This window comes from Lissotriton vulgaris, chromosome 2_1, assembly GCF_964263255.1.
Source record: "Lissotriton vulgaris chromosome 2_1, aLisVul1.2, whole genome shotgun sequence".
Lineage (NCBI taxonomy): Eukaryota > Metazoa > Chordata > Amphibia > Caudata > Salamandridae > Lissotriton > Lissotriton vulgaris.
The window spans coordinates 63,930,918-64,075,096 of NC_141687.1; the positions used below are offsets into that span (position 1 = coordinate 63,930,918).

The following is a 144,179-nucleotide window of genomic DNA, read 5'->3' on the forward strand; positions in this document are numbered from 1 at the left end:
CATTAAGATGGAACTCATGCAATTTCAGCAAGATTTGTGAGATGTTTTTATATGTCTTCTAAAATTACAAAAAATGTGTTCACAAAAAAAAATCAGGGGTAACAGGTGCTATATAAATACAAAACTTTTTTCCTCCTGCATCCTTCGGGTATCCTTCCAAATCCAGATAACTGATTAACCTATCCACCACTTTAATTACTTTCATATTTCACTATACTAATTCAACACTAATCCTCTTCTATGGATCCCGAAGTAGCGTGCTACTTGCCAAAAAAGCGCTTTGACGCCTCGTCAGGGGTAGTAAGAGCTATATAAATGCAATTACAATACAATACAATCAACTATTTACCAAAGGAGACCAGGCTTGGAGCAGTCCCTAGACATGGCGCTTTGCAGTTTGCATACAGGCCCTTGGTGCTTGCTCATAGCTCACTGAGCTATCTTAGAAGGATTGGAATGTATGAACTGCAAGCAAATAAAATGATCTCTGTGTCAAAATCAGTAGCCCACTTACCTATTTACATAATATAAAAAAAAATGTATCAGTGAGTTACAGGGTGTGTTTCCCAAGAGACACATGAACACTCCATGCTATATTATGAATCAAAACTGAGACTAGACTAAACACAGACGTCTCCAGCTGGTGCATTAACCACCAGAGTTATCTAACCATTATTATTAGTCTGTGTGATATACTGGACGGTAACTACAGAAAATGTTGAATTTAAAATATCGAATTACATTAATATCGAAGTAAAAATATAGAATGGACAAAATATCGAATGGACAGAATATAGGCAACAAAAATATTGAATTTAAGGTAATTTAATATTGTTTTTTATAAATATAGAAAATCAAAATATCGAAGTAGATAGTATAGGTATTCACATATATCGAATTTTTTAAAGTGTTTTATATGTTCGTATATTGTATTGTATATATCTCCTATATAGCGCAACTGCAACCCTACGGGTATCCTGGCACTTTGTGTAAAAAGTGTATATTTTTATTATACTTTATTTTAAGTAATTAATTTTATGTTATTTAATTTTTGCGTAATTTAATTCTGTAGCAGATTGTGGGTTTATAGGGGAATAGGGTGGGAAGTAATTTAATTGTAATTAATTAAATATTTTAATTTATTTATTGGTATTTATTTTTAATTAATTGTTACTTAATTTTTAATGTGTAATTAATTCATTTTTAATTGGTAATTAATTTTTATTCATTGTTTATTTGATAATTATGTTAAATGTATTAATTCATTTTCCATAGCAGGTTGTGGGTTTAAAGGGGAATAGGGTGAGAAGTAATTTAATTGTAATTATTAAATATTTTAATTTATTTATTGGTATTTATTTTGAATTAATTGTTAATTAATTTTTAATTGGTAAATAATTATTTTTTAATTGGTAATTAATTTGTATTCATTGATTAATTGATAATTATGTTAATTGTATTAATTTATTTTCCATAGTGGGTTGTGGGTTTATAGGGGAATAGGTTGGGAAGTAATTTATTTGTAATTAATTAAATATATAATTTATTTATTGGTATTCATTTTGAAATTCATTGTTAATTAATTTCTAATTGGTAATTAACTAATTGGTAATTAATTTTTATTAATAGGTAATGAATTTTAATAATTAATATTTATTTGTATTTTTAATTAATTAATTATTATATTATATTAATTGGTAATTACTTTTAATTAATTTTTATTGGTATTGATATTTAATTTATTTTTATTAATATATTAAATTCACCTGCATCAAGACCCACACCAAACCCACAAACACCAAACAGAGATCCAACACCAACCACCTTAAATGCATCCTTCTCAACACCCGCTCGGTTCACAAACACGCCATCGACCTCTGGAATCTATTCGACACCATTTCCCCGGACATCGCCTACCTAACAGAAACCTGGATGAATGCCTCTTCAGCTCCAGACATCACTATAGCCATTACAAGGTCATCCGTAAGGACCGCACCAGCCAAACAGGTGGAGGCATCGCCATCGTCCACAAGAACACCATCCGCGTCTCAACCAGCCCAGAAGACAACTTCGCTACCGCCGAACACCTTCACTTCCAGATCCACACCGACCCCAAGACCACACTCAGAGGCACCCTCCTCTACAGGCCACCAGGACCCCGTACAAAATTCAGCGAAGACATCACTGATTTTATCACCCCACACTCCCTCCCCTCGGAAGAATACATTCTACTGGAAGACCTCAATTTTCACCTGGAAAAGAGCAACGACAATAACACTACCACCCTTCTGGACAATCTCCCCAATCTCCGACTCAAACAACTTGTCAACACCCCCACACACTAAGCAGGACACACACTCGACCCTATCTTCACTTCCAGCAAGCATATCTCCTTCACTCACACCACCCCCCTCCACTGGACGGACCACAGTTGCATCCACTTCACTTACAATAAGACCACGATCCACAACCACCCTCAACCAACTCTGCAAAGAAATTGGAACAAAATCACCATCGACCAGATCTCCACATCGCTTCTTCAAAAAACCCCTGCCTATTCAACGAACCCTAACCAAGCCGCCATCAACCTCACACAATGGTTAACCCAAACCGCCGACAAACTAGCACCCTTGAAAAAACATCAAATCAAGCAAGGAAGCAAGAACGCCCCCCTGGTTCAACGATGACCTTAAGAAATCCAAGAAGCTCTGTCGTTCCCTTGAGAAAACTTGTAAAAAAGACCCAAACAATATCACCCAAGCCTCCTTCAAAAACGCCACCCGCAAACACCACCAACTAATCCGGACAGCCAAGAAATCAGCACTCAAAGACCGACTAGACAACAACGCCCACAACAGCAAGGAACTTTTCAACATCATCAAAGAATTCACCAACTCCACCGCCAGCTCAAACGACATCACCCCCTCTCAAGCCCTCTGCGACTCCCTCGCCTCATTTTTCCATGACAAAATCGCAGACATTCATAACAGCTATGACAACCAACCCGCAAACCAGTCCACCCCACTCACCTCCGAACATGTACCTTCTCCGAATAACCTTTTCGACTGGAACCCAATCACCACAGAAGACACCATTCGCCTGATGAACTCCATCCACTCAGGATCCCCTACAGACCCATGCCCCCATCACATCTTCAACAAAGCAAACTCCATCATCGCACCCCATCTCCGAGACGTCATCAACTGCTCCCTCAACTCCGATACATTCCCAGAAAGCTGGAAACACGCCCAACTCAGCGCCCTTCTGAAGAAACCCACAGCTGACCCCACCGAACTCAAAAACTACCGCCCCATCTCGCTCCTCCCATTCCCTGCCAAAGTCATTGAAAAAGCCATCAACAATCAGCTCGCTGCCTTCCTCGAAACCAACAAATCTCTCAACTCCTCACAGTCTGGCTTCCGAGCCAAACACAGCACCGAGACCGCCCTCATCGCAGCAACAGACGACATTCGAACACTACTGGACAACGGAGACACAGTCACCCTCATCCTCCTTGACCTCTCTGCAGCCTTCGACACAGTCTGCCACAGCACCCTGATACAACGCCTCAGAAACATCGGAATTCAAGGAAAAGCATTGGACTGGATCATCTCGTTCCTCGCTGGAAGAACTCAAAGAGATTGCCTCCCCCCTTTTAAGTCAGAAGCCACCGAAGTCATCTGCGGCGTCCCGCAAGGATCATCACTCAGCCCCACCCTCTTCAACGTCTACATGAGCCCCCTCGTAACCATCGCACGTCAACACAACCTCAACATCATCTCCTACGCTGATGACACTCAGCTGATCCTCTCACTCACCAAAGACCCAATCACCGCCAAAATCAACCTACATGAAGGGATGAAAGAAGTAGCCGAGTGGATGAAGCACAGCCGTCTGAAACTGAACTCGGACAAAACAGAAGTCCTCATCTTAGGTGCATCCCCTTCCGCCTGGGACGACTCTTGGTGGCCAACGACCCTAGGAAAAGCCCCCATACCGACGGACCATGCACGGAACCTGGGCATCATCCTGGATTCCTCACTCTCGATGACCAGACAAGTCAACGCCGTCTCATCATCATGCTTCAACATCCTCCGCATGCTCACAAAAACATTTCGCTGGATCCCCACCGAAACAAGAAAAACGGTCACCCACGCACTGGTTACAAGCCGTCTGGACTACGGAAACACCCTTTACGCCGGTACCACCGCAAAACTGCAGAAAAAACTCCAACGCATCCAAAATGCTTCAGCCAGACTCATACTAGACATCCCCCGCACAGACCACATTTCCGTTCACCTGAAAGACCTTCACTGGCTCCCCGTCAACAAGAGAATAAGGTTCCGCCTCCTCACCCACGCACACAAAGCCCTATACGAACTTGGACCTGATTGTCTCAACACGCGCCTTTCCTTTTACACCCCCACCCGCCAGCTACGTTCATTCAACCAAGCCCTCGCCGCTGTTCCGCGCATCCACAAAGCCACCATGGGGGGAAGATCCTTCTCCTACTTAGCGGCCAAAACCTGGAATTCCCTTCCCATCCACCTCCGCCTTACTCAAAACCACCTAACCTTCAGAAAACAACTTAAAACCTGGATATTCGATAAGTTAACCCCCCCCCGCCCCCCTTCCTCAAACGCCTTGAGACCCTCTGGGTATGTAGTGCGCTATATAAATTTTGACTTGACTTGACTTGACTTGCACTCTCTGGAGTGGGAACATTAATTTTAACCCCTACGCTATCCATCGCTTTCCCTACTGTTGCACTCTCTGGAGTGGGAATAGTAATTTTTACCCCTACGCAATCCAGCGCTTTCCCTACTGTTGCACACTCTGGAGTGGGAATAGTAATTTTAACCCCCATGCTATCCAACCTTTTCCCTACTGTTGCACTCTCTGGAGTGGGAATAGTAATTTTCACCCCTACGCTATCCAACGCGTTTCCTACTGTTGCACTTTCTGGAGTGGGAATAGTAATTTTTACCCCTACGCTATCCAACGTTTTCCCTACTGTTGCAGTCACTGGAGTGGGAATAGAAAATGTTACCCTCCCGCTATTTATTTACAGGCTTGTATAGCGCTAGAATCGACTCCCGAAGGAGTATCTCTGCGCTCAATTTACCCAGCAGGTAGAAAGCAATGCTCTAAGATCTAATGAAGGAGCTACATTTGAAACAAGAAAGTTTTCAGCAATTTACTAAATGCTAGATGATTAGTACAAAGCCTGAGGGTAACAGGCAGTTTGTTCCAGAGGCAAGGGCCTAAGTAAGAAAGAGCCCTTCCCCCCAGTCTCGCCCTTCTAATAGGGGGAATTTAGAGTAGAGATTTATTACTGGAGCGGAGGGCACGTGTAGGATTGTAGGGAACAAAGGGGAATATTACCAAGCAATAGCGATAATTATCGCTATTGCTTGGTTAGCGGGAAAAATATATCGCCGAGCACCGAGGATTTTTACCGCTGAGATACCTTGATATTATCAAGGTTTATCTCAAAAGCGATAAAAGTCCTGCGAAATGCATGAATATTGCTGAAAAATCAGCGATATTCATGCATTATTGTGACAATGCTCTTAGCCATGTTATCCACCTTCCAATGGATAACATGGCTAAGAACTGCTTTTAGCAGGCGTTAGCTTTTGGAGATATTCGCGCTTAGCGCGAATATTTCTAAAAGTTGTTAATAGGAGTTAGAGATGTTAGCAACTGTTTTCTGTCGCTAACATCTTGGCACGCCCACTTTGCATGTCATTAGCGATAATTATCGCTGACATGCAAATTGGGCCCCTAAATGCCCGCTATCGCCTACCAGCTGTCACTAACTGGTGTTAGCGACAGCTTGGTAATAGGGCGGTAAAATTATCACCGCATTAGCGGGAAAAAGTCCAGCTAATGCGGCGATAATGCCCATGGTAATATGCCTGAAACTTCTCCGCCAAATACATGGGGCCCAAGCTGTGTATACCCTTATGGATGATACAACAAGTTTTGAATTTGACTCGTTGTCGGATTGGTAACCAATGAAGCTTTCCTAGTAGGGGGCGTGAAGGGGATCTAGGTGGGGCATTCAAAACTAACCTTGCGGCGGTGTTTTGAACCACCTGGAGCCTACTAAGTAAACTGTCGATTGCTGATTTCAATAACCCGTTACAACAGTCCAGGCGACGTAGTACCAGGGCCTGAACGAGGGTCTTTCTAGAAGAGTCTGGAAGTAACGGAAACACTCTTCTGAGTAGTCCAATTACATGAAAACAGGACCCAGCTGTTTGATTTACATGTTCTTTTAAGGACAAACATTGGTCCAACCGGACACCCAGGTTTTTCACTACCTGCTTGGGGCTGGGGACGGGGCCCAGATCTAGTGGCCACCAGTCCGGGGCCCACAGCAGTGTGGCCTTCCCAAAGAGCATTGCCTCTGTTTTCCCTACATTACACTGCAGGAAATTCGAGGCCATCCATTGAGATACAGCCCTCATACCCTCTGAGAAGGACTGTTTAACTGCCGTAGTCAGTGTCTGGAAGGGAAAGAGAAGCTGGGTGTCATCAGCGCACGACACGGGGATGAACGCATAAGATCTCATGAGGCCTGCCAGGGGGGCCACATATATGTTAAAAAGTGTGGGGCTCAGACACGAGCCCTGTGGCACCCCCTTGGTAAGCTCCACAGGTATTGAACGAAACGCTCCCATACTAACAATCTGTGTCCGACCAGATAGAAAACTCCTCAACCAGGCCAGTGCCGAATCCCCCACCCCCACCTCCTGTAATCGACTGAGCAAGATGTCATGCGATATTGTGTCGAAAGCTGCGGACAGGTCCAACAGCACCAGAATCATGGAGCTCCCCTTATCCTGTGACATTCTGATGGTGTCGGTCACCGAGAGGAGCGCCGATTCTGTGCTATAGTTGGGCCTGAATCCGGACTGGGAATGATCTAAACCTCCAGTTAGCTAAATAAAATTGAACAGATGGGTGTTAATATGTTTTTCAGTTATCTTGCTCAGGTACTGGAGGAGAGATATGGGTGGGAGATTTGATAAATTAGTCCAAGGGATGGTGGCGTTTTTACGGATGGGTCTCACCAGAGCCTTCTTCCACTCCTGTGGTACCTGACCCTCCGACAGAGAGAGGTTAACCAAGGATTGGATCATAGGACCGAGTGATTTGCTCAAAGAAGGAAAAAACTCTGGCAGGAATAAGGTCAGAGGGGGATCCTGTCTTAATTTGGACAATTAATGTCTCTATATCGCCCAGACTAGCTGCTGTAAAGGCCGTGAGCATGATTGTATGAGTGGCCTTGAGGTTGTGTGGTGATACGAGAGGGTGTCCCTTAGGGTTGCCTGTCTTGATGATTTTATCATAGATCATCACTATTTTGTTAGTAAAGAAGAGAGAGATGTCGTCACATAATTGTTGCGAGGATAGATCAAGACTCTCACAAACCATGGGTTTGGTGAAGGATTGTAGAATCCGGTACAAAACCTCAGAGGAGATGCCCGCCTCCGTTAGTTGTATGGCAATATGGTTTTTCCAAGCCAGTCTGATATTTTTACGATATATGGACAGAGCGGTATAATAGCCATTTTTGTCCTCCTCAAAGTGAGATTTTCTCCAGGCCTTTTCTAACTTTCTGCAGGCCTGTTTATCAGATCGTAGTTGGTCAGTGTACCAGGCCTCTTGACAGAGAGCGGAACGCTGTCTGCATAATTTCATAGGAGCCAAGGAATCCAACACGTTAGAGATGGCAGAATTGTACTTGGATAAGGCCAGCTCGATGTTATCAGAGACAAAAAATCGGGGCTCAACTAGTGCCTCCTGGAAAGTATCAGATGTTACTTTGTACCATTGTTTGCGCAGAAAAGGTGGGGGAGGGAGCCGCTTACTAGGTTTGTCTATGCCAAGTAAGGAAAATTCAATAACAAAATGGTCAGACCAATTCACTTGCATGGGAGGGTCGCATACAATCTTGGAGGAGTTGGAAAAGATCATGTCCAATGTATGGCCAGCTGAGTGAGCGGGACCGTTATTGTGTCGTGTTAGTCCTAGTAGAGATAGATCCGCTAGGAAGGACTGGGTCTCAGGATTATCAGTAAGCTCACCATGCACATAAAAATCCCCTAACAGTAAGAAATCGTTTCCGGATTTAAAGTGCGGGCCAGTACTTCATCTAGAGCGATGGCAAAATTAGCACTTGGGCCCGGTGGGCGGTAGACCAATGCCCCCTTCCAGCAGGCCTTTAAGGGTGTGTTGATCCTAAAAATCATTATTTCCATACTGGCTGTGCTCTTTTGATCCAGTATAGAGACCGTGATCCAGTAGCGTCTGGTGACATTTGAAAGTGGTGAGCCGCAAACTGATTTGCATACTGCACCGTAGCGAGCGAGCCCGAACCCCATAAGAGGGTTTGGGGGGGTTACCCCTCCCAAGAAAACTTTGAAAAAAGAGAAGAAAAATCGTGCATTTTCAAGCAAATTTGAGAAAGCAGGAAGGTTAATAAAGCAATTGTGAAAGTGCAGTTATTACATTAATAGATGGCATAACATAAGTAGCTGCTTATTCAGTATAACCACAGAGCTTCATACATTCCGTCCTATTACGCTCAGGTGCTGAATTCAGACTATAAGACTTTCATGAAAATCTCAGTTCTAAGAGTAGAAGAAGTTGAACAGCAGTTGGGAAACAGCCTTCAAAAAGCATTGGGAACCACGCCTTACCTTTACCACGTTTCCATTAGAACGCATGTGACTTTATCACACATGTCTTTCCACACAGATTATAGTGTTTAGGTGAAACAAAATGTACTTAATATGCCATTTGATCATTAAAATCTGTTTAATTCCCAAATAGGAACAAACATTAGAAAACTTTTAAAAACAGAGATATCAATGCATTTCTGAGTACCTCAATCAGTATTTTTTTTATTCAACAAACAAGTAGCAGCATTCACTTTTTGTAAATGAAATATGCACGTCTCTTTCAGTGTAGCGAACTTGTCAACTACTTTCATGTTGAAGTCCGGTATTTTTTGGACTAGCTTGCTCTCTACAGAGAGCATCGCCATAGCATTGAGTCTTTCCTCTAGCATGGTGTTCCTGAGAAATGTCTTAATGCGCTTTAAGGTTGAAAAACATCGTTCAGCTTCGGCTGTTGTCATTGGTGTGGTAATGACAATTTTTAGTAAACTCACTGTCTCTGTAAGTGACTTTTGCATATTCAGTTTATATATTAAAGTCAGCAAAGTCAAGGCACTTGTGGTCTTCCAGTACACAGGCATTCGGTACAGTACAGTCAATTCAGTTCTTAACTGCTCTTTTTTGAGCATAGGATATGCTTCCACAGCCTGATTCAGAGCACGCTCCGGGAAAGATTCATCATATTGTGCAAACGCTTGACTTTGCAATAATGTGGCACTCACCAAATGTTTAGTGAATGAAAAACGTTCTTGTGCCTGCACAATTACAATGTCACATATCTCCTTTCCAATTCGAACCATAGAGGTGATGTTTTGCCTGCGGTTTGCAAAAGCAGTATGCTCTGGCAGTTTGCTTTCTAAATTGTCAACCTCATCTCTCACTTTCCTTATGCTTTGTACAAATGTAGTGGTAGAGTCTTTCACAAAGACAGTATCTATGTCTTTTCGTTGTAACTGATCGTATAACACATCGACATCACGCATTATTTCATGAAATAAAAACAGTAAGAACTGAAACTCTTTGTCTTGTAGTGTTCTAAGAAAGCCATGGGCTTCATTCTGACTTGTGTGATCAAACTCTTCATTGGCTCCTACAGCGGCAAAACATTTCTCAAGGCCCTCCCTATTTTCAAAGATTAGGTTGGCTGTACGAATGTTAAAGTTCCAATGAGTTGAGGATCCCCTTGGAACGCTTTTGTCCACAATCTCATGAAGGGCTTCTGTTCTTTTGGGGGAACGTGAGAAGAATGCTGCCATGCCTCCTATATCCTGAAAGAAAACTCATGTCTCTCTGATCTTTGATACTGCCTGTTGCATAATAAGATTGAGTTGGTGGGCGTGACAGTGTACAAAATGAGCATTAGGGTACACATCTCGAATTAGTTTCTGTACTCCATTAAGGCTTCCACTCATTATGGATGCACCATCATAGCTTTGTGCGATACGTTTTTGTTTTTGAGGCAGGTCCGGAAAAATTAAGTTCAGTTGACACAGCATAGCTTCAGTAATGGTTGCTGCACTAGAGTCTCTTAAATGTGTGAAACCATAGAAACCATAGCACCTCTCCACAACGTTTCTGTCACTGTCAAGGTACCGAAACACTAACACGGACTGTGTTTTAGTGGCCACATCAGTGGTGTCATCAGCCTGAACCACAAAGTCTGTGTTTCGCTACTCTTGCACAATATGGCTTCTTATAATTTCGAGCATACACTCAAGGAGTTAATTTTGTATTGTTTTAGAGGTGCCCTTAAAGACTGTAGCACGTGCTAAATGTGTTTCCAAATGGACATGGCTTTTGTAGTTCGGACTGGACTGTTCCCATGGGGCACAGGGTCAGAGCTGATTTGCATATCGCCATTGTCTAACCCAGGGTGGTGTGGAGTGCAAAGAAACGATGGATTTGGGCCCAGATCTTTGGACTGGGGTGAGTGTGTGACATTGATCCACATTCGGTCCATCATCTGTTGTGTTTGCTTAAAGACTGTACCACATGCTAAATGTGTTTCCAAATCCTTGTCTATGGTTGCCATTAAATCCACTAGGCCTCGGAAGATCTCCGGTTTTGAGGAAGTTTCTGATTCGTCATGGCCTCGCAATGCCAGTTCGAAAGCACCACAGAAACGAATGCAATCAACGATCTTGGATAGAATTTGTCTGTTCCTATCAACGGCTTCATTGTGTTTTTGTATGGTTTTGCGATATGTATCATTTATCTGCTGCTCAATTGGTGTGTCTTCCCCCATCATTCCCAGTCTTGTCAGGTTTTCCATATGATTTCTTGTGAATGCATGCTTCTTTATTTTTTCAGATAAATGTTTCAAGTCAGTGATTCCTTGGCGTGTCCAAGAAAAGTCACCACCAAACAGCAAGCAGGGGAAGCAGAACAGAGAATTTCTTATAGGGCATCCTGTAAGCCAATCAGCTTTTGTGTACTAGGCATTTGAGAATGTACGTTTTGACATTTTTCCTCTGTCCTGGGAAGTTTTCTGTAGGTTTATTTCAGGCTGATGAGGTCCTAATTGCTTTAAATGTAGTTTTTGTTCCAGTGGCCATGACTGGAATGACCTTGCAATCAGCTCTTGTACTGTATTCATTATGGTGTTGCTGGCCTTACCAATACATATTAAAGAAACCTGTCAATAATCAAAGTACAACGTATAAGGTGCAGTGCAATAATATCAAATTTCAGTATAAATACATATATCTTGTGCAGTATCGTAATACATCTCCAACAGCTCCCCTTTCCACAAAACAACTGCTAAAAATACAGCCTTACTGCCTCCGGCCTCTCTGTGCCACAGTGGTTGCTGGAGGCGCTGAAACAGACACTGCTTGAGGGCCTTGAGAGTGACGACATACAGAGCCCTAACTCCCATGTAAAAAAATATAGCATCAGTTTCCTTACCTTTAACACTGGTGTTTGATGGGTCGTAAACAGCAAACAGAGCAGCAAAGGAGGTTGGGGTCCTCTTGTTGTTTGCCAAAAAAGTGCCCCAAAATGCGGTAAGGTTTCAGGTTGTTAGGCTTTACCAGGTGCTGAAAATGAAAAGATAACAATTTATTTTTGCAACACTAGGGTAATCCAACAAAGACTGTGAGGATAAAAACATAAAGCTCCAATTTTTTCCTTGCAGTTTGCATGCAGCTCTTAAAGGACAGTTAATAGCTTGCTGTTGTATGTTAGGATTTTAACTTTGAAACTGCAAGTAACAAAAGGATCTCTCTGACAAAAGCAGTGACTCACTGACCTATTTACATCATATGCATTTTGTGATCTGCATCAGGTACATGTTCTTTGCAGCAGGCACATTAACCTTCTGCGCTGCCGTCTGCTGCTATTTCACTACTGGGACCACAAACATAGTCTACCAGACTGCCAACGCACCTACATATATAGGCCAACAACTGATGTTTCTATTGTTTGTTTTATATAGCGAACTAGACCTGAGACATCGCGTATCTCTATCAGAGCGCTTTAAATGAGCACCAGTTTCGTTACATTACCAATAAAGCCTAAATAAACCTTAGAATAAAGCTAAAAATCCATGCCAGGGTATTTAGCCCCAACATTGTCAGGAACGTGAAAACCAGAAATCAGATAAAACCAGGCAAGACATTCAATGGCACAGGTATCAAAAGCACATGCTGGGGGCAAGAAAGAGGCAGATGAAAGAGGAAAGTGAACCTCTAAGTCCAAGCATTTATTTAACATTGCTCAGCAGTCTGTCACCAGAGTCAAAGGAAGCAAATATTTTATGTTTGCAGCTGAAAAAAGCTCCAAAACCTGCCAACTTCCTCTTAAAGTAGAATTGCAAACTTAAAAATAGATCTGCTGCAGAGTGCGTACTGCCACTGGTTCGGGCACATAAAACCTGCGCAGCTGCAGACACTAGCAACATCTTCTGAATCTGAACCAAAATGTTAGGTTGGTTGGACACTCTGACAGTGACTCTCACACTACTACTCAATCATCATTACAATCTTGTCTTCGGTTGTATGCAGCACCACTGTGGCCTTACCTGGTGTGGTTGTGGTACTAATAACTACTAGTAGTAGTGTACCGCAGGGCACTTGGTGTGTGCGTGACGGTGACGATACAGCAACACAGTAGTCAGACACAGTCACTGTGACAGCACAGGATTGGAAAAAGTCGTATCGCCAACGGTGATGAGGCGCTTCAATCAAGCAGCGGGAGTAGTCACGATCTGACTGCTGTCTGTCTGCGCACGAGGCGAGTCCCAGGCTAAGCTACACAGATATAGAGGCGAAGAAGCGATCAACCGACGTTACAGCCCTGCGCATGTCCCAAATGGCCAATCACTGCATGACTTCACATGAAGTCACACAGTGATTGGCCATTATGCAGTGTGGCTGAGCAGTGTGCCAGTGCCACCACCACCCACGCGGGGCATCCAATAATGGATTTGCCTGCCCTGCTGCGCGGTGGACCGGCCAATCCTGGCGCTGCATGCAGCGCCAGGATTGGCTAGGGGGGCACACTGACTGCTCGCCCAGTCGCCCTTGTAACGCCGGGGGCTGCGGCCCGGTTAAACCAGCACCCCCCTGGTCGCGCTCTATTGGGAAACTTTATTATGCGCATGCTCGGGCTAGTTTCAGCCCCAAGCTTCACTTGCGCACTAGTCTGCACTGCACTGGTACTGTCTAGACTGCTGCTGCAGCTGAGTGAGTGTGTGGACTGTCACTCAAGCTGCAGCAGTCCAGCCCCCCTGCTCGCAGCGCACCCAGCGCACGCCGGATAAGTCGGGTGCTGTCCGGATGCAGCAGCAAACAATATTTTCATTTTCCAGTGTGCAATATTTTTGCCGCGACTTTGGGTGCATGTGGCTAGTGGGGCTACGCCCCTACGCCCCAATGGACGCACCGCGGCTGCAGTGATCCCATTTTTATAAATAATAGCAATGCCACCTCCAGTCTTAACAGGTCTGTCTACCCTTACCATTTTATATCCATCTGGAATTCCCAGGTTAATTGCAGGGACCGAATGGGGTTTCAACCAAGTCTCTGTCAGGAAGCAGAGCTCAGGCTGAACAGTGGAGATAAGATGCCAAATTTCTGTGTAATGTTTGGGTAAAGATCGAGTGTTACATAGCAAGTTCTTCCACCTGTTCAGCAAGTGTGTATCTTCTGTGTGAGACACTACCGGTTGACTTTCGTAGGAGGCCTGAAACTGACAGTGCCGACACGAGATCGGACCTTCCAGGCAAGGCCAGGTATCAGGTGCACAGCCTTGCAAAGGTGCTGTCTGTAGGCTTAGTAATTTCTGAAAAGAGTAACTAACGCGACAGTCTACTTTATTGTCCCTAGCATACTGGACAGAGTCCATGGCCCCTGGCCCCGTCCGGTCGTGGACGGACGCAGACGGGCTTCTCTTTGGCTTCTCTTCGGCGCGTCTTCGGCGCTCCCCCTGTGCGCGAACGCTGCGCGCTCGTAGATACACGAGGGCTAAATAGCCCTTGACTTCCTGCGACAAGAGCGCTAATCGCTCCAGTGGTAGGGCGGAAGTACCTGGCTCTCCCTGACCCGCCCTCTGTGCAACGGTACTAGCTACCGCGTCGGACCTGGGCGGCAGGAGCAGACACCGAGCCCAGGCTTCCCTATCAAATATTAGGTAAGTGCCAGGCCCCCCTTAAATGTTACCGTATTGCACAGATAGAAGAATAAAATACAATTCGTTTTCACACAAAATACACTTTGTACGTTTCACATTTTAAAATGTAGCATTAGCGAGTGGAGCTCTAAAAATCTACCTGTGGCGATAAGCAGATCGGGAGGGACACTACCACCGTCCTCCCTACCACAGCGCACCCGCAGGTACACTCTGCCTACAGAGCCCTTGACTTCCGGCGACTAGAGCGCTAACCGCTCCAGTGGTAGGGCAGAAGTACCTGGCTCTCCCTGACCCGCCCTCCGCGCAACAGTACTGGCTACCGCGTCGGACCGGGGCAGGCAGGAGTAGACACCGAAACCAGGCTTCCCTATCAAATATTAGGTAAGTGCCAGACTCCCCTTAAATGCTCCCCTATGGCACAGATAGAAGATTGAAATACAATCAGTTTTCACACAAAATACACTTTGTAAATTTCACGTTTTAAAATGTAGCATTAGCGAGTGGAGCTCTAAAAATCTACCTGTGGCGAGAAGCGGATCGGGAGAGACGCTGCCACCGTCCTCCCTACCGCTATCCAACACTTTCCCTACTGTTGCACTCTCTGGAGTGGGAATAGTAATTTTTACCCCTACGCTATCCAACGCTTTCCCTGCTGTTGCACTCACTGGAGTGGGAATATTAATTTTTACCCCTACACTATCCAACGTTTTCCCTACTGTTGCACTCACTGAAGTGGGAATAGTAATTTTAACCCCTACGCTATCTAATGCTTTTCCTACTGCTGCACTCACTGGAGTGGGAATAGTAATTTTTACTCCTACACTATCCAACGCTTTCCCTACTGCTGCACTCACTGGAGTGGGAATAGTAATTTTTACCCCTACGCTATCCAAAGCTTTCCCTACTGTTGCACTCACTGGAGTGGTAATAGTAAATGTTACCCTCCCACTATCCAACGCTTTCCCTACTGTTGCACTCACTGAAGTGGGAATAGTAATTTTTACCCGTACGCTATCTAACGCTTTCCCTACTGTTGCACTCTCTGGAGTGGGAATAGTAATTTTTACCCCAACGCTATCCGAAGCTTTCCCTACTGTTGCACTCACTGGAGTGGGAATAGTAATTTTTACCCCTACGCTATCCAACGCTTTCCCTACTGTTGCACTCACTGAAGTGGGAATAGTAATTTTAACCCCTACGCTATCCAACGCTTTTCCTACTGCTGCACTCACTGGAGTGGGAATAGTCTTTTTACCCCTACGCTATCCAACGCTTTCCCTACTGTTACACTTACTGGAGTGGGAATAGTAATTTTTACCCCTACACTATCCAACGCTTTCCCTACTGCTGCACTCACTGGAGTGGGAATAGTAATTTTTACCCCTACGCTATCCAAAGCTTTCCCTACTGTTGCACTCACTGGAGTGGGAATAGTAAATGTTACCCTCCCACTATCCAACGCTTTCCCTACTGCTGCACTCTCTGGAGTGGGAATAGTAATTTTTACCCCTACGCTATCCAACGCTTTCCCTACTGTTGCACTCACTGGAGTGGGAATAGTAATTTTTACCCCTACGCTATCTAACGCTTTCCCTACTGTTGCACTCACTGGAGTGGGAATAGTAATTTTTACCCCTACGCTATCCAAAGCTTTCCCTACTGTTGCACTCACTGGAGTGGGAATAGTAAATTTTACCCTCCCGCTATCCTACAGTAAGAATATTGTATATTTTTCATTAATATTATGTTAATATTTATATATGTTTCAAAAAATAAAATTGTATGATTTTTTATAACTTACATTAATTATTTAATAATTTTAAGGTTATTTAAGTATTTTTAAGAATATTTTTGTTAATTATTTTTATTTTTTCATTAATTTTAAATTATTATTAAGACATTTAAAAAAAATAGATATTTTGACTATGTTTTTTTAAACGATAATTTTGATTCGATATTTTTGTACTTACCTGTTTGTAGATAGGAATTCGATATTTTTGTATTCGATATTTTATCCTCGATATTTTTGTAATTCTATATTAGTGTAATCGATATTATGTCAGTGATCCGCAGGAGAGCTGAGCACCGCTGGATGTGAATAGAGTGGGGCTCAAGAGTGAGAGAAGGGGAGAGGCAGGGGCGAAGTGGAGGGGGCCGAGGATGGAACACGAGATAAGAGCGTGGACGGAGAGAACGAGACGCAGAAAGGGTGACGGGGCGACGTGCCGCGAAGAGAGAAGATAAGAGAATGTAAGATAGAGAGAGAGAGAGAGAGAGGGTGAGGAGAGAAGCTGGGTCACTGCTGAGAGGGGAGGGCAGGCACGAAGGAAAAGGAAAAGCAAGTGAAAAATAGGAGAGAGGTTGAGGGAAAGAGTGACCCAAGCAAGGGAGAGGAGACAGCTGGGTGGAAGAGAAATGTGTGAGGTGAAGGACAGTAGGAGGAAGGGAGGAAAGAGGGGAGAGAACATGGGAGGGAGTGACACAGAGGGATAGGGGGGCAGAGGGAGGGAGTGACACAGAAGGAGGGGGTGACACAGAGGGAGGGAGTGACACCGAGGGAGGAAGTAACACCGAGGGAGGGAGTGACATGGAGGGAGCGACACAGAGGGAGGGAGTGACACAGAAGGAGGGAGTGACACAGAGGGAGGGGGTGACACAGAGGGGAAGCGACATAGAATGAGGGGTGACACAAAGGGAGGGAGTGGCACAGAAGGAGGGGGTGACACCGATGGAGGGAGTGATACAGAAGGAGGGAGTGACACAGAGGGAGGGAGTGACACAGAAGGAGGGAGTGACACAGAGGGAGGGAGTGACACAGAAGGAGGGGGTGACACAGAGGGAGGGGGTGTCACCGAGGGAGGGAGTAACACAGAGGGAGGGAGGGACACAGAGGGAGGGGGTGACACAGAAGGAGGGGGTGACACAGAGGGGTGGAGTGACACAGAAGGAGGGGGTGACACAGAGGGAGGGGGTGACACAGAATGAGGAGGTGACACCAAGGGAGGGGGTGACACAGAGGGAGGTAGTGACACAGAAGGAGGAGGTGACACCAAGGGAGGGAGTTACACAGAGGGAGGGAGTGACACAGAAGGAGGGGGTGACACCGAGGGAGGGAGTGACACAGAAGGAGGGGTGACACAAAGGGAGGGAGTGACACAGAAGGAGTGGGTGACACAGAACGAGGGGGTGACACAAAGGGAGGGAGTGACACAAAAGGAGGGGGTGACACAAACGGAGGGAGTGACACAGAAGGAGGGGGTGACACAAAGGGAGGGAGTGACACAGAAGGAGGGGGTGACACAGAGTGAGGGGGTGACACAGAGGGAGGGAGTGACACAGAAGTATGGGGTGACACAAAGGGAGGGAGTGACACAGAAGGAGGGGGTATCACAAAGGGAGGGGTCGACACAGAAGGAGGGGGTGACACAAAAGGGGGGAGTGACACAGAAGGAGGGAGTGACACAGAGGGAGGGGGTGACACAAAGGGAGGGAGAAACACAGAAGGAGGGGGAGACACAAAGGGAGGGAGTGACACAGAAGGAGGGGGTGACACAGGGTGAGGGGTTGACACAAAGGGAGGGAGGGACACAGAGGGAGGGGGTGACACAGAGGGAGGGAGTGACACAGAAGGAGGGGTTGACACAAAGGGAGGGAGTGACACAGAAGGAGGGGGTGACACAGAGGGAGGGAGAGACACAGAAGGAGGGGGTGACACCGGGTAAGGGAGTGACACAAAGGTAGGGAGTGACAAAGAAGGAGGGGTGACACAGAGGGAGGGAGTGACACAGAAGGAGGGAGTGACACAAAGGGAGGGAGTGACACAAAAGGAGGGGGTGACACAAAGGGAGGGAGTGACACAGAAGAGGGAGTGACACAGAGGGAGGGAGTGACACAGATGGAGGGGGTGACACAGATGGGGGTGATGACACATAGGGAGGGAGTGACACAGATGGAGAGGGTGACACAGAGGGAGGGGGTGACACAAAGGGAGGGAGTGACGGGAGGTCAGAGGAAGATGGCGGCGGGCTGACGTCGGCCGGGAGGTAGCTCCGTCCTGGCCTGGAAAAGTGGTCGGCAATAATATGCACCTTTGAAGATACAACACCCGATATACAACATAAAGCATAAAGCGGTGAGCATATGCGGGCATTTATGATTATGCACGGAAATCCCCGCTAACCTTTGCTTTGTGCCTTTTCTCCTTTTTTCCTTGTTGCTCTGTTTCGGCTTCGGGAGCGGAGCGGGATAGCTGGTTATGCGGCACTAAGACCTGGGGATCTTCGCACGATGTTTGTAGACGCTGAGTTTCGTGTCAGACTCCGCGACTCAGCTGTTCGAGGAGAGGCTGGTTTGGTGAGTCAGTCCGGAGTCTGGAGAAGGATCGCATCAGCGGCAGCTAGAGTCTACCCCAGAGGACGCAGTTTTACGGCGGTGAGAGGGTGCTTTTCAGTCAGTTCGGGGTTAGGGACGGAATGTAGTCCCTTGAATCCCGTGGGTAGCGCCGTGAGATATCGATATCGAGTTAAAGGATTAAAGGGCTATAAAGATACAAATCCAACTTGGTGCCCTCTTAGGGATAGAACATTGTTTGTTGCTGGCACCGTGAGGAGCGTGAGGAACGTGCTTATAAGCCCAAAGGGGATGGACATAGTGGAGGTCGCCAAAGTTAAGAAATCTGCGGTTTTCACAGGGGCTTTAAAAGAAAGTGTGCTAAATAAGGAGGACAGTAATCCCGAGCCTATTGATCCGCTTAAAGTATCAGAAGAAGTAACGGTTGCTCCCCGTGTCCCTAAGAACAGATATCTCCTTCGCTCTCTGCACCAGAGAGATATACCTACTGAAACTGCATCTACATCTCTAGGTCAAGCTCCTGCATCAGAAAGAAATAAAATAGAAATTGTTCGAAAACAAAAGAAAGCTCAAGCTGTGCCAAAGTCAACACCCTCAGTGAAGGCGTATTTTCGAACAATGGAGAAAACTGTCACCGATTTGGGCACAAAACAGGCGACATCGCAGTCGGGCTTACAGTCGGGCTTACAGGCAGATATCATTTCTGTCTCAATTTCCGATTTTACACCCATTTCTCAACCCAGCATCAGCATGGATGTAAGTACTAGCTCTAATACTAGAGATAGCTCCTCCGTGGGGTCCCAGAATAGATATGGTCCATTGTTATTAGACCCTGAGACTGTTTTGGAGGGGTCTCCTGCTGATACTATATTGGATACTATATTGGAAAAAGCTACCCAAGTAGTTGGTGAAAGCAGGGATCAAGCGAGCCAACAGCTCCATAGAGAGGAAGAGAGAGGTGGAGGGGCAGACGGAAATCTGGAGAGCTTTTTCAGAGCTATGCATGAAGATCTTTTGGCGAAATTGATGCCTAAGTTCGAAATATCTGAAGGAAATCAGAGAGAAATAGCCGAGAAATGTACTAATCTTGAAAATAAACTTGATGACATATGTACTAGAACAGAAGTACTTGAGGTTGAAGTGGCAGTCCTGAATAAAGCGTCAGAGTCACACTCGAAAATAATAGCTGACTTGAAAGCTCAGAATAAGACTTTGCAGCAGGACATGGAGCGTCTTGAAATCCATGCAAGACGTAATAACCTGAAATTCCTTAAAATTCCAGAAGGAGCGGAGAATGGGGACGTAAAGACCTTAGTCTGTCGATTGTTGAGAGAAGGAGTTTTGAAGGATAGACCGGATATTAATTTAGAGAGCGAAATACAGCGTGCACACCGGGATCCTTTTAGACAGCATTCGGGTCGGAGCGCCCCCCGAAAGATACTTGTCAACTTTCTCTCGTACTCAGTTAAAGAACTGATTCTAGGTAGGGCTCTCACTGACTCTTCTCTTCAAATTGACTCTACTAAGTACCTAATTCGCTCCGACGTGGGTAGAGTGACAGCACAGAGGCAGTGGGAGTTGGGGACCCGGATGCAGGAAATCAGAGAGTTGGGGGCACAGGTCATGATGAAGTTCCCTGCTGCTTTACGAGTTGTATGGAAGAATAAAACTTACAACTTTACCTCCCCTCTAGAAGTGGATAGTTTCATCATTTCTTTGAAAGAAGCTCAACACATGGAATAAGTATCAGGACAAGGATAAGGATAAGGTCACAGAACTTGGGTTAGATGAAGGGCCAAACATATAATTCCTATTTTGCTTACTATATTTCTAGATCATTGATGATAAAAAATAAAAAATAAAAAAAGTAAGAGTGAAAAGGGAAGGAAAGAAGAAAGGGAAAAAAAAAGAGGATTAAAAATTTAAAAAAATGCTCATATATAACCTATAAACAACAAAAAAAAACAACAAAAAATATATATATATATATATATTTTCATCACGTATGATTAGTGTTAGTGTTGGTTTAGGTGCACTATATATATATATTTTTTTTGGGAGGCCACAATCCAGGTTAGGGGTAGAGCTGTCGTATGGCGATACAATCGCCAAGGCTGAAATGGGAAGGTTCCTCATGGGGGGTGGGGGGAGGTGGTGGGAGGTGGATGGATAAAAAGAAAAATCATTTTCCTCATATACTTGTATTGGATGAAACTGACTTGTTAAGCAGAGTGAAATGGAGGCAAAAGACTCTTTCCTTGGTCATTACAAAATTGGATGATGGAGAATAAGACAAAGATAATTAGCTGGAATGTCAATGGATTAAGGGAAAATAGGAAATTTAATAGGATTTGTGAATTTTTGAACAAGTCTGGAGCTAACATTATATTCCTAGAAGAAACCCACCTAGAGCAGCAGGAATAGAAGGCAGCTTTTAAAAATCAAAAGTGGGTTCAGGATCTTCTCTGCTCTGAACAGACTGGTAGTACCAAAGGTGTGGCCTTGATTATTAGATCCAACAGTGGGATAAGTGTGGAAAAACATCAAACCGATTATACGGGTAGATGGTTAACAGCATCCTTATTTATAAAAAACACACGGGTGACATGTGCTATATACTATGGACCGAATCAGGACTCTCCAGAAGCACTGGTTAATCTAAAAACTAGTTTTCAAAATTAAATGCTCCTATTATATTAGGGGGCGATTTTAATTTAGTATTTGATCCTAAATTGGATCGTACGTCCAGAGCTATATCTGCCACATCATATAAATCTAAAAGAGAGCTCAGAAACATGATGAGGGATTTTAACTTACTAGACATCTGGAGAGTAAAGAATCCAAATAATAGAGACTATTCGTTCTATAGCCATAGACACAGACACCACTCACGTATAGACTTTTTCCTTATTGATCAAGGGTTACTTCCAAAGACTGTGTCTACCACCTACATTCCTGCTATCTTATCTGACCATTCTATGGTAGAATTAACAGTGGTATTCTCTCAATGTGTCCAGGTAAGACGTTGGACCCTAGATAGGTCCCTCCTATTACAGGAAGGTTTAGAAAATGACCTACTAAAGCGTATAGAGGAGTATTTTGAAATCAATAACACCACTGCGTCAGAACAAACTGTATGGGAAGCATTTAAGTCTTACTTAAGGGGAGTACTTTCTACCATAATGATACAGAGAAATATAAGTAGGAAGAAGATAGAGGAAGACTCGCTGTATAAAATCAAACAAAAGGAGCAAGAGCTTCAAAGAGCCGCACTAGAGCAACAAATTAACTTGCCTTCCATTCAGAAGGAGCTAGAGGACTTAAAAGTCAAATACCAGGCAAATCTTGATAAGACTATCAAAGAGAGGTGGGATGCTAGTAGACTGCAGAACTTTTCCTATGGCGAAAAATGTGGTCGTATTCTGGCTTGGAAGGCCAGGTCCGATCGAACTAGAAACCAGATAACCAGGCTAAAGATACAGAGCTCTGGCGAAATAACATTTAACAATGATGAGCTATTGGAAGAAGTTAAGCTATATATGCAGAACCTATATACAGGTACAGACAATAAAACTTCCAATGAAGAAGCAGCTCTCTGGCTGGAGGAGCTCAACCTCCCATACTTAACTAACGAGGATAGTTTGATGCTAGGCTCTTTGATTAAAGAGGGGGAGGTCCACGATCAGCTCAAAAGAATGGCCAGGGGAAAATCAGCTGGCCCAGATGGGCTTCCAGTTGAAGTCTACCAAATGGGGGCTGCCATAATAGTTCCAATTCTTACATCTCTATTTAATAAGATACATTTCGAGGGACAGCCTATCCCACCGACCTGGCTGGAAGCCACAGTAACGTTAGTTCCTAAGCCTAATAAGGACCCGCTGACAGTTGAGTCATATAGGCCAATCTCTCTGCTAAATATAGATTATAAGATCTTTGCTGGGGTTTTGGCGGCGAGATTGGCCTAAGTAATTAAGTCCTTAATACATGAGGATCAGAGGGGCTTTATGCCAGGCAGGCAGTTAAATGAACTGACATATCAAGCCATTGCTGCAATAGATTATGCTTCAGAGCAAAAAAAACCCTTGACTATTGTGGCAATTGATGCCGCTAAGGCCTTTGACCAGGTCCACTGGTTATATTTATGGGAGGCTCTATCTAAGTTTGGCATTCCAGCTAATTTTATAGCATCCATAAAAGCGCTATATCACAGTCTTAAGGCCAAGTTCCTTGTAAATAATCTGCTAACAGATTGGGTTCATATAACACGGGGTACCAGACAGGGATGCCCCCTGTCTCCTTTATTGTTTAATCTTTATATAGAGCCTTTGGTAAACCAGTTAAGATCTGATACTATGATTAAACCCTTCCAGATTAATGAGTTAGACCTGAGATTCGCACTATATGCTGATGACCTCCTAATGTATACATCTAATCCTGAGATATCCATCCACCGCCTATTTCGTCATGCTGAAAGTTTTGGGGTGATCTCAGGATATAGAATCAATAAAGAAAAAACGGAGGTCATGCAATGGAACTATGTGGATAAACTTCCGGAATCAAAACCCCGGATGAGATACCTTGGAATTCACTTAGTTCAGAACATCGTAGAAACATCCAAGGTGAACATGGACAGAGTTTACAAGGAAATCTGCGGGACTTTACAACGTTGGTCTGGCCTACCACTAAATATTTTTGGAAGGGTTAATTTAATTAAGATGGTTATTTTGCCAAAGGTTACTTTCCTATTTAATTCATTACCCTTATCATTCGATCCTAAAGATATCGCCAAACTACAGGGAAGAATCGGATCCTTTATCTGGAATTGTAAATCGCCCAGAATTTCCTTAAAAAAATTGCGACGGAAATTGAAAGCTGGAGGACTAGCTATGCCAGATATTTTGTATTATTGTCATTCTTTTCACTTTAAAAACTTTAGGTGTATGGCAGACAAAGCCGATACATCCTCTTTAGGACGGCTATTTCAGGCGCTACTACATGGTATCCCTTTAGGGCAAGAATTCTTTTTGTTCAAATTTGGAGATCCAAGATTCTACAAGAAGGTTAGATTAAAGGTGCTAGGAACTGCCCTGAGAAACTGGGTGTTTGTGAGAAAGAAACTGGGTATTCCCTATCACACCCCCCAGGCCCCTATATGGGATTCACCTGGGACGCCAGAATGTCTCAGAGACCAATTATCAATTCCTCTTAAAACAGCCGGTTTTATGCAATGGCAGGATTTTATGGATAATTCCCAGCTATTGGGGTGGGACTCACTCTCCAGGTTGACAAATGGAACTCTCACCAGATTCAAATTCTACCAGTTATCAAGTTGGTGGTCTACCATTCCATGGGAGTTCACAACCAACCCAAAATTTGAATTTGTGATGAGAAAGGGTAGATGGAAAAAGGAGATCTCCTTTTGGTATGAGGCCTTAAATGAGAAGGATGAAATCTCTGAGAATGAACTTAACAAACTCTGGGGGGAGATAGACGACCTGCAATGTGATAACTTGCTAGCATTATGGGGAGACTCTTTTAAATTGTTAAATATAGTGGTGAAATCTGCCCCCTTAAAGCGCAATCATCTGTTCACCTTAAATAGAGTCTATATAACTCCAAAAAAAATGGTTAAAATTACAAAGCTGGAATATAGCTGTCCACGTTGTAAGGCCCCTGCAGCAGATGATATACACATGTTCGCAGAATGTCCAAGTTTGTTACCCTTTTGGACTAAAATTGGAGAGTTCATATCTGACGTACTCGGCATAAATTTTGAGATCTCTTCTAGGATATTTTTTTTTGGGTTAGGGGCAGAATACCAGCTTCAGGATTTGATGACTAAATTCATCTTTTATATAATTATTCTATCAAGGCGTGAAATTTGTAAGGCCTGGAAGTCAGAGAATGCCCCTACATTCACGGAATGCCTGAAATATATTATTTATGTGAGTGAGTCCGATATGGCTTGTGATAGTTCTAGTCAAGATAAGATCTGGGCGGCCCTTGTGGCTTGGCCGAACCGATGACAGTGTTCCTATGATTTCACCTGGGCACTGTTGGTGCTTGTTCTCCTGCCGAAGAAAGGGTCTTCAAGGTCGAAATGGTATGGAGCGGACATAGCAAACAGCCAAGTCTAGAGCGGGGTTTTCGCCCTCCCTCCCTACTAAGGATATAATCCTCTAAGTTTCGTGAATCGCAATGTAGGGAGGAGGAGATGCCCTAACTAGAACACCCAATCTGGTATATGAGGAATACAAAAAAAACAAGCATTTACAATGCAATGGTTTTGCCTTTGTTAAAGTTAGAGCAATTAGCATTGCTCTTGACATTATTTTTATTTATGTTTTTTTTAACATAAATAAATGGCATTGTCATTTACAATGCCACTAGCTTTATCTCTCGCAAATGACACACACAAACACACACAGAGCCACCCCACACACACCCCCACACAGAGCCCCCCACACACAGCCACACAGAGCCCCCCACACACACAGCCACACAGAGCCCCCCACACACACAGCCACACAGAGCCCCCCACACACACAGCCACACAGAGCCGCCCACACACACGACTGAAAGTGTGGGAAAGAAAATCAACTTTGAAAAGGTTGGATTTAAAATCGCATTACCAAAATACAGAGTTTGAAGACATCAAATGCATTGTGTTCATTGCGTTTATGCGTGTGAAACCCTGCGTGTGTGCCGACTTATTCATGAAAGGTACTGCGCCTTCTCCGAGACGGTGTACGTTTCCATTCACAACGCCATTCATTCGGGACTCTGCTAAAATGATCAGTTAAATCACTCTCTTCACCCGCCAAGAGCTTTGTTTACCGGTGTGAAGAGTGGCGTTATTTCAATATGTGCCACCTACAGCATGATAGTGTGTAGTTGTGCAGATGACACGTCAAATCCCTGCAGCTGTGGCGTTCTATGGAGGTGAGGATACTGGGCAGTATAGAATGAGACGCAGATTCCGACCAAGCTCACACCGTGAAAGAGCATTATTCTACTCAACCCGATTTGGGGAACTTTCATCCAAAAGTCACCGTCCTCTCGGCACCCGTCTGTTTGTATGTCGCGCGAGCCCCTCTCCTCTCATCAGAGCCTTCGGTACAAAAACACTTTTTATCAGGGGCGGTCTGTTAGACCTCTCTATCCAATACCACCCCACCACCCGGACTTAAAAGTGAAAAAAGTGGCTTTAACTCCAGCTGTCCCACTCACTCCTGAATAAAAAAAAATGCCTGGCAGGTGCGTCTGTATTCTCTCACTCGAAATAAAAAGCAAAGGTCTGAGGGTCGTCTCAGAGCAAGTAACTGGGAAACCTCCCCTTCACCCTACATCACTGCTCAGGGAGGGGCCCGTCCTGCAGTCGGCATTCAACCCCCTGCGGCCACCCCCCGCCTCCCTCTGTCACCGGTTCCGGCTGTTGTACAGGGGTCCCGTCCTGCCCTCGCGTTAAATGTCGCGAGAAGAAAGAAATAAAAGGCATCTGCCAGTGATCGCGCGGCGTTCAGGGCAGCGGGAACTCGAGGCATTCTGGCTGCGCAGGGGGGAAAGGGAGCAACCCATGCCCTCTGCCGTGCGTGGGTTTAGATGACGAAGGTGTGTATTATAGTGACAGTGTTCAATAGGAAAATGAACAAATAAATATCGCTCTAAAAAAACGCATCCAAGTTCCACGAGTGAGCAGCCTATAAATCTGCCGGTGTGCAACAAGTGAGATAAATAAGCCAGCTGTAGTGCCCTTTCCACGTACAGTCGCCCCGCAATTCCCCTACTCCCCAATACAGAAAGTGCCTGCTCTGACGTCATATTGTAAGAAGACGACAAGGGAATCCTCACCCCAAAATTCTGCGCACCCACAACGTAGCTATTCCAGCAGCGACTATCCGAGAGACTAATGCTCACCCAGCCGAAGGTGGCCGGAAGCACCCACAGCACTCGGACACGAACCTCCTGCCCCAGAACACATGAACCCAGAGACTCACAGCCGTGCCCCCCTCCTCGCCCCCGCACTACACCTAGCCACCGAGTACATACACCCAGGGATACCCTGAGGAGGCAAGAAATCTCCGGTGCCTCAGACTTGTCTGTTGTGGGACAACACACCCACACTCAGAGCACCCACCCATGCTGGCCGGTGAACACCCCGCAGACTCCCACCGTCGCGGCACAATCCGCATTCGCCTTCCGTCTCCTGATTTAACCTTCACCTGTCAGTTAAAGTCCGAGGACTCAGGCGCGTGTGGCGGTTGCTTACTTCCGTGGAGTGTGTATCTGCTCTGCCGCAACCTTGGGACGTGTCGCGGCCCTTGTCACCGGCTGGACTCTCATCCGGGCGGGCCCCCGGCGACCCGTCGAGAGCTGCCGGTCGGTGGCTCCAAGTACGGGACCCTGACACGTGCTGCGCAAGAAGCAGTAGTTCCACGGGAGCTGTCTGTGGTGCTGCAAACTGTGACACTGCGTGAGCAGAGGAGCTCGAAACTACGGGCAGACACGGGCCTGACCTGCTAACACGTGTACATTACGGGAAGTGTGTGTGTGAACGCAGATAGTACCACGGACAAGCCTAATCTGTGAAATGTCAGAACCCAACCGAGTACGCGTTTCTACAACTACACCGTGCATGCCACGCCGGACCAAGCAAATAATCCCTGTGTCCGGAATCACCAAACTGCCAAGGTTTGGAAAAAAATATTAAACAGGAACCGCTTTGTGTGTGGTATATTATTTTACAAGTCGTATCCGATGAGAAAAGGCCCCAATCCCAGCTACAACAATGTTCTATTTAAGCAGCCATTTTAAGCAAACCTGGCCTTGACCCGAGGGCGCTCCTTCCGGGTCACTGATTACCGGGCTCCCGCTTTCAAGCCAACATCTGCGCGGGCTGGTGCGCACAGTAGATGTCTTGTTAGACGGTGACGTTTTCCGTGGTGAGCACAGTGGTGAGAGACCGAGTGCCCTCCCTGGCACCAAGGCACTGCTTAATGCTGGTGACTCACTGTGAGGGGGGCCCTCAAGTAAAGGCCTCTCTCGCGCCGCTCCCCTCCAGGGTGCACCTATCTAAGATGGCTGTATCCGAGGGACTGCCCCGCGCCCCACTTCCGGGCCTGCGGTGGGGACAGAGAGCGGGCGGCCGGTGCTCTGCGTGGCTGGGCGGGGGAAGGGGCGGGAACGGGGACGGGAGCAAGCAGCGACAGGCTGGGCAGCCCAGACAGAGCGGCAGGTTGGAGAGGCACTTCTCCGGTCTCCCCGCGGGCGCCGCCATAGTGCTTGCCGTCTTCCTCTCCTTCTTCCCCGGGCTGCGGGGGGCGGGCACTTCCGGCCGGCCGCGCTAGGATTGGCCGGCCGGCCAGTCACGGGGCAATGCAATCGGGGAGGAGGAGACTGGAGGCCGGCGACGGAGGAGAAGAGACGCAGTAGTGCCGGCAATGCCGGACCAGACACGGGGGCGTTCCCGGCGTCCCGTGACGTCGGCAAAAGCCAAAGAATGTCGGGAACGCCCCCGTGTCTGGTCCGGCATTGACGGACAGGCCCCTCGTCCAATGGCAAGGCTCCGTTTCCGGAGCCAGCCAATCAAGGACGAGGGCCGAACAAAAGCCACACTACAGTTCTCAACAGGATTTCGCCTGCGCGGAAAAGCTGCGCAGAGCGCAGCTTCCGCTAGGCAAAACCTAAAAAGGGAGGGAGTGACACAGAAGGAGGGGGTGACACAAAGGGGGGGGAGTGACACAGAAGGAGGGGGTGACACAGAGGGAGGGGGTGACGCAGAGGGAGGGGGTGACACAGAGGGAGGGAGTGACACAGAAGTAGGGGGTGACACAAAGGGAGGGAGTGACACAGAAGGAGGGGGTGACACCAAGGGAGGGAGTGACACAGAAGGAGGGGGTGACACCGAGGGAGGGAGTGACACAAAGGGAGGGAGTGACAAAGAAGGAGGGGGTGACACAGAGGGAGGGAGTGACACAGATGGAGGGAGTGACACAAGGGGAGGGAGTGACACATAGGGAGGGAGTGACACAGAGGGAGGGAGTAACACAGAGGGAGGGAGTGACACAGAAGAAGGGAGTGACACAAAGGGAGGTAGTGACACAAAAGGAGGGGGTGACACAAAGGGAGGGAGTGACACAGAAGGAGGGGGTGACACAGAGGGAGGGAGTGACACAGGGGGAGGGAGTGACACATAGGGAGGGAGTGACACAGAAGGAGGGGTGACACAAAGGGAGGGAGTGGCACAGAAGGAGGGGTGACACAAAGGGATGGAGTGACACAGATGGAGGGGGTGACACAGAGGGAGGGGTGACACAGAAGGAGGGGTGACACAGAGGGAGGGAGTGACACAGAGGGAGGGAGTGACACAGAAGGAGGGGGTGACACAGAGGGAGGGAGTGACACAGAAGGAGGGAGTGACACAAGGGGTGGGAGTGACACAAAAAGAGGGGGTGACACAAAGGGAGGGAGTGACACAGAAGGAGGGAGTGACACAGAGGGAGGGTGTGACACAGAGGGAGGGGGTGACACAGAAGGAGGGGTGACACAAAGGGAGGGAGTGACACAGAAGGAGGGAGTGACACAGAGGGAGGGAGGGACACAGAGTGAGTGACACAAAGGGAGGGATTGACACAGAAGGAGGGAGTGACACAGAGGGAGGGGGTGACACAGAGGGGGGAGTGACACAGAAGGAGGGGATGACACAGAGGGAGGGAGTGACACAGAAGGAGGGGGTGACACAGAGGGAGGGAGTGACACAGGGGGAGGGAGTGACACAGAGGGAGGGAGTGACACAGAAGGTGGGATGACACAAAGGGAAGGGGTGACACAGAAGGAGGGGTGACACAGAGGGAGGGGGTGACACAGAGGGAGGGAGTGACACAGAAGGAGGGGGTGACACAAAGGGAGGGATTGACACAGAAGGAGGGAGTGACACAGAGGGAGGGAGTGACACCATGGGAGGGAGTGACACAAAAGGAGGGGGTGACACAAAGGGAGGGAGTGACATAGAAGGAGGGGGTGACACATAGGGAGGGGGCGACACAGAGGGAGGGGTTGACACAGAGGGAGGGGTGACACAGAGGGAGGGAGTGACACAGAAGGAGGGGTTGACACAGAGGGATGGGTGACACAGAGGGAGGGAGTGACACAGAGGGAGGGAGTGATACATAGGGAGGGGGTGACACAAAGGGAGGGAGTGACACAAAAGGAGGGGGAGACACAAAGGGAGGGAGTGACATAGAAGGAGGGAGTGACACAGACGGAGGGGGTGACAGAGAAGGAGGGAGTGACACAGCAGGAGGGGGACACAGAGGGAGGGAGTGACAAAGAAGGAGGGGGTGATACAGAGGGAGGGAGTGACACAGAGGGAGGGATTTACACAGAGGGAGAGAGTGATACAGAGGGAGGGGGTGACACAAAGGGAGGGAGTGACACAAAAGGAGGGGTGACACAAAGGGAGGGAGTGACATAGAAGGAGGGAGTGACACAGACGGAGGGGGTGACAGAGAAGGAGGGAGTGACACAGCAGGAGGGGACACAGAGGGAGGGGCAGAGACGAACTGATAAGGAGAGCGTAGGGCTGGGGGAGAAGAAGAAGCGCGGCGCCAAGGAGGGAGCGCGAGAGATGAACCGAGAGGGCGCGGGGCCGCGATGGGAGGGAAGTAAACAGAGGGGGGGGGGGGGGAAGCGTGTGATGGAAGGGGAACAGGATGGAGGGAGAGAGGACCTCAGAGCGCGGACGCTGCCAGTTCCCTGTCGCCCCGTCTCCTGCTCTGACCCTATAGATGCCACACCCTGAAGAGTTAATGACCTTTTAACCCCCGGAGCCGGACGCAGGGCACCTCCGAGAAAGCGAGTAGCTGGCAGGGTGATCTGGGCACCGCTGGCAGCCGAACAAGCAGGAGAGCGCACGGGCAGGAACGGCTCAGCCCCGACTCTACACAGGACGATGAAGAGCGCAGCAGCCCGGCACAGGTGAGTGCCAGAGTAATCATAGCTCCTCACCCCCCGCGACCCGTCCTTCACCCACACAGCGCCTAGAACCGCCCGCCTCTGCTGAGACCGTGCTCTGAACAACTGCCCGAATTCATTGTCGGGTTCGCGGACCCATTTACTCACTGGTTTGGATACCCTCTACTCTACCTTGCCAATACTCACTCCTCCGGGTTACTATCTCAGTCACATATTCACTCGTTCGCTCACTCCCTTCTCTCGCACTCACGCATCCTGAGTAAGAAGCACGCACCAACACAGCCTCAATGAGGGACTCCCCCCTTGCTACGCAGTGTCACTCACATGCTGTGACCCCCCCCCACACACGACCTCACTCACAGCCCCATTCACTCCCTCAGCCAGTACAAAGACAAAGCCCATCCTTCCTGACTCCCTCCTCAAACTGACGACCTAACTCTCGAGTTTTGACTGAGTGACTGCCCAGGGTTTACAGCAGTGAGCAGGGATCGTAGATTTGGGGGCGAAGGCCCCTTCCTCGCACTCACCTCAGCGTGACTGTCCGCACGTTCAGGATTCAGTCTGGAATTTGGCATTTCTAGCTCAGAGGACATATGTTTCCACCTTTAGACAACCCCCTTCGCCTGCCCATGAAATATGAGGGGTTCGCTCCTCCCGCCCCCCCCCCCCCTCCCCCCCCCCTCCTCTCAACAATGAGCCCCTGTCTCAGCCCGGTTCTTGTTTCCGAGACTGGAAGCTGCATGTACAATGTTTGTGAGTGTTGGTGTTCCGACGCCGTGGGTGTTTACGAGATCCGTGCACCGCTGTCCGCTGAGAGATACTCACAGCCTCCCCCCCCCCCCCCCCCCATTTCCTCTCCTCGCGCTAACATGCGGTGAAGTGTGCTAAGGGGGTATTCTTTCTGTTTCCATAAGTGCACTGACGTCTCGACGAGTCTGCGTCTCGACGAGTGCTTTTAAGTAAAGGATTATCCAAGCCCTTGTAATGTTACAAAAACTTTGGGGCATATGTACAAGCCCCTATCGCCACTACAACGTCACTATTACTGTAGTTTTTGTGGCGAAAGGGGCTGGCCCTTATGTAAAAGGTAGCGTTAAGCCACTTCATGTGTTTTAACGCTGCCTTGTAAATAAGGCCTCCTTTCACCCAATGGTTAGCCTGAATAGGGTGGGCAGTGGGTGTTATGGTGGGCGTTTCACCGCAACACCCATTAATTTTGATGCTGCTCCCTATTTACAAGGGTGGCCTAATAGGAGGCAGCGCCAAAATTAAGACCAGGTAAATCCTGGTCTTAAGTTGGCGAAAGAAGGAGAAATGCATTATTTCTCCTTGTTTTTGGGTTTTCCATGTGTGCTGCCTTGTGCAGCAGGCATGGAAAAAGCAAAACGCCATTGGTTGTTTATGTACAGGAAGGTTTCCCTTCCTGTACATAAACAAACCTTTAAAAAAATGCAATTTTGTCACTTTCATGTTTGCTGGATGAAGCAGCACACATGAAAGTGACAGAATGGAATTTCAGAATTGTTTATGTGCAGGAAGGGGCACCTTCCTGCACACAGACAATCCTCCCCTTAACTCAGACACCCTTGCACTATGGAGAAAGGGTGTCTGCGTTGGCGCTAAGTTGCTAAACTTAGCGCAATCACAGGGGGAAACGCAAGGCTGCACCACATCCTTGTAACTATGGTGCAGCCTTGTGTTTCAGAAGTGTTGACCCCTCTATGGGGCAGATTTACAACAAAGTAACGCAGCACGGTGCAGCAAGTCATTTTGCTGCACTATGCTGCGTTAGTTTGGCAGCACAGGGAGGCGACATATTTACAAGAATATGTCGCATCGCTGTCCTTCCCCTGCGCTGGCCGCAGGCACCCTTGCACCGTGGTGCAAGAATGCCTGCGTCGTGGGGAGATTGTTTTTGTGACGGAAGGGGCCCCTTCCTGCACAAAAACAATCACAAGAGGCTTTTTCCTCTTTCAATGCGTGCTGTAGAAAGCACCACGCATCGAAAGAGGAACAAACGAGGAGAAATGAAAACATTTCTCCTCGCTGCGCCTCGCTACGCCACCTCTAGGGTGGCGAAGCATTAACACGCATCTCCAGCTTTACGATTTCTCGTAAATCTGGAGATGTGCCTCGTTCTATGGGTGTTGCCTGGGAACACCCACAGCAACACCCATGGAACGCCCCTTCCACGCACAGTGCTGCGTGTGAAGGGGCCATATTTACAAGGAGAGGAAAAGTCACGCAGGGTGACTTTTCTTCTCCTTGTAAATATGGAGGAGCCCCCTGCGCCACCAGTACGTCACGAAAAGTGACATAGTGGTGGCACAGGGGGCTTGTAAATCTGCCCCTATATGTTTATTTCAGCCTGTTCTCCTGCCCTATGCCGTCTCCTGTCATTCATATTTTCTTCTGCCTATAAAAGCGAGAGGCAGTGAGGTCACCCAACCTTAGCGATTGGCTCCCTTCACTGTGAGTGATGGCTTACTGCCCTTTCACAAGGAGCACATCCACAGGCAAAGTAGTTCCTGGGTGTCCTGACCCATTTTAAGAGCAGTTTGAACAAATTAGGACTTTTGGCCTTTAGGGTAGTACAGTTCGTGTTATGAAAAGGCACAGTTTTTACCCGTTGATTCAGTAACACCGCCGTTAGCCCCCCTCGTGAAGCTAGAAATGGGAGAATAACCCACAGAAGAAAAAACATAATGCATCTCTCTCAGGAGAAGTTGCCGATTTTCCAGAGGGTGTCCCATTGGCGGGGAGTATTGCCCCAATTCTTGAGACAGCACATGACCTCCTGGCACCCACCCTCCCTCAGCTATGGAGACACTACAGCTGCCTCACCCCTTCCCCTCCTGTCTAAAGCACACCCTGCCCTTTGCAGCATGATGAGAATTCAGCACAGATTGTGGGCATCCAGGGATGTTAGCTGAAGGGGCACAGATGCCAATCCTCAGTCTTCAGAATGTACGTGAGGAGGCAGTAAAACCTGAGCTACCTTATATTCGAAGTATTTCTAATTCGAACCCCTTCTTGTAATGTTCGAGCACAACTGCTTTAAATTCTGTCTCGGCCACTGGCGATGTCCAGTGTTGTAGGAAAAATAAAAACACCCAATAAAGCTTGTTTAAAAATATATATGTTTTGGGCACTCATGGCCCAGGTGTGTTTGTGACAGCAGGTGAGGACACTTTCCATATTGTGGTACATATACAAGGGGGTCCCCGCAAGGGAGGTGTATTGTAACCTACATACACTAGAGATATTCTGGACTAACAACCATATAATTAAATAATAAAAGGGATTTTAAGGTATTGTCATTTATTAATCAACACCGAATAATTGCCATTGGCAAATTACAATCACAAATTATTACAAGCCTCAAAGGGGGAAGGAAGGAAAGGGAGGGAGGGGTAGTGCTCGAGGGAGTGTAAGGTCGAGGAAAGTAAACACAGTCCCAAGTAAATACTAATTACAATATTGCAAATAAAGCCGTGACAATTATGATACAAATTTCATGATGTCCTGATGAAGACCCCGACAAAGGACTCAACATAGCCTATAGATAGGGGTCGAAACGTCAACGGTTGTTTCTTTCCTTGGACCTCCGGCACATGCCCCCGATAATTCTGAATGTTGTATGTGACCGTTGAATGTCAATTGTTTAATAAGTTCCAATGTATGCCTTGATTTTGGGCTTTTGTATCATTATTGTCACGACTTTATTTGCAATGTTGTAATTAGTATTTACTTGGGACTGTGTTTACTTTCCTCGACCTTACACTCCCTCGAGCACTACCCCTCCCTCCCTTTCCTTCCTTCCCCCTTTGGGGCTTGTAATAATTTGTGATTGTAATTTGCCAATGGCAATTATTCGGTGTTGATTAATAAATGACAATACCTTAAAATCCCTTTTATTATTTAATTATATGGTTGTTAGTCCAGAATATCTCTAGTGTATGTAGGTTACAATACACCTCCCTTGCGGGGACCCCCTTGTATATGTACCATATAGCGCCCAGGTCCCTGCGGCTGCATGGGTTCAACCCCCCCCTTTTTTGTAACAACTTTCCATATTGTGGGCATCCTTTTCACAGTGATGGTAACCTTTGACACACTGAGGCATCCGTGGTCCCCACCCACACCCCTGCTGTAACTCTGGCCCCTGTATTGTGGTGATAACTCGTGGCACGCTGCGGGCATACATAGCCTGATAGTGCCCGATCTCACATATGGTGACTTTACCAAATGGTGGTCATTCTTGGCATATCTCATCCATGGTGTGATGGTGCCAGGGCATGAATGTAAATCCGTTTCAACACATTAAAGTTCAAGCAGCCTCAGCCTGGGAGGCCAGAGGTCACTGCAGGTGAACACACGTGAGGTGTGCACTAGTGAACATGCTCAGCTAATCCGCTCTCCAAAGCCCACTGCGGATGCATCTTTGCCAATGCTTGGTTTTGGAGAGTGGGTTGAGCAAGGCAAAACCAATTACAATTTGAAATGCTTTATTTACGCAGCGCTTTGTACAAGTGTGAAACCTGTTTCTTGGCGCTTGCACTTTTGTCATAGATAAGAGGACATCACAACGAGACAGAAGGTCCTGGGTGAATGAGAGACAGACCCGAGGGGGCCCCAATGAAGGGGGCTGTGTCCATGTGATGATGCTATCAGTAACTGAGAGAGGGGGCATCCTGTCTGCAGAAGCCAACACTGCGCCTACCCACGCCTCATCTGATGTGTTTAGTTTTAGAAGGGATGATCTTGGGAGCTGGGAAGGGGCAGGAATGGGTAAAGTGCACGGCTGCCGGAGGCGGACGGGCAGGTGCGGCTGCTGAAAAGTTGCCTGGAGAATAGAATTATAGAAGTGAACTTTAAACAGCATTGAGCGTGAAGTTAGGTAATGGGTCATAGGGCCCGGACCCCCCAGCATGCTCCGCGCCCGCCAAGACAGTTGGTACAACCCACCATCAAAAACCCACGTCAGAGAAAGGGTGAGTGTAAAACGGCCATGTTTAATTATCAACATTCATAAACATGACTAAACAATACATATTAAAATTGATAAAATCAGTAACACATTTTTAATATTGACATTCAAAGTTTTCTCAGTTATTCTAGTTACTTTTCCCCCAGCACTAAGGGGCCCTCTGGCTCGCATCTACAAATCTCAGCACCCCACGCAAGGCGCAACCCACCAGCGTCCTTGAGTGATGGGCCCCTGCCCTCTGGTCCTTGTCCGCCATATCCGGGGCCCACCCCTCGACCACCAGGCTGCCCAGGATCCCAGGAGGCTTGTAACCTGGCGCCCTTGCCTCCCCAACCGGTGGCCACATTCTCCCTGCGGAGAGTTTACCGTCTCTCCCCTCTGTCGTGGCCTAGGGAGTACGCAAGGAGGACTTCCGTTCACTCTGTAAGTCCATGTCAATGTTCTATGGCCTCTTTACCGCAAAACGCCCCCCTAAAACTACTGATCTAAGGGGCGGGTGGGTGGGAGTTAAAACCAAAAAGGTGCAGTGTAGGGTCCGCCCGTCCAGCGCAGGAGTGGAAAGAGACCGGGACCACAACTGCCAGAGTCTTAATAGGCTCGAGCCTCCGCCCTCTCCCACACTGGACGTGCATCACCCGTGACCAGGAAGTGAATCCCAGCCAGTCGCCCACAGGGCGAGCAGGCCGCCTACTCTCCCCTGGGCGTGGCGAGAAGCCGGAAGGCCGGGCCCTAAGGGCGCGCTCCTCGAGCCTCGCGCTTGGCAGAGTTGCTACAATTATAACCTTTGATAAATGTGTGAGTGGGCATGCCGAAGGGTGAGACTAGTAAGTCCTGGTTGAGGCATGAGCAGGATGTTGGCAAGAAAAACATGAGGTCAGTCCACAGGTAGGTAGAGACGGATACAGAAGACGGTAGGACGCCCTACCAGAAGAACAGGATGGCAGACCTCTCAGAGTACTGGAAAGTAGAAGGAAAGGGCCACAGAAGGCCTCTCAGAGGACGAGTAGGCAAGTAAGGTTGCAGTAGGCTAATCAGAGGACAAGTAGGCAAGAAGATATGTGTACAGAAGGCCTTTAGGATCACTGGTAGGGAGACAGAAAGCAGGAGGGTCAGCAGGCCTATCCTATGAGAAACCAGTAGGTTGGAAGAAATGGCGAACTGATGTCTATCAGACCTAAAGTTAGGAAGAAATGCATATGGTAAGCGTGTGAGAGGAAGGGCAGGTAGAATGAAAGAGAAACAGTAGGCCCTTCAGAAGACCAGAAGGTAATACAAAACAAGCACAATAAGCCTACCAGAAGAGTGGTAGGTGTGTAGAAGGAGGTATAGTACGTCTATCAGGAGGCTGGTAGATAGGCTTACTGGTGTATGCTGCACCCCACAAAGGACTGAAATGTCAGAGGACATACAAGAGTCCGGCCAGAGAAAGAGTAGATGGGAAGAAACCGATATGGTAAGCCTCTTGGAGGACCGGTAGGTAGTAAGAGACAGACATGGTAAGCTTCTTGCAGGACCGGTGAGTGGGAACAACTGGGTATGGTACGGCTCTGGAGGACCGATAGGTAGGATGAACTGGTTATGGTGAGTGTAGGAACTGGGTTCGCCAGGTCCCCGGGGGTAGCTTGACCGAGCCGGCAGGCACCCGAAGCTTAGGTGTAAAGTGACTACACAACACACTCATCCACTGAGACAATAAGTGCACGCAAGGACTGAGTCCACACCAGAATGCTTGATTCAAATAAATAAGTTTTATCTTGAATTATCTTGAATTAGAATCAGAGCAGTCAAAAATCACAGCGGTATTCACTCATTGCCGTTTCTTTAAAACACAGGTTTCGCATTTCTCAGCAATAAATATGCAAATAAATAAATATTAAATATTAAATAACGGTAGGCCTTGTAACAGCCTTACTCCTAGTCAGCACCTGCAAAAAATTTCCTTCTCAGACTTTTAAATAACATCTCATTGCTCAGCAGCAGTCACTAATGGAGGGTAAACATTTCCTAGCTGCAAAAATAAGCCATTTATCAGCAAATACAGTGCATTTCATCAGGCTGGAATAAAGCAATTCAACACTTATGTTATGTTATGTTAATGGGTGTCTTATATAGCGCACGGTAACTCCTAGGAGTGTCCCGGCGCTTTCTGACCCATAGCTGAAAAAGGAAATGAGGAAACAGAGACATAACAGTTACTGATTGTAGAGCCAAGTTTTCAAAGCCTTTCTAAAGGCAAGCAGATTGGGAGTGCGACGAAGATCAACGGGAAGGGAGTTCCACAGTTTAGGGGCGAGATGTTTAAAAGAACGTCCACCTATCCTGACTTTCCTAATGGGTGGAACCGTTGCCAGGCCAAGACATTCAGATCGGAGAGATCGGGTAGGTTTATAAAGAGAGAGCCGTTTCTGAATGTACGAGGCCCCGACCAGATGGAGTGCCTTATGGGCCAGTGTGAGAGCTTTAAATGTAATCCGCTTCTTGACAGGAAGCCAATGAAGGGAAAGAAGCAACTCCGATGACCTAGCATGACGAGGTAGGCCAAAAATAGCCCTTGCCGCGGAGTTTTGGACTACCTGAAGTTTATGCAGGAGATAATCCGGTAAACCCAGGTAGAGGACATTAGAATAATCAAGCCTGGAACAAATTAAAGCCTGAACTGTCAGCTTCCTGTGAACTAAAGGGAGCAATGGAAGGAATTTGCGCAGCATTTTTAACAGACCAAAACAAGTACTGGTGAGTCCTGTGATCTGAGTTTTCAGCGAAAGGGTGTTATCGATTTTGATCCCAAGGTTTTTAGCAACCAAGGAGGAAGAGGAAGGGGGTGACATGCTAACCGGCCACCATTCCTGCCAAGGCGGGTCTGCCTGACAGCCAAAGAAGAGCACCTACGATTTATCAGGGTTGCACTTGAGGCTGCTTCGCTGAAACCAGTCGAAGACAGCCCCAAGGCAACCACGGATGCTCTTCCCATCGAACTCCATGCCCTTCTTACAGGTGAAGAGAAGCTGGGTGTCGTCAGCGTATGATATGATTTGGGCACACAGGGACTCAGCCAGTACCGCCAGTGGAGTCATGAAGATGTTAAAAAGGGTCGGGCTAAGCACCGACCCTTGTGGGACTCCAACATCCATAGGCGGCACCTCGGCGGAGTACGGAGGGGCCCAGACCACTTGTCGACGACCCGCTAGGTAAGATCTCAACCAGCTCAACACCGTCCCTCTGAGACCAATCTCATGAAGTCTTCTCAAGAGGGCCTCATGAGGGACGGTGTCGAAGGCCGCCGACAGATCCAACATCACCAGCATAGCTCTTCCACCTGAGTCGAGAACTTCCTTAATGGCTTCATTTACTTCCAATAGAGCGGTCTCAGTGCTCAGATTGGAGCGGAAACCAGATTGGGTAGAATGGAGTAACCCCTGGTCTTCAAGGAAGGAGGAAAGCACAGAATTGACGTGCTTCTCGGCGATTTTAGCCAAACTGGGCAGGAGAGATATGGGCCTATAGTTAGCATGTATCTCTGGATCGAGGCCTGGTTTTTTTAAAAGTGGAACAACCATTGCCTTCTTCCAGGCTGGCGGAACAATGCCGCTAGACAAGGATAGGTTCAAAACAGGGTTAATTAAGGAATTTAAAATCTTAGCATTTCTAGCTAGAAAAATCGCCGGACAGGGGTCAAGCAGAGAGCCTGATTTGATCCTGAGTAGGAGATCCAGAGAGATAGATTCCGATAGAGGTGGGAACTCCGATAGAAGGGGGCAGGAATCAGATGGAAAGGACGTTGGATTGCAATCAGTCGGAGATACACTAGGGGCAGCTGGTGGAAAGGATTCTTGGATCAGTTTAATTTTAGTATTGAAGAAAATGGCCAGCTCCTTTACCCAAGGTTCGGAAAACTTATGCTGAACTGTACTAGATTTGGGAGAGACAAACTCCTTGACGATGGTAAATATTTCTTTACAGAAGTTTGATGCTGACTCAATTCTGTTGGCAAAATAGTTCTTTTTAGCCTCCAAGATGTCTGCGTGATAGGACTTGATAGATAATTTGTAGGCGGACTTGGCTTCCTTATCATATTGCTTCCGCCGGAGTCTTTCGGCTAACTTACAGTTACGCCAAGCCTGAGCAAGTGACTTAGAAAACCAAGGGGCCGAACTACGCTTGGTAGATGAACGAGGCGTAGAAAGAGGGGCAAGATCATCAAGCCTCTCGGTCAGCCATTTCTGAAAAACTTCAAGGTCCCTCTCCAGATGGCCGGATAGGGTACAGGGATGTTCCTGATACGCTTGAGCAAGACTCTCGGGGGTAATTTTGTGAAATGGTCTACTGGGGTGCCTAGGATGGTCCGAGTTTATACAGGATGTTTTACTTCTGCCCTGAATTAGAAAACTGATCAAAGAGTGGTCAGACCAGAGAACAGGAGTGGAACGGGTCGTAATAAGGGGAATGGTGGAGAAAACTTGGTCCAGAGTGTGACCCTTGTCATGAGTCGCACTTGAAATGTAAGGAATTAGACCAAGAGGAACGGTGATGTCCTTGATTTTAATAGCTTCACTGTCCAACTCGACATCCATATGGATGTTAAAATCCCCTAACACTATACAGTGTTCGACCTTCAGGCAGAGAGCAGTGATAGCTGATTGAAGCTCATCAAAGAAGGAACCCCGCAGACCCGGAGGTCTATAAAGTAGGAGCCCTGAAAAAGATTGGTGAGGGGAAAAAGTGATGGAAAAGGCGAGGGATTCGCAACCAGAAATAGGCAAGGATGGAAGAGTTGCACAGGCGAAAGATCTTTGAACTACAAGTGCGACACCACCACCTTTACCCAATGCCCTATCCTGTCTGTAAAGTATATAATCTGAAGGAATGGCTGCCGCGATATCAGGGTTAGAAGACTCATTGAGCCAAGTTTCAGTGAGCATAAGACAAAGTGGTTTTTCAGATGTCAGTAACTCAAAGATGTCCAATGCGTGCCTATGCAATGAGCGGGTGTTTAGCAATAGGCACTTAAAGTTGTTAACAGGGAGTGAATGGGGTCCCTCAGAGGCCCGATATATGTTAGGATACCATCCACAGCCTGGACAGCAGCATTTACCGTTATATCGGCCAGGAAAGACATACCAACAAGTCGCAGTATTAGTGTTATATGACAGTAGATCCGCTGCAGAGTAAGTAAGCCTGTGGCCAGAGCCTTCCGCCGCGCCGTCCGCTGCCGTGACGCGGACGGGCGCAGACGGGCAGGACTCTGGCACGACTCCGGCGCAGATCCAGCGCGTCCGCTGTTCGCGTCCGCTGCGCGGAGTCATCCCTGTCTGTTTTTATGACGCTGCAAATCGCGTAACGAGCCCAACCCGACCCAAGATGGCCGCCAAAACCGGAGCCCTGCCCTCGGCGTCAACACTCAGCCGAGAGCAGGTCCGGAGCAAAAGGGGAGGGGGTGAGAAGGGGTCTAAAGCGCTACTAAGCGCAGGGGGTCTCAGCACACCTATTGGTCTCAGGTGTACACAAAGTGCAAAATGCAAGTTAGATATGAGCATTTCTTTTGGTCATAATAGGTAGGACATGACTCTCAGGAGCTAGGTATGACAATTCCCCTAACGATCAGGCCACCCCAGTAGAACAATCTTTCCCCTGCTAAGGGGTTAACGTTTCTTAGGGCTCCTGCCCAGTCGTCAGTATCTCTTGGGGCCAACGGGGCCCAACTATAGTCTCCCGCGGGAAAGGCAGACTTGGCGCCTCCCCGGGGGTTTACCTCACTTCTTCGGCCCCTGTTCGAGCCCTTGCGAGGGGTCAGCACAAGGTAATATGACTCCCGGAGGTGCGCTCTTCCTACCGCGCCCTCCGGTGGTGTTGTAGGCTCCGGGGCTCCCTTTAAGCCCTCCGGTGAAGTTGGGGGTGCCCAGGGGCTCAGGTTGTCTCTGCGAGCCCCCCGCGCAGGTGTCAGGTCCGGTCCCGGTCCTCCCTCAGAGCCTGCAGGGACTGGGGACCAACAGGAGGCCAGGGTGCACAGCGACCGCCAATTGCAGAGCGGCCCGCAGAGCACAATTTCAGGGACCCAATCAGGGCACGGTGAGGGCGTAATTACACCGGCGCTCCTGTCACGTGACGCTAGATCCCGGCTTCAGGCCTAACGAGGCCTACTGCGGCCTGACCAGATTTTACGGCGGCCTTCTCTTGGCTCTGGGGGCTGCCGAGGGGGTGCAGAAGGCAGCACTGGTGTCGCGGAGAAGGCGCCAGGCTGCAAAGATGACAGTAAGGCTCAAAGGCTAAAGCAGAAGTGCAAGATCGCTCGACAGAAGTGTGACCGGGGGGGGGGGGGCCCAGCTGAGAAGCATTAAGTGGCCCAAGTGCTCGGTCCTCGTGGCGCTTTAGGGCAATTTACCATCACGCCTCAGGCAGCACTCTCAGGGCCCACACAGGGTCTCCACGCAGTAGCGCTTCTCAAAAGGGGCACAGCGCTTGCCAGTCATCAGTTCACAGCGCCTCTCAAGGGGAATGCAGCGCTTGCCAGTCAGCAGTTCACAGCGCTTCTCAAGGGGAAGACAGCGCTTGGCAGTTAGCAGTTCACAGCGCTTCTCAAGGAGAATACAGCGCTTGGCAGTTAGCAGTTCCCAGCGCTTCTCAAGAGGAATGCAGCGCTAATACCTGGTTGATTCCCCACCAGTCCTGTGGGCAGTAAGTAGGTCTTCTTGGCGCTAGCTGGATCCTGCGCCCTTGGTAGAAGTTACTTGAAGAGAGGGGGGGGGTGAGTTGAAGGCTTGTCCAGTTTCCTCAGTAAATCACTTCAGGTGGTCCCTGGGTTCCCCTCCCGCTGGGCCAGATCAGTGGGCTAGTTCAGTGTACCTCACACAGCTTGGTGGGCAGCGCCTAAACCCTGTCACCCCTAGTGGCATAGGTTCCTGACTAGGCCCTACCAGCTAAGTCTCCTGCGTAGGTTCCCCCAGGCCAGTGATGCCTGAACTACTCTCTCCGGAAAGTTTCCCTCCCTTTTCTTATATAGCGACAGTTGGCAGTTGGCAGTGGCAGTTGGTGTCACCTCCCCTGTTCTGGAAGGTTCCAGGAGCTTCCCTCATTCTAGCTATGGGCAGGCTGGCATTGCAACATTGTTTAAGGGTTCCAGCCAGCTCCTGGCTACTAGAGTGCGCCTAAGAAGACCACGCTGCAGTAGCAGGGGTCAGTGGCAGCCATCTTAAGGAAAGAGAGCACCTGCACCTTAGCATTGGTAAGCAATGGGAAGGTGCCCAGAGACCTAAGGCCAACAAAAAGTAGGTGAGAACAATTAGGCAAAAGCGAAAAAAATAGGGAAGACAACCGAAGGCTGACAGGTCTAACAGTGAGCCTCTTGTAAAACCGGTAGATAGGAAGAAATAGCCATGGTAGTCCTATAAAAGGAATGCTAGGCAGGTATAAGGAGATACGGCAGGTCTATCAGTGAAGTGGCAGGTATAAGGAGGTACTGTTAAAAAGGGGTTCAAAGACAACCAGTAACCAAAGACCCTTTTATGTTGCCCGGCGGTGTCGCCTCTATGACCCACCAATATTAATCAATGAAGAAGCAGGCGCTGGAGACTGGAAGGCAGGAAACGGGGATTTTATTCTCTCCGGAGGAGAACACATCAATTCAGACAGCAAGTATCGTCACGAGGTGCTCTAACCACATCTCTGAGGCCTGGCCTCTTATACTAGGGTTTATGACCTTTATTGCACGTAACACATTCTCGCAACACTTTGATATTTGAAAGAACATCCTCGGAATCTCCCCTTCAGGCCCGTTCCCACATACATTTACAGTTGAATTCCCCACCCCGGTCACAACAGGTGATGATTGTCGCGCAGCAGGGCATTCCGCTGATTCACGGAATGCGTGGAGTTGATCGGATCTCATAGGGTGGGGGCTTTGATCGGCTCGAGGGTCTTTTGATGGGGAGGGGAAGCTTCCTACTGTACGGGGTAATAAACAGTATCCGCAGGGCCAGGTGGCGGCCTGGGAACAAGGAAGACAAACGGGGACACAGGGAAAGGGGGTTTGCATCAAAAGGGTCCGGGACCATGAAAGGAATGAAGGGAGGTGTCGCGCTGGGAACAGGATGGGATTCTGTGGCGGAGCTGCGCTGAAGAGGGGTTTATGACCCAAGGCATGAGAGAGCGGGGGTTGTCAGCGTGCGGGGGATGCTTGCGAGGTTAGGAGAGAGAGAGAGACGCGCTGGCTATCAGCGAAGGGCAGGGAGGCCATGGTGCTCAAAATGGCTGCCGCTTACGCGCACGAATGGGCTCGAAAGGGGCAAGATGGCGCCGATAATGTTGACGTTTGCAGTCTAATCTTTAACAGTCCTCCCTTTTCAACATATCTTAGCCAACTTGCTTACTCAATGTCAATCTTCATCAAATTCCTAACCTCGGCATCATATATTGCTCTCATATGTTCGTTTCCAAAGTCCACAGTTTTAGGGCAAATACAATTTACGCATAATGTACACAGAGGTGGCAGACATTGAATTCCTAAGCATAAACCGCATATTACAACTACAGGAATCAGGATAATGGTGAATAGTCTCCAGCCCCAGTTCTTAACGGTGCTCCAGAACCAACCACCAAGCGACCATTCTTCTTGTTCTTGGTGGACTTCTGAAGAGAGTCTATGAAGATGTTCGATGGCTTTGTACACTGAGGGTGAGTTGTCCGGTATGTGCGTACAGCAGCTGGACCCAATAATGCGGCATGCTCCACCACGATCCGCAAGAACCACATCTAGGACAAGGCGGTTCTGGAGGGCCACCAAGCGGACCGCTTGAAGTTCAGCGGTGTTGTTAGCAAGGATACCAGCCGTGATGTTCATTGTTGTCTCAACTGCTTGAGTCAGATGTCGGATGGCACGGCTGTTTGCCATCGGGCCCCAGAGGGGGACAAGTCCCTTCATAGCATCGAGGAACTGCGCTCCTGTTGAGTCGGCTTGTTCAATGTCCTTGGCTCGTTTTTGTCTGTGATGATTTGCTGGTGCCACATAAGTCGGAGGAAGGATGAAGGAAATGAAACAAGTGCCCCCCCAGCCTTTGGGGAGCCAGGTGTAAGCCTTCGTGCCGCAGACGAAATACGTGTTTGGAGATGCCACAAAGGAAGGTGGGTCGGTGGAGTCCAGAGTTCTGGAAAACCGGCAAGCACTGTGGCCTACCAGCTGAGTCCCAAGCCCTTCCATGCACATATGGCCGGTGACGTTGATGACTGACAGGGCCACAGTCAGAGTGGCAGCCGTTCGTTTTCGCAGGTAGGAGAAGGTGGTTCTGGTTGGATTATTGAACACTTGCATTTCAATTTGTTCTTTAGCAGGGATGTCCAAGTGGATTGTGTTGTTGGTGGTCTGCGGGCAGAAGTGTGTCTTTGTTCTGTTCCGCCAGACCCCGTGGTAGAAATGCGTTACGGTTTTGCTGGAGGTGGCATTGTCCTTAAAGCTTTCTTGCAGAAGCACCAGCCAAGCAAGACAGGAGCCGTGAACTGAGAAAGGTGAAGGGATGAATGGTATCGAGTGTCCAGTGGCGTGGGGTAGCAACCCACAGATCCAACAGTTGGTGGCATTGGTGGCAAGGTTGTGCTGGTGAAGTAGTTGTACGAAAGAGTTATTCCAAAATTCCTTTCGCCTTTCTCTGAGTTGGGGAGAGAGCGAGATCAGATAATGTTCTTTCATGGTGGTAGGCTGAGCAGTGGTCAGGAATGTTTCGTGAGCAGGTGCATTTTCTTCCACAATCCAGAGTGTGGTCATGAGGAGAAAGCAGAAAAGGATTGTGATGAAGAGTGCAATTGTCTTTGAGCTGTGGAGCCTGTCTGCCTTTGGGTTTCTGTAGTGGGTATTTCCTGTTGCCTCCATCATCTTCTTATTTGGCGCTTCCATCATCTTCTTATCTGGCGCTTCCATCATCTTCAAGGTGCTCGGTAGCGGGCAGAACCACAGACTTTGTTTTGCTTCTCTCCGGGTAACCCTTGGTAGTGTTTAGGTCTCCGTTCTGAGATTTAACTCAGTCCGTGGTCTACTTAGCCGAAGCTCCCTCCTTTCGACGCAGGAAATACCCTTCTCTCGATGGCACAGTGGGATCAGAGAATTTTGAAAGTTCAAGTGTCTCGGTATCAGGATAGCAGGTTAGTGACGGTCGGTCCTTGTTCAGGAGCTCTTCTTGGTTGTCGATGTTTTCGGTCGAGGTCAGGGTCGAGGAGACCTTCTTACAGTGGTGTGCATGCAGCCAGTTGCGTTTTCCCTCCACACGAAGTGCTGTTCGGGTGGTGATGAGGACTTGCCAGGGGCCCGTCCACCGGGGTTCCAGACTCTTGGCACGCTGGAAGTTCCGGATCAGGACGAAATCCCCAGGCTGGATGGTGTGTCCGGGACCCCTGGAAGTGTCAGGGATGGCATGCAGCACCTGTTGATGGATAACAGACAGTGTTTTAGTCAACTGGCATAAGTAGTCAGACATTAGGACGTCCGGGACGTCATGAATGGAAGTTGGTTTCGGTGCAGACCAGACATTCATAGGCCGGCCGAATACAACCTCGTATGGTGTCAAGTGGTGTTTGGTAGGGGTGGAACGCATTGAGAGCAATGCCAGGGGGAGTGCGTCTGGCCATTTCAGTCCTGTGGTAGCCACTATTTTGGCCAATTTTAGTTTCAGTGTGGCGTTATGTCGTTCAACTAGTCCAGCAGATTGGGGGTGGAAGACTGCGTGGAACTTTTGTTTTACACCCAACCCCTTCAAAATGAGTTGGATAACTTCGGCTACGAAGTGGGGGCCATTGTCGCTCCACAAAATTCGACAAAAGCCGTATCGGGGGAAAAACTCCTTTAACAGTACTTTTGCTGTGGCCATAGCAGTGTTGTCACGGGTTGGGTATGCTTCCACCCATTTGCTAAATGCGCATACCACAACAAGTACATATTTCAGGCCTTGACATCTGTCTAGTTGGATGTAGTCCATCTGCAGGACTTCAAACGGGTGATTTGGGACCCCAAACCCTCCCCGGGGTACTACAGTTCCTTTCCCGGGGTTGTGTTGCAGGCATATCAGGCATTGTTGGACCAGACGCTTGGCGGACTCTGTGATCTTATCATTGTGCCAAACTCTGGAGACAAGTTCAATCATGGGGGCTGATCCTATGTGGGCAGGGGAGTGTGCCATAGTCAGTATGGGAATCAGATACGAGTCAGGTAGCAACCATTTGTTTGTGTCTTTTGTCCGCCAGCAGCCTTCGTCATCTTTCAATCCCACCCGTGTCCATTCAGTCAGTTCGTGTTGTGTGCGAGCCATTTGAATGTCTCTAATAGTGTCCCTAGCGTCAGACCATTTTTCTGCTTGTGACCTGGTCACGTACATGCGTGTTGTCGTCCTATTTTCAGCTGTCGTTCGGGCAGTGATGTCGGCTAGCGCATTTCCCTGTCCAATAATGTCTGTCACCTTTTTGTGTGCCTGGCATTTGATGACTGCAAGCTTTTTAGGGAGAAGGACGGCTTCGATCAAGGCGGAGACTAGATCCCCGTGCAAGATGGGGGTGCCGTGTGAGGTCAAGAATCCCCTCTCCCTCCAAAGGAGCCCAAAATGGTGAACCACCCCAAAGGCATACTGGCTGTCGGTGTAAATGTTTGCTGTGGTTCCTGCTGCTAGAATACAGGCTCGTGTCAGGGCAATCAGTTCCGCTGCCTGGGCAGATCGTTGCGTTATGCGGGCTGTCTCGACCACAGTTCGAGCCGTGGTGACTGCATAGGCAGCTGAAGTGGTGCCATCGGGGAGTTTGATGCAAGAACCGTCCACCCACAGCTCTCCGTCGGGGTCGGGAAAGGCCGTGTCTCTGAGGTCAACCCTACTTCTGGTCTGTTCGTCTGTGAGGGTCACACAGTCGTGTACAGGGTGCACATTGGGATCATTTTCTGGTAAGGGCAGCAGGGTTGCTGGGTTCAGTGTGGTGCATCTCTTCAGAGTGATGTGGGGTGCGAGCAGCGTCAGTTCGTATCCAGTCAGTCGTGCACTCGTCAGGTGTTGCGTTTTGGTTTGGTTTAGGAGGGTATCAACTGCATGGGGTACCAGTACTGTAAGGGAATTCGAGAGCACGATCCCCTCACTCTGTCGGATAGAGATCGCAGCAGCAGCTACGGCTCGAAGGCAAGCAGGCAGGGCTCTGGCTACAGGATCAAGAGTGGCTGAGAAGTAAGCGCATGGTCGTTGCTTTGAGCCGATGGACTGAGTCAGGACAGATAAAGCGCACCCCTCCCTTTCGTGAGTGTAAAGGGAGAAGGGCTTTGTGTAATCGGGGGTACCCAACACAGGGGCCGAGCAAAGGGCATCTCGTAGTTGCATGAAGGAAGCCTGACACTCAGGGGTCCAAGGGAGTGGGAAAGGGATATCCTTAGCTAGCAGTGAAAGCAGTGGTTTTACTACGAGGCTAAAGTTGGGTAACCACTGTCGGCAGAAGGAGGTGAGGCCTAGTAGGGAGCGGACCTGTTTCTGGGTCCTAGGGATGGGGGTGTCGAGAATGGTTTGGATCCGGTCAGGAGTCAGTTTCCTTCCGTCTTTGGACAAAAGGTGGCCTAGGTAAGTGACCTGGGGTTGGCAGAATTGCAACTTCTTCTTAGAGACCTTGTGGCCATTTTCTGCAAGGAAGTGCAGGAGTTGAATGGTGGCTGTGACAGCTAGTGGAGTGGTGTCGGCTGCCAAGAGGATGTCATCGACATATTGCACTAACACCACTCCATCGGGTAACTGGACTTGATCCAGTTGTCTCTTGAGGGCCTGGCTGTAGATGCTAGGGCTTTCTGTGTAGCCCTGGGGTGCTCGGCAGAACCTATATGAGCGGGCTTTTAGGGTGAAACCGAAGAGATATCGGCTGTCTGGGTGGATGGGGATGGAAAAGAATGCGTTTTTGAGGTCAATGACAGTGAAGGTGGTGGCAGTGGAGGGAATCAAAGTCAGGATGGTGGTGATGTCCGAGACCACAGGGTACTGGGGTACCACCACTTTGTTGATCTCTCGAAGGTCAATGATGAAGCAGTATGCTTTCTCATCTCCTTCTCCCTGTTTCTTAATGATGGGCAAGATTGGGCTGTTGCAAACGTTGCTAACCACTTCCTCTACCACTCCTGCGTCTATCAGTGATTGGATGATTTCTACCAGTGCCTTCTCGCCCTCGGCCGATATCCGATATTGTGGAAGTTTTGGGAGTGTTGCATCTGGTCGAACAGTAATGTGCACTGGGTCGATCATCATGCGCCCTACATCCGAATCCGTTTTGGCCCACAGATACGGAGGCAGAGTGTCAAGCAGGGAAGTGTCAGTGTCGGTGATGGAAAACATGTGTCTGGGGGGGCAATGCCTAAGCAGAACGGGATTGTCGTAAAGGAAAACTCGGACTCCATCTTGGGAACATCTAATCGTTGCTCGAAAGTGTTTCAATAAGTCAAGTCCCATAATTGCGTCAGGGCTATTGGAGGAAAGCAAAAACGTGGTGCCAGTGGTGTTGTTTTCTAAGTCAAAGAGGATCGGGGCGGACAAAGGGTTAGTGGAGGGCGTTCCATCGAAACCTGTCGATGTTATTAGTGAGCCAGACAAGGGTGCCCTTGGAATCAGTCGTTTAGATAATGCACTACGTGTTGAGCCAGTGTCTACCAGGAATGGTGACTTTGTACCCAAGACCTTAGCAGTGACATAAGGGCCTTGCTGGTCAACATGGAGCTCGACTGGATCCCTCCCTTGCCCTAGGCAGTCCTATGCAAAGTCATGAACATCATCGTAGTCAGATTGCTGGCATTGGTTCTGTCGGGGTCGGTCAAATGTGTTTGGCCTACCTGATCTATCATTAGTTGCGTTGTTTGGGGGCCCTCGCTGTGGTCCCCTATTTCTTGGTTCACTTGCTGTATCCCTAGGATCTCTATTTCTGATGAGTTCCAAAAGAACTGGGCACTGAGATTTCCAGTGGCCCGTTCCTTTACAGAAAGCACACTGGTCCTCTCTAATGTCTGTACGTCCAATGTGGGGAGTCGAAGTACGGTCCTTGGGAGGTGCAGTTTTAGGGACGTTCATCTGGTGGTTTCCACCGTATTGGTCTCGTCCCATAGTCACCCCCTGCAGTTGAGCCATCATCACCCTTTCCTTTAAGTCTTTCTTCTTTCTCTCTGTTGTTCTATCGTTTTCGTTTTTCTGATGTTCATAATATTGGGCCATCTGGAGGATAGCCGTAGGTTTGGAGGCTGCCCAACTACATTCGCTGGCCTGCAGTTTCTGCGAGACCTCCGGTGATAAACCCTTAACGTAATTCTGGACAAACAGATGGTGTCCGGTTGCAGTGGTCAGGTCTTGGCCGCTGTAATCGGAGAACACCGTTTCAAACCGGGAGAAGTATTCCGATACATCCTCCTGAGGTTTCTGGCGACAGGCCGTTACTATCGACCAGTCCACTTTCTTTTCTGGGATCAGGGTTTTTAATTTCTGTACGATTTTATCCGGGAGGTCTAAAATGGCTTTCAAAGGCTTTTGTCCGGGTTCTCGTTGTCTGTCTATGCCATCGAGTTGTGACCAGTTATGTCCAAACAGCTCAGAGTGGTCGACTTTCCGGATTTGCTTCCACACATCAGCTGGTAGACATAACCCGAAAAACAAGTCGATGTCAGCCAGAGTCATGATCGTCGATCCTAGGGCTGTACCCAACTCAGTATAGAAGGCAGTGGGGTTTTTACGTAGGTCAGGCAGAGATTTCCGGAAGGTCAGAATCTCTTGCCGGTCCCATGGTTGGTAGACCCAATTGTACACTACCCTTCCCTTTGCATCTTTGTTGTTTGCATCATCGTGAGTCCCTTCACCTCGTGGAGGAACCCAGTAAGGGGCAGCCTCTCGTATCGGCATCATGGTGTTAGATCGTTCAGTTTGTGGTTCGGTTGCTACGGATGTTGTGGATTCGATTTTCGGCTTTTGTTCAGTGAGGTGGCGGAAAACCTCAAGCGTACGCGTAAGGAGGTCCGTCACATCACTCTCACTCTCATCCCCGATATCGACCTTCCGGTACAGAGTCGTTAGGCTCTGGGGACCTTTTTCTTGATATCGGTCCTCGTATGCGTTTAAGACGTGGTAACACAGTTGTACAGTAAAGTGTCGTTTGTGACTCCCTGTATAAGAATTAAACACATCCGTGACGGACTCTTCATCTTCCCTCTTCTCTACCAGTATCTTTGCTATCTTGTCGACCCCTGCTCGCTCATTTTTGCTTAGTCTGTATGTTCTTGCAGGACCAACCCTTCGGGCCTCTGGGTCGCCCAACGTTGTCGTTTGCGCAGCATCTAATACAAGGAGTTCAGCCGGCACAGGGGCCATGGGGGCTGAAGCCGTGGTGCTACTCTCGTTTGTACCTGGGGGTAGTGGATGCTGTGCTAAGGGTTGGGAAGGGGCATATGGAGGGGGCATGTGGATGATCGGAGGACCTAGCAGCAGATCATCGTTGGTTCGCTGTTTCGAGTGTAATTCAGGGTAGAGCGTGGAGGGTGTTCTAACCAGGCACTGGCTTGATGTTTCTATTTCTAGCTTCTGTTTGGTATCCTCTCTTTCTTTTATCTCTTTCTCTAGTTTCTGGGCCGCTAGGTGGGCTGCTTTCCGCAGCTCTTTTCCCAACCTACTCTCAGTTCTCTTTTTACGTTGTTCGGCTTCTTTTCGCCACATGCCGAAGCTGTCAAGCATAGTGGGCGTCGTCTTGTTTTTACCAAGGGCTGTTTCTAGTGCGTTTATTTTATCGTCTTCAAAGGATCCTACCAGTGGCCACTGACTTTCTCGATCCTTTTTCGTATATTTATGCCACAGCTGGCTATAGGCTATAGCGATTAATCCATGCTTCATGAACATGTCCTTATTAGGGGTGCCTTCCAGCGGAGCCGGATGGTTCATCTCTAATAAGCGGTCCGGGCTAAACAGGCTACTAACCAGTGGGGAGAAGACAGGCATGACGGATCACAATGGGATAATAGTCAGCACTACCTATCTTATCACTGCGTGCAAAGACTAGACAGAATATTTCTATTCTACGTTGTTTGCAGGTAGTGAATACCTCATGAACCAATCTCGAGCAATCAATGTTAGGTCAAAAATAAAAAATCAATATGGTCAATGGGGAGAATAAGTAGGCTCGCAAAGGTTCGCGTCACCTACCCTTTCACTATCTGCAAAGAGGGGACCTATTTTTCCCTGTTTGCAGACAGAGAATCTCCAGAAAACAATCTATAACAGTTAATCAATGGGGGAGGGGCAATTGTTCAGTGGGGGAGAAAGATAGGTCCGACGGATGCGTACCTATCCTTCACTGTTTATAAAGGGAGAGCCTGTTGTTTCTCCGTTTGCAGACAGCGAATCTCCAAATAAATTAACAAAAAGTAATACTAGTATTTTCTCATCAATTATCAATCATTTTCAATTATCAATCACTTTCGCAATTCGTCGTGTTTACACGACCTTACCCGGACCGCATGGACAGTTTCTTGTCTTCCGAATCCAGCGCCCGATCGTCCTCTTCTCTTCGTACTCCTTGTGGCACTCCTGATGGTTCCCAGTCAGGACCGCAGATCACTCGAGAGAGGTCTGTTCGGAACCAGTGAAGTTCGGATGATCGGCTGTCAGACGAGGGTCTATCGGACAGGGTACCTTCCGATCGTTGCAGTCGTTCACTCTGTCGTCAGGACCTCTCCCACTGGATCCACGAGTCACTGATGGGCCCCACGTTTGGGACGCCAATTGTTAAAAAGGGGTTCAAAGACAACCAGTAACCAAAGACCCTTTTATGTTGCCCGGCGGTGTCGCCTCTATGACCCACCAATATTAATCAATGAAGAAGCAGGCGCTGGAGACTGGAAGGCAGGAAACGGGGATTTTATTCTCTCCGGAGGAGAACACATCAATTCAGACAGCAAGTATCGTCACGAGGTGCTCTAACCACATCTCTGAGGCCTGGCCTCTTATACTAGGGTTTATGACCTTTATTGCACGTAACACATTCTCGCAACACTTTGATATTTGAAAGAACATCCTCGGAATCTCCCCTTCAGGCCCGTTCCCACATACATTTACAGTTGAATTCCCCACCCCGGTCACAACAGGTGATGATTGTCGCGCAGCAGGGCATTCCGCCGATTCACGGAATGCGTGGAGTTGATCGGATCTCATAGGGTGGGGGCTTTGATCGGCTCGAGGGTCTTTTGATGGGGAGGGGAAGCTTCCTACTGTACGGGGTAATAAACAGTATCCGCAGGGCCAGGTGGCGGCCTGGGAACAAGGAAGACAAACGGGGACACAAGGAAAGGGGGTTTGCATCAAAAGGGTCCGGGACCATGAAAGGAATGAAGGGAGGTGTCGCGCTGGGAACAGGATGGGATTCTGTGGCGGAGCTGCGCTGAAGAGGGGTTTATGACCCAAGGCATGAGAGAGCGGGGGTTGTCAGCGTGCGGGGGATGCTTGCGAGGTTAGGAGAGAGAGAGAGACGCGCTGGCTATCAGCGAAGGGCAGGGAGGCCATGGTGCTCAAAATGGCTGCCGCTTACGCGCACGAATGGGCTCGAAAGGGGCAAGATGGCGCCGATAATGTTGACGTTTGCAGTCTAATCTTTAACAGTACGGCAGGTCTATCAGAGATGGGGCAGGTATAAGGAGGTGCTGTAGGTCTATCAGAGGAGTAGCAGGTATAAGGAGGTACAGTAGGTATATCAGAGGAGTGGCAGGTATAAGGAGGTCCGGCAGGTATATCAGTGGAGTGGCAGGTATAAGGAGGTACAGTAGGTATATCAGTGGAGTGGCAGGTATAAGGAGGTATGGTAGGTCTATCAGAGGAGTAGGAGGTATTAGGAGGTACAGTAGATCTATTAGTGGAGTGGCAGGTCTATCAGAGGAGTGGCAGGTATAAGGAGGTATGGCAGGTCTATCAGAGGAGTGGCAGGTATAAGGAGGTACTTTAGGTCTATCAGAAGAGTAGCAGGTATAAGGAGGTACAGTAGGTCTATCAGAGGAGTGGCAGGTATAAGGAGGTACGGCAGGTCTATCAGTGGAGTGGCAGGTATAAGGAAGTATGGCAGGTCTATCAGAGGAGTGGCAGGTATAAGGAGGTATGGCACATCTATCAGAGGAGTGGCAGGTATTAGGAGGTACGGAAGGTCTATCAGAGGAGTGGTAGTTATAAGGAGGTACGGTAGGTCTATCAGAGGAGTGGCAGGTATAAGAAGGTACGGCAGGTCTATCAGAGGAGTGGCAGGTATAAGGCTTTACGGTAGGTCTATCAGAGGAGTGGCAGGTATAAGGAGGTACGGAGGTCTATCAGAGGAGTGGCAGCTATAAGGAGGTACGGCAGGTCTATCAGAGGAGTGGCAGGTATAAGGAGGTACAGCAGGTCTATCAGAGGAGTGGCAGGTATAAGGAGGTACGGTAGGTCTATCAGAGGAGTAGCAGGTATAAGGAGGTACGGTAGGTCTATCAGAGGAGTGGCAGGTATAAGGAGGTACGGTAGGTCTATCAGAGGAGTGGCAGGTATAAGGAGGTACGGTAGGTCTATCAGAGGAGTGGCAGGTATAAGGAGGTACGGCAGGTCTATCAGAGGAGTAGCAGGTATAAGGAGGTACGGTAGGTCTATCAGAGGAGTGGCAGGTATAAGGAGGTACGGTAGGTCTATCAGAGGAGTGGCAGGTATAAGGAGGTACGGCAGGTCTATCAGAGGAGTGGCAGGTATAAGGAGGTACAGCAGGTCTATCAGAGGAGTGGCAGGTATAAGGAGGTACGGCAGGTCTATCAGAGGAGTAGCAGGTATAAGGAGGTACGGTAGGTCTATCAGAGGAGTGGCAGGTATAAGGAGGTACGGTAGGTCTATCAGAGGAGTGGCAGGTATAAGGAGGTACGGCAGGTCTATCAGAGGAGTGGCAGGTATAAGGAGGTACAGCAGGTCTATCAGAGGAGTGGCAGGTATAAGGAGGTACAGCAGGTCTATCAGAGGAGTGGCAGGTATAAGGAGGTACGGCAGGTCTATCAGAGGAGTGGCAGGTATAAGGAGGTACAGCAGGTCTATCAGAGGAGTGGCAGGTATAAGGAGGTACGGCAGGTCTATCAGAGGAGTTGTAGGCCCAGGCAGCACCTTTTGCCAAGTGGTGAAGCTGGCATCAGAACTCCGGTCTTCTTGTTCCTCAGCTGACAGTTTTGTCTGCAGTCCCTGTCTCCTCAGCACCACTTTGATTTTAATCTGTTACCTTAGAACTACCACAGTCCAGCCGCTGCCGCCTTTGAGTGCTCAGTTCCACTCTGACGCCTTGGTGCAGGGCTGCCCGGCTCTCCAGGCTCTAGGACTTTGTGTAGGAGAACAATGTCCAGGAAACTGTACTCGGAGTTGCAACTGTGGCACAATAAATAATGCAACAAAATTATTTGACAAGTTCGGAAACAGGAAAAGGATGTTATGACAAAATGTGCCTTTATGACAATGCATGACCCTTTGCCAGAGAGACAGAGGAGATAATAAGAAAAAAGGGAAGCAGCCTGCTGGTGAAACACTGTGAATGTCTTGGGTTGATCAGAGCAGCAAGTGAAGACTCTTGTCAGCAGTGCTGCCATCAGTGAGGCGATGCATCAGCTCCAAGACGCGCACACAAACATTTCTAGGCACTTGTGTGAGATTCTGTATGGCCAGAGCGCTCTGTGCTTGCTGCAGCGATCATTTCACATATTGGCCAACAGGGTGCCTCTGATGCTGTCTTGGGGCCAGATTTCACTCCCATTCTATCTTGGGCCTCTCTGCTGAGGCTGGCAACAAAGGGGAATATTTGCAATAAAATATCGGAGCACTGTGTTATTCCAAAATTAGTAACGCTCTGCTCCGACATTTGTTAAAGGCAAGGATGTGTTGTATTTAAAAGAATGAGGCGCGCCCCTGTGTTTCCCCTATTACAGGTGCTAAAAAAGCTGCCTGGCACCAGCGCAGACATCCCTGCACCATGTTGCAGGGGGTGCCTGCACTGCAGGCAGGGCCTGCTCTAGGGCGGTGCGATGGGTGCCACCGCACCGGGTACTGACTTGAAGTGAGGGGATGTAATTTGTGCAAGTATTTTGCCATTTAAAAAGCACCTGCTGCAGGGGAGTTCCAGCAATTATCAGACGTCAATTAAAATGCCAAGATAACTCCAGTGATTAATATGTTCCTGGAAAGAGACAGAGTTTTGACTCATCCAAAGATAGTGCAGTGGGTTAAAATGACTGCTGCTAAAAATTGAGCCAGTATCTGTCAAACAGCTGTGTGTAAACTGCTAGTATTATGTTAGTTCCATATGTTTTTTACCCAGTCTTTCATCATCCTAATCTTGCCAAAAGGGCAATTTGGGTACATGTTAAATTCTGAATTTATAGAAGGACTCTTAACCTATATTGCCAACCAGTATCTATGACATGTCACTCCTACACTACACCTTGTAGTCCTGTCGGATGTTACATTTCCCATACATGATTTACATACCTATGATTGTCTCTGTCCAATGTGTGTGTGATGTAAAGTGCTCTGACACCTTACAATATCAGGAGTACTATTAAACTAAATGAATCCCAGAGACAGTAATTCTGGAGACGTGAGGGGCACTGTTAAAGGGTGGTGGTGAGGGAATACGTGGCAGAGGTGGTCATTGGGGGGGGCCTTAACAAACATTGTCGCACAAGGCGCCACCAGTGCTAAAGCAGGCCCTGACTGATTGTTGATGTACAGGAAGGGACACATAAACAATCTTGCAACGCACTCACAGAAAGAGCAAAATAGGCGGAGGAATTAATAATTTCTTCTCGTATCGCCATCCTGAGACCTGGTTTTCCCTGGCCTTAGTTTTTGGTGCTGCACCATACTTGTAAATATGGAGCAGCACCAAAAATCAATGGGTGTTGTAGTGGAATCCCACTGCAACACCCATTGCACGCCCCTTTCACGCTAAGTGAAGCGTGAAAAGGGGCCTAATATACAAGGCCGTGTTAAGCCGCATTAAGTGGCTTAACGCTTCTTTGTAAATAAGGAGAAGGGGATATCACCACCAGACCGTCGCTAAAAGTGACGTTCTGATGGTGATATCCCCTTGTAAATATGCCCCAAAGTTTCTTATCAGTTCCAAAAGACACAGGGACGTATTTACAAGCACCTTGCGCCAGTGGTACGTCACTTTTTTCCCATGTTATGTACCGGCGGTGCAAGGGGCATGTAAATATTTCCCACCATAGTGAAGGCCACGGATCAGAGACCGCATTGCTGATGGCCACCGAGGAGCTCAGGAGTGTTCTGGATGCTGGGGGAAAGGCCGCCCTGATGTTGTTAGATCTCTCGGCGGCCTTTGACACGTTAAACCATGACACTCTACTTAACCGGCTCGATGAGGCTGGACTACATAGGACAGCTCAGGCCCTGCTAGCATCCTTCTTATCCAACAGGTCTTTTACGGTGGAACTGAGAGAAGCCAAATCTAAAGCCTTTAGATCCCCATGTGGGGTACCCCAGGGGCCGTCACTAAGCCCCACCCTTTTTAATCTTTATGTGGCCCCCCTGGCGGCTATTATTAGAAACTGTGGCTTTCTCCCAGTTTCATACGCAGACGACATACAAATAGTGGTCTCGATCTCTAACTAAACACAAGAGACAGCGATTAGATTTAAACACTGTATGGAACAGATCACCTGCTGGATGCAGACTAACTGCCTCAAGCTAAATGGTGACAAAAGCGAAGTGATGCTGCTAGGCTCAGACAGGCTGTCCTGGTCCCAGGACTGGTGGCCAGACAATCGAGGGCAATGCCCTGTGCCAGTACACAAGGTAAAGAACTTAGGGATACTCCTAGACAACAAACTGTCCTATGAAGCACAAACCAACAAACTATCATCATCGATATGGTTCACCCTGAAGAGGATCAGGAAGCTGCTACCTTTCATCCCACTGACATCATGCAAAACAGTAGTAACAATGCTAGCGTTATCAAGATTAAACTACTGCAATGCGCTGTATGCGGGGATGCAGTCTCAACACCTCATGAAACTTCAACGATTACAGAATGCAGCAGCGCGACTAGTGTTGAACATACCCAAACACGAGTCCATAGCCCATGGATTGAGAGCTCTACACTGGTTACCTATGAAAAATAGAATAAAAGTCAAATCCTTGTGTCTGGCATATAAGGTGCAGGCTCGCAGTCTCTAAAAACCCACCTGGTAAGGTACCAGCCGAACAGGTCCTTGAGATCAGCAACCTCAATCTGACCCAGGTCCCTAGATATAAACAACTCAGATGGGGAGGGAGAAGCTTCCTGCTTTATGCAGCGAAGGCGTGGAACCAGCTCCCAATTTCAATCAAGAACTGCCCCTCGCTACTTTCCTTTCGGAAAGAGATAAATACTTGGTTATTCAGTTTGGGACAGTCGTGCTCCGGCCTGGGCAGTTTGGCCAAGTACTCTTTTTAGCGCCAAGACGCCCATGGGCATTCGCTGTGCTTTACAAATCCATAATCAAATCAAATCATAGTAGCTGACAGTGCTTTGGCCAACCTTCCAAAGACCACTGCATGCCCTATGCCAGGGGTCTTCAAACTGGGGTGCTGGGCCCCCTAATGGGGCGTAAAGTGATCTCAGGGGGGTGCCAGGCTCCGGCCAGAAGATGCATTGTTCTGATAACAGCGCTTTGTTTTCAGCAGAAAAAAATGAGCGCAGTCAGTCGCTCTGTAATGGGCCATCACTAATGACTTTTGTCATTTAAATCTTGGCTGGGAGAAGGTGTCAAAAGGGAAGCGACCCCAAAGATTCTTCAAAACCCCAACCCCATTTCTAATAATTACACTGTGGATACTTTTACACGTTAGTATGGCCTGCCTGACCAGAATAGCATGTTTGATTGCATTTGTAAAACGGTCACGGAAATTAACTGCAATGTTTAAACAAGTCTAGACATATTTAAACATTGTCAGTTTAATAGAATAATTGAGAAAAATTGAGGGAGGGCCCAGATGATTTTTTCCCCACTGAGGGGGCGCAGCATTAAAAGGTTTGAAGACCCCTGCCGACACCCATGCGGTAGCTGCTGACACTGCAGCCTCTGTTCCTCAACTGGTTGCTGGTTGTGTTAGAACCTGGTTGTAGTCCTTGCTTGTTGAAGGAACGACTGCCTCGTGCCCTGGTCCTCTCTCGCTGGCCTCTCACCGATGGAGTCCGCGGAGGAGCTCTACGTCTCATTGACACCCACCAGCGGAGCGCCAGGTTCTGGTGGCGAGGGGTGAGCCCACAGTGCATCCCACTGATAGACTGGGTAGCTATAGGCCCCCACACCAGGCTGTGAGGAGGGGCACGCCAGGCAGCTGACTCGGGCTTCAGGGCGCTGCCTCCATGCATACCCTTGGATGATAGAAAGGGGCTGATTGTAGCTGTCTCTCGGCCCAGGGGTGCAGACCTCTTTACCTATACACAGGGCCGCCTTTAGCGCTGATGGAGACCGGTGAGACAATCTTTTCTGGCGCCCCCCCTCCCATGACCTCCTTTTCAGATTCATACACTACCACCTGCACAAGTTCCCTCATCTCTCCATAGCTCCTCTCTCACATACCATTCATTTGTTTTAAAGCGCCGGTAAAGGCTGGCTTTACTAATGCTATCCACATACAATACAGATCAGTTATTTGCAGCAGGCACATTAACCCTCTGCGCTACTTCCTGGTGAGTCAAAACTGCCACTAGACACAACTTCAATCTCTCTCTCTCTCTAGCAGGAACATTTGTCACAAAAGTTTTGACATTTTTCTTCCTGCCTGAAAGCTGGGCGCACAAGGACCTCTGCGGCAGGTGCTTTTAGCCCCCACCTTATTGCCATACACAGCGCCCACTCTGAGCTCAGTGCTCCCCTCCAGTTAGTGCCCAGTGCAGCTGCACCAGTCGCACTGCCCTAAAGCTGGCCCTGTCTATACCACTGGTTGGGAGAAAGGGACTGATTGTAGCTGTCTAGAAGTTCAGGGGCGCAGACCCCTTTACCTATACCACTGGTTGGGAGAAGGGGGTGACGACAGCTAACTTGAGGTTCAAGGGTGAATCCTTCTTTACCTATACCATTGGGTGAGAGAATGGGGGTGATGGCAGCGCAAATTTGAGGTTCAGGGGCGTAGCCTTGAGAAGAGGATGACGGCAGCTGACTCGAGGTCCAGGGGCGCAGCCTTTTGTACCTATACCTCTGGTTAGAGAAGTGGGGTGAATCCAGCTGACTTAAGGTTCTAGGGCGCAGCCTTCTTTACCTATACCTCTGGGTGGGAGCAGGAGTTGACGGCAGCTGACTCGAGGGTCAGGGCGCAGCCTTCTTTACCTATACCTCTGGGTGGGAGCAGGAGTTGACGGCAGCTGACTCGAGGGTCAGGGCGCAGCCTTCTTTACCTATACCTCTGGGTGGGAGCAGGAGTTGACGGCAGCTGACTCGAGGGTCAGGGGCGCAGCCTTCTTTACCTATACCTCTGGGTGGGTGAAGTGAAGTGACGCAGCTGACCTCTCCCTGACGCCACAGCCAAGCCCCGGGCTATGCTCCCTGTGACTTGTGACCTGCCCTAGTTGATGAATCTTCTTTGTCTGATGCTGGGTGAGATGCAGCCCCTGTGAGGTTCGAGACTTAAAATTATACCTTTGGTGGATTCCGATGCGAATACCCAAGACTGCACCCCTACAGAGTGATGCGGTTCAGGGTGACGGGAGCGCAAAGCACAAGATCTCGGTTGAGGGAACATGGAGGGAATGGTTAGAGAGACATTGGCGGTGTCTTCCGTCGTTCTATTCCAGATGTGCATGCACTGGGGATTCTTCAGACTCGCATCCACTTGCATACACCCTTCCAGTGCTGCCTAGATGAAGGACAGATCCTGTAGAGTGCATGCCTAGATTTCAAATGTGCTGAGCATGATTTGAAAAATGCAAAAAACACAGTTGATGGACAGAATGTAGAACAATGTCATACATTCACCCCAGTACAAGGATCTGGGCCTAAATCCATCGTTTTTTTGCACTCCACACCACCCTGGGTTAGACACTGGCTATATGCAAATCAGCTCTGACCCTGTGCCTCATGGGAACAGTCCAGTCCGAACTACCAAGCCATGTATTTCCCAGACCGGAATCAAGCATCCAAGGACCGGTTTCTGGCAATCAGCCTACATCAGCCTGGATAGCTTGACTCCAGTGGTGTGGAGAGCCTGAGACTCACGTCTGAGTGATTTGCATATAGCCAGTGTCTAACCCAGGGTGGTGTGGAGTGCAAAAAAACGATGGATTTAGGCCCAGATTCTTGTACTGGGGTGAATGTATGACATTGTTCTACATTCTGTCCATCAACTGTGTGTTTTGAGCATGATCTGAAAGCTTGCCTTAATCTTTCCATTTCAAGGTCTGGAGCAACACAGAGGTTTTCTTCTTTCACACTAGGCCTTAAAGTTGTGTCCTGGTGCAGGTGACTGGCCGCCCTCAGTCAGCCACTGGAACCATCTTTGTAGCTCCTACACTTGTGGTAATTTTAATGTTTACAGCTGGGTCCTAACTCTAAATCCCACATTCCCAGTTCTGCATGGCAACTGGTGAGTCCAGTGGGTGCCCTCACTAACAAAGATATTACCTTACACCAGCTAATCTGTTGGAGAAATTAAAGACTACTTCTACTCCAGCACCACTGAATCTTCAAACCCAACAAAATAATTGTTCTCCATCCTTGAAAAGCTGGGGGTCTCAAACCTCTCCGCTTGTATGCCAGCCGCATCGACATATCGCTGTGAAAATCCTATTGATTTTGTTCCTTCCTGCATAACCATACATATGAGGTCGTAGTGGACTCATCCTTGCCAAGTACAGCCAGCATCATATGTAGTGGTACCATGACCCCCTGCTGACATCGTTGACGCTTTAAAGGTAGGCTATCGCAGGTACGTAGATGACACCCACCTATGCAACAAAAAGAGGGGGACACTGGAAAGGTTTTCGCTCCATCTCATTGCCTTAGGTTCACCACCTGTTGAAGATTAACTGGCTCTGCCTAAACAGTGAAAAACTGAGGGGAATGTTATCAAGAATGGGGTTAAAAATTACCGCCAGTTTAGAGGCAGAAAACGGTTGCTAAAGCAGCGATAATGGGCTCGATAATATGCCCTGGAGAATTCCAAAAGAAGCCCATGTTGACACCAGAACATGGACTTCTTTTGGAATTCCCCAGGGCCTATTATCAAGCCCATTATCGCCGCTTTAGCGGCTGTTTTGTGCCGCTAAACCGGCGATATTTTTTAACCCTGTTCTTGATAATATTCCCCCACATCCTGGTCGTGGGTTCTGTTAATCCAGTGAAACTCAAAGTGCGCCTGGAGCTGCATGCGGCCCTCCTGATCAGCAGCAGCACTGCGGTACTGTTTATGTGACTTAGCACTAACATTAAAAGATGTTAAATAAACAGACAAGAATGTATTTAAAGGTTAATTGATGTCAAAGAAATGATGTAACTAGGGAGTCCGGTGCCAGGTACACCTTCATTTTGTTTGTTTTTATTTTCTTTTTTGTACATTGTATTGATTGTACTTTAAATGTGCTTATAAGATATCTCTGCATATCGAATAAAAGCTTATGACTGGCCTTCATTTTTAAAGAAATCTTGCAGCAAAAGTGTAAAATTACGATAAAGTCTGTTCAAAATTCATAAAGTGTGTTTCATTACCATGCAGGACCATTTCACCTTAGTACATCAGATTATATCAGCATTGAGAAATCTTTCTTAAAAGTTATGAAGTTCAAACATGAACTTAGAAACATTAAATATTCCCCCTACCCTAGCAACAATCGCAATAGCTAACTAAGAGGCAAGTGAGTTATTATACGCACTCTCTGGGTGGCCCAGGTTCCTATTATACATGAACAACATTATAGTTTATTAAATCAAACACAGGAGAACGCGTTTTACAGACACATCCTGAAGTCATGTCTTACAAAGTCCTGCTTTATGTGATGAAGGAAAGTGAAATAAAACAAATGCCCAGGATCACACAATGTGGTAAAATGGGTAAGCCGGGATTAATCCCAGGTTTTTTGGTTTCTCAGTGTGCGATTCAGCCACTAGATGTATATGCTGTGCTTCCCCTACAACCACCTCACCGTGAACCCAGGCCCAAGGAGGAGAGGGTCCAACTCTGATTTGACCCCAGTTAATTTGCTGCTTGCTCAAAACGAGTTTGAGAGCACCTACATGGGCTCCACTATGGGTTACTCGCCCTTGGGGGAAGCATGGACAGGTCAGATACTTTGCTGATGTTTGGAGGGAGAGAGACGGGTGATGCTACAGCAGAAGCTCCATGCGTTGAACAGATGGCTGCTCTTCAAGGGATGAACTGAACTGTGATTGGATCACTGCAGCGTCAGGCATCGACTAATAACATAACATGTCTGTGTATTTGTAAAGTGCACGTTCACCCGTAGGTCTCTTGGAGCTGAATAACAGATGTTTATTGTTACCCAACTCAATGGTACTCATTTTATCGACCTCAGATGGATGAAAGGCTGAGTGGCCCTACTGTGATTTGAACCTGTGACCATGAGGTCGAACACAGGTCCCTGCAATGGACGCATTAGTCCACTCAGTCTGCTCAAACATGTTTGAGTGTGCCAGAGCCGAAGACCCCTCCAGCCTGTACTGCACGTTCACCTCTGATAACTGCTAGCTGATCAATGCTCCCTGGACTGAGGGAAGATCAGCGCTTACTTTGAGCCGGTGGTTTCCGGTGCTCGACCCCAGCACTTAATTTTCAACACCGGCACTTATGACAGCTGCCACATGGTGGTGTTTGCATAATTTAGAGATGAGCAGAACAACAGTTGTTTATTAATGACATTACGTTAAAAACAACTAATGCCTGTCACCCAAGCCATACTTATAGCTTTGGGCGCCATGAACAGTCTGAAATGTCACACTTGTAGGAGTGTGATAGTTAGTAGTTTTGTGGGTACTGTCAGTGGCAGGCTGGCAGTGGCAATGGGCGTCGTAAGCTGGGGTGGCCTCCTGACGAGGGTCCTGGGTTTTAATTTGAGCAAAATTGTACTGTTGATAGTAAATACAAATGCCTCCACTAACAAACTATTTATTCTATATTTTTTTAAGTAAAGCAACCACTACAAACTTCACTAATTGTAGGCAGTCCTAATCAGTGAGAAACAGCAGTTTGCCCAGGATTACACAATTTAGTGAAGCGGGAATGCAGGCATTCAAGCACAAGTCTCCGATTGCTGCACTTGGTTACTAAAGTGCCATCGCACCCTATCAGCACGCCTCCATGACGCCGGAATTCAAGAGAAGGCCCTGGCCTGGACCACATCCTTCCTCTCCGGCAGAACCCAGAGCGTCCGCCTCCCACCCTTCCGCTCGAAATCCACCGCGATCATATGCGGCCTCCCACAGGGATCCTCCCTCAGCCCGACGCTGTTCAATATCTACATGGCACCGCTCGCCCACATCGCACGACAACATAACCTCAACATCATCTCCTACGCCGACGACACCCAGCTGATCATATCCCTCACTAAGTGTGAGCGGGAAATCCGTTACGCTCGCGGATTTTGCAGATTTTTGGGACATCCGCAATCCGCGAATTTGGGGATTTCCCGCAAAATCCGCAAAAAAAAATCTGCGAACGTAACGGGTTCAAAAGTTGAACCCCCACTCATGCAACTATTTTACAATGGCGCCAGCAAGCTGCCAGCGCCGTTGTAAAATAGTTACAAAGTTAGCTTGCACAGGAACCACTAGATAAAACGAAGCAGGTGCTGCTTTATTTTATCTAAGTGCTTCCTGTGCAAGCTAACTTTGTAACTATTTTACAACGGCGCTGGCAGCTTGCTGGCGCCATTGTAAAATAGTTGCATGGCTGGGCACAGGTCTGCAGCTCACTCAAGGGACCCCTGCGCCCTTCGGGGCGATTGCATAGTAACACACACATGGTCGCTCGAGCTAGTTGATGCTCAAATTCAGTGACTCATTCATAGCCCAAAAACAATCGTGAGCGTCGTCGAGGCTGGACAGGTGTGCCTTCTTCCCAAATCTACCGTGGAAAATCAGCTGTGATGCTGGATAGGCTTTGCATCCTTGACTTTCACGAGCGCAATACCCGTGCTGTTCCTGTGACCAGGAGCTTCTTTCTCTTCATCTGCTGAACTGATCTTGCTCTGACCTTTTATTCACACAAGAGGCACATACCCTACTGGGCACATTGTGTTCGCATGGGTTTCTGCAAGTTCGCACGAGTTTTGTACAATTTCGCAATTTGCGAAATTGTACAAAACCCGCGCGAACTTGCAGAAACCCGTGCGAACAAAAAAAAAAAAATCCGCAAATTCGCGGGAATTCGCGGATTTTGCGGATTGCGAGTTCGCAAATCCGCAAAATTCGCGAACACGAGATTCGCAAAATTCGCCCATACTTATCCCTCACCAAAGACCCCCCCAACGCCAAAGCCAACCTCCACAGAGAAATGAAGGCCATAGCCGACTGGATGAAGGACAGCAAACTGAAGCTGAACTCAGACAAGACGGAGGTCCTCATTCTCGGACCCACTCCTTCAGCCTGGGACGACTCTTGGTGGCCCACATTGCTAGGCACAGCCCTGTAACCCACAGACCACGCATGCAACCTGGGGGTCATCCTCAAATCCACCCTTTCCATGACCAGGCAAGTCAATGCCGTCTCCGCGTCCTGCTTCATCACCCTCTGCATGCTCCACAGGATCTTCAAATGGATCTATCCCGCCACGAGAAAAACCGTCACCCAGGCCCACATCACCAGCAGACTCGACTACAGGAACACCCTCTACTCAGGAACAACAACCAAGCTCCTGAGACGACTCCAACGAATCCAGAACGCCTCGGCACGACTGATCCTCGACGTCCCCCGACGCAGCCACATCACACCCCACCTGAGAGGCCTACACTGGCTCCCCGTCAACAAGAGGATCACCTTCTAACTCCTCATCCACACACACAAAGCCCTACAGAACACCGGACCCACATACCTCAACAACCGTCTCAGCTTCCACACCCCCACCCAAAACCTCTGCTCAGCCAAACTCGCCCTCGCCACAGTTCCTCATATCCAGAAAACCACCGCCGGCGGCAGATCCTTCTCCTACCTCGCCGCCAAGACCTGGAACGCTCTCCCCACCAGCCTACGACAGACTCAGGACCTGCTGGCCTTCAGAAAACTCCTCAAGACCTGGCTCTTCGAACAGTAGCGGCTCCCCTCCCCCCCAGCGCCTTGAGACCCTCACAGGTATGTAGCGCGCTTTATAAATGCAGTGATTGATTGATTGATTGATTAAAGTGAAGATGAACAACATATTGTCTGAAGTGCTTGGTATCTTCCTGTGGACTTAAACACTGGTTTGGCCAGTTGTCTGTTCACAGATAGAGTCTGCCACCAAGATATCACTTTGTGCTGCTTTGCATTCCTCCACCATGACACTGGCCACCTGGCTGCACTTTCAGATGTGAACCTGAGTGCTTCACAGAGGTGGTGGACCAGTGTTTGTGAGTCTCTGTAAAGCCTGTGCGTAGCTTGAATGAACCTCATTCATCTCACAGACAGTAGCTGCCACCTTTGGTATTCTACACTTAGCTATGGTCAGCGTGAAGCCATATTGCGTGAGACATGTGGAACTGAGGCTGCTAGTTTTCACAAACAATCGTCCTATGAACTGTTTTTATTAGTTAAAAGGCTAAATAGTGACACAATATTTTTTAAAGTAATATCCTGGATTGAGCGTTGACTGTTATTCCTGTGATAATGTATGTTATTGTGTATTTAATGCCATCCCTCACAGCCCCTCCCTTGTTCTTGTTAACTTGCCCATCCCCCTCTGGATAGTCAAGTAAACCATAGTCGTGGCTAACATCTGCACAGCTGGTGTCCTGAGCTGAAGCCACTGGGGGGAACATTCAGCCTTAGCGCTGGCACTGCCAGGTGGGGCCTGAAACCAGCAGAAACGGGGGGAAGCGGCCCCTGTCTCCCCTGCAGGGTGCTGTGGTTGAGTTGCTCTGTCAGACCTGCACCTTTGCTTTACCAAAGCTTCCTCTGCCTTTGCTTTCTAAAATATGTTGTTATTGGAAACTCTGTAGCTTAGGAAAGCTTTCAGTACCTGTCCTGCAGATGTGGCTTAGGTGAGAGTGCTCTCTCTGTCCTAAACTGATGACAGAGAAGCTTACTGCACCTGTCCTGCAGCCGCGGCTTAGGTGAGAGTGCTCTCTCTGTCCTAAACCAATGACAGAGAAGCTTACTGCACCTGTCCTGCAGATGTGGCTTAGGTGAGAGTGCTCTCTCTGTCCTAAACTGATGACAGAGAAGCTTACTGCACCTGTCCTGCAGATGTGGCTTAGGTGAGAGTGCTCTCTCTGTCCTAAACTGATGACAGAGAAGCTTACTGCACCTGTCCTGCAGCCGCGGCTTAGGTGAGAGTGCTCTCTCTGTCCTAAACCAATGACAGAGAAGCTTACTGCACCTGTCCTGCAGATGTGGCTTAGGTGAGAGTGCTCTCTCTGTCCTAAACCAATGACAGAGAAGCTTACTGCACCTGTCCTGCAGATGTGGCTTAGGTGAGAGTGCTCTCTCTGTCCTAAACTGATGACAGAGAAGCTTACTGCACCTGTCCTGCAGACGTGGCTTAGGTGAGAGTGCTCTCTCTGTCCTAAACTGATGACAGAGAAGCTTACTGCACCTGTCCTGCAGCCGCGGCTTAGGTGAGAGTGCTCTCTCTGTCCTAAACCAATGACAGAGAAGCTTACTGCACCTGTCCTGCAGATGTGGCTTAGGTGAGAGTGCTCTCTCTGTCCTAAACTGATGACAGAGAAGCTTACTGCACCTGTCCTGCAGATGTGGCTTAGGTGAGAGTGCTCTCTCTGTCCTAAACTGATGACAGAGAACCTTACTGCACCTGTCCTGCAGATGTGGCTTAGGTGAGAGTGCTCTCTCTGTCCTAAAGGATGACAGAGAACCTTACTGCACCTGTCCTGCAGCCGCGGCTTAGGTGAGAGTGCTCTCTCTGTCCTAAACCAATGACAGAGAAGCTTACTGCACCTGTCCTGCAGATGTGGCTTAGGTGAGAGTGCTCTCTCTGTCCTAAACTGATGACAGAGAAGCTTACTGCACCTGTCCTGCAGCCGCGGCTTAGGTGAGAGTGCTCTCTCTGTCCTAAACTGATGACAGAGAAGCTTACTGCACCTGTCCTGCAGCCGCGGCTTAGGTGAGAGTGCTCTCTCTGTCCTAAACCAATGACAGAGAAGCTTACTGCACCTGTCCTGCAGATGTGGCTTAGGTGAGAGTGCTCTCTCTGTCCTAAACTGATGACAGAGAAGCTTACTGCACCTGTCCTGCAGATGTGGCTTAGGTGAGAGTGCTCTCTCTGTCCTAAACTGATGACAGAGAAGCTTACTGCACCTGTCCTGCAGCCGCGGCTTAGGTGAGAGTGCTCTCTCTGTCCTAAACCAATGACAGAGAAGCTTACTGCACCTGTCCTGCAGATGTGGCTTAGGTGAGAGTGCTCTCTCTGTCCTAAACTGATGACAGAGAAGCTTACTGCACCTGTCCTGCAGATGTGGCTTAGGTGAGAGTGCTCTCTCTGTCCTAAACTGATGACAGAGAACCTTACTGCACCTGTCCTGCAGATGTGGCTTAGGTGAGAGTGCTCTCTCTGTCCTAAAGGATGACAGAGAAGCATGCTGCACCTGTCCTGCAGATGTGGCTTAGGTGAGAGTGCTCTCTCTGTCCTAAACTGATGACAGAGAAGCTTACTGCACCTGTCCTGCAGATGTGGCTTAGGTGAGAGTGCTCTCTCTGTCCTAAACTGATGACAGAGAACCTTACTGCACCTGTCCTGCAGATGTGGCTTAGGTTAGAGTGCTCTCTCTGTCCTAAAGGATGACAGAGAAGCATGCTGCACCTGTCCTGCAGATGTGGCTTAGGTGAGAGTGCTCTCTCTGTCCTAAACTGATGACAGAGAAGCTTGCTGCACCTGTCCTGCAGATGTGGCTTAGGAAAGAGTGCTCTCTCTCCTAAACTGATGACACAGAGAAGCTTGCTGCACCTGTCCTGCAGCCGTGGCTTAGGTAAGAGTTCTCTCGCTGTCCTAAACCGATGACAGAGAAGCATGCTGCACCTGTCCTGCAGCCGTGGCTTAGGTAAGAAAGCTCTCTCTGTCCTAAACCGATGACAGAGAAGCATGCTGCACCTGTCCTGCAGATGGGGCGTAGGTGAGAGTGCTCTCTCTGTCCTAAACCGATGACAGAGAAGCTTGCTGCACCTGTCCTGCAGATGTGGCTTAGGTGAGAGTGCTCTCTCTGTCCTAAACCAGTGACAGAGAAGCTTACTGCACCTGTCCTGCAGATGTGGCTTAGGTAAGGGAGCTCTCTCTGTCCTAAAGGATGACAGAGAAGCATGCTGCACCTGTCCTGCAGACGCGGCTTAGGTAAGAGTGCTCTCTCTGTCCTAAAGGATGACAGAGAAGCATGCTGCACCTGTCCTGCAGATGTGGCTTAGGTGAGAGTGCTCTCTCTGTCCTAAACTGATGACAGAGAAGCTTGCTGCACCTGTCCTGGAGACATCACTTAGGTACGATTGCTCTCTCTGTCTTAAACTGATGACAGAGGAGCCTGCTGCACCTGTCCTGCAGCTTACGTGAGAGTGCTCTCTCTGTCCTAAACTGATGACAGAGAAGCTTGCTGCACCTGTCCTGCAGACGCGGCTAAGGAAAGAGTGCTCTCTGTCCTAAACTGATGACACAGAGAAGCTTGCTGCACCTGTCCTGCAGACGCGGCTAAGGAAAGAGTGCTCTCTGTCCTAAACTGATGACACAGATAAGCTTGCTGCACCTGTCCTGTAGACACGGCTAAGGAATGAGTGCTCTCTGTCCTAAACTGATAACACAGAGAAGCTTGCTGCACCTGTCCTGCAGACGCGGCTAAGGAAAGAGTGCTCTCTGTCCTAAACTGATGACACAGATAAGCTTGCTGCACCTGTCCTGTAGACACGGCTAAGGAATGAGTGCTCTCTGTCCTAAACTGATAACACAGAGAAGCTTACTGCACCTGTCCTGCAGACGCGCTTAGGTAAGAGTGCTCTCTCTGTCCTAAACCAATGACATACAGAAGCTTGCTGCACTGTCCTGCAGACGCGGCTAAGGAAAGAGTGCTCTCTGTCCTAAACTGATAACACAGAGAAGCTTACTGCACCTGTCCTGCAGACGCGACTAAGGAAAGAGTGCTCTCTGTCCTAAACTGATGACACAGAGAAGCTAGCTGCACCTGTCCTGCAGCCGCGACTTAGGTAAGAGTGCTCTCTCTGTCCTAAACCGATGACAGAGAAGGTTGCTGCACCTGTCCTGCAGACGTGGCTTAGGAAAGAGTGCTCTCTGTCCTAACTGATGACACAGAGAAGCTTGCTGCAACTGTGCTGCAGACGCGGCTTAGGTAAGAGTGCTCTCTCTGTCCTAAACCAATGACATACAGAAGCTTGCTGCACCTGTCCTGCAGCCGCGACTTAGGTAAGAGTGCTCTCTCTGTCCTAAACCGATGACAGAGAAGGTTGCTGCACGTGTCCTGCAGACGCGGCTAAGGAAAGAGTGCTCTCTGTCCTAAACTGATGACACAGATAAGCTTGCTGCACCTGTCCTGCAGACGCGCTTAGGTAAGAGTGCTCTCTGTCCTAAACTGATGAAACAGGAGCTTGCTTTACTCGCCCTAGAGCTCGGGGAATCCTGTTGGTCTGTCCTGCACATTGGGTAAAGTGCGCCTCTATTCTGTGCTTGTCATTGAGGCCCTCCTGCCCTGCCTGCTTTATGAGTAAGGTAGGTGTCTGATCCCTGGCTGACAGCCGCATCACAGGCAGTAACAGTGTGTCTTGGCAGGCATGGCACGCAGACTGCAGTCGGGGCTGTAAACCATCATGTTTACTATCACTGTGAGAGATATGGATGCTGGCTGTCCCCTGCTCACTGTGCCTCAGCTCTCCTGCTCAGAGGGGGCCAGGCCTTCCAGTTCATGCTGGCTGTCCCCTGCTCACTGTGCCTCAGCACTCCTGCTCAGAGGGGGCCAGGCCTTCCAGTTCATGCTGGCTGTGCCCTGCTCACTGTTCCTCAGCCCTCCTGCTCAGAGGGGGCAGGCCTGCCAGTTCATGCTGGCTGTCCCCTGCTCACTGTGCCCCAGCCCTCCTGCTCAAAGGGGGCCAGGCCTGCCAGTTCATGCTGGCTGTCCCCTGCTCACTGTTCCTCAGCCCTCCTGCTCAGAGGGGGCAGGCCTGCCAGTTCATGCTGACTGTCCCCTGCTCACTGTGCCTCAGTACTCCTGCTCAGAGGGGGCCAGGCCTTCCAGTTCATGCTGGCTGGCCCCTGCTCACTGTGCCCCAGCTCTCCTGCTCAAAGGGGGCCAGGCCTTCCAGTTCATGCTGACTGTCCCCTGCTCACTGTGCCTCAGTACTCCTGCTCAAAGGGGGACAGGCCTTCCAGTTCATGTTGTGCTGTTTAATTTGGGGCAGGGCCAAGGCTGCTTTGCATCCCGAGGGTCTCCTCTGGGATGGCACTGGGTGAGAAATGATGGACCTGGAACGCAGCCCTGTGCGATTGTCAGTGGCTGAGACTTTACTAGCATTCATCCCATTTTCTCCGTATTGTCCTCAGTGCAATACCCAAGTCCTCCCTCCCCCTCTCTGCCCCCCCCCCCACAACCCCCCTAGCCCCAGTGCCTTGAGACCCTCAAAGGTGCTTACTTAGTAGCGCTTTATAAGATTACTGATTGACTGCTCGATCGAAGTGCGAATGGTATGCCCAGACATGGGTGCTGGGCCCACCATGCCACGTTCCTTCAAATATGACTCACTGAAGGGATTCAAGTCGGTCACACCCCCCTGGAGTTGCTTATCTTCCGGTTCAGCGGTTCTGACCGCGCAGTTCAGGCTGGGCTTTTCCTATTGGAGCAGGAGCAGTGTTGATTTGCATACAGATACAAGCCAATCTCTCACTGGCCCTGTCCTCCGTTAATCTCATTGTATCTCATCCTGCTTTCTTCCCTGTGAGTATAACTCAAAGCTCCCACAGTCTTCTTCCGGCTATGAAGGTACAGCAGGTAGAAGCCGTATCCTGGCGCTCTGATGAACTGGCAGTGAATGGGCAGAGGAGGACAGGCCTAAATGAGAAACACACAGTTTCATGACATGCCAAAAGTGCTGGCATGGTAGATGAAAAGCCAGTTACATGACCGTCCGCGCGAGCATCCTGTCTGCAAGTTTTCATTTTACGGCTTCGGTAGTGCTGTTGCAGCAGGGGCCGTATTACAGATGACTGCGCCAGTGCTAATTGTTGCTCTGCGCCTGAGTATGCGCCCGACGGCAATACAGAGGATCGGTCTGTAATGTTGCCATAATGTTGGCGCCGACTTTGAACTCTGGGGCAGATTTACAAGCCCCTTGCACCACTTTTGCGTCATTTTTAACATGGGAAAAATAATGTAAGGGTGGCGCAAGTGTCTTGTAAATAAGCCCCTCTGTGTTAACCCCTTCCGTGCTGATGACATAACGGTTCCGTCATCAGCTACGGGTGAGCTGTGCTGATGACGGAACCGTTCCGTCATGACTCCGCCCGCGCAAGGCGGAGTCAGCACAGGCGGAAAATACGCCCCGCACGGAAGGGGTTAATGTACGTTTGCGTCTGTGTGCATATTGTATTAGCACACAGATGCAAATACACATAAAGGTGGGGGGTGCACATGGGGGGGTACCTATGGTACCCCCCTTCATTTGCATATACAAAGCGGCAGGCACCGTGCACTGCCTGCCGCTTTGTATATGCAAATGCTGACATGCATTTCTAGCATTGTGGCGGGCGGTGCTGAGCGCTCCGCCCGCCACAATGCTAGAAATGCAGGATGTGCCCGCCACAGTAGCGGTCACATCCTAATGCCACCCCCGGGACCCCCGCCCTTATGGCGGGTGGTCCCATTCCCCGCTAGGATGACGGGCGGATAAAGTCCGCCCGTCATCCTAATAGGCCCCGTAGCGTCTCCATTGTCATTGGTAAATAGACAAGTAGCGTCTCCGTTGACATTGGTAAATAGACAAGTAGCGTCTCCATTGTCATTGGTAAATAGACAAGTAGAATCTCCATTGACTTTTATGTTTAGGACAAATACCAAGCCTGGGTGATAATGAGTCCGTGATGTTGTAGATACAGGTAGATCTTGCCTTATTAACAGCAGTATTACTCCATTTAAGGAGATGAGGCCATAAGGTAGGTCCAGACACCCTTCTATTATGAGATGTCTGAGTGATAGAACAGAATGTAAGTTATATTTCACAAAAAAGATATACAGCCTGATTCATGAAGCAAAATTGCGCTCGCAATAGCTGCGATTATGCTATTGCGAGCGCGGTGGACCATCCGTGCCCCTTGATAGGCGATTTAGAACAGGACGTCGAGTCCCTGCAGGGATGGCTGGTGGAGAGGCTGAATGACCTGGCCCCCCAATGGCCCTGCGGGAGACGGTTAAGAGGGCTTCGGCTCCGTGGTTCACTGAGGCATTGCGGGCTACCCGCAGCCAGTGTAAGGTTGCGGAGAGGGCATGGCGTCTCAATTATGATCTTGAGGCCAGATTGGCCTATAAGTCTATGGTGAAATCTTACCACCGGGATATTCTCCGGGAGAAAAGAGACTACCTGGCGAGGAGGATTGAGGCCGCCTCCAACTCCTCTAAAGAGATTTTCACGGTGGTCAGGGAGTTTACGGCCCCAAGATCTAACCTCCCCCAAGGTGCGCCATCGGAGCTGTGGGTCTGTGACTTGGCCAAATTCTTCACGGATAAGAACAAAACCATCCAGGACTCGTTCATAGTGGAGTGTGCAGGGGAGGGTGCAAGTGGGGGGACAGGACCAGCACGGTTGTCCGTGCCGGCTGTGGTTCTCGCAGAGTTTCCTGCTATTTCCATCGATGCCTCCCTAGCGCTCTTGGCCAATCTGAAATCGGGTTCGCCTCTGGATCCCTGTCCGGCCAAATTCTTGGCGAGGATGGCTACCGTGGTTAACCCACTGGTCAATCCACTTGTGAATCTGTCTCTCAGTGTGGGGAAGGTCCCGTCGCCCTGGAAAAGGGCCATGGTGATCCCCCTCCTCAAGAAGGCCGGTTCGGACCCAGAGGTTTTGGCCAATTACAGGCCGATCTCCCTCCTCCCAGCGTTGGCTAAGATCACGGAGAAGCAGGTCCAGGGCATCCTCTCCAGCTATCTGGAGTCCAATGATCTGCTCCACCCTTCACAGTCCGGTTTCCGCCCTAATTTAAGCACGGAGACGGCACTGTTGGAGGTGTCGGAGATCATCAGGGAGACTCTGCATGCTGGAGGTAGGGCCATGTTGGTCATGCTTGACCTGTCGGCGGCCTTTGACACCGTCCCCCATGAGGTTCTCCTCGCCAGACTATATGACATCGGTCTGAGGGGGACGGTGTTCAACTGGTTTTCATCTTTTCTTGAGGGTCGCCGACAAACGGTCTGGGCCTCTCCGAGCTCCGCCGAGATGCCGCCATTGGTAGTCGGGGTCCCTCAGGGCTCTGTGTTGAGCCCGACTCTCTTCAACATCTTTATGACACCTTTGGCGGCACTGGTAGAGTCTTTTGGGGCCCGGATCGTGTCCTACGCGGATGACACGCAACTGCTTTTTGCGTGTGGGAAGGATCAGGCCTTTGACGGTGAGAACATCCGGGGCTGTCTGGAGCTGGTCTTTAACTGGTTTCAGCGGAACGGCCTCAAGGCCAACTCTAGCAAATCGGAGGTACTGTTCTTCGGCTGCCCCCTTGACCCTGACTGGCGGGCGTGGTGGCCTATGGATATGTGTCCCCCTGCCCAGGCATCGTCAGTTGCAAAAAATCTGGGAGTAAAGTTGGACAATAGCCTGACGCTGATTCCACATATTCAGGGTCTGACAGGCACCTGCTATGGGATACTCAAAATGCTCCGGAAGTTCCTACCCTTGCTCACGGAAGAGCATAGGAAGATTACCGTGCAAGCCTTAGTGGGCTCAAGACTAGATTATGCAAATGCCCTTTTTATAGGTCTCCCGGACGATCTTGCTCAGCGGCTGCAGGTTGTGCAGAACTCTGCGGCCCGCGCGATTTTCGGCCTTCATAGGCGAGCGAGAGCATCCGGATTGGTGCAGTTGCTCCATTGGCTGCCCATCCGAAAGCGGGTCATGTTCAAGGTTTTGACCTTGGCACATAAAGCGCTCTTCGGTGAGGGAGGAAAGTATCTACAACGCAGGATGACCTTTTACCGTCCGACTAGATCACTGCGGTCAGAGTCTTTGTTTCTGGCCATGGTGCCTCGTATTAGAAAGGCACGCACGGGGGGTCGCTCCTTTAGCCTGAGAGCCCCTCAGTTGTGGAATACTCTGCCTCTGGCGCTACGTTCCTCTTCGAATTTGCTCCTGTTCAGGAAAGGCCTGAAGACGTGGCTTTTTAATCTTTAGGACTCCTATTTCTATTTTTCTGTACTTAGTGTGTTGTCTGTGTTGCTGTTATGTTGTTTTATTCTGAGCCGCCTCAATAAAGCGCCGGGACACTCCTCGGAGTAGCCGTGCGCTATAGAAATAAATTTATAACATAACATAACATAACATAACAATTTACAAAATCGGTATTCACCACGAAAATTGCGAAATCGCAAACACAGAATAGCGAAATCGCTAAAAGATTCGCAGAATCCCGGCAGTAGACCATTAGCGAATCGGAATTTGCGATAAACCACGGATTCTGCGAATAAAATAGCGATTTCGCAATACAATCGCAATCGGTCATCATGAAAAATCGCAAATTGCGAAAAACCCCAAAATCGCTGTTTGCAAGGCGCAATTTAAGGACAACCCAAAGCAGGTGGTAACCATCAAAGCCATTGAAAAATGTTTTTGAAAATCCGTTGCCCAATCAGTAACAGGTGCAGGCCTGACCAAACACACTTAAGGAGATGCAGCATCAGCATAAGGAGTCTCACAATGCCAGGACTCTACATGGTGGTCAGGCGGCGAAGGCTACAGCGAGCAGCACGGAGGAGACGCAGAATCCAGGACAGGATATTCCGCCAGCGGGTCACCCTGCTGGGCCAAACCAGAGAGCAAATATACGCCAAGTACCGCCTGAATGGGCCAATGATCATCAAGCTAATTCAGGACCTTGACCCCCTGATGCAGCACCCAACAAGGCGGACCAATGCCGTGCCCACACATGTCCAGGTATTGTGTAGCCTGCACCTCCTGGCCTCCGGGAGCTTCCAGGGGATAGTTGCGGCTGCTGGGGGGATATCCCAGCCCACCATGTCCCGCTGCCTAGGGAGTTTCCTTGACGCAATGCTGACCCAGCTGCACCACCACATCAAATTTCCCACCAGCCGACAGGATTTGGATGAGACCAAGCATCAATTCTACAATGTTGCGCATTTCCCACATGTGACAGGATGCATTGACTGTACCCACATCCACATCTGCCCACCAGCTGCAACGGAGTACATGTACCGCAATCGCAAGTCCTACCACTCCCTCAACATCCAGATGGTCTGCAATGCTAAGACATACATCTCGGACATAGTGGCACAGTACCCGGGGAGTACACATGACTCCTTCATATTCCGGCACTGCGGCCTCCACACACAACTGGCCAGGGGAGACTTTGGTGAAGGACACCTACTTGGTAAGTACACTTTGCCCACAATGTTACACTGCGATGAAGTAGCTGCTCTGCACAGGCACTCACCCTCTGCTCCTCTCATTCAGGTGACAGTGGCTACGCCGTCCGTGAATACCTCCTCACCCCTTACCTCAACCCTGCTACACCACAGCAACGGCGTTACAATGTAGCACACATACGCACAAGGAATTGCATTGAGAGGACATTTGGGCTACTGAAGAGCAGATTCCGCATACTGCACAAGACTGGTGGGGCCATGTACTACAGTCCTGATGTGTGCTGCCGCATTGTGGCTGTGTGTGCAATACTACACAACATTGCTACCAAGCGCCGGATACCTGTAGAGATCTCTGGCAGTGAGTCGGAAGGGGACGACCGGCCACCTGCACATGTGCGTCATGCACGCTGGGAGAACCCAGCTGAAGGACACAGACGCCACAACCACATCACAATGAACAGTTTCTAGTGCACCCACTCCCCTCACCCAACAAATCACATTTGCATGCCAATGGAAATAATGACAGGAGGCCGATGTATGATGCTAGATTAAATATTATTGTTGAGGCACAATAATGATGTTATGTTTCTATTATTCAAATGCAAGCAGTATTGCGCCATACTGCTCCTAACAAAACACAGGACATGCTTTTATCATCAGCATGTCCCAGCCAATGTACATAAAACTCAAGTGCGCCTCCGGCGCGCAGCACCCAATCGCCTCTCTGGCTCTTCCTCTGGGACGGCACGTTTCCCTGCAGTGGGCCTGGTGCTGCGGCGTAACACGCCAACCTGTGAGGCAGACAGGCTGCTGACACTGGAGGTGCCCTCACTGGTGTCGTCCCCCTCGACATTGCCTGGCCCAGTAGGATGGAGTGCCAGTACGGCAGTGGTGACCTGCTCCAACACTCTCGCAACATCCTCGCAGCATTGGATCATCTGCTGCTGCTGCGCCAGGGACCGTCGTGAGAGCTGGGAGGTGGCATTCCCAACTATATAGTTTGAGCGGGTGTATGCTGACAGCCGCGTAAGTAGCTGCCGGTGGCGGCGGCGGGCGGTGTTGCGCTGCGATATGAGCGCAGCAGTGTTGGCCTCCATGTCTGTCGTCATGCGCTCAATCCCGTCGGCCACATTAGCCACATTGCGGCCAATGTTGTGGAGCTGCAGTTGGATCGCCCCGTGCCGTCGTGCCTGCAGTTGGTGGATGCGTAGCATCCGGCGCTCAATGCTCAGGCCCGGCACGCGCACAGCCATCCCCCTCCTGCCGCTGCGTGCTGTGTTCTGCTGGCGAGCCCTGCCATGCCTGCTCTGCTGGCTGGCCACAGTGGGTGTGCGCACTGTCACCGCAGTAGCTGCACCAGATGTAGAGGGTCCAGCTGGTGGTGGAGTTGTGGTTGTCAAAGGTGCAGCGCCTGATGGTGGTGGCGCAGATGGTCTTGCCCTGGCTGCGGGGATAGGTGCTGCACTTGATGGTGGTTGCACAGATGGTGTTGCCCTGGCTGCGGGGATAGGTGCTGCGCCTGATGGTGGTGGCGTAGATGGTGTTGCCCTGGCTGCGGGGATAGGTGCAGCGCCTGTTGGTGCAGGATCTGTCGCTGTTTGCACCTCCTCGGCACCCTCTGGTGGCTCGTCAATGAGCAGCCTGTCGCAGTCGCTGCTGTTGTTAGTGCCACCTGTGAGGGGAAGTGGACGTACATTAGTTGCATGTATCTGTCACACGTGCAGTTGCTACATGCATGCTGGATGACATTCCCTGACTGGCTGTGGCATTGCGTACTTTGGGACATGTCTGGCTGCATTGGGGTTCTTGTACATTGTGGGCAGACCACAATGCTTTTGGGCATGACCTAATGTGCATGGATTGCATGACTTTGGATGATTATGGGAGGCTATAGGGTCATGGCCATTGATAGGGGACATGGTCGCAGTCGCATGCCACTTACCTTGGCTCTCTTGGGTGGGGCCGGATGAGTCCAGATTGATGACCCCAATGCACGCCTCTGGCTCACGAGTGTCCTCCACGCGGTCCTCCAAGGGGGTGTTGGGAGGGACTGTTCGTCAGTTCCTCCAGCGACCTGTGTGCCACGCCCACAGAGTTGACTTTTGCCGCTATCCCAAGCCAGATTCGGCGTTTCTCCACCTCAGGCACCCTCCTGGAGTCTTTTCCAAAAAGTTTTGGGTGGTTATCAACCACCCCATCAATCAGGTGCTCCAACTCCTGCTCAGAGAATTTGAGCTTCCACTTGCGCCCGGTGTCGCTGGGCCCTGGTACAGCTTCCTCTGCCATTGCTGCAGTAAGATGAGTTAAGGATTTGCAAGTTTGCAGGTGTCCTGGAAGGAGCTCAGTGAGATGCAGCCTCGAGATCAGCCTCACTGTTCTGAATGGGGGTGGGAACTGGCTGCTTCCTGCTTGTGATGTCATCACTGTGCTCGAAATGCGTCTTCCTGTTTTTCCGATCTTGCGATTTTGCGAGATCGCATTTAGCGATCTCGCAATTAGCGATATCGCAATTAGCGATATCGCAATTCCTACTCGGATGTTGGCGGAAATAGCGATTATTCTGCGATTTTAGAAAATCGCAAACGCTTTTTGCGGCCGCGTGCGAATCGCTTTATTTTCTCGGTAATTTTGATGAATGCCGATCTGCGATTTCTAAATTGCGATTCGCTGTAAATCGCAATTTAAAAATCGCAGAATTCGGTTTTCATGAATCAGGCTGTATGTGACTTTTAGAGGCTATGAAATCCAGGTCACTAATCGCAATTGTATGTTCCTACAGAGAGATTGTGGTACAGGAACTTGAGAGCAACAATCTTGACAACAAAATTATCATCAAAATGAAGTATAAACTGTTAAGCTTAGACTTACTATTTTTATCTCCACCTCTACCTACCTCGAAGGTTACAGTGGCAGAAGCAACATGTACTTATAGTTAATATTTTGAGACATATACATTCCTCAGATATGTGCTTGCTGATAACTTTGTCACCATTTGATGAATGTCCAGGAAACTTTGCAAACATATTCTTTTTTCAACATTGGCTGATGATGCAAAGTTTCATGGTGAGTAAAAAGAGGTGGGGGGGATGCAAAGTAAAAAGGGGGTCCCGAAACATGTTTGCTTATTTTTCCGCCAATGCATTTTTTTTTTTTTTTCAGAGTTTAAAGAACGTTTTTATTGTGTTCTAGATGCTGAGATCACAGATCTCTATAAATTATATCTCAAGAGTAATCCAAACGATGAGACGAGACGCTCGGGTGAGGATTTCCTCAGACATTGTACCCAATCAAACTTCCTTTGCCAATGATTTCACCAATGTAAAACCACATCAGGACCTCTGTAGCGACCAATCCATTCCTCAGGGCCTCCTTGACTGTGAGCTGCGAAAGTTTGCCCGACTGGAAGGACTTCACCATCGCCTTCATGCTGTCAATCGCCTTGGGAATCTCCGCTGGAGAAGGTGGTGTCAGCTCCACTTTTGCATAGTACCAGAAGGTGGCCAATCTGGGTTTGGAGTAAGTAACAGCAGCGCCCACCAGCTGTGGTCCACGAGTAGTCACGGTCTTGACAAAATGGCTGAACGGATTTTCATTAAATTTGCAGAAATATCGATTATGGTGTGGAAAGGGTCTTCTTTATTTGATCTGATTTTGTTCAGTTCTTTTGAAGTAATAAGGGACAAAACCGGAGTAATATATGGGCCGCAGTATACCGCTGTACTTTTGCGTATATCGCTGTACATGGCGATGATGAAACACATTATTGGTTTATCATAGACGCTGTAAAATAAAAAGACAGCTATGTTTTTTAGACAACACTTTATGTTTCTTTTAACAACAATCATTGCTTAGTACTCTTTTTGTAATGTATAGGAAGTAATGAGGCAGTTTAGAAAAGTCTGTAGTGTTAGGGAAAAAGCATGGTCATTGATGTATATATATTTAAAAAAGTTTATACTGTACCGCAGTACTTTCTTGAAAGTACTGCAGTAGTTATTGAAATCCATAAAAAAGCAAAACTTCCAGAAACCAAAATAAGGTAAAAAAATAAACTAATCAGCAGCAATGCCATTTTTAGTAAGGCATTTGAACCCACATTTCTGATCCCATGACAATGAAAACGAATAGAAAACTAGATAAGAAATACAATTAAGAAGTAAAGCATTATGTGATTAATAACATAAAATAGCATACGAACACAAACCAGTACTACTAAATATCACCAACAGCCATGGGTATTCTGCTGACTGTTGGACACCAAAACAACTCAATTTCCTCTACAAGACACAACAGACTAATTGAAAATTATACCTCATCGCCTCCATCTATATTTCTACATAAAACAGGTACATTTCTACATGGATCTGTGTGGCTGTTCCAGGAAATAGTACTTGGGTGACCTGGCAGGAGTGGTGGCATTTGTAGAAATCTACTCTAAGTATTGTTGTCTTCTATTCTTTCACATATATCGAATTGCCTTTTTAGATGTATATTTACAGTTGAACATACACAACATCTATGGGGATTTTTCACAATCAAATCGATTTGTTTATCACCAGTGTTTCATGATGACTCCCACCACATGATTATCTTGAATTGTAAATGTTCTAAATGATGACATAGCAGCGTGACAGAAATGCTGATTTTGTCTGAAAACAAATAACAAGGAAAACAATGATGGAATGACTTTGTGTTATGTTCATTAAATACAATCAGATGCCAATGCAGTATTGTATTATTAATTTACCATCAACTATGAAGACAACTTAATGTACATGTTTACCTTCCACTAACCATTATTCTCTGTATCATTTAAAATATTTCTGATACCTGGAAAACACATATGGTTAATATTGGTAAAAGCCTTTCTCTTTTGAGACATTTGGTTAGGTCTGAATACATATATTTTTCTTGTTTTCTTACTTTGGATTTTTTTTTAACACGGTCATCATAACCAACCAAAACAATTATCTCTACAGGAACAGGAGGATAACAAAGGCAAAACAACCCTGATGCTTTTGAAAGGACACTGGTGCAGTGGCGGTTGGTGGATTATGGAAGTGGTGAGGTCCAAAAAACACTATCCAGCCCTCCGCCTTGGGCCTTGCCAACCCCAGGCCACACTTTAAGATTGCGATCGACCAGACATACATGCACACACAGTTGCAGGCATGCATACCAAGACATTCACACATACCTCCACTTGCACTCCCAGCACACAGACTTTCAAACACAAAAACATATCTGAGGCAGGTTCACAATTTCCAACTCCTCTATCTCCAGCAGCCAGAGGCAGACCCATGAGCTTCCACCCAATCAGAAGCTGGAATCCCTATTCTAGCTTTTGATAGGACCAGAGGGTCTGTGATTGACAAGCCTTGACGCTCCATTATCTGACATGCTGTACTCCGTGATGCTACTTCAGCATGTCAGATATGCATTGTGCATATGTGAGGCCGGGCTGTAACAGCCCTGCTTAACACATGCACAATTCAGGGAGTGGAGCCCTCTCCTGCAGGCAAGGCAATATTACAGCTTTTACATGCAAACAAACAATTTGTGAGGTTGTTTGTTTTCATATGGAAACTGTAATATGCCGAGCAGAAGTGGCAGAGAGAGGCAGTGGGTTGACACCCTGTCACCCCCTAGGGGCAGCCGCTACTGCACTGGTGAGCCATGGCCAGGTGACGATTGATGGTCATATTTCTCTCTCCCATGCAACAATGAAAGTATGGCAGAGGAGACGGTATATCACTGTACTGCCATACAGCTCTATTATATTTCGATTCTGCCTAAAAAGATGTATTGGCTCCAGGAGCAATTGTTGGAGGGACAGATGCGCTGGGTGTTGGTGGAGGTGCTGATGGAGCAGAAGAATTAGAAGGTGCTACTGGAGGCAGAGGTGTAGTGAACCCCCCCCCCGCCCCCAGCAGCATAAGCGGGGGCTGACCCTGTGCACATTGGTTGGTGAACTTCGAATCAGGCAAAAAATAATTACTTGTTTATGGGCCTTTTCTGTCTGCAAACAAAATGCTCATAAATAAAAGTTTGTGGAATACCGAGGGATGTAGGGCTTCGACTGCCGTGCACAAAGACACAAAAAGAGGAAAAATTAAACTGTGAAACACGGAGAGGAATCAATAGAATAAGTAAGCATGGGAGATTAAGGAAGAAAATAAGAATGGGGGAAAAAAGGGGTAAGAAAGAAAAGTAGGAGAAAGGAAGGATGAGAGGAAGTAAACAGTGAAAAGTAAAAAGATGAACAATAGAACAGTGAAAGAATAAATGTATGTAAATGTAAAAAGTTAAAAAAGATAGAACGATGAAAGGGTGGATAGAAGAAAGAAACGATAAAAAGATGAAAGGGTGAATTGCTGTAAGAATGAGAACTATGAAATTATGGTTGGAAGAATACACAGATAGTTGGAAACTTACATGGATGGATGGAATTGGTAGATGGATGGATGGAAAGGTGAAGGAATGGACAAGTGGATGGGTAAATAGATGGAACGGTGAATAGGTGGATATATAGATGGTTGGAAAGGAGATGAAAGGACCTCTTATAAGGAGGGTCTGGTATGCTTGCTTTGCGTGCTTGGTGCTAATAGAGGTATATTTCAAGTGAGGGGTGTTACAGTTTTCTGGCTACTCCCTTGACTGGAAGGACAGATGCAGAAGGTGGTAGTGGAAGTGTTCGAAGGTGTTGCATTAACCGATGAAGTGGCCACTGCCGATCTTCCTACTACGTTCTCCTTCTGACACCTTCTTTCTGCATACGCCAACCTCGTGGTATAAACTGTGTACAGGAGTTTTCTCATTCCTGTGCTGATGGAGTATTGTTTAATGTTCCCACTTGAAAAAACTTTGCTACATAGTTTCATGTAACAAGTTTGAATTCACTTTTTTCTCTGCAAGTGGCAAAGAAAAAACATTTCACACAATTAAGTCCTTCAATTTCTTCTTCCATGCCACCACTACTTCGCTACAAATTTTAAAAGAAAAAAACACACCAATTCAATGAAAAAACAAAATGTTTAAAAATTAGAGTTAGGAAAACTTACTTCATTATATATATACAAAACCAACTTAAATTACACAAACATTAGAAATTAAAAAGTTATAGTTATAACTTAAATTTATAATTTGCGCCCCCTTCCAAAACTTACTATACCTCGCACACCTCTGTACAGAGTATTGTCAACTCGGTAACTAGACTAAATAAACTATAACTCAATCTTCCAGCATGCACACTTTTCCCATACATTATATCATTTAAGATGTCATGAGTGTTGTTATGAATACTATGGGCCCGATTCACAGAATGAACTTAAGACTCAATCCTAAAGTTAATACTATTTTGGTATTCACAGAATGCACTTACTACTTTTGGCATTCACAGAATGAATTTACTACTTTTGGTATTCACAGAAGTTAGGATTTTGTCTTAAGTTTTCCTTAAGACAAACTTAAGACAGACTTAAGACAGACTTAAGACAAAATCCTAACTTCTGTGAATACCAAAAGTAGTAAGTTCATTTTGTGAATGCCAAAAGTAGTAAGTGCATTCTGTGAATAGGAAAATAGTAGTAAGTTTATGATTCAGTCTTAAGTTCATTCTGTGAATCGGGCCCTATGATTTAACATACTATAAGTGATGTAATATGATAGGGTATAAACAGTACATGTAGACCATGACATTGCTTTCTTCCAAATTTGGTGTAATTCCATTCAACATTTTTGCAATATCGGGAAAACGCTTTTTGGGACCCCCTTCTTTCTCAGCCCCCGCTTGATGGACCACTCTGAGACTTTCCAGGAAGGAGCTTAGGTGGATGAGTCTTTTTTTAGGAAAGTTTTTTGAAGATTTGACAAATTGCGCCAAAGTTATTAGCAAACTCATAAAACCAATTACCTATGTAAAGAGAATCCTAACTGCAACTACCCAATGGCAACTGCCACTGGTTACTTTATATTGTCATGGTATCTATCTGTCTATATATATATATCGTGGTCCAGCCTGGTGTCGTCAAATTGAGATGCACTCGCAGATCGGCGGAGGGCTCCAAGCCTCAGCCCTCGTAAAACAGTATGGAATAACTCTTTCTTCCTCAGAGGCTGGTGGTATCCCTTCCACACGCACCGTGTGGAAGGGATTCGAAAGGGAGAACATCCTATTTTGATCGTACTGGTATGCAGTTTTTCAGACCAGATGAAATAATTGCATTACACTTTTTAACTCACCTGACTGCTTTCAAGACTTTGTAAGAACAGTAGTGCTTGTGCTAAAAAGTTTCCACTATGGTGATGTTATACGAGGACTGCCATACATTACAGTGTTGATTTAAAAGCACTATGGGACTTGTATTTCACAACATGCAGTCACGTGATGTTTTACTCTTTTAAAGCACGCATGAGCGCACTTTGAAAAATGATTCCCACCTGTGAGCAAGGCCATCCCAGGCCGAAATATTAGAAGGGGAAGCACGCTGTGTTTGCCTGGATACTGAATAAATCGTCATTTCCAGTAATGAGCCTCAAATTGTTTTTTGGTGTTTATGGACGGGCTGCTTACCGGGGAGGGTAAACACCCATTGTTCCGCAACTTTCTTTCCGCATACCATCACTCCGCATACTTTCATTACGAAAGTACCATGACTCCGCAATGCCATTATAACGCATGGCATTAATTTTACATGCTTTTACCACGCATACATTTACAACGAAATTCGTTGTAAATGCATGAATGGTAAAAGCATGTTTTTTTTTATGTTTGGATAAGGTAAGTATGGGTATAGGGGTATATGTTTTGGGGTACTGAGGTATATGTTTTGGGGTGTTTGGGTATTTTAAGGGTTCAGATATAGTTCTGGGTTATGGGGTGCAGGGATAGTTTTAGGGTTTAGGGCTAGGTATGGGTTTTCGGGTACAGGGGTATTTTTAGGGTTCAGGGCCAGGTTTGGGTTTTGATGTTTAGGGGTATTTTTAGGGTTCAGGGGTAGGTTTGGGTTTTGGGGTACACTGGTATTTTAAGGGTTCAGGGCTAGGTTTGGGGTACAGGGGTATTTTTTGGGTTCAGGGCTAGGTTAGGGTTTTGGGGTACAGGGGTATTTTAGGGTTCAGGGGTAGGTTTGTGTTTTGGGGTACAGGGTTATTTTTAGGTTTCAGGGCTAGGTTTTGGTTTTGGGGTACAGGGGTATTTTTAGGGTTCAGGGGTAGGTTTGGGTTTTGGGGTACAGGGGTATTTTAAGGGTTCAGGGCTAGGTTTGGGTTTCGGGGTACATGGGTATTTTTAGGGTTCAGGGGTAGGTTTGGGGTTTGGGGTACAGGGGTATTTTAAGGGTTCAGGGCTAGGTTTGGGTTTTGGGGTACAGGGGTATTTTTAGGGTTCAGGGCTAGGTTTGGGTTTTGGGGTACAGGGGTATTTTAGGGTTCAGGGGTAGGTTTGGGTTTTGGGGTACAGAGTTATTTTTAGGTTTCAGGGCTAGGTTTGGGTTTTGGGGTACAGGGGTATTTTTAGGGTTCAGGGGTAGGTTTGGGTTTGGGGTACAGGGGTATTTTAAGGGTTCAGGGCTAGGTTTGGGTTTTGGGGTACAGGGGTATGTTTAGGGTTCAGGGGTAGGTTTGGGTTTTGAGGTACAGGGGTATTTATAGGGTTCAGGGCTAGGTTTGGGTTTTGGGGTACAGGGGTATTTTTAGGGTTTAGGGATAGGTTTGGGTTTTGGGGTACAGGGTATATTTATAGGGTTAAGATGGGTTAGTGTTTAAGGGTGTTGGGGTATTTTAAGGAGTAAGGGTGGGTTATGATTATGGGGTGCAGGGGTATTTAAAAGGAGCAGGGTGGGATTAGCACACAATATGAGACATGGCATAAAGGGCGGAACGTACCACACACCCCCAGCGTTTGTCACACCCACAGCACAACACAGACACGCCCACAAGGGACTACTTTGCTGGCACAGTTCTTTTACCTTTTAAATGTATATGGTGGGCGTCTGCATAGCCTATGTCCTTCTGCTGCAACTGCCCTTTCCAACGCTGTCTTGGGTGTTGTGATTGGTGCTGTGGTTCCTGAGATTATCCGCCTCAAAGGTTTGGGCTCTCTCTTTATTATATTAGTATGGATATATATAAGTATAACACACCAATACTTACCTGTTTCTTTTTTCCCTGCAAGATTGATCAAGTACCAACATGGAAAGTGGGTTGGAGTTAGAGAAACAACACGGATAGCGAGTGGGTGCAAGCAACAACACAGACAGTGAGAGGGTGCAAACAACAGCATGGACAGCAGAAGGGGACAGGCAACAACAAGGGTAGGGTGGGGGAAGTAGCACAGGGGGGGATGCAACATGGGAGGGTGTGTGGCGGCCCGAAGCAACACAGAGGAAAAGTGCACAAATGAAACTGCTAGAAAAGACAAGCACTCTAGTCGAGTGATTTGACAAAAAGAAAAAAGTAGTACCCAATTAAGGGGGCAGTGGAAGGACACAAGTACCTGGCCCATGCCTTCAGGGAAGAAACAAAGACAAGAAGCGGAAGACAAGTTGGCACAACCCAACTTATGAAAAGCAAGCAAATGAGAGTGACAATGAAGATAACCAATGGGCTCAGATAAGACCAAAAAAGTGAGCAATATAGAAGCAAACAGTCATAAATTGTCAATAGCATGAGAAAAGACGGCTTCTGACAAGATGAAAGGGAACCAAAATTCAGGAGTAACATATTTGCTGCTGCTTTTCCAGCACACCGATAGACGGGCTGCTGGGGAACTCGGAAAGCTTCAGAAGTGGGGTTAGTGAGTGTAGTGGGGTAAGTGGGTGTATCTCGGGGACATCACCAGCTTGAGCTGTTTACGAAGATGCTGGGTCTTGTTCTACAGAATAACATGAAACCGTGCTATTGCAGCAGGGCTGGTGTTTGAGATCTACATGGGTAGGATGGTAGGTGTGGCCCGGCGGTGGTAGGCTGTTAAGGACACATGTCAGAGTTAAGCATCTTTGTGTACTGCTTTCTCCACACTCATGCAAAGCCTTGATATCTAATTACACATGAATTGAAATACAGACCTCTCTGTTGTCCATTGTTCATCTTGAGAACTCTGCCCGAGTACAGCAAGAAATGTCGAGACCTCATACCATTTAGAAAGGCCTTAAAGTCTCCCTTGTACCTGTCCTTTCTTATGGTTGCTAAGGGTTGACTGTGGGTTATAATGCTATACAAGCTACTGATTGACTTGACTTGAGTGCCATGATGAGGAACTAAGCCACTCAAGGGAGCTCCTGATCTCCTGTTAGTAATTAATACAGTTAAGCCTCATTTGGGGTCACCATGACAAATCAGGCCCCTGACCCTATAAAGGAGAGACTAATCATCCATGTGGGTGTATGAAATGATTGCAGAAAGGTGGACCTCTGTACTTACTGAGTATGAGGAGACTTCCTTATAAGAAAGTTCTTCTTGGTAGGCTAATAGGCTATGACCTTTTACCTTTTACCATAGACGACTCTAGCTATTAAGACCTCATGTGAGATTGACTCCCGAAAGCAGAGTTGGTGCTTTTCCTGTTTGCCCACCTCTTGCTTCCTGCATCTCATTGAGAGTGCAGGGAATGGTGGTTTTTCTGTTGAAATCTCCTCGGTAGGGCACCACCAACCCACCCCCAACCCGGGTGGACATAATGTTGGGAGGGTGGATCTATTGAGGGCGGCACTTCCGATGACATACCTGACAAAGTTGTTTACTGTCCGGTACTGCCATGGACACCACGACCCTTGCACAAAGGAAAAATGTTCAAATGTTCCCCACACATTTCAGGCATGAGGCGATTTGGCAAACATAAAACACTGACATGGAGGGAATTCTTAAATTTGGCGTGCTATTATTGTCTAGGCCAGTAGAGGCGATACCAGCCAGCCGATCAGACTTTAAAATAAGGCACGAAGGCTGAAAAACTGTAGATTCTGAATATCGACTGTGAACACATATCATACACAAGTGGTTTGTAACCTCTTGTGAGTCTGCGAAGCCTACTCAGGGGATCCGCAACTGTTTAGAAAATTAAATAATAACAGGTTGATAAAGTGGAATTAAATAAGGAAACAAATGTATCATTGAATATTTTTAAAGGTTCTGTAAATGTGAAGAAATTTGAAATTGGAGGCTAAAAATTAGGTTGGTATCCTCAGAATCATTTGTGATCCTGTGCAAGTGCATCAAACCGAATATAGTATGGACGATGGTTTCACCTAATTGAAGTTAGAAAAGCTCTAACCTTCCCATTAAAATTAAAATTGTGACTCTTTTTATATTTGTTTGTGAATTAAATAACATAATTCATCATTTATGTATGATTTTGTGGTTCAAATCATCGAAATTGCTGAGTCCCAGGCTTTGAGTATTGACTCAGTGGAAGGTCCCCAGATTTCATTAGTTATTCAGCGATGGTCCTCAGATTCCAGAAATGATTAAGTAGAGGCCCACAGGAGTCAGAGGCTAAAGAACTTCGTCCCTACACAGCTGGACCTGTTTTAAATCTCAACATAAAGAAATGAGTAATTGATTGGGTAGTGCTGCTCTCCTCCTTAGTTGAAGGTGAACGTGTGTCGATCCATCTCTTTAAATGTCTAAGGGCCTTATTATGAGTTTGTTGATGCAGGAGGTGGACCGCACTGCCAAACCCATGTTTGTACCCTCCCACCGGATTAGGAGTTTCTCCTGACTGGCGGACTGTTCTTTGGCGTTCCCACGGTGGTGCTTATGAAATAGGTGCCACAATGGGAACGTTAAAATCAGTACCTGCATGGGCTGGACTGCTGCAGTCCTTGCCGTGCAGGTACTGGGGTGCATGCACACAGGGGGGCACAACATGTGCCCCATGGAGCAGAGGCACATTGGGGACTTTTAGGACCCTCTTTGTTTCTCTCTGTCAATTTTCATGGTGGTCGCATTGCCATGAATAGTATGGCTGTGAGGAAACTAGTAATATGCTGCGGCCCGCCAAGCATATTGCGGCCTCAAGACCGCCACACCACGGCCAGGGATATGTGATCCCAGGCGGTTGTGTTGGTCCCAGGGCAGCTCGACCGCCCGGCTCATAATAGGGCTGTCGGAAGACTGTCACTGCTGCGCCCCCATGAGTCTCACAGTCCTTGGACCGCCAGACTCATAATAAGCCCCTATATAATGATTTGGACAAAATGTATTTTAAGGACTGTTATTTACTTTTCATTATTTTAAGTGCTTCAGTTGTTTGCATGTAAGTGTTATTATTTCAAATTTATAGTTTTTGCTTCTTTATTTGTAGTTCACGCTTTTATTATAGAAATATTTTACACACAGCCAATATTACAAACATAAATACATTCCTTTTTGCCCTGGGCATTTATTTGCCCTGGGCAACAATAAACACTTCATCATTTGAGGAAGATCTTTTAAGCATCATATGTCCTTAATTTCCTTGAAATGAATATTTGAGGCTTAAAACCTACCTTTATAGGGCATACGCATCAAAGCACAAAATCAGAGTCCCATGCTTAGTACACAGTTAGGAAAGAAATGTTTGTGCATGCAGTTATTCGCTCAGGGACAAAAAGGTCGGAAAGAGGTAAAATGTGGGGTTGCCAACCGGCGAAACCGACACTGCAACTTTTACCCCATTTGAACTTCGAAAACGTTGGGTTGGGATCAAGAGGTGCCCCTTTCTGGAAATGCTATTTCCCAATGCCTTTTTTGCACCCACATACTTTGCAGGATTCAGATCGAGGGGCTCAGAAGTGTTAGATTGATAAAGAGGAGCTGAGGCTTTGCAGAGGAGGTCTATGAATATGGATGGGATAGGGGACAGAGGGCCACAGTTTCCCATAGACACAGAACGGGTAAAACCCTTTGATACATCTGGCCCTTAGTTTGCTGGAACCAGGGTCTGTGCCCCTGGATTATCAGACCCTACAGGCGTGTCCCAGCTCAGCATAGCTAGGTGAGCGAGGCATCGCAGGGCTGCACACGGGTGTCTGCCTGAGCGAGCGAGCAAGTGAGACTGACCCTGCTACCACGCTCGCCTATTACAACGTCTTCGTGTATTAGCGGGTGCTGATGGCAGATGCTGCACGCGCCCACGGCATAGGGTGAGTTTCTTGATCGGCAGATAGCCACAGAACACTTCTCCGCTCTCTGTTGCTTGTGGCTGCTTGTTGGGGGCGGCCTGGAGGCAGAGCAGAGAGTTGAGAGCGGAAGTAGCACTCAGTGCGTGATAAAACGATTGCCGGGGATAAATTGATTTAAACTTTAAATACTTTGAAAAAGACTTGGAAAACACTAAGCAGCGGATGCTGCGATTAAGTGGGACTCGAGTTTGGTTGGTAATACCACGAATGAAGCTGCTGCCGCTGCTGTACCTGCTGTTCTGATCTCGTATTCTGCTTTTAAAACTATTTGTACCAGGCTGCTTTGCAAATTTTGCACATAACAGATCGGAGGATAACAGCGAGTTAGGCTGCTCCTCATTTCCTTCATCCCTCAGTTTTTGTTTGTGTTTTTATAGTAACGTCACCCGATTTTAACAGCTGTTCAGCGCTCTTGCTCACTGCACTTTACCCCGAGGACAACAGCGAGTTAGGCTGCTCCTCTTATCCCCAGCTCTTCGGTCGCCGAATCCCGAGCTCCGGTCCACCACGGCTGTGTGCCGATTGTGCGGAGAGCCATTGGGAGGCAGGAGGACCAACCAGTGTGATCCCTGTAAGCCGGAGGGCGGAGCCAGGAGCCCGCACTTCCTGCTACATTAACTGTGGTTTTGACGGCGGCGCAGCTTACCACGAATGAAGCTGCTGCCGCCGCTGTACCTGCTGTTCTGATCTCGTATTCTGCTTTTAAAACTATTTGTTACCAGGCTGCTTTGCGAATTTTGCACATAACAGATCGGAGGATAACAGCGAGTTAGGCTGCTCCTCATTTCCTTCATCCCTCAGTTTTTAGGTTTTGCCTGGGGCACGGACTTTAGCTCCGCCGCCAGGAGAAATCTTTAGTTTTCAGTATGGGTGCCTTGAATACGCCCTCTGTTCCATTGGCTAGCTCCATAAATGGAGGCTAGCTATTGGAACAGAGATCTGTCCGTCAAGGCCGGACCAGATTCGGGGGCGTTCCCGAGATTTTTTCCCTCTCCACCCTTTTTGCCTCGTCATCGGGCGGTGGGTGGGTTTTTTTTTTTTTTTGTCCGTGTTTGTTTTGGCCATTCTGCGGCCGGAGGAAGTCCAGGTGAGTGCTGGTTTTATCAAGGCTTTCCTTACTGGACACGAGAACTACGAATCGGAGTCCAGGTGAGTGCATTGTTTTTTTCTTGTTTCTTGTTCTTGCCTTATGTCTTCCCGCCCCCCTCCCGCTCTCCGTGCCTGTCCGTGTGTCTGTTCCGGCTCCCCCTCCCCCCACCCAAGGTCCTGCGAGGCGCCCGTGTCGCGGTGGAGCCCCGCCTGCTTGGAAGGCTGCAGGGAGAAGAAGCGGCCGAGGAGAGGAGCGAAGTCCTCGAAGAGAACGCCTGGTGAGTGATATGTGCTGGGGGGAGCTCTGGTGACGCTGTGGGGCCTGCGAGAGGCACAGTGTTGGCAGGCAAGGTGAGCGGCACCGTCTGGTCAGAGGGCCGCTCCCACAGGAGGCCCCTTTTCTTCCTGAGTTCCCCGAGCGGGACTCCATCGTAACGGCAGCAGACGAGCGGCCCTGTGGAAGCGGGCCGCCCGCTCCGCCAACGTGGGGCATTGTTTGTTTTAAGAGCCTAGTGACAGGCTCCGGGGGCATTTTCATTTACAGAGAGCCCAGAGGGGCTCAGCGGGCACCTTGGTGATGTCGAGCCCCCAGAGGGGGGGCTCCAACGACGGCCGCATTTTTGTTAAGAGCCTGCTTTGACTTGTAACTGGGGTGATTGTTTGGGTTCTAGTGCTACAGATCACGGTGGGCCTGATTCCCGTGCTTGCCGTGTGGATGATTACCTGGCTGGTTCTGCAGCTTGCTATTAGGATGTTTGCTAGGTGGGTCCTTAAAGGGAATTTAGGTGGATTCTCTGCATTGAATGTGGTTTTATGACGATGGCTTGGCTGGGTTCTAGATTTTGACCTTATGATTACTTTGCAGGATATGGTACATGTCCTTAACATGATTTATTAACTAAGTGTCCTGTTTTGCAATGATTTCACTGATGGGTCTGGTGTTGTCCTCTGCTTTGTGTCCATCTCATTGTGTGTCCTTCTAAGGTATTCTGGAATGTGAAGTGTGGTGTCAGGTGTGTCTGTGCCGTTCTGCCCTCCGTTACAATCATCCCCCCCCCCTCGATTTTGGGTCCTTCAGCCCTCCGTCTGCCTAGTGTTTTGTGCCGTTCTGCCTACCCTTAGAATCATCCCCCCCTCGTTTTTGTGTCTGTCTGCCTCGTGATTTGTGCCGTTCTGCCCTCCGTTAGAATCAGCCCCCCCCTCGTTTTTGTGTCCTCCTTCCCTCTGTCTGTTTTGTGCCAATCTGCCCTCAGTTATAATTGTTTCCCCTCGTTTTTGTGCAGTTCTGCCCTCCGTTAGAATCATCCCCCCTCTTTTTTGTGTCCCTTCTTCCCTCTGTCTGCCTGGTGTTTTGTGCCGCTCTGCCCTCTGTTACAATCACCCCCCCTCTTTTTTGTGTCCTTCTGCCCTCTGTCTGCCTGGTGATTTGTGCCGTTCTGCCCTCCGTTACAATCACACCCCCTCGTTTTTATGTCCTTCTTCCCTCTGTCTGCCTAGTTTTTTGTGCCAATCTGCCCTCAGTTATAATTGTTTCCCCTCGTTTTTGTGTCCTTCTGCCCTCTGTCTGCCTGGTGTTTTGTGCCGTTCCTCCACCTGAACTGATCCCCTTAAAATAAGGCCATGCTCCAAAAAGTACCGCAGCCCCCTGCCCTGAACCATAAAAAACTGCCCCCTACCTCCGTGAAGTACTCTGACTCTGCTCCCTACCCTCCCTTGGCGCCTAAAACTGTCCCCTGCCATGCACCCTACAAAGCCTCAACGTAGTAAACTGTCCCTTCTCTGTGTGCTTCGAGGCCGTAAAATGTAAGCCTAGGCACAAATGGATGGTTGGATTTGTAGGGTAAAGTTTTATTTAATGTGATTTTATGTAGCGCAAACTTTACCCGAAGGTGTCGGAGCGCTTTACATAAGAACCAGTTGCCAAACCTAAGGAGTTTGATTTACATGCGTTAAGTAAAAGATACAAACAGGAAAACAATTGAAATGTACTAGATGTAGTCACACAAAGAAGAGACTGTTGATTCTCGTTATATTTCTATATACATATGGAAAGGATATGAATAGATGTACTGCAAGAGTCACATAGGAATGTTAGAGTAGAAAGGTCTACTGCATATACTAGTGAATACAGTCATCTCTATATACAGAAAAAATGAGTTATATTTAGAGGGGTCGGAGTGGGACGCAGTGGGTGGATGGATGCATGATGGATGGATGTATGCATGATGCATGGATGTATGGGTGGATGCATGGATGGGTTGTTGGTTGGATGGGTTGATGGATTGCATAAATTGTTGAGGGATTGGCTGTATATATGCATCTATCCATCCACCCATCCATGCATCTATCCATACACCCATCCATACACCCATCCATGCATGCACCCATCCATGCATCCACCAACTCCTCCATGCAAGCATTACAACAAGAGCCCGCAGCTCTCCTTCGTCTCTCCTCGCCCCCCCCTTCCCTGAGCCCGCAGCTCTCCTTCATCTCTCCTCGCCCCCCCTTCCCTGAGCCCGCAGCTCTCCTTCGTCTCTCCTCGCCCCCCCTTCCCTGTGCCCTGCCCTGCTATTGTAAATGACAATGCCATTTATTTATGTTAAAAAAAAAAAAAATAATGTCAAGAGCAATGCCAATAGCTCTAACTTTAACAAAGGCAAAACCATTGCATTGTAAATGCTTGTTGTTTGTGTTTTTATAGTAACGTCACCCGATTTTAACAGCTGTTCAGTGCTCTTGCTCACTGCACTTTACCCCGAGGACAACAGCGAGTTAGGCTGCTCCTCTTATCCCCAGCTCTTCGGTCGCCGAATCCCGGGCTCCGGTCCACCACGGCTGTGTGCCGATTGTGCTGAGAGCCATTGGGAGGCAGGCGGACCAACCAGTGTGATCCCTGTAAGCCGGAGGGCGGAGCCAGGAGACCGCACTTCCTGCTACATTAACTGTGGTTTTGACGGCGGCGCAGCTTACCACGAATGAAGCTGCTGCCGCCGCTGTACCTGCTGTTCTGATCTCGTATTCTGCTTTTAAAACTATTTGTTATCAGGCTGCTTTGCAAATTTTGCACATAATAGATCGGAGGATAACAGCGAGTTAGGCTGCTCCTCATTTCCTTCATCCCTCAGTTTTTGTTTGTGTTTTTATAGTCACACACAACAAGCAAATGGGGAAGGGTCTGAGGGCGGGTTTACCGACCAACCAGGTATGTGCCCCAAACACAATATTATAACAACAAATAATACCTGGGGGTCAAGAAAGTGATAGTAAGTCAGACAGAATGGATCACGAAACCAAAACTACGCAAAAAACACCAGTGAGAATATTCATGCAAGCTAGTGACTACAGGCCTAGTCAAGGCTCAAGAGCAAATGGAGAAAATAGTTCCCATCAGAAGCCACACTGTACCGCCCTCTTTCTCATCATTTGGGTTCTCCTTACCCAGGAGACAAAACGGCCGGTCAGATGTTACCGTGACCGATAAATGTGGCAAGTGGGTAGTGTGTTATGTACAAGAACTAATAGTGGCTACTGAGAAAAGCAGTGTATGGTGATGAGGGTGAAAAGTGAGGGGTATTAATAAAATTAGGTGAATTGGGTAGAAGAACAGAATTTATTAATATCTCCCAATCCCTAAGATTAAAAAAGCAAGTGCAAGTGTTTTTATAGTAACGTCACCCGATTTTAACAGCTGCTCAGCGCTCCCGCACACTGTACTTTACCCCGAGGACAACAGCGAGTTAGGCTGCTCCTCTTATCCCCAGCTCTTCGGTCGCCGAATCCCGGGCTCCGGTCCACCATGGCTGTGTGCCGATTGTGTGGAGAGCCATTGGGAGGCAGGCGGACCAACCAGTGTGTTCCCTGTAAGCCGGAGGGCGGAGCAAGGTGCCCGCGCTTCCTGCTACATTAACTGTGGTTTTGACGGCCGCGCAGCATACCACGAATGAAGCTGCTGCCGCCGCTGTACCTGCTATTCTGATCTCGTATTCTGCTTTTAAAACTATTTGTTACCAGGCTGCTTTGCGAATTTTGCACATAACAGATCGGAGGATAACAGCGAGTGAGGCTGCTCCTCATTTCCTTCACCCCCCAGTTTTTGTTTGTGTTTTTATAGTAACGTCACCCGATTTTAACAGCTGTTCAGCGCTCTTGCACACTGCACTTTACCCCGAGGACAACAGCGAGTTAGGCTGCTCCTCTTATCCCCAGCTCTTCGGTCGCCGAATCCCGAGCTCTGGTCCACCACGGCTGTGTGCCGATTGTGTGGAGAGCCATTGGGAGGCAGGCGGACCAACCAGTGTGATCCTTGTAAGCCAGAGGGCGGAGCCAGGAGCCCGCGCTTCCTGCCACCCCTCCACTTTAAACAATGTGTTGGCCGACGTGCAGCGGACGGGCGCAGCAGGCGCACCATTGGCGCGCCGAAGGTGCGCCTAAGGTAAGCCCGTTTGCGCCCGGTCGCGACCGGCCGGGACCAGGCGTCATACCCCCTGCTGGTGTCGTTCGAAACCTGCCCACCCATATTCGTTATTCCCGCAGTGAGCTCCTATCCTTTGCTGATAAAGGGGGTTATAACGAGGAGCCCTGCATTCAGATCGACCCTGGCATGGTTCATGGACCCATTTCATGCCGCTCTTTTAAATGGTCTAGCATGGGGCAACTTCAACTCGGTCATCAGTCCATGTGTAACGACACCAATCTCCTTTGCCTATATCTCAACGCAAGATCCCTACCCAGGCATTCTCTGGATATTTGAGACCTACTCAATTCGAAAAATCCTGACCTGCTCTTTATTACCGAGACCTGGCTATCTGACAATAATGCTCCAGACATAGCAAATGGGGTCCCCATGAATTAGAAAATCATTAGACAGGACAGATCTGGAAGTCGGGGAGAGGGGGTCGCTGTTGTTTTCAGAGATCACCTGACCTGCCTTTCGGAGCCGATAACAGTTTATGACGAACATCAAACCCTATCTTTTCAAGTACTCCTCGAAGGCCATACCATCCTAGCCGGAGCGATAATTTATAACCCTCCAGGACAACAAGCTAATATAGGTGCTAAACTGCTTACTCAACTGCTACCTCACTATCTAAAACACAAAAATTATTTAATAGTTGGAGACTTCAACATTCATTATGAGAAAAAGGAGACCCCAGTGATTACTCAATTGGAGTACGACATGGAGATTCTCAATCTCAAACAAAGGGTAACGGGCCCTACTCATATAGCGGGCCACACATTAGACCTACTGTTTACCAACATTGATACCACTACTGTTCTGGAGGTCTTGCCATTACTTTGGTCAGATCACTTTCTCATAACTTTTATGTTAAGTCTACCAACCAAATCACCAAAATCCAGGGTAGCTCACGTGATCTCAAAGCGAGCTTAGAGATTAATTACTGAGGCTAGCTTTGTATGCACTTCCAAGAGGTTAACATCGAGCTCTGTGATGACTCATCGGTATGCTCAGACGCAGTATCACTAGATTCTGGAATACTCCAAACATTAAACAAATTAGCCCCCATGAGGAAATCCAGGACACGACTAAACTTGGAAAAATGGTACACCCCCCTAATTAAAAAATCTTAAAAGAGAATGCCAAAAACTTGAGCATTTATGGAGACAGTCCAAGGATATTGCAGCTAAGCTAAGTTATATGCTCAAGCGGAAACTCTACAACCTTACTGTAAAAAATGCGAAAAGGAACCACTTTTCACAACGCATTTATGATAATTGTAACTCAGCTAAGGATCTTTTTAAAATAGTGAAGGAGCTTAGCGAACCCGGTAGCACCTCCCAAACACTTGTCCCCTCGGTAGAGCCGTGCGAACGAATAAACACCATCTTCACCGAAAAAATAGGGAAAATTTACTCGACCTTCACCCCCCAACACCACCAAAGTAACATTGGAATGCTCCCTGATACAGTGACCATATCTAAAACTGCACCAGACCCCCCAGACTCAGAACCTACACCAACCATAGACAGTTTTGAGTCATTTACAACAGATGAGGTCCTAAAAACTATGCGCACAGTTAAATCCGGCTCTCCACTGAATCCATGCCCCCATTTTGTGTTCTCAAAAATTGCCCCCACACTTTGTCCCCTGATTACACAACTATTTCATAAATCCCTAAAAACTGAAACCTTTCCGGACATTTGGAAACACGCGTCAGTGGTACCCCTCCTAAAGAAGGCTGGATCGGACATCTCAAATCCCGAAAACTACCGATCCATCTCCCAGCTTCCCTACCTTTCTAAAGTTCTAGAGAAGCTGGTCAATGTACAACTAGATACCTAGAAACAAACCTTCTCCTAGACCCTTCACAGACAGGTTTCAGGGCCAATAATAGTACGGAGGCAATGCTGCTGGCAGTGTCGGACAGTATCAGATCTTCCACCGACCAAGGTGGGGCGGTGGCACTGATACTGCTTGACCTGTCAGCGGCGTTTGACGCGGTCTCCCATACCTGCCTTCTGAACATTCTTCGCAGCAAGGGAGTCAAATCCATTGCATTAAACTGGTTACATTCTTTTCTGAGCAACCGTACCCAGGCATTACACATGGGACAATTCCACTTCAAATCAAGCCCTATCAGTTGCGGAGTCCCCCAAGGCGCCTCATTAAGCCCCACTCTCTTCAATGTTTATATGTCATCTCTTGCCGACATTGGGAGGAAGTGGGGCATTGGCATCTGCTCTTACGCAGACGACACGCAACTGATGGTGGCTCTGGATGAAAAACCAGAGACTATTAAATCTAAATTGCACAACTGTCTCTCAGAAATGGCCCAGTGGATGCATTCACACTGCCTAAAACTGAATGCCGGGAAATCCGAGATTCTACTGTTCGGCGGAGCCAAACGTGTGTGGGACATCACGTGGTCCCACCCCGAAACAACACATCAGGAACTTAGGCGTCATCATGGATGATGCCCTACCTATGAAAGAGCATGTGCGAGTTCTCTGCGGGAAAGGTTTCGCAATCCTGAAACTTTTAGCCAGACTGTTTCCTTGGATCCCCCTGGACTGCAGGCGTGCTGTCACACAGGCTTTGCTGGTCAGTCGCCTGGACTATGGTAATGCGCTCTTCGTGGGGATGAATGAGCACCTGTTTACACGTCTGCAAGTTCTGCAAAACTCTGCAGCTAAACTCATATGCAATAAAGGCAAGCTCGATTCCGCCTCGGACTGCCTGAGAGAACTTCACTGGTTACCTATGCGCCAAAGGTTTGTTTTTAAGTTGCTCTGCCATGCCCACAGGACCCTCCACAAAATCGGCCCCATCATCCTCCAGGGAAAGATTGAATTCTACGTCCCCACTAGGAACTACGCTCTCTCCAGTCCGCCCTAGCAAGAACTAAGCGCATATATAAAGCCAGGACTGGTGGACGCTCATTCTCCCATCTGGCTGCAAAGAAATGGAATGAGCTCCCCCCTGACTTAAGGCTTACCACTAACTATCTCCTGTTTCGAAAGAAATTAAAGACCCATCTCTTCCCCAAACTCTAATGTTCACCTTAGTAAAGCTTGCAGTAGTCTCAGTACTGGTATAAGTGCCTTGAAATCCCCTGGGATGAGTGTTGCGCTCTACAAATACCAAAAAAACAAACAAACAAACCTTTGCAGATGACCACCACTAACTACAAGCTAGACGCAAACTGTTCTCACTACCTCCTGGATATGAACCCCAAGCCTGGCTGTGACTGCAGGAGCTACATACTTCCAACCTTTCCCAGCCCCTGTGTGTATCATATGCGGGGCAGCCCCGGAGCGCATCTAGATCTGTCCTGCTTACGCTTGGAGGAGTGTTGTTGTCATTCATGTCCTCACCTGTACAGGTGAAGATCTCTCTGTAGTTCATCTTTTACCCAAACGTCCATTTTTGTTTTTCAGAACGAGGAGAGCCTTCCAGAGTGGGACTGGCCTATGGGGCAGTCAGGCAGTGCCTGAAGGGCTGTTCTGAAAGTCAGTGTGTGGGTTACATTTTTTTGGCTGTTTATGGGTCTGTTTTATAGTTTGTTGGATAATGCAATTTTTTCTGCTATTCAAACGAGCATTGCCTGCAGCAAGCTCAAATCTAAGCAGTCTTCTAATACATGAAAAACACTTTGGGGACCTGGGCCTGTCTTCTGTCCCTGTCTGACCCTGAAGCCTTGATGTTAAATTCCCAAATATTTTTGTGAATGTGTATCTTAAGTGCACAAGTGCACAATTCTATGTTCACAACTTCAACAAATACTAATTCACAAAAGTAGATGTGTAGCGTTTTACCTTTCATGGTGGATTTTCCACCATTTTATATTTAAAAAATTTCTTCTACCCACTACGGCTGGGGCAGTGGGAATGTCCACATCCTCCATGGAGTGTGAGTGACAGAATTCTGCCTTTTCCCTAACGGAAAACGCACACACAGACACGCACGCATGCACAAGCGCGCACACACACACAACACAAAACCTGCCTTTCAGAAAGAGAATACACACACAAAGCACTACCCATTAGTGCAAGGGGGTACTATACCAATGGGGGCTTTTGAGATCATTTATTTTGTTTTTTAGCCTTTTGCCTTAGCTTGACTAGTGCCCAGCAGCTTCCTCAACAATAACATTTTGCAAAAATCACAACAAAGAAGACCAAGGATCAATGAACCCACAGGACTGGTGCCTAATGGGCCACATATTGGTTATCAATGGTTTCCTAATAAGCTGCCGAGGTCCTAGGATAGGACCAGGTGGGACAACAACAGAAACTCAACAAATCTCCTAAATTGCATGCATTTTCTGTTCCTGCCGCTGATTTCATGTTGATGAGACCAGCTAGCAGCTGGTACCTGGAGCTACTGCTGTTGACCTACGAATATCTGTCCATTTTTTTCCAACTCTGTAAACTAACATAGCATCACTTCTACGAAAGTAAGTTCATTTCCAGGGTGCAACAAATCTTTTGGTACAGGAGGGTTCTGACTGGCACTCTGTATTTTGCTCCAGTTTGGCTTTCCCATCTGGAAGGAGACACCGCATTGGGGAGCGTACACAGTGCGATTGTTACAACTCATTAGACCACCTCGACTGTAATTCATTACGATGCCTGGATATTGTTTATAGTGCTTATCAGCCCTCCATTACTTCTGGTATGATTCTGGATTTAACAGTATCATCTGATAGCCTTGAGAAAGTCTGAGTACTAACATTTAGGGGCATATTATCAAAGGGATTTATCTCCGCTTTTTTGGCTTTAAAAGCCAAGAAAGCGGAGATAAAATTATCTCCCTATTACCTAGCTGTCGCTAACACCAGTTAGCGACAGCTAGTAGGAGATAGCGACCATCTTGGGCCCCGCTTTGCATGTCAGAAAAATGTATCATTAATGACATGCAAAGTGGGCGTGCCAAGATGTCAGCGACTGGAAACAGTCGCTAACATCGCTATCTCCTATTACCAACTTTTGGAGATATTCGCGCTAAGCGCCGAATATCTCCAAAAGCTAACACCTGCCCTGAGCAGTTCTTAGCCATGTTATCCAATGGGAGGTAGATAACATGGCTAAAAGCATTAGCTCGGTAATGCCTGAATATCGCTGATTTTTCAGCGATATTCATGCATTATTGCCGATTTTTATCGCATTTGCAATAAACCTTGGTAATACCAAGGTTTATCTGCGATAAAAATCGCCGCAGCTCGGCGATAATTTTTTCTCACTAACCAAGCAATAGCAATAATTATCTCTATTACTTGGTAATATGCCCCTTTATTTTTTATGGGGGCTTTGGGAGGATTTTAAGTGGGGTGTCACTCCTCCGCTCCAACGGAGGAGCCCCCTGATACCTCAACAAGATTTCTTTCCCATTATAAAAAAATGTGCATGAGTACATTTTGTGACATTTGAGTATTCCTGTAAAGCTACAGCCGGACAATATTTAGAAGATGTTTTCCTGGAATCTATGCGGACATGAGCCCGGTAACGCAGGCGTGTGCGCGATACTGCGCTGACTCACGCGGACAGACAGGTGCTCGCTTATGCCTGTTTGCAATTACCTGTCTCTAATGAGATAATTGAATCCAGTTTTAGTGGAACAGACAATAAACTCTGACTGGCATTGAGCCAGTCCCTACTGACATCGCTGCAGGATGCGGGCACTGTCCTTCCTTTTGCAAAGCTCTGAATATATTTTATATTTTAATTGGTAGCTTTCGGACTTGGCGTCGCCACTTGCTGTAGCACTACCCTCATAATGCTCCCGCTCAGAAACCCATTCAGAACCAATGTGCCAGGTAGTTTCAGGGTTACAAACTCTCTAAACAAAACGTTTGGCTCAAGGAAACACTTTGGACCGAATTTACTAACACTTTGCGCCTGGTTTGCATCGCAAATTTCACATAAAACTGCGCAAAGTGTTGTTTTGGCTATGCACAACTTTATGTTACTTTTCATGAAAGGGGTGCTCCAGAGGTGTTGCCAGGCAACCACTCAAGGGTCTTGACATTACTCCCTATCAACTTAGAAAGGTACACTTGCATCGAAAAGTATGCCTCCTCATGATAGGCATAAGGTTGGAAAAACATTTTCTTTCCTCAAAACTTTTACAACTCTGCAGGTGTGCTAGACTGCACAGCATACAAACAAACTTCTAAAAGCATAAACGATCTCAAATCATAGTATTTTGTCCCTGAAGGGTCGACTTACAGGAAAAACCCTATGCAAGGCACCATGCACACACCCTGGCACTATTGTGCAAGTGTGTGTATGTGGAACAAGGCAGTCAAAAGTGTTCAGAGCAGGATAAGAGAGGAGCAGCACCCTATCCTAGTAGATACAGCGCTGGTCTGCACTCTCCGTTTGACGCAACGCAGGGCAGCAACATTGGTGGACACGCTGAATTGCATCACTTCTTTGTAAATTTGCCCCTTGGTCCTTGCATTGCAGAATGTCTTTGGCCTCCCAATCCTAATATTTGCGAGGCGATATTCCAGTCTGATGGAGGAAACAAGAATCAGATGGACACAGCAAAGCAGCCTGCGTCTACAAGTTTCCATTAATTTCGCAAATAACCACTTTAACAGGTAGATTCATCAAAGACCCGTTTTCCGAGTCTTTAATAGCGATTCATAAGGAATCGCTATTACAGACTCACAAAACGGGATTCATGTAGGAATCGCAAAATAAATTGCGATTCCTACACATTCCTTATTTGCGATTAGCAAATTGCTAATCGCAATTAAGGAATAACTCCCCATTCATTGCTATGGGCCTAAAGGCCCATAGCAATGAATGGGGAGTATTCCTTATTTGCGATTAGCAATTAGCTAATCACAAATAAGATAGCGATTTCAAGGGTGCCAGGGGTGTCCAAGGACACCCTGTAGCACCCCTGAAATGCTAATTTACACAGGTGTTGCGCACACACATGTCCAAAGGACATGTGTGTGTGTAACATGCAACAGAGAAAAATGCACTAAAGTGCTTTTTTCTACTTTTTTGCTATTTACCACGAAGTCAGACTTTGTGGTAAATAGCGACCAAATATTGCGAATTCACAATTTAAAATTGGTTCATGACTTGCATTTAAGGAATCTCTTAAGGAATCTCTAATAGAGATTCCTTAAATCCAATTCTTCGCAAATATGCGACATCGCAAATAGCGATTTTTGCATTTGGGATGATGAATCATGGCCCTTTGCGAGCGCTAATTAGCTTCATGAATCGGGCTGTAAGTCTGCACTCTGACAGCACAGCTCTCAAATTGAACTGTTGCTTATAAAATGTAAATATTGATGTGCTTCGAGGCCTCCAGTAGGCGCTGAACACTGTATTATAAATCCCCTAAACATAAACATAAACATAGAGCAGACTTTGGGTCCACTCTTTTAAATCACTTGTGCGAATCAACCAACCTCTTTCAGCCATCAGGGTCAGACTGGCTATCGGGTGTTTCGGTGGTCTTACAGGGTGGGGGCAGGTTACCCTGCAGTGGGAGCAAGTTTTGTTGCAAGGGTTCTGCCGGCCACGTTCCTATTTGCAGCACTTATAAATAAACAATGCAAAGACCAATGGTTTCAAGCGTACTTTAAAACCACTTGCATTGCTTTGGTTATTTAGAAGAGGTGCAAGAAGAAATGTGGCTGGCAGATCCCCACCAACAAACCAGGCCCCACCAGCAGAGAAACTGGCACACACCCAGGCAGCCCGCCAACATGCCTGGTGCATGATAGGCTAGTTCAGCCCTGTCAGCCATTGATTTGCGACTTTGTCAATCTCGTTGTGGCTCTTAATGTTATTATGTGTTTGTTGTAACCTTCCACCTCCAGTCGATTGCTCGCAATGAACTGAATTAGGGACTACTTTGAAACTATGGCCTTCTGGCTTCCTCATGTGTGGCTTGATCTACTTTGTTAACACAAGGACATGATGGACGGAGAGCTGAAACATTTCAGACACCCACCCCCAGTCACAGATCTGGGTTGAATCAATCATCGTTCTTTAGCTCACTCTGCCACCCCAGTTCAGACCCATCTATATGAAAATCAGTCTGACCCTGTGCCTCATGGGAACAGTCCAGCCACAAACTGCCAAGCCAGGTCTTTCCTGGACCGGAAACAAGCATCCTCTTAGGATAGATAGGTAGATAGATAGATGGATGGATGGATGGATGGATGGATGGATGGATGGATGGGCAGACGGACAGACGGACGGACGGACGGACAGACAGACATAAAAAAGAAAGAAGGGTAGTTGGACATAAAGACATGTGGGTAAGTAGACACAGTGGGGCGCGGTTGGGGATATCTGGGTAGATCCACAATAAGCTAGTAAGGAAGCGGGGAGATCGGTTGATTAAAGATCTATAGGTTGATGGATTCTGTTTCATTTGTCGCTTTGGTACAGCCCTGTTTGAGCCTGATGGCTGCTTCAGTGCGCTTTGGAGGTAGCAAGGAACGGTCAATGGTATTCAGTATGTAAAGGAAAAGCGGGGCAAAGGTGCCCTCTACAGTGAGCACAAAGCACTGCAGGTAGACAAATGATTCCTGTCATTCCTGGATGTTCAATTCTGTGTAGATGTTGATAGGAGAGAGCATCTGAGGAGGATCTGTGAGCATGGAAGGATCTGCAGCAGTCTGTTTGGGAAAGGATTTCTGAGATCTTGTCAACTAGTTTGGAGAGAGAAATGTGGCGAGGTCGGATGGTGGTTGACCTTGCAGGACCTTGGAAACAAAGCATAGAGTCTGGAGCTCAGGGCCATATTTATTACATTTGTGGTGTAGGGCATTGCAGCAAGTCACCTTATTGCGCTGCCCTGCATCACAGGGAAAGGACAGGAATGCGCTGTATTGATCTAATATGACAAATTCCCGTTCTTTCCCCCTGTGCTGGTGCCATTTAGGCTGCCTAGTGCCAATGCAGACACCCTTGCACCATGGCCCAAGGGTGCCTGTGTTGTAGGCAGGACTGTTATTATGAAGCAAGCAACACTTTCCTGCACAAAAACAATCCTGAGAGGCTTGCCCCTCTTTCTATGTGTGCCTCACAATGCAGCACACATAGAAAGAGGAGACAACGAGGAGAAATAAACACATTTCTCTTCGTTATCCCTCTCCGAGGGAGGCGTATCCTTTTGGTGCTTTCCTAGGTTTACAGGTGCTTGTAAATCCAGGAATGCGTCAAAAACCATGAGAGTTGAGTAGGAAACACCCACCGTAACACCCATGGAACGCCTCCCTTGCGCAGAGTAAAGCTACGCAGTAATTTGCACTCCGTTGCCATACTCCAGATTTTTTACGCCATGCAAAGTGGCATTGTGTGGCTTCATACATATGACTTAGAGGTTTGCGCCACGCATGTACCACATTGCATGGTGCAAGCATGAAGCAAAGCTCTAATAAACGTGCCCCTATGTCTTCTGCTCAGCGTGGAGCTAATGCGGAGACAACAGTGCAGGCCTTGTGGTCTGTGTACATCTGACCAAGGATGGGTGGGCATTATCAGGTTGTAGTTTTTAGGGTTTGGCAATAGAGTTGGCCAGAATGCCACCAAATATTGCGTTGCAGCATTCAATTCTAGCAGTCGATTCTGGAGATCACTAGCGAGCACGAGAGTAATCCATTCGGATACTTTCAACAGGGGAGGACTGCTTGAAGGACATGCAGATGATGAAATACATTTTGGGACTTTTATACCTGGAAAACGTTGAAATATTAGCATTTAGATCAACACCCAATATGAAGACATGTTGGTGGCCCAGGAATAGAGTCCAGTGGAATGGCAAAAGGAGGAAGGGTTGCCTTGTTACAATCGTATTATCTCAGTTCTGGAGACTTTAAAATAGATTCAGCAGTGGTAAATCACAAGCCATCTTATAATTTTCAGACAATCCCCCATTCATTGTAGATTTTGATGTGAATGAGTCTCATCAACATACGTATGGTAGCTGTTGGACTTGGCACTCTCAGCAGGGTCATCCCCAAACTTTTTTGCTGTCACCCACCTGATTTCTGAACACTTTTGTGTTCGCCTTTAGGACTCTGTACACTTTACCACTGCTAACCAGTGCTAAAATGCTTGTGCTCTCCTTAAAACATGGTAGAATTAGCATCCAATCGCATATTTAATTAACTTGTAATCTAAGAACTAGAAAATGTATCACGTGTGGGACACACTGACTGAAGTCGAATAAGCATGAGACAGGCTTGAGCTGGTGAGACTTATTTGACAGACACTTATAGGGATGAAGACAAGGAGGGTTTTCTAAACAGAGAAACACAGATGAAGAAGGAGCACAATGGTGAAGGACAGTTTGATAGACAGACTGGAGGAGGATGAAAGGCAGCAATTAATCAGAACTGAAGCACAAGTTTCAAAAGTTAAGGGGACCGGGAATTTGCAGAGAAAGTTTTCTATGATCAGACCGACAGATGGAGCAAGGACGGATAGACAGACACACTTTTACTTTGAGCACATCCACAGATATTCACATTCAGTAGGTGTTTAGGGACAAGTGTGAAGCTGATTTCAGACACTGTTAATCTTCATTTGGAGCTCTAAGATATGAGTGTGTTCCCTGTATAAGTTACTCGGCTGACATGTATATTTTGGTTAAGAAACTGTGTTGTCTATTAGGCTTGTCTATAAGATCATGCTGGTCCAGGTACTTCCTGTGCAGGTCTCCGGTACCTGCCAATGAGTGTGATGTGCACTATTGCAAAACAAAAGCTTTTAAGATAGATTGGTAGGTGACTGGATGAAAACACCATGCTCCCACTATTTAGTATCTGCCACTGACCTGCAGATCACCAGTGTGAATGGAAGCTACTGTCTCTTCCACTTTTAGATCTGTAGTTTTGCTTTTCATGCAGGCCCCAGGCCCAGCTCTCCCTGGGCTGTTGCACCGTTCTGCTTCCTCCTGAGCTCTTTCTCCTGCTTTTGCCTAGTTTTCACTGCTTTCTCCTTCCTCTCCCCTTTTACTGAGTGCTCTCAGTTGCCTTTGCCTCGCTTTACTGATTTCTCCTTCCTTTCCCCCTGTTTCATTGAGTGCTTTCTCCTGCTTTTGCCTCGTTTTCTACTGCTTTCTCCTTTCTTTCTCCCATTTTGCTATTTCTCCTGCTTCTTTTTCATTTTAAACTGCTTTCTCCTTCCTTTGCCCTTTTCACCTGCTTGTGTCGCATTTTTTTACCGCTTTATCCTTTCTCTCCTCCCATTTTTCTCAGTGCTTTCTCCAGCTTTTCCCTGCTTTTCCTTGTTTTTTTTTCATTTGCAGTTCCCGCCTGCTGCCTGTTTTCCTGCCTTTCCGTCTTGCCCCGCCCACTACCTGCCAGTGCCCCTCCGTCCTCCCAGGACCTACTTAATGGAGGCGGCAGAGCAACCCCAGGCCCAGCTCTCCTGTGCTGCTGCACTGCTCTGCTACTTCCCAGTTTCTCTTTTCTTGCTTTTGCCTAGTTTTACTGCTTTCTCCTTCCTTTCCCCAGTTTTTCTGAGTGTTTTCTCCTGCTTGTGCCTCATTTTCTACTGTGTTCTCCTTCCTTTTCCCTGTTTTTCTGATTGCTTTCTCCTGCTTCTCTCTTGCTTTCTCCTTCCTTTACACACTTTTCTGAGTGCTCTCTCCTGCTTCTCCTTCATTCTTTACCACTTTCCCCCCATTTTCAGACTGATTTCTCCTACTTTTCCATCGTCATCATTGCTCCATGGCTGTTCCAAATGAACAGAGAACCGCAAAGCAGTTAGCAACTCCAGCGCCTTGAGACCCTCACAGGCGATTTGCCACGCTTATTTTGATTGATGCGACTGATACAGGAATTCATGGCTTCTATCTCCCATAGTACTGAGAATGTAGAGTTCGGCGTGGTCTGAGTCACATCAGTGACCTCCCTTCTGGAGCCTCAGCTCAGGGCAGGTGCTGTACATGAAAAGTGACCGATGAATGTCAACATCAACCCTCCCGAGGAAGAATATTGTTTAGCAAAAGATGGACTCTACGCAAATTCCAGCTGAACTACTTTGTCTAAATTTAATATTTAAGATGCAAAAAGTGTTCAAATACATCACAAAATTATTGGTTCACTAAGACCATAACTTATTGGAATGTGTTTCCAACTCCTGAAAGTAATTCAATTGTACCTTCTCTTATAGAATGCCAGGTCAGAGAATCCAGTTTCTTCGACAAGTACCCGCTGCCGTCTGAATCGTGTCAAGCGTCTTGTGCAGCAATGCTCACATCCCTTGAAAAGATGACTATGCATACATCACTCCAGAATGGGTCTCCATGGCTGAATACAGAGAAAGAAGAGACCAAGGTTTAGGCCTCTGAGATGGACAACTTTGAACAGAACCTCATCTTCTGGATGACTACTCCCTTGGGTACCTTCATCATCCTGGCCAATCTCTTCATCATCGTGGGTATCGTCTTTAATCGCAAGCTCTACAGCACCAGCAACTACTTCTTCCTCAGCCTGCTCTCAGCTGATTTCTTCACTGGTGTGGCCCTGCCTGTCATCCCCCGGATGAGCTCTGACAAAGACCTGGGATTTCATGGATGTCTGCTGCTGTACATCTTGCCCAACTTCTTCTTCCTTACGTTCCTGGCCAACCTCCTAATGGTGCATTATGAGAAATACGTCTGCATTGTATATCCCTTGCACTACCAGAACCTCTGGGTCCACCGCTGTGTACCACTCGCCCTGCTCTTGGTGTGGACTTTGCCTTTGATCTATGCCTCTTTGCCAATGGTTGGGTGGAATAACTGGAATGCGAATGCCACTTGCGGGTCCCGATATGTCTTTCAGAAAGCCTACCTTTACTTGGAGATATACGGGTTCCTCATCCCTGCCATTTTGGCGACATTATTCATCACCGTCAAAGTCCTCATTGTGGCCAGACGGCATCATAAAGACATCAAGAAACTCCACCGCTCAGTGCAGCGAGGTGGGTGCTCTGAGCTGGAGCAGCAAATGGACCTCAGGTATGCCAAGTGCATTGCCAGCGTGTCACTGACCTTCTTGGTGTGTTGGGTACCGTACATCGCCTGCCTCCATGTCTCACTGCTGGCCATGGAGCGGTACCACATCAGCTGGCTAACGCTGGTCATCCTCACGTGTGTGGGCAGCGGCAGCACCGCCGTCATCCCCATTATCCTGGGGCTGAGCAACAGGCAGTACACAGAGCTGTGGAGGAAAGCTTGCGACAGGTGCTGCCTGGTGTGGCGCAAGCCCCCACAGAACCCAGCTGCCATTACAGAGGCGGAACCTGGAAAAACAGCAGATCTGTTGACCCAACAAGCCAGCACAACCTGATAGGCCTGGCCATGGCTTTGATGGAGGAATCAGGGCTTTGCACAAAGTGCATATGATTTTGAGAAGGTGAAACCAGGGAAGTGCATAGTCTCAGTGGACATGCCATGACTGTTGTTCACACCACGTTCCAAAAATTCTGGGCTGTGAAGGTCTGTGTCCTTGTCCATCTACAACCAGCTTGCACAGCTGTTAGGCTTGCACCATTGCTTCTTATGTACTTTTTGACCAAACATTGTGCAATCATTGCACGAGCGCAGTGCACTAGAGACACTGAGTGGGCGGCCGGGGTGAATGCTAAGGCTTTTTGCTGCACCTGTAGAGGTATTGAAGTGTACAGGTAGTTGTGCAAAGTACCACTGAAGTGGAAGTTCAGTGACAATTGGGCTGAGGCTCGGTTTCAATGTAAGATTGTCCCATGGCCAACGTCAGGTTGTTACATGACCAACGTAAGGCTGCCACATGTTGTCTGTGTCATATCATGCTGCTTGACCTGTTCAGACACAAAGACACTCTAGACGTCAATGGGGCAAGGGTGATGGGCTTGGCCATGATTGAACAAAGGGAAATGTAGGGTCTTTTCTTGGCTATGCTGAGGGGCTCTCCCTACATACATTGTTGCAGTAATCTGTCCTGAGATCGCTGTAAAAGTGAGCAATCCCAGCCCACTTACAAAGTAGAAGTACTGTCTATTCCTGCCTACACTTCTGGGTAACTCTTGTTTCTTATCAAATAGTAGGTGTGAGTGATCTGTCTGCAGCTGTACTTAGAGATTTGACTCGTCTGTCACCAATAATCTTTTATTGTGGGAGGCAGGATATTGATCTTTGATTACACTATGGGGGTGGGTAATCTGTCCCTGACTGTACAGTGTCAGTGGATGAGGTCTGTTTATGATTACTGAGTGTGCCTTGAGGAGTCTGACCCTGATAACAAAGTGTGAGGTGGTGAGGGGTCAGCCACTGTTTACAGTGTGAGGTGAGGGGTCAGCCACTGTTTACAGTGTGAGGTGAGGGGTCTGGCCTTGATTACAGTGTTTAGAGGTGAGGGGTCTGCTCCTGATTTCACTGTGTGAGGTGAAGGGTCTGCTCCTGATTTCACTGTGTGAGGTGAAGGGTCTGCTCCTGATTTCACTGTGTGAGGTGAAGGGTCTCTCCCAGATTACACAGTTTGAGGTGAGTGGTTTGCCTCAGTGTGAGTTGAGACATCTGTCTCTAAGTGCATTGTAGGAGCCGAGGAGCCTGTCCCTATTCATGCTCCAAGAGGTGGTGAGGATTTCTCTCTGTACATACTGTGAGCACTGGGTGGTCTCTTCCTGGCTTCTCTGACAACAAGCGTTGTCAAAACCAATAGGACATGTCTTGGCAAAGTATGCATTTTATTTATTCTGTTATTTTTTGACAACATATGCACTAGGCCTTTAAAGGTTTACAAGTAAACATCTGATCATCTAAAGGCGATACATTTGCGAAAATAAAAAAAAGAGCCATCACAAAAATAAAAAAGCATGATATTAGAGCAGAAATGAAAGTGATGCGTATCTTTCCAACCCTGGTACTGACGCGAACTACCTTTTAGGTGAATGTCATTTGCGTACAAGGAAAATGCTGTCACTCATAGTGAAGAGAGCCAATGGCTGCAGTGAACTGATCTAGTGCCCCAGCTGTGAGCTGTAGTTGGAGGAAGGAACATGTGATAGACATTTAAACATAGCAATGGAGGAGGAGGGCAAGCAAAGGCTTCTGTATGGAGTCGTGCTAGGGTTAGATCAGGTTTAATAGGGATGGGGAGACTAGGGTCGGAATAATGAAGGAATTGGGGATGGAATGAGGCTAGGGTCAAAGTAAATGCAATGTTTAGGTAGAGGTCGGGTAAGGATAGGGGTGCAAAGGTTATCTAGGGATATGGTAAGACATGGGTAGGGTGATGCTAGGATCAGAGGAAGGGTGGATGTTAGATAGGGGTGGGTGAGGCTAGGGTCACTATAAGGGTGGAGGTTAGATAGGGGTTTGGTAAGCAAGGGACACAATAAGGGTGGAGGTTAGCTAGGGGTAGAGTGAGGCAAGGGTCAGAATAGGGGTGGGGGTTAGATAGGGGGTGAGTCTAGGGTCACTGTAAGGGTGGGGGTTAGATAGGGGTGGGTTGAGGCAAGGGTCACAATAAGGGTGGAGGTTATATAAGGGTGAGGTGAGGCAAGGTCAGAATAAGGGTCGAGGTTAGAAGGGGTGGGTTAAGGCAAGGGTCGGGATAATGGTGGATGTAAATAGGGGTGGGGTAAGCATCGGGTCAGAATAATGGTTAGATAGGGGTAGGGTGAGGCAAGTGTCAGAGTAATGGTGGAGTTAGATAGAGACGTGGTGAGGCTAGGGTTACAATAAGGGTGGAGTTTAGATAGGGGTATGGTAAGCAAGGGACACAATAAGGGTGGAGGTTAGATATAGGCATAGGGTTACCATAAGGGTGGAGTTTAGATAGCGGTGGGGGGAGGCTAGGGTCAGAATAAGGGTGGAGTTTAGATAGGGGTGGGGTGAGGCTAGAGTCACAATAAGGGTGGAGTTTAGATAGGGGTGGGGTGAGGCTAGAGTCACAATAAGGGTGGATGTTAGATGGGGTGGGGTGAGGTGAGGCAAGGGTCAGAATAAGGGAGGAGGTTAGATAGGTATATGGTGAGACTAGGGTTAGGTTAATGGAGGAGTTAGGGATGGGATGCGGCTAGGGTCAGAGTAAGTGTAAAGTTTAGGTAGAGTAAGGGAGTAAGGGTGAGGTAGGAGTACAGAGGTTAGTTAGGGAGGGCTGAGACTAGAGTCAGAATAAGGGTAACTGTTAGGATTTGGGCTAGGATCACGTTGGAGTTTTTAATGAGGGAAAACATTCAGGGTAATGAGCAGTAACAAGTAAGGTAGGTCATGGTTTGGGTCAGAATCAGGTTAGTCTTAGAATGATGCTCAGCATCAGGGTTAGGCTCGGGTGAATGTTGGTTAGGGGAGAACAGTCTCCGTTCATATGTGTCTTCTGGTCCCTCTGTCCCAGAAGAAATTGGTACCCTCCTGCACTGTTAGCGTTCAATATGACGGGTGGAAACCCATTCCTATCTATCTTTCATACTTAATCTGGCCTTAGCCTCCCCTTCGCTCTACCTGAAGTTTACACAACTCTTGCCATGGCCTCACCCCACCTCTACCTAACCTTTACCTTTCTCCTTTCCCGAATGCTATTTAAAACCAGGTTACGTGTAAAGTGTAGTTAGGTAAGTGTATTGGTCAGAGTAAATGGCACGGAAAGGGTTTTGACCAGACTCGGAACATGTTTCAATAACAACAAAAACAACAACAACAACAAGCATTGGCAATGCCAATAGGTCTGGCTTTAAATGACTGTTATATGGTAATGTGAAGAATTACAAGTAAATATCATGGGAATGGATAAACATTTGTGTGGAAGTAAAGAACTGTAGAATAATATTAGTGTAGGTTAAAAGGTCATGTGACAATTGTCAAGTCATACCTAAAAATCCATGTAGGTTAATGACTGAACCTCAACCCACTTGTGTTGCCGTCAGCGAAAAACACCATAAAGTATGTAGTTATCTAAGATAATATAATAGCATTGCAATGTCATGTGTGCGCCTCTGAAAACGAGCACAGCTGTGTGGACAGCTAGCACTTTTTTTGTGGAAGCACATACCTTCTGCCCAATCAAAACATGTAATCCTGGCTCCCAACATGTGGGCGGGGCCAAAGCCCTGCTCTGTTGATGCTCACATAATTGTTTTGGTGACAGCAGTGCTGTCTAGCCAGACCATAAAAATCAAGGCTCAGGCTAGGATAGAATGAGGGCAGTGGATTAGGGTGGGTTTTAGAATATTGGTCAACATCAACATTGGGTTTGGGTTAGCGTTTGTGCTATTTTAGGGTCATGATAACAATAAGGGCAAGGGTTAGACATAGAGTTAAGCTCTAGGTTAGAATTATGTAAAGGTCAACGTTTAAAGTGGGGGGGGTGTATGTTAGAATTGGGCTTGGATGAGTACACAGGAACAAGGTTAGGCCGAAGGCTGGGTTTCATCAATTTGGAGGAAGCTGTCGGCAATTTTAACAGCCCTTCAACGGTTTGTTCTGCAAGTAGAAGCGAAATTGGTAATAGTCCGTATGGAGAATCAGCTAGCCCGGAGCTATGTAAATCAGCAGTGAGTTCCGATAGTCAGAATCCTAGAGAATGTAGGCTGTTCCCTTTGCTCATAGGCAGAATTCACTTGATATCCCTAGAAGCAATGCGTACCCAAGGACAGAGAATTTTCAGGAACCTCCCGTCTTTAGTGTCCCCTCACCTAACTAAGGAGGAGTATTAGCAGATCACCGAGCTCTTTGGTGAGCCTTGGCTGGCTCTGTTTCTATGCCCCTCCAATACTTTTCTTTCTTATTTCTGCTGCCAGGGGGAATGAGTGATGGTTGCTCTTGCAGTTCCATGGCACATTCCCTTTCTTCTCAAGGTGCTTCAGAAGATTCAGGAGGAGAATGTTGCAGTGATACTCATAGCTCCATTTTGGCCATGTCAGCCGTGGTTTCCACCCTGATGCAGTTAACAGTATGTTCACCTAGCACTATGCCCATCCACTCTCAGTGTTTCCATTTACGACACCAAAAAGCCTGCTTCATCTTTGCCTCATGGCGTGAAAGTTGAGTGGCTTTGTCTCCAACCCTTAGGGAGCTCCAGGAAGTGGCTCTATGTAATTAGGCTGCCTGAATATACTCTACATTTAAGTTCCTCACAAAGCATTGACAAAATGTTGAGGTTTGGTGCAAAAATAAAGTTTTTTTGCTAAAATCTTGGAATTTTAAGATTGTACATCTAACCTTTAGATTACTTAAGGGTTTTGACCTTAGAAAAATCTATAGTTTCCAATCGCCTTCCTCTTTGAGTTCAGCCTACAGTCCCAAGAGAGCCTCAGTGTTCACAGTTTGAATTATTTCAACAACTTGATTAGCATGATAGTCAGCAAAGGTAGTTTTTTTCTGGTGCCAATCCCCTCAGCCGGTAGACTGGAGGAACTGGGAACTTTAGTAGTTACTTTTCCTTATTAAGTTTCTTCCAGAGTAGTACTGCTTCCAAATCCCACCTTTGGACCAAACAATCAATCTCAGATTCATATGTCTCAAGAAATTGTATTACAAGTTTTTGACTCAGGTGCAGGCAATATTGTGTCTTTGTCATTAGATAAAAATGGCCCTTTTGATTAATTTATAAATAGCAAAAGACTTTTGTCCTTCAGATTCTTTGTTTATATCTTATGGCTCTGATAATGAGGGAAAACAAGCTTCAACTGCAACTCTCAGTAGGTGGGTGTGGCAAGCTATTTCTCAAGCCTCTTTGTCTGATGGGGAGGCTAGTCCAGGACATCTCCAAGGTTCGTCTGCCAGGGGAGCAGATACAACATGGGCAGAAACAAATGGAGTTCTCCATGAGGAAATATGTAGAGCTGCTACATGGTCAAATTCCCATACTTTTGATAAGCTTTATCACTGGGATATTGGTTAAAAAAAAAGACAACATTGTTTTTGGTTTTGATGTGATAAAGGCTGCTGTGGATGTTAATTTAAGAAATTATACATTAATAAATCTTGACATATCATATTGAATCTTGCCTCTTGTTTCAGTGCTGACAGAAAATAGGAGTTTTGTTACATCCTCCATGATAAAGACTGGGATGAGGAAGACGAAAGGGTAATGCTCCTGTTACTTAGCAGTGATCATCAATACTAGTAATTTCTTCTTTTTCTATACTTTTCAAAACGATCTGTCTGGGGGTGGGCCTATGTCACGTGATAGGACGGATGTGATGGGGAAGACTAGGACTCAGGATAATGAGGATTTGCGATAAGAGATCGGACCAATCCCAACGCTCCAGCCTGCACATTCCACCTTTCATTGTAAGTGCATGACAGCGAGGTGGGCATCTGGAACATTGCACAAGAAAATGTATTCCCTCTGCATGCACATCATATTTTTTGATTTTATTTTTCTACTGGCTTATAAAACCTTTAATGAGTAGTGTCACCATTTCTGTAAAACCACATACAGAAATAAATTAAGATATTTTCCAACCAAAGTAAGCTACTGGGCCATTTAGACAGGCTTAGCTTATACTTAAAAAAAAGAAAATCCATGTATTATAAGTTACCTGATTTCTTCGAGTAAAAAATAACATATGCCATTTTCATGTCATAGGAAATATCACACAATGTTAGCAACTGTTTTAAATGATCAGAGGGAAAAATACCAGGGGGCAGATTTATGAAGGACTTGCGCCGCCGGTGCGTCACTTTTTCCCATGGTAAAAATGACGCACCGGCGGCGCAAGGCCTTCATAAATCTGCCCCCAGGTACTTCACGCAGTCCCTCCGTGGTTTCAACTACTCTGTCGAGTTGACGGAGTTCAGCTGATGTATTTAGATGTGTAATTGCTTTGTTGCTCCGTCGCCATCTGGCCTGCGGTATTGCGCCAAGCGTATTTTGATGTCCCAGTTGTGCTGGTGCTGTCCTAGCAGCGGTTTGCTGATGGAGTGAGACCCTGGTGGAATGGAGACCGGTAAGAACCACTTATTTTTGTGTCAATACACATATATGTTGTGTTTACCTTAAAAACATATGTAGGTAATGTGTCATGCCCTTCTCTATTACATATTGCATGCCACAAAAACAACATAAACACACTACTGAATGCACACTCATACGCACCACAAGCACAACACCCCCAAGCACCACAAAAACATTATATTTTTAAGTGTCAATACAGGTGTGTTCATTTTACCTTGATAGTTCGGGAAATTAACACTACTGTATCACACATAAGGATAAATTGTATGTAGGAGCAATGCAAAATACACGAGTTTTCAGTAATTGTCAACACACGATTCATTGTAAGACAATTATAAAAGATGCTCACCTTAGGTCCCGGGACAACGGAGTCGCTTGGCATTGTGATGGAGACGGAGCAGCAAAGAAGTGACGTAGGCTGTGGGTTTCAATATGGAAAAGGAAGTGGATAACAGTACAAAAGTTAAGTTTTACCTTATTTCTTTTGATTCCACCAAATCAAAGGGGAGGTATTCCCACCACAGTTTCCTCGACAGAAAAGCAAATTGTGATTAGCTCGGTGTTCATCTTGGCTGGACTCATGCTGAAAGTCGCTTTTGCCTATGACGCCATTGACACGTTGAGAATTCCTGGAGGAGTTGATAGGAATCTGGTGGTCTTTCTTCCATGGACCCGTCAACATCTAAATGGAAAGGGCGGACCTTCAAGTAGGCGGGCGGTGAACCCGTCGAAAAAGTGATGGCGGTTCCATTACCGCCAATATTTATATCAGGCCCAGAGTAAAAGAAAATGGGTTAAAGTTATAGAACCAATACTACAGGGTGCACATACTATGCTCTGAAGCAGCATGCACTTTCATTTAATAATTCTATCCAGAGCAGTGGTGTAGCAATGGTACCATGGGCCTCGAAACTGGGGAACTGGGTTTGAGTCTTGGCAACGACGCTCAACATCCTGTGATTGTGGGCAAATCACTTAATCTCCCTGTGCTTCGCAAAAATGAATGTGTCCATCTGTAACGAAACTGGTGCTCATGTAAAGTGCTCTGATACCTGATATCCTCGGGTCTAGTTCGCACTGTATAAAACTCTATAAAAAAATGGCAATTGCCCATGGGCCAGGCAGTAAAGCACAGCCATAATTTGGGAACACAAAGGCCCCAATACACCAGGGCCCTTGTGTCACTGCACTTGCTGAACAGTTGATATCCACACCTATGATCCAGAGTCGCAATGTGCTGTGAAAGCTTGTGACTGTAACACGAGGGGGCACATGCATCATTGTAGGAATTTGCATTTCCTAAATTGTGAAATTTAAGGAATCCCAATTTAGGAATTGCAAAATCCTATGCATCAAGAAATCCTACATTTTTTTAGGATTTCTTAATTTTCGGAATTTGCGATTCCTTAATTGCGAAATACAATTAAGGAATGGCATTACATTGATTCCTATGGGCCTAGAGGCCCATAGGAATCAATGCCGTTTTGCATTTCTTTTTTTTGGAATTCGCAATTTGTTGATGCATTGCAAGGGTGCAGAGGGGGGTCCAAAGGACCCCCCCCCCCTGCACCCCTGAAATGTATTTTAAAGTGCATGTTTCACACACACATGTCCTAAGGACATGTGTGTCTGTAACATGACACTTTCCAAAATGCATTTTTGTGCTTTTTTTAAGAATTTCACAAATTAACACGAGGGTCAACCTCGTGTTAATTTGCACTTCCTATTTCATAATTCGCATTTTTTTAAAAATTGATGCATTGCATTTAAGGAATCGCACAAATGCGATTCCTTAAATGCATTCGCATTTTTAGGAAATGCAAAAAAAAGCGAATTTTGAAAAATTGTTTCATGCATCCCAAAAACGTATTTAGGAAGTGCAAACGGCCGAATTTACCGATTCGCACCGTTTGCACTTTCTAAATAGGTTGATGCATGTGCCCCATCTAACAATATAACCAATAAAAGGATTCAGATTGTAAACTCACTTGTCAACGTTGAGAAATGCTAGAAATAAAACACAGCAAGCTGTCAAGTCAAAAGTCTAGCGTTTACTGTCCTTGTGCTAGAAAAAGGTCATTTGGAACAGAATCCTAAAATACATAAACTATTAGACTTATAGAAAACTTTAAAGGTATGTCCCTTGTGCACCAATAGTGATAAAATACACAAACCAAGTGTCCAGCCATATTACAACCTATACATGTTCTGATGAGGCCATGGGTCAAACTTGCAATAGATATAATAGGTTTGATGGATGTTATTGGGCCCATAATGCATGTATTATCGTAATTGCTGGCTATTATTCGAAATGGTTTGCACCAGAATTATATAGTTTTTCTATAGTGTTCTGTGTAGTCAGTTAGAGTTACCTCTGGCATTGCTGAAACAAATGTAGCTGTTATTGAGGTACTATTTGATGTTCTTTCCGTATATGCAAGGGTCTTAGTAGGGTTTAGATAAGGCATTCCTTGTGCTGCACATTGCGGCATATTATGTCCACGTAAATAGAGGTGTAATGGACCCACACGTATGTCCATTTTGCAACTGGTTTGATATTTGAGAGGGATGTGAATTTTAAAACTATATGTTTGATTGATGTGCGTGCTAAGATGTAGTGCACCGGAAACGGTTCAGTTGAGTATTGTGTGGTGAATGTGTGGCAGAGGTGCGTGCAGCTCACCAGGGTGAGAAGGTATTGTGAGGGTAGAAATTTGTTGAAATGTTGACAGCGACAGGCATGGAGGAGCGGACTTTGTGCGGATGGTGGTTGCTGAGACAGACCCTTTGGCCAGGTAAAGGATGCAAGACTGTGTGTCCGCTCTTGTCCTGCTGCAGGCAAGAGTGTGAAGTCCCTTGCTAGTGGTGGCTGCAGCTGAGCTCATTACAGAGTTGACGCAACTGTGGCTGCATAGAGTTGGGCATGCATTAAAATAGCTTGTTTTTTTAGGGAGGTGGAGGGGAATAATGGTATTATGGATGTTGTTGTGCATTTACCATCTGCATGTATGAAAGGAGGAGTAGGCGAACTGGATTGATGACATGCGCATGGTGCCTTGTTCTTTCTGTCCATAGGGAAGTGTATAGCACATGAGTTTATAGCACATTCCATCTATGTTTGTAAAGATGCTTTTCAACTCCAGTGCTTATGGCACAAAATGTTGTACAGGAAACAGTTGTAATGTTGAGATTCAGTCAGGGCGAGCACGGAATTGACATTTGTTATTGGTTGGGTGTCCATAATCAACATAATAAAAATAAACCTGGAACCTGTACCTATTTCAAAAGACAGAGGAGACAGTGGAAACTTCCTAAATTTAGCACCTAACACAAATCACCCCCCAAATTTTGAATTGCCCCTGGTGGTTTGTATGGGCGAAGTGTGTGCACACTGGTTAACACCCACTGTCACAATGATAGTTTATCCAAGAACTCATGAATGCAGGCAACTGAAGGAGGATGCAGGGAACTTAGGACTTTACCAAGAGTCATCCCTGATGCAACAATCGCTTTTCTATCCATCCTCCTTTGAATACTAATCTATATAGTAAAAAAAGAGGACTGTTTATAGACGTATTGCTAAAAAATTCTCGAAGACGACTCACACTCTGACTACTTGTTCGCATGTACAGATAATCCTATGGCTTCCTAATACTACTAACTAAGAGATCACTTGAAATGCTCTTCTACAAAGAACTTCCTGTCCATTACGACGATTGTATATACTCAAAACAATTTGCCCTGAAGAAGTCCCTTGAGGACGAAACGCGTCGGCTGCGAACACCCGTGTTTTGCCTGTACACTTTTTTTGGAATAAAAGAAAATCACGACTAAGAAAACCTATGTCTGTGTTCATTAATATTGTAGTTCTGCAATTGTGTGGTGCACCTTTGCATTTATGTATGGAACCTGTACCTAGTTAATATGTAGAATTATAGATGAGTGACAGTGATTTATGATTATGTTTTTCACTGAGTGATATCAAATACACAAGATTGTGACACAGGTGTACTAATGATGTCATACAGAACATCCCAGCGATTCACTTTTTATCCATGTGTCATTTTATCTTATCTATGGCCATGGACATCATTTAGGCTTTACCTGGGGTCACATTTGCGACCCCTGGCACTGTCTTTGAGACCCCTTTCCTCACAATTGCAAAATCAGTGCCAAGAACACAGGGGCAGCTTGTTCTTATGGATGTTAGTTGGTGGCTCTACTCTCCTTGTTTTATGTCAATTTCTGTATTACACTAATAGCGAACTATATTACAATATTCACTATTACTGTAATAAAAAATGCAGTACAATTAGCTGGAATAAGGCATTCCCTAGCAGCTGAGGTAAGTAAACAAAATATTTTATATGTATGTTGTGTGTGTGCTTGCGGGTGAGAGTGTTTTTATGTGAGAGACTGTGTTTGTATGTCTGAATGTGTGTATGTGTCAGTATGTGGGAGTGAAAGTGAAGGTCAAAGGGTGTGTGATGTCACATCCATTGCCCCACGCATTTGGGTGGATTGACATCCATTTCTATGGCCCCCAATACAATCTTCCCTTGCTTTCATCTGCTGCACAGGAGCATAGGAGTAAAGGGGGATCCATACATAACATGGTCTCTCCTCCTGTCCCAAACAAAACAAAACATGGCCTCCTGCCACCCACTCCCATTGCCTCCAGAGGCTGTGCTCCTGCTTTCCAGTGCTGCTATGATAGGAGCTCAGAGTGCCCAGTGAAAGCAGCCTGGAAATCCTTTGACGTAGAAGCAGTAGGAATGAGTTCTGATACTCACTGTTGCTTTCTCATAGCAGGATTTAGAATCACGCCAATCTCACTAATGGTTCACTATGAGCCATGCATACATATAGAATTACAGATGAGTAACAGCGAATAACAGATGATTTTCACAGAGGTGTCCCTAATGACATCAGAGAGAAAAGCATGGCCTCCTTCCCCTCCTCGTCGGATGTGCTCTCTCCTTTGCCGGTGCTGCACTGATAGGATTTGTGAACACTCTGCCAGAGCAGCCTGGAATTCCGTTATGATGTTGGAAAAGGTGGTAGCTGGTTATGTTACCTACTTTTGCAGCACCAATGCAATGAATTACAAGATTTAGAACCCAGCATTCACTCTGTTGGAGGTCGGTGACAACCATGTATAACATGTATAATTATAAATGGGTTTCAGTGAGTTATGGGATTTTTTTTTCATTGAGTGGTTCTGAGTGATAGACAGCGTTATCAAACCTTGAGTTGTCTTTGATGTCACCTGAAAACCCAGAGGTGAATGTATCCCAGTAAACTACATTTTACACATCTGTAATTGTATATTATGTATGACCTTCAAAGTCATCTGCCTCTGCTTTCAGCTGATACACGAGGGCAGGGGAGTAATAGGGGAGCCATGCATAACATGGACTCACCTCAACACCGTGTCCCAAACTGTAAAAAAAAAAAACAGAGCTCCTGCTATCCACCCCCTCTTGTATGTATGTATTGCGATTTATATAGCGCACGTATCACCCGAAGGCATCAAGGCGCTTGCCTTGGGAACCCGTCCTGGTATTCCCCTGTGAGATAACCCCAGCAGGGTATCCACAAGGTGAATGCCAGGCATCCCGCCGCAAGGGGCCGTAGTGGAGATTAAGCAAGCTATTATTGCCCAGAGTCGCAGAGTGTGAACCCGTGAGTCGAATAGGCACCGGAACTAGAATTATCGAGTCCGTGGAATTTTTGAGCCCAAGACCCGCCGAGGCGGGGAATTGAACCCTAGTCCAGGACCGATCTCAGCTTCCAGGTCTGCCGCCTCTAACCCCTGAGCCACACTTCTCCACTACTCTCTGTGTCTTCCCTTCCCTGTCCTCGGGAAGCTGGGCCCACTGGTCTCCAGCGCTTCTCTTACAGACTCTCTAAGAGCTCAGCCTGAGCAGCCTGGAATTCCTTTAAACTCACCATTGCTACCTCACAGCAATTCATTTCGGGATTTAGAATTATGATTCTTATAGATTAAATGAATAAAGAATTGAGATCTTATTAAAGACAAGGAGGCTTACAGTATGGTTTAACCTTTATTTACTCCTGACCAGCAAACCATTAAAAGCTTCTCTAATAGAACCTAGTCTCGTTGTCTTTAATAAAATCTTGATTCTTTATTCAGTAAACCTGTAAGAATCGACAATTTATGTTAAGAAACGATGCTAGCAATATGCATGTTCAACATCATTCAAAACACATTTTGAAACATGTTCCCCCACTCTAAAATAACATTTTCTAAATGTGTCTGCAGATGAACAATCGGCTGCTTTCAAAATATCTTCCAATCGATCACCCATCTTACAAGCATTACTTGCCATAGCCTCTCTGACCATTGAGCTGTAAACTTAGACACATCCACCACTGCTTCCTTCATAGTCGCCTTTCCCAAACTTGCAATCGTAGCGTTTGACACTGCCTTAAATGGTTTCACATACAAAACCAACAGCTGATGAACTCCTAAGCTTTTCCTATCCAACATTCTTGCTTCATACTCTTTCAAACACCATACTAAACATAAGCTAGGAGAATCATCAAATCTTAGATAAAAAACAAAACCAGACATTGAAATCTTTAAACAAAATAATGAAAAATATATATTTTTTATTATTTTGTTTAAAGATTTCTTTATAGTTAAAAGGCACACAATTTGATGTCTCCTCTATATATGTGACATTTGATCTACATATAGTTGTTGTAACATCTAGCCATGTTTTTAGATTGCAAATGATCAGCACCACCTCTATAGTCTTCAAATTGTGAAACGTCATAAACTGTATTGAAAATTAGAAATGAACCAAACAGTTTAGCATATGATATATGTAGATCAAATGTCACATATATAGAGGAGACATCAAATTGTGTGCCTTTTAACTATAAAGAAATCTTTAAACAAAATAATGAAAAATATATATTTTTGTACCATGCATGGTGTTTAACCAGATTTATTACTGTCTGATGTCAGGTTTTGTCCATTCACTAAATATTGTTCCTAATTACCTGTTTTTTCAAACTTATCTGCATATCCCGAATTAGGAACTCTAGTCAGGGGTACCCCCTCCTTTTTGTGCATACACAACAGTAACTGACTTGCCATAGAGTCCACCACGAAACCTAAAAACTCCATTGACTGAGACGGGCCCTTACTGACTTGTCCATATTTATGACAAACTCCAGACTCTGTAGTAAACCTACAACCACATCCAACTGCTTCTGCAACTCCCTCAGCTCCAGACTCATTATCAGTCTATTGTCTAAATAGACTATAATTTTTATTCGTCTTTCTCTCAAGAATCTTACTACTGGAAGCATCACTTTCATGAAGCACCAAAGAGCTGCTGACAACCTGAATGGGAGAGTTAGGAACTGATACAATTGATATTTCAATCAGAACTGTGAATAACCCTGGCTTTCTTTTGCTATTGGTACGGTGAAATAAGCATCTTTCTGGTCTATTTTCACCATCCAATCTAAATCCTTTAGTAAATCCCTCAATAAATGAATTTCTTCCATTTTAAAATGCTGATACGTCAAGTACCAATTCAAATTTCGTAAGTTTATTACAGGTCTTCAGCCCTTGCCTTTTGTCTCCAGTAGAAACAAAGTATTTACAAACCCGGTTTCCTCCTCCACAACCTTCCGAATAGCATACTTGTCTAACATTTGTCTGACCTGTTCCTGAACCACATTTTCTAAATCTCTCTGAAACACCACCTTATTCGATTCCTACAGTTGTCATGGTTCAGAATCAAACTCTATTTGATGAGCCTCTATAGCTTGCAATACCCATGGATCCTGTTATTGACTCCCACTGAGTCTTGAAAAACCTCAACCTTCCTCCAACACTTGAAAGGATAAAACTAAAAACTGTCCTCATACTCACCTTATCCTTGACTCTGATTAGGAAGCGTTCCCCTTCCTCGATTACCTCTTCTTTCCTGATTTCTGCCCCTCTCTGGCTAAAAATGTCCACCTCTAGGATTTCCTCTGTATGTTCCAAAACATTTGTATGTTGTTTTGTGACATTCGACTCTAAAACCTACCCGGCAAGTTGGGAGCCCTCCCCTACCAGCCCAGCCATAAAAACTACCACTTGAGAAAAGTCTGCGCATGGAGTTTTGCGCTTTGTCCAGGCTCGTGAAGGTCTTATTATATTTTGTAAAAGACCTCACCAGACCATCTCCAAAAAGTAAACCTTTAGCATCCTCTAATGATTCCCTTTTTGAATACTCACTAAGTTTTAGGTGAATCCACATGAGAAAGGTTTTATGTATTTCTGCAAACAGACCCGCATTCGCGTTACCTAGAAAACAGATCGTCTTCTGACACCATCCTCTTAATAGTGTTACATCAGCATCACTGCCCTTAGAGAAGGCCTCTTCCACAGAATCAAAAATCTTCGCCAGGGGCCCTAGGACATCCAACATTTTGCACTGACAGATCTTAAGTAATTTCTCGAATCCCTTCATGGGATCCTTCCCCAATTGGAAAAAAAAAGTTAAAAAATCAGGATCCGTGTTCGGTGTCAGGGTCACCTTTTCTTCTATGATGGGCCTTGATCACTCAGTCCTCATGATATTGCAGTCCTTCTTCTCTAAGAATCTTCGCAATCTTGCCCTTAGGGGACTCTGTGACAGGATCCGAGGGCCATTATTCCTTGCCATTGAAATGTCTTATTTCCCGAGGGTTAAACAATTTTCCTCTAAATGCATCTACCACTGTCACTGTATTCTTATTCCTAGGCTTACTGCTCACCTCGCTTTCCTCATCCAATCCGTCCTTATATTCTAAATCAAGAACATATTCATCTATTTCTTCATTTACCCAGTGTCCTTGATTTCTAAGTCATCCCCGAATCCTCCATCTCTCTCTGTGTTACACTGACCTCCCTGTGTGCTGCATGGGACACCAGTTCTTTGCGAGCTGCTCGGACCCCCTCTATTTTTGGATGAATCATCCATAAGACATTTGCCGCCAGGACTTCTATCCATTCCATCTTCATTCGACACTGAGAAAATCTCTTGTTCGTCAAAAATTTTACGCTCTCTTTTCCATGAAACCTGATTTAGCCACATGTATTTCTCCTTCACTGAACTCTAACAATTAAAAGCTAAAAAAGGTTTTCATACTGAATAACCTAATAAAACACTTTTTCATCACCCAAACAAGCAAAAACCCTCGCGTTGGGTAAAGTCACTCAATTCAAACGAAATTCAAAGACATCAATTTATACTTCCTAAATTCTCTATATACTTATCTGCTCAGAAGCAGCAAACAAAAGAGGAGGAAGATGGAAGATACGCAGTATATTTTGGGATTGAACATTATTTTTCACATTGAGATATTTTAAGGTTCTATTTGAGAAGCATTTAATGGGTTGCTGCTCAGAAGGAGTAAATAAACGTTAATGCATAATGCCAGCCTCCTGTCTTGACACAAAATCTAGTTAATCACGCTAATGGCTCCCTATGACAGGCAAATGTAGCAAAGAAAATATTTTTCACTGCAAACCTTCGAGAGAACATCAATGTCAGTTGCTACACAGCTGCCACAAAATGCTTGCTGCTTCCAACGGCAGCGTGACAGGTAATAACTAGAAACAACTATGGCACACCCACCCGCCTGTGCCTGTTTACGTAGGAAGGAGACACTTCGACAAACCCATTAAACTTTAGGGGCCTTTTGAAGTCCATTCTCTTTGCTGTTCGTTGTTTGCAGACCACGTTTTACGAGCCACCAGCAGAGTCCTAATGGGCTCGTTGTGCAGGTACAGGGCCATCATCGTAAGCAGGTAGCAAGGTGGGGACTTTGTAACGCGCCCGCCATCAGCTTGAGAAAAACAGCAACAGGTGCGTCCATACCAAGCTATACCCTTCCCACCTCTGCCCCGTGTAGGTACGTCGGTGGACTGACCATATGGAAAACTGGAAGAAGCCCTCTAGGGTAAGGGGGGCTGGACTACTTTCTGTATGAGTTGAGGGATTTTCTCCCAAGAATATAGCCCTGCGTTTGCGGCACACAATGTTCTTACGTATGAATACCTGCTGCTGAGAAATTATTTTTCTGAGCACTATGACAAGTCCTGAAGTACTGGAAAATTTCATGAGTTTCTCTTTAGGTCTGCCTGTAAACCTATAATGTCAGCCACGCTCTATGCACTTTATGCCTGTCTTAAAAATGAGAAAGAAACAAGGAAGGAAGAGATAAAGGAAGGGAGGAGAGAAGGGAAAGAAGGAAAGACACAGAAAGGGAGGGAGGGTTAGGAAAGGGAGGTCGAAGGAAAAGAAACATGGAAGGGGTAACAGAATGAATAAACAAATCTTAGAAGCACACACAATCTTGAATGGTGTCCTGCGTCTAGCACAGGACCACAGACAGGCAAGCATGAAAGCTTAAATCACAAGCGATAAAAATAACCACACTCTTAGCTGCTTCCTAAGTGGCTGGTGATGAGGTGTATGCCAAAAAGAGGGAGAGCCTTCCTAGACTTGCCGCTTAGAGAGGAAACAACTCTACCGCCAGGACGCGAGTGCCCTTTATGAGGAACAATAAGTAGCAACGCTGAAGGAAACCTACAACTTCTGGACAACTTTGTGGAGGACAGGGAGATATTTAAAGAAATCAAGCAAAGTGAGCTCCTGATTGAGCCATGTTTCTATCCAACCAATCACTGGGGCTAGTTTTAATATATCTGAGATATAGCCCAAACCTAACTCTATATGTAATGCGAAGGTCGGAGTTGATTGGGGGACAGAGAGCAAAGATCTCAAAAATTTATTTTCTACAATCTGTATTTTAGCTGGGCTGGTATATCCCCAGATTACCGAGCCATACTGGGCAACTGACAGGCACTTGGATTTATAAACTTTAATGATGCTTTCCATGGGGCGGGCACCTAGCTTTTTGGCAAACCCCAGCAGCCCTGCGGCCGCTCTAGCGATAGCGCTGCTTTTGACCAAAAGCTGAGGGCCCCAAGTTCCCCTATCGTCGAAAGTGACTCCTAAATATGGAAAGGAGGAAACTCTCTTAACCTCCTTTCCTGCACAGTAAAAAGTTGGTAACTTTCTTTTCCTTCCTGCGGGTCCAGCGATCATTACATGTGATTTGTCTGTATTAATTTTCATGTCCAAAGATGACATAAAAGCCCCGAAGGATGCAAGGAGTTTGTTTAACGCAACTCCGGAGCGTGCCAAAAGGACAGCATCGTCCGCATACAGGAGTACAGGAATCTTTGTCTCCCCTGCACGCGGAATATCGCTGTGGGCTGTTATCATTACTGCCTCTAGGTCATTGATGTATAAAGTGAAGAGGAGGGGGGCAAGTATACACCCTTGCCTGACCCCCCTCTCTGACTTAAAGTGACAAGTGCATCTTCCTTCCCGAGTAACTCTGACTGAGGTCATAAGATCCTTATGTAGCTCAGCCAGGTATTCGACCAAAGGGGGGGTCGAGACCCATGGCCAAAAGGATCCTCCACAGCTTTGCCCTGTTGACCAGGTCAAAAGCTGATGACAGGTCCATAAAGGCCATGTATAAAGACCCCTCCTTGGCGATTACATACTTGTTTAAAATTAATTCTAAATTTAGGCACTGATCTAAAGTTCCTCTTTTGGATCTAAAACCATATTGTGCATTAGATAAAATGCCCTTACTTTCTAAAATAAGGGTCAGTCTTGATAGTAGGACTCTCCCCATAATTTTTACACTCGAGTCAATAAGAGAAATTGGCCTATAACAAGCCGGGTCTGTCCTCTGTCCCTTCTTAAAAATTGACACTATGGTTGAGTTTGCCCAGCTAGAGGGGAAGATAAATTCCCGTGTAGCATTAAAAACATTAGTTAAGATTTTTGAGCTAAAATCAGGGGCACTCTTGAAACAGTCTGCCGGAACCCCATCTGGTCCTGGTGCCTTTTTACAGAGTGTATCATTGATAGCTTTTTTTACCTCTTCCTGAGTGAAAGGAGAGATAGAATTTGGCATAAGAGAAAGAGGAAGTGCACGTTCTATAATCGTATCATTGTGACGATAAATATTGCTAAAATGTGACACCCATTGCTCATCTGGAATGATGCAATCCGCTCTTTGATGGTCTAACCCTACAAAATACGGATGATTTATCACTGCCCAGAATTTAGCACTATCTTTCTGTATCTCAGGCAGTAACAGATTATTCCAGGCTTCATCTTTTATCTCGGATTTCCTCTTTCTAATAGCCAAATTATATTTTTTTCTTAGGGATGCTACCAATGCTCTGTTTCTGGGTTTGTTCTTTAAGGCTTTAAGTAGGGTTGAATGAGCCTTAGAACAATTTGTGTCGAACCATTTTGGGCCCATTGTCTTATTTGATTTTACCTTCACGGTCAGATCTGAGTTGACTTGTTTACAAATAGCACTAAAGGCCTCAACCACAATAGCGCTGGAATTTTTGTTGTCTAAACAGATGGCAACTTCTCCTTCGACCTTGGCCAGTGTGTCTTGTAAGAAGGTTATAGGGGTAACTTTGTCCCATTTAAGCCTTCGATTTTGGTCTCTCAGCACAAGGTCTGTTGCACAAAAATTATCAGACGTCCTATTTCCCAAAACTCCCTGAGCTAAAACCTCTAAAATCACGGGATTGTGGACGCTAAAAACAGAAGTTAAGACTTTACAAACAAAAACGTCAGATAAAACTCTAAGAGATACAAAAATGTAATCAATAATTGTGCCTCGATCCTTGCCCTCATAAGTCGGCAACCGTAAATCATTTGAACAAGTACAAAATTCATGGAGGTTAAAAGTAGCCAAAAACAGTTCCAGAGCCTCGCCACTAGGCGTATGTTCGAAATGCGGCGTGGAAGAATATAGAAATGATTCCTCTGTTTCTCTTTGGCAACCCGCCTGGCAAGGATGAATATTAAAATCTCCCATGAGAATCACCTCGTACCCATAAGAACTGTTTACATTATAAGTCGATAAGAGGTCCTCTAGGGATGCTAAATGCTCGGTAGGAAATTGACTGGCTGGAGAATTATAAAAATTTATGAGTAAAATAGGATGGGAGTTTGATGAGCTCAATTCAACCATTAAACAGTTTTTATTGTTAGACTTAATGTGCCTCGCTTTTCCTTTAACATCAAGTGAAATATATATGACCAACCCACCCCTTGCTCTTCCTGCTTTGCTGGGATCTGCAGGTACATAAAAATGAGAGTAACCATCTATAGCCAGACAATCTGATGATTCCCAAGTTTCCTGGAATGCAAGAATATCGTAATTTCTAATTAGGTCCAGCCAGTTCTTATCTTTAAATTTGGCTCTAAGCCCGGCGATGTTCCAGCTCATAATTCTTCGGACCTCAACACTTACTGAAGAATGAGCTAAAGGACCAGGAGCAGGCTGTGAACCCTCTGATTTATTTTCTCCGGCTGGCAAAAGTCAATCATTTTGGTCCATAAATGAAAGTGGCGCAAAACGGTTAAAGAGTTCGAGTGGCTGTGTAACAGGGTTAAACATTGGGGGTTGATGACAATGAACTGAGGCGTTGTTCCTTAAGTCTTGTCCCCATCTAAAGTGAGAATCCCAGTTGGTGTCCCACCCTGGGGCGGGGGTCCTTGGGAAAGAGACATTCTGCTGTTCTCCATAAAAAAAATTCAAAGTGAGGGGAACCACAGTGCCTCTTCTTCGTTGAGGAGGAAGAATATTTGCAAGAATATTGGGAAGAACGTCTGGGTTTGAAAAGCTCACTGCCACACAGTCCCCTTTAAATTTTTTTGGCCGGTTTCCCAGCCAAGGAACCCTGGTTGCAGATTTAATCACGCTTGCTAGATGGTGTTTCCCCCCTGGTGCTAGTCGCATATTGCTAGTTAACCAGTGTAGGGCTTTACTGCAAAGTGAAGTTGAAGTTTCAGCTATGCCCCCTTCTAAAGGGGGTACGTTTGCGAGGACCAAGACCACGGGTGTGGCCTCAACGATAAATTGCAATGGATCCGTGGTTTGAGCTTGCACTTGCACTTGTATTTGTGCGGGAGGAATATTAAGCGAAGGAGTTGGGTCTGATGTGGAGCATGCTGGTATGGAGCCCTCAAGTGCTACTGATGGTGTTTGTTGCGTTGGGTTCGCCCCAAGCAGATCCATTCCATCCCCATCAACCGTATCGCTTCCTACTTCAGCTCCTCTAGGATTGTTATCCAAGTGAGTAATTAACGTAGTGACTTTCTCAATACCACTTGCAACTGTATTTTGGAGTGCACCCAACTTCTTGACCTCTGCTTGCAGTTTATCGATCTTGGATATAAGAGGTTTAACCATGATATTGATTTTCATCTCAATGAGATCAGCGATTTTGTCAAGTAGGGCTTCCTCGGGGGAACTGATAAGGTGTTCCTCAGCAAGAGTCACTTGTTTATGCTTTGGGGTGGTTGCCCTCTTCCGCTTAGTCCCTGAGCGTAAACCCCCCCGCTTGGAGGGATTCTTTGTACATTGACGTTTAGGTCTGCCAGTATGTCCAGTAAGGGATTGATCCAGGACGGAGACCTGTGACTGTGTGTCTTGCTCTGGGTCATGATCAATATCAGTATCTATATTAAGATCAGTAGGCAAGCCTTCGAGGGCCGGAATTGCGTTCTCCGGTGATCCGGGTATAACTTGGGGTGTAATATCAGCTGTGGAGTCTACAATATGAATGTCCTGTGTTATTGTTCCCTCAAACAGGATGGAAGCGGATGTAGGTGGTGATGGGCATAGCAAGTCAGGCGATTGGCTCAACCCCAATGACTCCCTCCTTTGCATGTTAATTTTCTGAACAGTCTGTACCATGTAGTTATTTATCTTGTTTTGTTGCACTGCTGCAGGTTTTTTAGACATTGCTCAGACTGTATAATATATATGGATAGCGTGCACTAGACTTACTTGAGGGAAGAGCGAAGTCAGGACACTTGCAGAGTTTCTGGCCCTGCCCCTGCCTCCTCCTGCCGATGAGGGCCGTAGAGGGCCCGCCCTTTGCCCGGGCTTCGCCCCGGGCGTCCCGCTCGCGTCCCGCGACGCGGGGGTGCTCCTCCTTTTCTGCGTCTCAGTTTGCGCTCACAGGGCACTGCCGCGTCACTCAGACGCGCCGCCGCGGTGCCTGCCGGGATTTGAAGTCTCCCGGAGCGGCGGCGCGGAGTCCGGTGTTCCTTGACTCTTGGCGGTGGCGGCGATGTGGGCAATGTCCTCTGCCTTCCTCAATGGCCGTGAGAGGTAAGTGAAACTGACTCTCGGCGGTGGCGGCGGATTTGTTCTGGTCTCCCCATGTGGGTAAGTAGACACAGTGGGGGCGGATGAGGATAGCTGGGTAGATCCACAATAAGCTAGTAAGGAAGCGGGGAGATCGGTTGATTAAAGATCTATAGGTTGATGGATTCTGTTTCATTTGTCGCTTTGGTACAGCCCTGTTTGAGCCTGATGGCTGCTTCAGTGCGCTTTGGAGGTAGCAAGGAACGGTCAATGGTATTCAGTATGTAAAGGAAAAGCGGGGCAAAGGTGCCCTCTACAGTGAGCCCAAAGCACTGCAGGTAGACAAGTGATTCCTGTCATTCCTGGATGTTCAATTCTGTGTAGATGTTGATAGGAGAGAGCATCTGAGGAGGATCTGTGAGCATGGCAGGATCTGCAGCAGTCTGTTTGGGAAAGGATTTCTGAGATCCTGTCAACTAGTTTGGAGGCAGCAATGTGGCGAGGTCGGATGGTGGTTGACCTTGCAGGACCTTGGAAACAAACTATAAAGACTGGAACTCAGGGCCATATTTATTACATTTGTGGCGCAGGGCCTCGCCGCAAGTCACCTTATTGCGCTGCCCTGCATCACAGGGAAAGGACAGGAATGCGCTGTATTGATCTAATATGACAAATTCTTGTTCTTTCCCCCTGTGCTGGCGCCATTTTGGCTGCCTAGTGCCAATGCAGGCTCCCTTGCACCATGGCCCAAGGGTGCTTGTGTTGTAGGCAGGACTGTTATTGTTAACGGAAGCGACACCTTCCTGCACAAAAACAATCATGAGAGGCTTGCCCCTCTTTCTATGTGTGCCGCACAATGCGGCAGACATAGAAAGAGGAGACAACGAGGAGAAATAAACACATTTCTCTTCGTTATCCCTCTCCGAGGGAGGCGTATCCTTTTGGGTCATTCCTAGGTTTACAAGTGCTTGTAAATCCAGGAATGCGTAAAAAACCATGAGAGTTGAGTAGGAAACACCCACCGTAACACCCATGGAGCGCCTCCCTCGCGCAGAGTAAAGCTACGCAGCAATTTGCGCTCCGTTGCCATACTCCAGATTTTTTACGCCATGCAAAGTGGCCTTGTGTGGCTTCATAAATATGACCTAGAGGTTTGCGCCACGCATGTTCCACATTGCGTGGTGCAAGCATGAAGCAAAGCTCTAATAAACATGCCCCTATGTCTTCTGCTCAGCGTAGAGCTAATGCGGAGACAACAGTGCAGGCCTTGTGGTCTGTGTACATCAGATCAAGGATGGGTGGGCATTATCAGTTTGTAGTTTTTAGGGTTTGGAAATAGAGTTGGCCAGAATGCCACCAAATATTGCGTTGCAGCATTCGATTCCAGCAGTCGATTCTGGAGATCACTAGCCAGCACGAGAGTAATCCATTCGGATACGTTCAACAGGGGAGGACTGCTTGAAGGACATGCAGATGATGAAATACATTTTGGGACTTTTATACCTGGGAAAACGTTGAAATATTAGCATTTAGATCAACACCCAATATGAAGACATGTTGGTGGCCCATGAATAGAGTCCAGTGGAATGGCAAAAGGAGGAAGGGTTGCCTTGTTACAATCGTATTATCTCAGTTCTGGAGACTTTAAGATAGATTCAGTAATGGTAAATCACAAGCCATCTTATAATTTTCAGACAATCCCCCATTCATTGTAGATTTTGATGTGAATGAGTCTCATCAACATACATATGGTAGCTGTTGGACTTGGCACGCTCAGCAGGGTCATCCCCAAACTTTTTTGCTGTCACCCACCTGATTTCTGAACACTTTTGTGTTCGCCTTTAGGGCTCTGCACACTTTACCACTGCTAACCAGTGCTAAAATGCTTGTGCTCTCTCCTTAAAACATGGTAGAATTAGCATCCATTCGCATATTTAATTAACTTGTAATCTAAGAACTAAAAAATGTATCACGTGTGGGACACACTCACTGAAGTCGAATAAGCATGAGACAGGCTTGACCTGGTGAGACTTATTTGACAGACACTTATAGGGATGAAGACAAGGAGGGTTTTCTAAACAGAGAAACACAGATGAAGAAAGAGCATAATAGTGAAGGACAGTTTGATAGACAGACTGGAGGAGGATGAAAGACAAGTTTCAAAAGTTAGGGGGACCGGGAATTTGCAGAGAAAGTTTTCTATGATCCGACCGACAGATGGAGAAGGACGGAATGGAAACAGCACATCCACAGATATTCACATTCAGTAGCTGTTTAGGGACAAGTGTGAAGCTGATTTCAGACACTGTTAATCTTTATTTGGAGCTCTAAGATATGAGTGTGTTCCCTGTATAAGTTACTCGGCTGACATGTATATTTTGGTTAAGAAACTGTGTTGTCTATTAGGCTTGCATATAAGATCATGCTGGTCCAGGTACTTCCTGTGCAGGTCTCCGGTACCTGCCAATGAGTGTGATGTGCACTATTGCAAAACAAAAGCTTTTAAAATAGATTGGTAGGTGAGTGGATGAAAACACCATGCTCCCACTATTTAGTATCTGCCACTGACCTGCTGATCACCAGTGTGAATGGAAGCTACTGTCTCTTCCACTTTTAGAACTGTAGTTTTGCTTTTCATGCAGGCCCCAGGCCCAGCTCTCCCTGGGCTGTTGCACCGTCCTGCTTCCTCCTGAGCTCTTTCTCCTGCTTTTGCCTAGTTTTCACTGCTTTCTCCTTCCTCTCCCCTTTTACTGAGTGCTCTCAGTTGCTTTTGCCTCGCTTTACTGCTTTCTCCTTCCTTTCCCCCTGTTTCATTGAGTGCTTTCTCCTGCTTTTGCCTCGTTTTCTACTGCTTTCTCCTTTCTTTCTCCCATTTTGCTATTTCTCCTGCTTCTTTTTCATTTTAAACTGCTTTCTCCTTCCTTTGCCCTTTTCACCTGCTTGTGTCACGTTTTTTACCGCTTTATCCTTTCCTCCCATTTTTCTAAGTGCTTTCTCCTGCTTTTCCCTGCTTGTTCACTGCTTTTCCTTTTTTTTTCTTCATTTGCAGTTCCCGCCTGCCGCCTGTTTTCCTGCTTCCTGTCTTGCCCCGCCCACTACCTGCCAGCGCCAGCAACCCCAGGCCCAGCTCTCCTGTGCTGCTGCACGGCTCTGCTACTTTCCAGTTTCTCTCAGCGCTTTTTCTTGCTTTTGCCTAGTTTTGCTGCTTTCTCCTTCCTTTCTCCCGTTTTTCTGAGTGTTTTCTCCTGCTTGTGCCTCGTTTTCTACTGCGTTCTCCTGCCTTTTCCCTGTTTTTCTGATTATTTTGTCCTGCTTCCCTCTTGTTTCTTATTGCTTTCTCCTTTCTTCACACATTTTTCTGAGTGCTCTCCTGCTTCTCCTTAATTTTTTACCACTTTCCCCCCATTTTCAGACTGATTTCTCCTGCTTTTTCATCGTCATCATTGTTGCATGGCTGTTCCAAATGAACAGAGAACCGCAAAGCAGTTAGCAACTCCGGCGCCTTGAGACCCTCACAGGCGATTTGCCACGCTTTATAAATCCTGATTGATACAGGAATTCATGGCTTCAATCTCCCATAGTACTGAGAATGTAGAGTTCGGCGTGGTCTGAGTCACATCAATGACCTACCTTCTGGAGCCTCAGCTCAGTGCAGGTTCTGTACATGAATAGTGACCGATGTATGTCAACATCAACCCTCCCGAGGAAGAATATTGGGGCATATTACCAAGCAATAGCGATAATTATCGCTATTGCTTGGTTAAAGATAAAAATTTACCGCTGAGCTGCGGCAATTTTTACCGCAAATAAACCTTGGTATTACCAAGGTTTATCGCAAATGCGATAAAAATCGCCGCATTGCATGAATATTGCTGAAAAGTCCGCGATATTCATGCATTATCTTAGCCATGTTATCCACCTCCCATTGGATAACATGCCTAAGAACTGCTCAGGGCAGGTGTTAGCTTTTGGAGATATTCGCGCTTAGCGTGAATATCTCCAAAAGTTGGTAATAGGAGATAGCGATGTTAGCAACTGTTTTCAGTCGCTAACATCTTGGCACGCCCACTTTGCATGTCATTAGTGATAAATATCACTGACATGCAGAGTGGGGCCCAAGATGGTCGCTATCTCCGACAGCTAGGTAATAGGGAGATAATTTTGTCTCCGCTTTCTTGGCTTTTAAAGCCAAAAAAGCGGAGATAAACCCCCTTGATAATATGCCCCATTGTTTAGTAAAAGATGGACTCTACACAAATTCCAGCTGAACTACTTTGTCTAAATTTAATATTTAACATGCAAAAAGTGTTCAATTACATCACAAAATTATTGGTTCACTAAGATCATAACTTATTGGAATGTGTTTCCAACTCCTGAAAGTAATTCAATTGTACCCTCTCTTGTAGGATGCCAGGTCAGAGAGTCCAGTTTCTTCAACAAGCACCCACTGCCGTCTGAATCGTGTCAAACGTCTTGCGCAGCATTGCTCACAACCCTTGAAAAGATGACTATGCACACATCACTCCAGAATGGGTCACCATGGCTGAATACAGAGAAAGAAGAGACCAAGGTTTAGGCCTCTGAGATGGACAACTTTGAACAGAACCTCATCTTCTGGATGACTACTCCCTTGGGTACCTTCATCATCCTGGCCAATCTCTTCATCATCGTGGGTATCGTCTTTAATCGGAAGCTCTACAGCACCAGCAACTACTTCTTCCTCAGCCTGCTCTCAGCTGATTTCTTCACTGGTGTGGCCCTGCCTGTTATCCCCCGGATGAGCTCTGACAAAGACCTGGGATTTCATGGATGTCTGCTACTGTACATCTTGCCCAACTTCTTCTTCCTTACGTTCTTGGCCAACCTCCTAATGGTGCATTATGAGAAATACGTCTGCATTGTATATCCCTTGCACTACCAGAGCCTCTGGGTCCACCGCTGTGTACCACGCGCCCTGCTTTTGGTGTGGACTTTGCCTTTGATCTATGCCTCTTTGCCAATGGTTGGGTGGAATAACTGGAATGCGAATGCCACTTGCGGGTCCCGATATGTCTTTCAAAAAGCCTATCTTTACTTGGAGATATACGGGTTCCTCATCCCGGCCATTTTGGCGACATTATTCATCACCGTCAAAGTTCTCATCGTGGCCAGACGGCATCACAAAGACATCAAGAAACTCCACCGCTCAGTGCAGCGAGGGGGGTGCTCTGAGCTGGAACAGCAAATGGACCTCAGGTATGCCAAGTGCATTGCCAGCGTGTCACTGACCTTCCTGGTGTGTTGGGTACCGTACATCGCCTGCCTCCATGTCTCATTGCTGGCCATGGAGCAGTACCACATCAGCTGGCTAACGCTGGTCATCCTCACCTGTGTGGGCAGCGGCAGCACCGCCGTCATCCCCATTATCCTGGGGCTGAGCAACAGGCAGTACACAGAGCTGTGGAGGAAAGCTTGCGACAGGTGCTGCCTGGTGTGGCGGAAGCCCCCACAGAACCCCGCTGCCATTACAGAGGCGGAGCCTGGAAAAACAGCAGATCTGTTGACCCAGCAAGCCAGCACAACCTGATAGGCCTGGCCATGGCTTTGATGGAGAAATCAGGGCTTTGCACAGAGCGCATATGATTTTGAGAAGGTGAAACCAGGGAAGTGCACAGTCTCAGTGGACATGCCATGACTGTTCTTCACACCACGTTGCTGTGAAGGTCTGTTTCCTTGTCCATCTACAACCAGCCAACCAGCTTGCACAGCTTTTAGGATGGCACCATTGCTCTTATGTAGCTTTTTGACCAAACATTGTGCAATCATTGCACGATCGCAGTGCACTAGAAACACTGAGTGGGTGGCCGGGGGAAATGCTAAGGTTTTTTGCTGCACCTGTAGAGGTATTGAAGTGTACAGGCAGTTGTGCAAAGTACCACTGAAGTGGAAGTTCAGTGAAAATTGGGCTGAGGCTCAGGGTCAACGTAAGGTTGTTACATGGCCAATGTAAGGCTGCCACATGGCCAACGTAAGGCTGCCACATGGCCAACGTAAGGCTGCCACATGGCCAACGTAAGGCTGCCACATGGCCAACGTAATGCTGCCACATGGTCAACGTAAGGCTGCCACATGTCTGTGTCATATCATGCTGCTTGGCCTGTTCAGACACAAAGACACTCTAGACGTCAATGGGGCAAGAGTGACGGGCTTGGCCATGATTGAACAAAGGGAAATGTAGGGTCTTTTCTTGACTATGCTGAGGGGCTCTCCCTACATACATTGTTGCAGTAATCTGTCCTGAGAACCCTGTAAGAGGGAGCAAACCCAGCCCAGTTACACAGTAGAAGTACTGTCTATTCCTGCCTACACTTCTGGGTAACTCTTGTTTCTTATCAAATATTAGGGGTGAGTGATCCGTCTGCAGCTGTACCTAGAGATTTGACCAGTCTGTCACCAATACTCTTTTATTGTGGGAGGCGGGATATTGATCTTTGATTACACTATGGGGCGGGTAATCTGTCCCTGACTGTACAGTGTCAGTGGATGAGGTCTGTTTATGATTACTTTGAGTGCCTTGAGGAGTCTGTCCCTGATAACAAAGTGTGAGGTGGTGGGGGGTCAGCCACTGTTTATAGTGTGAGGTGAGAGGTCAGCCACTGTTTACAGTGTGAGGTGAGGGGTCAGCCACTGTTTACTGTGTGAGGTGAGGGGTCAGCCACTGTTTACAGTGTGAGGCGAGGGGTCAGCCACTGATTTCAGTGTGAGGTGAGGGGTCTGGCCCTGATTGCAGTGTTTAGAGGTGAGGGATCTGCTCCTGATTTCACTGTGTGAGGTGAAGGGTCTGTCCCACATTACACAGTTTGAGGTGAGTGGTTTGCCTCAGTGTGAGATGAGACATCTGTCTCTAAGTGCATTGTAGGAGGTGAGGAGTCTGTCCCTATTCATGCTGCAAGAGGTGGTGAGGGGTTCTCTCTGTACATACTGTGAGCACTGGGTGGTCTCTTCCTGGCTTCTCTGACAACAAGCATTGTCCAAACCAATAGGACATGTCTTGGCAAAGTATGCATTTTATTTATTCTGTTATTTTTTGACAACATATGCACTAGGCCTTTAAAGGTTTACAAGTAAACATCTTATCATCTCAAGGCGATACGTTTGCGAAAATAAAATAAAAATGAGCCATCAGAGAAATAAAAAAGCATGATATTAGAGCCAAAATGAAAGTGATGCGTATCTTTCCAACCCTGGTACTGACGCGAACTACGTTTTAGGTGAATATCATTTGCGTACAAGCAAAATGCTGTCACTCATAGTGAAGAGAGCCAATGGCTGCAGTGAACTGATCTAGTGCCCCAGCTGTGAGCTGTAGTGGGAGGAAGGGACATGTGATTGACACTTAAACATAGCAATGGATGAGGAGGCCAAGCAAAGGCTTCTGTATGGAGTCATGCTAGGGTTAGATCAGGTTTAATAGGGATGGGGAGACTAGGGTCGGAATAATGAAGGAATTAGGGATGGAATGAGGCTAGGGTCAAAGTAAATGTAATGTTTAGGTAGAGGTCAGGTAAGGGTAGGGTAGGGGTGCAAAGGTTATCTAGGGATATGGTAAGACATGGGTTACAATAAGGGGGAGTTTAGAAAGGGGTGGGGTGATGCTAGGATCAAAGGAAGGGTGGATTTTAGATAGGGGTGGGGTGAGGTTAGGGTCACTATAAGGGTGGAGGTTAGATAGGGGTGGAGTGAGGCTAGCGTCACAATAAGGGTGAAGGCTAGCTAGGGGTTAGGTGAGGCAGGGATCAGAATAAGGGTCGAGGTTAGTAGGGGTGGGGTGAGTCAAGGGTCACAATAAGGGTGGAGGTTAGATGGGGTGAGGCAAGGTTCACAATAAGGATGGAGGATTAGTAGAACCTAGGGTCACAATAAGGGTGGAGATTGTATACGGGTGGGGTGAGGCAAGGGTCACAATACGGGTGGAGGTTAGATAGGGGTAGGGTGAGGCTAGGGTCACAATAAGGGTGGAGGTTAGATGGGGTGGTGTGAGGCAAGGTTCACAATAAGGATGGAGGATAAGTAGAACCTAGGGTCACAATAAGGGTGGAGATTGTATACGGGTGGGGTGAGGCAAGGGTCACAATAAGGGTGGAGGTTAGATGGGGTGAGGCTAGGGTTAGAATAAGAGTGGGGGTTAGATAGAGCCTAGGGTCATAATAAGGGTGGAGGTTATATAGTGGTGGGGTGAGGCAAGGGTCACGATAAGGGTGGAGGTTAGATGGGGTGAGGCTAGAGTCAGAATAAGGGTGGAGGTTAGATAGGGGTGGGGCTAGGGTCAGAATAAGGGTGGAGGATATCTATAGGCTAGGGTCACAATAATGGTGGAAGTTAGATAGGGGTGAGGTGAGGCAAGGGTCACAATGAGGGTGGAGATTGAATAGGGGTGGGGTGAGGCAAGGGTCACAATAAGGGTGGAGATTGTATAGGGGTGGGGTGAGGCAAGGGTCACAATGAGGGTGGAGATTGTATAGGGGTGGGGTGAGGCAAGGGTCAGAATAAGGGTGGAGGTTAGATAGGTGTATGGTGAGACTAGGGTTAGGTTAATGGAGGAGTTTGGGATGGGATGCGGCTAGGGTCAGAGTAAGTGTAAAGTTTAGTAGAGTAAGGGAGTGAGGGTGAGGTAGGAGTACAGAGGTTAGTTAGGGAGGGTTGAGACTAGAGTCAGAATAAGGGTAACTGTTAGGATTTGGGCTAGGATCACGTTGGAGTTTCTAATGAGGGAAAACATTCAGGGTAGGGTTAAGCTAGGGTCAGGGTAAAGATCAGTAACAAGTAAGGTAGGTCATGGTTTTGGTCAGAATCAGGTCAGTGTTAAAATGATGCTCAGCATCAGGGTTAGGCTCGGGTGAATATTGGTTAGGGGAGAACAGTATCCGTTCATATGTGTCTTCTGGTCCCTCTGTCCCAGAAGAAATTGGTAATTGGTACCCTCCTACACTGTTATGGTTCAATATGACGGGTGGAAACCCATTCCTATCTATCCTTTATACTTAATCTGGCCTTAGCATCCCCTTCGCTCTACCTGATGTTTACACAACTCTTGCCATGGCCTCACCCCACCTCTACCTAACCTTTAACTTTCTGCTTTCGCGAATGCTATTTAAAACCAGGTTACGTGTAAAGTGTAGTTAGGTAAGTGTATTGGTCAGAGTAAGTGGCACGGAAAGGGTTTTGACCAGACTCGGAAAATGTTTCAATAAAGTTAACAAGCATTGGCAATGCCAATAGGTCTAGCTTTAAATGACTGTTATATGGTAATGTGAAGAATTACAAGTAAATATCATGGGAATGGATAAACATTTGTGTGGAAGTGAAGAACTGTAGAACAATATTAGTGTAGGTTAAAAGGTCATGTGACAATTGTCTAGTCATACCTAAAAATCCATGTAGGTTAATGACTGAACCTCAACCCATTTGTGTCGACTTCAGAGAAAAACACCATAAAGTATGTAGTTATCTAAGATAATATAATAGCATTGCAATGTCATGTGTGCGCCTCTGAAAACGACCACAGCCGCGTGGACAGCTAGCACTTTTTTTGTGGAAGCACATACCTTCTGCCCAATCAAAACATGTAATTCTGGCTCCCAACCAGTGGGCGCAGCCAAAGCCCTGCTCTGTTGATGCTCACATGATTGTTTTGGCGACAGCAGTGCTGTCCAGCCAGACCATAAAAATCAAGGCTCAGTCTAGGGTAGAATGAGGGCAGTGGATTAGGGTGGGTTTAAGAATATTGGTCAACATCAGCATTCAGTTTGGGTTAGTGTTTGTGCTATTTTAGGGTCATGATAACAATAAGGGCAAGGGTTAGACATAGAGTTACAGTCTAGGTTAGAATTATGTAAAGGTCAAAGCTTAAAGTGAGGGAGGTCTATGTCAGAATTGGGCTCGGATGAGTACACAGGAACAGGTTAGGCAGAAGGCTGGGTTTCATCAATTTGGAGGAAGCTGTCTGCAATTTTAAATGCCCTTCAGGGGTTTGCTCCGCAAGTAGAAGGGAAATTGTGAGGTACGACAGTCAAAATCCTAGAGCATGTAGGCTGTTCCCTCACTCATAGGCAGAATTCACTTGATATCTCTAGAAGGGATGTATGTCGTTAAAACGCATACTTTTACAACGCATACCTTTACAACGCATTCCATTACAACGCATGCCATTACAACAAATTCTTTGAAACTACCTTTACAACGCATACTACATTTACAACGCATACCATTACAACGCATACCATTACAATGCATGTATGGTAAGTATTGGATATTGTAGGGGTAAAAATTACTATTCTAACTCCAGGGGGGTGCAACAGTAGGGTAAGTGTTGGATAGTGTAGGGGTAAAAATTACTATTCTAACTCCAGGGGGTGCAACAGTAGGGTAAGTATTGGATAGTGTAGGGGTAAAAATTACTATTCTAACTCCAGGGGGTGCAACAGTAGGGTAAGTGTTGGATAGTGTAGGTATGCTTTGTAATGCCTGCGTTGTAATGAAATGTGTTGTAGTGGTATGCGTTGTAGTGACATGCGTTGTAATGGTTGCATTGTAATGGCATGCGTTGTAATGGATGTTGCGATGTAAAAGTTTTGTTGTAAAGGTAGTGCATTGTAAAAGGTGCGTTGTAAGTGTTGTTTCCCTCTAGAAGCAGTGTGTATCCAAGGACAGAGAATTTTCAGGAACCTCCCGTCTTTAGTGTCCTTTCACCTAACTAAGGCAGAGTATCAACAGATCACCAAGCTCTGGTGAGCCTTGGCTTGCTCTGTTCTATGCCCCTTCAATACTTTTCTTTCTTATTTCTGCTGCCAGGGGGAATGAGTGATGGTTGCTCTTGCAGTTCCATGGCACATTCCCTTTCTTCTCAAGGTGCTTCAGAAGATTCAGGAGGAGAATGTCACAGTGATACTCATAGCTCCATTTTGGCCATGCCAGCCGTGGTTTCCACCCTGATGCAGTTAACAGTATTTTCACCTAGCACTATGCCCATCCACTCTCAGTGTTTCCATCTACGACACCAAAAAGCCTGCTACATCTTTGCCTCATGGCGTGAAAGTTGAGTGGCTTTGTCTCCAACCCTTAGGGTGCTCCAGGAAGTGGCTATATGTAATTAGGCTGCCTGAATATACTCTACATTTAAGTTCCTCACAAAGCATTGACAAAATGTTGAGGTTTGGTGCAAAAAGAAAGTTTTTTTTGCTAAAATCTTGGAATTTTAAGATTGTACCTCTAACCTTTAGATCACTTAAGGGTTTTGACCTTAGAAAAATCTATAGTTCCCAATCGCCTTCAGTCCCAAGAGAGCCTCAGTGTTCACAGTTTGAATTATTTCAACAACTTCATTAGCATGATAGTCAGCAAAGGTAGGTTTTTTCTGGTGCCAATCCCCTCAGCCGGGAGACTGGAGGAACTGGGATCTTTAGTAGTTACTTTTCCTTATTAAGTTTCTTCCAGAGTAGTACTGCTTCCAAATCCCAAATTTAGACCAAAAAATCAATCTCAGATTCATATGTCTCAAGAAATTGTATTACAAGTCTTTGACTCAGGTGCAGGCAATATTGTGTCTTTGTCATTAGGTTAAAAATGGCCCTTTTGATTAATTTATAAATAGCAAAATACTTTTGTCCTTCAGATTCTTTGTTTATATCTTATGGCTCTAACAATTAGGGAAAACAAGCTTCAACTGCTACTCTCAGTAGGTGGGTGTGGCAAGTTATTTCCCAAGCCTGTTTGTCTGATGGGGAGGCTAGTCCAGGACATCTCCAAGGTCCGTCTGCTAGGGGGGGCAGTTACAACATGGGCAGAAACAAATGGAGTTCTCCATGAGGAAATATGTAGAGCTGCTACATGGTCAAATTCCCATACTTTTGCTAAGCTTTATCACTGGGATATTGGTTAGAAATAAGAAGACAACATTGCTTTTGGTTTTGGTGTGATAAAGGCTGCTGTGGATGTAAATTTAAGAAACCAAGCATTAATAAATCTTGACATATCATAATGAATCTTGCCTCTTGTTTCAGTGCTGACAGAAAATAAGAGTTTTGTTACATCCTCACGTGGTAAAGACTGGGATGAGGAAGACGAAAGGGTAATGGTCCTGTTACCTAGCAGTAATCATCAATACTAGTAATTTCTTCTTTTTCTATACTTTTCAAAACGATCTGTCTGGGGGTGGGCCTATGTCACGTGGATAGGACGGATGTGATGGGGAAGACAAGGACTCAGCATAATGAGGATTGGCGATAAGAGATCGGACCAATCCCAACCCTCCAGCCTGCACATTCCACCTTTCATTGTAAGTGCATGACAGCGAGGTGGGCATCTGGAACATTGCACAAGAAAATGTATTCCCTCTGCATGCACATCATATTTTTTGATTTTATTTTTCTACTGGCTTATAAAACCTTTAATAAGTAGTGTCACCATTTCTGTAAAACCACATACAGAAATAAATTAAGATATTTTCCAACCAAAGTAAGCTACTGGGCCATTTAGACAGGCTTAGCTTATACTTTAAAAAAGAAAATCCTAGAATTATAAGTTACCTGATTTCTTCGAGTAAAAAATAACATATGCCATTTTCATGTCATAGGAAATATCACACAATGTTAGCAACTGTTTTAATTGATCAGAGTTAAAAATACCAGGTACTTCACGCAGTCCCTCCGTGGTTTCAACTACTCTGTCGAGTTGACGGAGTTCAGCTGATGTATTTAGATGTGTAATTGCTTTGTTGCTCCGTCGCCATCTGGCCTGCGGTATTGCGCCAAGCCTATTTTGAAGTCCCAGTTGTGCTGGTGTTGTCCTAGCAGCGGTTTGCTGATGGAGTGAGACCCTGGTGGAATGGAGACCGGTAAGAACCACTTATTTTTGTGTCAATACACATATATGTTGTGTTTACCTTAAAAACATATGTAGGTAATGTGTCATGCCCTTCTCTATTACATATTGC

The 144,179-nt window shown here is 47.0% G+C and overlaps 4 protein-coding genes across 5 annotated transcripts; 2 read left to right on the top strand and 2 right to left on the bottom strand.

Moving 5' to 3' along the window:
* Window positions 1–8,890: 8,890 nt before the first annotated feature.
* On the bottom strand, window positions 8,891–31,258 carry LOC147729577 (uncharacterized). Of its 2 annotated transcripts, XM_086954474.1 has the most exons (3): window positions 11,601–11,731; window positions 10,686–11,328; window positions 8,891–10,461 (listed from the first exon to the last, which is right to left on the bottom strand). In XM_086954474.1, exon 3 carries the CDS (start codon window positions 9,947–9,949, stop codon window positions 8,903–8,905), a length of 1,047 nt encoding a protein of 348 aa, XP_086810600.1. In that variant the 5' UTR covers window positions 9,950–10,461; window positions 10,686–11,328; window positions 11,601–11,731; the 3' UTR covers window positions 8,891–8,902. The 2 variants fall into 2 exon arrangements, with proteins under 2 accessions (XP_086810600.1, XP_086810599.1); XM_086954473.1 differs by adding an exon at window positions 31,175–31,258 and having other exon boundaries at window positions 8,900–11,731.
* LOC147729578 (G protein-coupled bile acid receptor 1-like) lies at window positions 30,411–111,392 on the top strand. Its single transcript, XM_086954472.1, has 2 exons — window positions 30,411–30,650; window positions 108,237–111,392. Exon 2 carries the CDS (start codon window positions 108,416–108,418, stop codon window positions 109,394–109,396), a length of 981 nt encoding a protein of 326 aa, XP_086810598.1. The 5' UTR covers window positions 30,411–30,650; window positions 108,237–108,415; the 3' UTR covers window positions 109,397–111,392.
* LOC147729579 (ATP synthase F(0) complex subunit g, mitochondrial-like) lies at window positions 79,524–99,499 on the bottom strand. Its single transcript, XM_086954012.1, has 2 exons — window positions 99,450–99,499; window positions 79,524–79,939 (listed from the first exon to the last, which is right to left on the bottom strand). The coding sequence occupies exons 1-2, from the start codon at window positions 99,497–99,499 to the stop codon at window positions 79,633–79,635; spliced, it is 357 nt and encodes a 118-aa protein (XP_086810138.1). The 3' UTR covers window positions 79,524–79,632.
* A 24,227-nt stretch (window positions 111,393–135,619) lies between the features above and the next one.
* Window positions 135,620–136,816, top strand: LOC147729580 (G protein-coupled bile acid receptor 1-like). Its single transcript, XM_086958460.1, has one exon. It carries the CDS (start codon window positions 135,795–135,797, stop codon window positions 136,773–136,775), a length of 981 nt encoding a protein of 326 aa, XP_086814586.1. The 5' UTR covers window positions 135,620–135,794; the 3' UTR covers window positions 136,776–136,816.
* Window positions 136,817–144,179: the final 7,363 nt, after the last annotated feature.

Coding starts and splice junctions, on each gene's coding strand:
- LOC147729577 (XM_086954474.1), bottom strand. CDS start 9,949: ATGGCAGCATTCTTCTCACGTTCCCCCAAAAGAACAGAAGCCCTTCAT.
- LOC147729579 (XM_086954012.1), bottom strand. CDS start 99,499: ATGGACGTTTGGGTAAAAGATGAACTACAGAGAGATCTTCACCTGTAC. Junction 79,940..99,449: donor AGAGATCTTCACCTGTACAG/GTGAGGACATGA, acceptor AAATCCGTTCAG/CCATTTTGTCAAGACCGTGA.
- LOC147729578 (XM_086954472.1), top strand. CDS start 108,416: ATGGACAACTTTGAACAGAACCTCATCTTCTGGATGACTACTCCCTTG.
- LOC147729580 (XM_086958460.1), top strand. CDS start 135,795: ATGGACAACTTTGAACAGAACCTCATCTTCTGGATGACTACTCCCTTG.